The sequence below is a fragment of the Alexandromys fortis genome, unplaced genomic scaffold (genome assembly GCF_014885135.2).
Source record: "Alexandromys fortis isolate MF-2015 unplaced genomic scaffold, M_Fortis_MF-2015_v1.1 scaffold_27, whole genome shotgun sequence".
NCBI classification, from domain to species: Eukaryota; Metazoa; Chordata; class Mammalia; order Rodentia; family Cricetidae; genus Alexandromys; species Alexandromys fortis.
In genome coordinates, this window is record NW_026067952.1 from 4,460,751 (window position 1) to 4,604,929 (window position 144,179).

General features: G+C 49.0%; 1 protein-coding gene across 6 annotated transcripts; it reads right to left on the bottom strand.

Moving 5' to 3' along the window:
* Positions 1-778: 778 nt before the first annotated feature.
* Tox2 (TOX high mobility group box family member 2) lies at positions 779-114,057 on the bottom strand. Of its 6 annotated transcripts, none has more exons than XM_050150925.1 (9): positions 112,863-114,057; positions 66,289-66,354; positions 37,228-37,473; positions 7,171-7,410; positions 6,282-6,509; positions 5,062-5,142; positions 3,931-4,320; positions 3,092-3,219; positions 779-1,676 (listed from the first exon to the last, which is right to left on the bottom strand). In XM_050150925.1, the coding sequence occupies exons 1-9, from the start codon at positions 112,971-112,973 to the stop codon at positions 1,610-1,612; spliced, it is 1,557 nt and encodes a 518-aa protein (XP_050006882.1). In that variant the 5' UTR covers positions 112,974-114,057; the 3' UTR covers positions 779-1,609. The 6 variants fall into 6 exon arrangements, with proteins under 6 accessions (XP_050006882.1, XP_050006884.1, XP_050006883.1 ...); XM_050150927.1 differs by having other exon boundaries at positions 779-1,870; XM_050150926.1 differs by having other exon boundaries at positions 112,875-114,054.
* Positions 114,058-144,179: the final 30,122 nt, after the last annotated feature.

The window sequence follows — 144,179 nt, forward strand, 5'->3', positions numbered from 1 at the left end:
TGTTCTCCAGGATATGCTGGCATTTGGGGACACTCTAGCCACTGGGATTTCAGCCATGCTTTTCAGTGGCCGGAGAGCTAAGTCTCACCTGGAAAGTCCAAGGCTGACCCTCTCTTGTATCTTCACACTGTTGGGTATGATCACCTTCACCCCGACAACACAGATCTACTGAGCATTTACTCTGAGCCACAGAACTGAGAGAGTTTTGTATCTCCTTCTGCCCGTACCACAGCTGAGGTCAGGGGTGGCTTTTGCCTGGACACAGGCACTCAAGCTGCTTGCGGAGTGGCAGGCAGGACTCCGCTCTTAGTTTTCCCTCAGAAGAAACTCTGACCTGGTGAAGCCACCACCATGTGCCACTTCAGGAGTCCAGGCCTGGCTCAGATGCAGGACCGATTGCAGTCAATGAATGAAAAGAACTTGGTCATGATGTATGATCTTCTTAATGCGTTCTTAATGTCTTCTTAAAAACTTATTGGTACATTATTTGTGTGTAGAGGTCAGAGGACAACTTTCAGGGATCAGTTCCTCCTGTCTACCAAGTGGGTCCCGGGGCTCAACTCAGACTGTCACATTGGCAGCAGGTGCCTCTACCAGCTGAGCCATCTTGCCAGTCCTCAATGTGTTCTTAAATCCTATTTGTAAAAGCTTTATTGCAAGTTTTTGTACCTATGTCATCAGGGACATCAGTGTAACATTATTGTATCTGTTGTTTATCTATCTGGTTTGGGGGATAGGGTAACCAGGCCTGGGTGAAAAAGTGCTGGAAGACACAGGGTTGCTTGCCACTTTTCAGAAGTTTTATTACAAAGAGGTCTGAGCAAAGCACGGGGGCACCAGGACGGACAATGCAAGGGCCGGGAGACAGCTGCGAACAACACGAACCAAAGCCTAAACCAAACCCAAACCCCAAACCACACACACTTGGGAGACACCACAATGTTGTTCTCAACTTTTCTTCATAAATAGATGGCCAAAATCGTTGCTGGCAATTTTAAATAGGTGGATATATGATCAAAAAAAAAAAAAAAGAAAGAAAGAAAAGAAAAAGAAGAAAGGAGGAGGAAGAGGAGGAAAAAGAAGAACATGAAAAGGAGGAAGAAGAGGAGGAGAACGAAGAAGAGAAAGAGGAAGAGAAGGAGGAGAACGAGGAGGAGGAGGAGGAGGAATAAAAAGAAGGCGGCGGCCCTGGATGTGGCTTAAAAGCGCCCATTCTCTCTGTGTGCAGATAAGAATCAGTTTGACAGCTGTTTGCGCACATGTCTCCCTTAAGATAAAACTTCAAAAAAAAAAAAAAAACTGTGCTAAAGGTCTTATAAAATTTTTTTTTTACTTTCTTTCTCCCCACAAAATAATCTTACAGATGTCTTCAGCACGGTTCTAAAACAGTGAACTACTTACACGGAACCCACAACGCGTGGGTTTCAGCATCTTTTGTGTACACCGAGAGCACACGTGTAGCTGGCCCAGCATCTGGGGTGGGTGTCTGTTGCAAAGCAACCTCGAGGGGGGGCAGCCCGGTGAGCTTGGGCTGGGGCCAGAAGTCCAGACGCAGGGGACTGTGTGCAGGCCAAGGAGTGGGGTCCACAGCTACCCTGGAGCAAGCAGGTCAGCGGGCAGAAGGTTCCTGCAGGTTCTTTGGGCTGGTGGTGGGCGGTGGGCTGCCTCTGCAGAGTCTGGTGGGAGGTCGAGGGAGAGACTCAGCCCTGGGGCATAGGTGTATCACTGCTGGCCGGTCACCCTGCCTGCTGCCATGGCCTCTCTCCTGCGGTCAGCCCTTCCGGCTCGGAGCAGTGCCCTCCGGAGAGCCTCAGGGAGGGAGGGGAGGCGGGATTAGGTGAGGTAGAGCGATTTATCTCTGGGGAGCAGGCTGCAGGAGAGAGTAGGGGCCGTCAGCCACTGGAGCCCACCCTGGCACCCCGGCCCTGTGTCCCTCACTCTCATCAGCTGTCTCTGAGGCTGAAGGAGGGGCTGCCCATCAAGCAGAACCAAGCACCCCTCCTGGCATCCTGCCAGGGACCACCTAATTATTTTTTTTTTTATCATTTGTTTCCTGTCTACTGTGTTTGTTTGTATTTTGAGACAGGAGCTTATGTATCCCAGGCTGGCCTTGAACTCGAGATGTAGCTGAGGGTGATCTAGAACTTTTGATTCTCATGCTTCCATCCCAACCTCTACCCTGAGTTCTGAGGTCCTACCTATACATCACCACACCAGGTTTGGCGGTGCTAGGACCAAATCCCGAGCTTTCTTCATTCTAGGCAAACGTTCTACCAATTGAGATATGCCCCAGCACACCCCGCCCCCCATCATGTCTACATTTAATCATCTGTGCACTTCAAACAGAATTACAGGAAAGTAGACACCTTCCTCTCTGCAGAATACTGCACAGGGTGAGCCAGATATGTTGACCTGTGCCCGTGGGAGGATGAGACAGGAGGCTCACGAGTTCAAAACTAGCCTGGGCTACATCGAAAGACTTCACATTTAACAAGCAAGACTAGAACAGGCTGTTGAGGATCAAACATTGTCACCCAGGGGAGAAGTTCAGATACAATGTACTTACTCCTCCTTGGCCCTGACTTTTGGGAAGGGAAACTGGGTGAAAGGGAAGGGCCGGGGGAGAGTCTGTGCCTGCGTGGGCTATGAAGGGAACCCTGCCTACCGGAGTCTGCACACCTTCAAGGGCTCTCCCTAGAAGGTCAGGAGTGGGGGCAAGGGCCAGGAACACTAGCAAAACGAGGAGCCCATGCTGGAAGGCTGGTGGCCAGGAATGGGGACACACTGCCTGGTGATGGAGATGGCCACTGTCCGCTAAATACTCAGACCTCCCCCCTCCATTTGTGAAAACATGGGACAAAAGAAGAAAAGGCATGAACCAAGGCCAGCCCCAGTTTCCCTGTTGGCCTGGGCATCCAATCAGCTGCACCCCCCTGGAGCTTTACTCTGATCTGTGTTGTTCCCTGTACTCTAAACATCCACCACGTGGGCTGAGGGTGCCTACTTCACATTCCCCCAGTGTCCCCCTGCCCTCCTGCCACCCCTGCCCCTATCAGGAACGGACTGTGAAGGGGATCTGAGGAGGACTGACCTGCAGGTGCCGAGGCCGCGCTCCCCGCTGGAGTAACTCCCATCCCAGTCCGCGCTGCTAGAAGGGTTGGATGGGCCAGGTGAGCGGGAGCCAGAACCACTGGGGAACTCAGAGATGTGTGGGAAATCCTACAGGGGAAGGAGGGGTGGGCGGTGAGCAGAGGAGAGATGAAGGGGAGCCTCTCCAGCAGTTGGCGTCATCTTTGTGTGTTTGAGGGTGTCTATGCTTCAGAGACACATCCTGGGTCCATACAGAATGACCACTCTGCCTCTTTCTCTTTCTCCCTAGTAGAAGATCTTTGGGAAAATTCAATGTGAGCTGATTGTGTGTACCTGCCTGGTGTGTGTGAGACTCTGGCTTCCACCCCCAGCATGACAGAGAAGAAAAGGAAAGAAAAGTGAAAACGAAAATCCAACTCGTCTCAGTTTGGAGAGGAGGTGGCTTTGCTTTTGGTTTTTTCCCCTTTTCTGACTTTAAAATGGGGTTACTGTGCTGCATGCCTGTGCTGGAACCATTTGTGGAACCATCACTGGAAGCTAGGGCTTTGGAGATTGCAAACGAGCTGGGACAATCTGGCAGAGGTCACAGTGGTCTAAGAGAAGGTTCTGGAGCAAAGCTTAGTTGGCAACTAGCCAACTGTCTGGAGTAGCCAGTGTCTCTCTGGGTAGGTAGGTGTTCTAGACCCATTTCAGAGAATTGAAAACTGAGGCTTAGAGAGGTACAGTGCTGTGGCTGATGTTGCACAGCTGGTAAGTGGCCCGGCCAGTATATGACCCCCCCCCCCAGCTGCCTTCCCTCTTGGTGAGAGTCACAGGCGGCGGCGGCTTGGCCCTGCTTACCTGTGGCCCTGGAGGCGAGGGGCTCATTGCCAGCTGCACCTGGAGTGCCATGGAGGCAGGCAGGACAGGAGGCTGAGGGGCAGGGGACATGCTGAGAGGCGGGCTGAGGAGAGCGCCCTGCGCGTGGGGGGGCAGTGGCAGCTGCTGGTGCAATGAGGGGCTGAGAGGAAAGGAGGGTGGTGGGGATGTGCTGAGGCCTGGCAGCAGGGCCTTGGAGCCCAGCGTCCTGGCCAGGTTGGCGGGAGAGGCTCCAGTGCGGAAGGCCTGCAGGTCCGAGGGCGTCAGGAAGGAAGCCAAGCCAGGCATGGCGTACATGGGCTGCTTGGGTGGGAGCATTTTGGCTGGTGGATTTGCCTGGGCAGTCTTGGCCTCGCCTTGGTCCGGAGGGCTCTGGAGGAAGACAGAAGCCAGGGATAAACCAGAGATAGGGCAGAACCTGGACTGTGGACTAGGTAGGCCTGCAGCCTGCAAGGCCTCTGGACGGCTCTGTGTTGTGCTATGGGGCCGGCTGTGAACTAATAAACCATAACTATGCAGGGATGTGTGGGTACACGGTTTTAATCAGGCAGTCAGCCCCACCTTTACCCTCATGTGGGCTCCCCTGGAAGTATGGTCCCGCTATCCTCACCCTGGCAGCAAGATCAATGCCAGCAATGAGCCATGCTCTGTTTATGCCCTCCCAGCCTCCCACCTTTGCCCATGCGATTCTCTCAACTCTGTAAACACCCTTTGCTTGGCCCTTTCGAGCCCAACCCAGGTGTCATTTTCTTTGTGACAGCCTCCAGGACAATGCTCTGCCTCCTTTGGGGCCTCGGACCCACCCCTTGCCCCTGTGCTCCTGGTGTGCACAGAGAGGTAGAGAGCATGGTCAGGAGTTAGGACAGTGACGCCGCGTTGGAACCTACAACAGCCACTCACACGGCCAATCCCAGGCTCATTGCGGAGCCCTCTGAGTGCTAGCCCCTCCTGCTGAAGGAAGCTAATGAAATGAGCCTCACATGAAGCCTGCCACACTGGAGGTGCTCCCAAGGTGTGACGCACGTGCGTCGCTCATCCGCTCTGAGCCCCAGCCTTTGCTCTGTCCCTCCCGTGGTACACTCTCATCAGGACGGTGCCTAGGAATTTAGTTACCTTGGAGACGAGGCTAGCTCGGTAGGCCGCCAAGGCTTTCAGGTACTCCTTCTTGGCAGCTTCGGTCTTCCTCTTATATGCCTGAAAGATCCGAGACATTGGGCAACTCTGGAGAAAACGTCACAGAGGAGCCACAGTGCAGAGGCTGGGATGATAAGGGGGGCTTCCAGGGCCAGGCATGGATGAAGGTTGTGGGGACAGAGGCCAGGATACCCTCCAGTTCCTCAGCCGTGATGTTGGTACAAGTGACGACAGAAAGACAAGTCACCCAGAAGCCTCTCTTTGGCCCAGAACACCACCAACACCTTAACGCCGCACTATCTTTGTATTCTGACACGAACCCGGCTCTCAGGTGATGCCTAGCAAAGCCAGGGTTCACCCGGCGCCCTTGCAGCCCAGGTGGGTTAACAAAGACAAAGGGTTGGCTCCAGAGCTCCTCTTGCCCATGGTGGGAATTCTCTGACAACGTCCTCTGCCTTCCCTGGCTTCTTGTCTCCACTTCTTTCTAGCGGGTTTTAGAGCATCTCTTAAACTACCTGCCCTCAACTAGTCTACAGAATCGCCACACTGCCAAATAGGACCACAACTCACATCTGTGGCCCAGCTTGCTACTGCTCTGGGCTTCCTACAGGCCCCATGCACAACATCTCCATTCCCTGCGGTGCAAGGCAGAATCCAAAGGAGTCCCCACCACACCCTCCACTTTCAAAAGAGCCAATGGATGGTGACTCCCAGGGGTGTTGTAAAGATGGATGTGGTGATGGAGGGGGGATCCCCACGGCGCTTAGCCTAGGCGTGCTCCAAGCATGGTAGTCAGTAGGTAGGGAAGCCAGGACTCAAAGAGTTTAGGCAGTCAATCTGAAGTGAGTAGCTGGTAATGCATTTCCAACCACAGGAGCCGGCTCATCTTCCTTCTGCCTGGAGGCCTTCAGAGAGCCCACATGGCCAGTGGAGCAGAAAGGACCGAGTTAAGGGAACTGCTGGATGGAGACGTTCCCTGGTTTATGGATGGGGAACCAGGGGCCCAGCAAAGGTGGTAGAACACAGCACTGGAGGTCAGCAAGGATGGAAGGAACGCGGCTTCCCAGCTTATAGATGAGCAAACAAAGCAGCAAAGCCCCTTGCAGGAGCCTCTAGCCCCAGAGGCCAAGCCTGGTATCACACTCTTGGTTCCAGGGCCCCAAGTCTCAGGGACAACTTAGAAGGGGACCAAGGCTCACCTGTTTCTGCTCTTCTCCCAGGCTGTCCCACATGGAAGCCACTATTTTGGACACATCCCCAAAGGTGGCACTGGGATTCTGCCCCTTGATGGCGGCCTGAGTGTCTCTGAAGAAGAGAGCGTAGGCTGACACTGGCTTTTGTGGCTCATTGGGGTCCTTCTTCTTCTTCTTCTTTGGGTTCTTGGCCTTTTTGCCTGGGTCTGCTGAGGGTCTCTTCTCTCCCGAGACCTGCCAGGTGGGAGGAGTCGGTAAACTGAAGAGGTCAAGGGGCTCCTAGCCAAAGTGACTCTAGCTAACCTTGGGCTGAGCTAGGCTTTCTCGGCAGCTTACCTCAGACCCATCTAGTCCTGTTCTCTCCCAAGCAGAGAAAGGGCTGCCCAGCCAGGGGTTCATACCCAGGCAAGGATTTAGGGTAACTCCCCCAGGAATATGTAGAAATAAAGGAAGGCAAAACAGGGGGAGGAAAAAACAGGGGAAGAAAAGAAGAGGTAAGGGAGAAGGGTGAGTAAGACAGAAGTCATCCCCACTTGGCTTCTGTTGTAGGCCAGGGTATCCTCAGAATGATGCCGGATCAAATTGAGAAGCATACAGACCCCTGGTCAGTTTAGGGCCTCCTGTCATGGACACTGTGGCTGGACCCTGGGCCTCTTCAGGGCCAGTATTGCCTGGAGGAGAGGGTCTCCAGCAGATTCAGCAGCCACAGCCTGATGTCCCAAGGGCTCAGGTGCCAGCCCTCTGACCAGAGGTCCACACGCTGACTCTTGGTTTCCAACGAAAGACTAAACCTCCTTTCTAGTCTTTTCCAGAGGGTCATGGTGGAATGACCTGGCAGAGCCCCTTCTCCACTTGGGAAGATAACCTGGTAGCTACACCCTTCCATTTTACGCACCTTGAAATGGGCATCTGACTCCTCCTCCTGTGTGGAACTGGATGGAGAGGGGGTCGCTGACTTGCTCCCTGGGGGTGATGGGGAGCTGTGGGCAATGCCACTCCGGATGCCCATCTGGGAGATGAGCTGGGACTGGCTCAGGGCACTCATGTGGCTGGCCAGCATTGCTGGACGGCCCAGAAGAGGCCCTGGCCTGCCGGAGTCATAGGCAGCTACCTCCGAGTGGACCATCTCCTGGATCTGAGAGAAGACAGGATGATTGCGTTAGAAGGCTCTGCCTCGCCAAATGCTGCACTTGCCTCTCGGGCTCAGAGGAGGAACCTGTGGATGAGAGGAGGCAAGTGGCCATTTCCATACTGGCCTGTGCTTCCCACAGGGATCCCCTTAGGAGGATCTCAAGGTGGAGCGCCATTCTCCCCGGACCTCTGCATAGTGCAGAGCACCTGCGAAGCCCCGAGGGTCCCTTGGCTGTAAACGGATCATCTCATGATACATGCTCCATCCTGAACACAGCTCTGCCTTGTCTGCTGTGTGACAATGAGCAGCCACGAGCGCAGATGTTGGAAGCCCACTTCTTGAATCCCGGCCCAGGCGCTGGCCAGGTGACACTGGCCACGATTGACCTCACTGGGCCTCAGCTTCTTCATCTGTAAGATGTGTAATCAGATTGCTCCCCAGGATCTAGAATACTGTGTACTCTTGGCCCAAACAGACACAGTACAGATGCGTGATTCATGGAGGCTTATGTGAACAATCTTAGAATTATTTTTTATCTCCTCTGCATTTGTTATTTATTCTGTCCGATTTCTAATGTTAAGCACCCCCTTGTTCTCAGCTTTTCCTTCATTAAGCAAGCAAGTGGCTTTCTATTTTATGTGGGGTTCACAACTTCTCTTTAAAAGCGTGAGATCTTGCTGGGCAGTGGTGGCGCAGGCCTTTAATCCGCACACGGGAGGATCAATCCAACTGTCTCCATTTCATGCCTCCCCATAAACGTTCCTCCATAGCTGGCTAGCAAGATTAGCCATGTCTCTGGTGTCACTGAGCTCTGTGTGTGACAGAGAAGAGACAATGGGGGATAATTCCTGCCATCAAATTCAGATGATTGTGACCACTCGAACATGCATGCACACACACGCACACACACACACACACACACACACACACACACACACACATACACAAATGAAGAAAGAAAAACCCGAGAGGAGTGGAGGAGAAGTACGATGGTGGCCTCTGGCTTGCACACACCCACTATGCATGGGCGCCTTCACGCCCACTCTCCCTACAACTCAACTCTTATTTTAATGCTAAAAAATGTCCTCGAGTGTTTCTCATAGACGTTACTGTGAAAGTTTTTAAATTTTTCATCATTTTATGTGCATGGCTATTTTGCCTAAATTCATGTGTGTGCACTACTTGTGTGCCTGGTCCCCTCAGGGACCAGAAGAAGGTGTCAGATTCCCTGGGATTGGAGAATCCAGTGGAGAGTTGTGAGCTGCCATGTGAGTGCTAGGAACTGAACTGGGGTCCTCTGCAAGGGCAATAAGAGCTCTCAACTGCTGAGCCATGTCTTCCTAGCACTGGGGGAAAAGTAATTGATGTTCATTCTGTCACATAAAAAATCCCCAGTGTTTATTGAAGGACTGTTTTGACATCGGCTGTGAAACTGAGGAAACTGAGCTAGAGCCTAGCGTCCCTCCTGCGTCCCCATCAGTTCTCCAGAGCATTTGGAGTGAAGGGGTTTTCTTCAGGTGTGCTGACGTGAAGCCATCCAGATGTCCCAGAATGCTCTGTCTTCATGAAGGCTTCTCTTTATGCATAGAAGCATTTTTGCTCTGATGAAAATGAATGCTTCTGCCTCCCATCCTACTCTGTCAGCTGTTGTCATGGTTTCCTTCGTGTTTTCTTCTCATCCTGCACCATTTCAGATGTGCATCATGAAAACAGCATATGGGTGAGTGCTGGTCTGCAACCCAGTTCGCAATACATTGTGATCTGTTAGTATGTTAATCGCAGAAACCTGAAAAATAGGCTTAGCAAGCGAACTTCTTTAACGTGTAGAAGGTTTTATGACTGAGCCTCTAAACATCCCTCTCCCTTTCTACCACCAATACAAACATGCCCTTTCTTCTTTGTTTGTGTGTATGTGTGTTTCTTTTAGGCATGGTCTTACTATACAGTCCAAGAGATTTTAAATTCTCTATCCTCACTTCTGGAGACATCACAAATCCCTGACTTCAAATTCTACTACAGAGCCACAGTACTGAAAGACAGTCCGGTATCAGCACAAAAACAGACAGGAGGAGCAATGGAATTGAATCGAAGATCCAGACATCAATCCACACACCTATGAACACCTGATTTTTGACAAAGAAGCAAAAAACATAAAATGGAAAAAAGAAAGCATATTCAATAAATGGTGCTGGCATAACTGGATATCAACATGTAGAAGAATGAAAATAGATCCATATCTATCACCATGCATAAAACTCAAGTCCAAATGGATCAGAGACCTCAACATAAAACCAAGCACCCTGAATCTCATAGAAGAGAAAATGGGAAGTACCCTTGAATCCATTGGCACAGGAGACCACTTCCTAAATATAATCTCAGTAGCACAGACACTGAGAGAAATAATAAATGGGACCTCCTGAAACTGAAAAGCTTCTGTAAAGCAAAGGACATGGTCAACAAGACAAAACAGCAGCCTACAGAATGGGAAAAGATCTTCACCAACCCCATATTGGATAGAGGACTGATCTCCAAAATATACAAAGAACTAAAAAATTAGTCATCAAAAGAACAAATAAATAAAAATGGGGTACAGATCTAAACAGAGAACTCTCAACAAAAAAAAATCTAAAATGGTGGAAAGACACTTAAGGAAACGCTCAACATCCTTAGCCATCAGAGAAATGCAAATCAAAACAACTCTGAGACTCCATCTTACACCTGTAAGAATGGCCAAGATCAAAAATACCGATGACAACTTATGCTGGAGAGGTTGTGGAGTAAAGGGAACACTCCTGCATTGCTGGTGGGAGTGCAAGCTGGTACAGCCCCTTTGGATGTCAGTGTGGAGATTTCTCAGGAATCAAGATCCAGTAATACCACTTTTGGGTATATATCCAAAGGATGCTCAATCGTGCCACAAGGACATGTGCTCAACTATGTTCATAGCAGCATTGTTTGTCATAGCCAGAACCTGGAAATGACCTAAATGCCCCTTGACCGAAGAATGGATAAGAAAAAATGTGGTACATTTACACAATGGAGTACTACACAGCAGAAAAAATAATGATATCTTGAAATTTGCAGGCAAATGGATGGATCTATGCCTGTAGGTGCCTAGCATCTGAGTCAACTCCCCAGCACCAATGTAAGCATTTTTAGACATAAATCTGTTATTAGGTCACCATGACACTATTCCTATCATAATCTACAGAATTACCTTGACTTCAACACCTGTTAAATAATAACTTCCCATTCCTGTCTCACCCGAGTCCCTGGAAAACACAAATCTACTTCCTTTGTATGTGGTATGTGTGTGTGTAGGGTGTATGTACACATGTGTTTGGGGGTGCTCATGCCTCAAGGTTAGAGGAGGGTGTTGGGCATCCGGGTCTATTGCTCTCCACACAGTCCCTTGAGATGGTATTTCTTACTGAACTGGAACTAGGCTGACGGACAGCAAGCCTCAGTAACTGGCCGGCTCTGCTATTCACAGCACTAAAGTCACAAGGACACACCCTGGTCGTGGCTAAGGATGTGAACACATGTACTGTGCTTGTGCAGCAAGAACTCTTACCCACAGAATCATTTCCCCAGCTACTATTAGTTTACTTTCTTTTTCTAGGTACCTCATATCAGTGGAATCATACCATATAAACTTTCTTGGGTGACTGGCTTATTTCCCCTAGCACAATAACCTCAAGATTTATACACTTGTAGCATGAGTCAGAATTTTTTTGTCTTTTTAAGGTTGGATAATATTCTGTTTTATGAACATGCCATATTTTGCTATTTATCTGTTAATGGGCCTTTGGAAGATTTTTTTTTTAAGATCCAAACTGTAATATCAACATTGGATGAGCATCAGGGAGATGGCAACTAATTCGTGTCCATAAAAGCACAAATATATTTTTTCTGGTAGAGATATTGACCCTGCACTATAGAAAAGACGATTCTAATCATCACATTCAATTGCTCTATCACACCAATCAGTTTTCTAGTTCTTAGTACATTTATTCCAGCATCCCCGATTGCTTAAGTGTTTGTCTATTTTTCGGATTCTTCTCTGAACTGAGTGTTACTATCTTACTGGCTTCCTCATTCATACCCAGTTAAATACAATTTTGATACGTTCACATGTTTTGTTTGTATGAAGGTCATAGTTTTACCCTTAGAAATGTATACAATAAAGATAATAGAGAAGAATTTTAAATTCTAGAGAAAGCTGGAGGCTCGCCATCTGAGGAAAGGGACCAGGGCTTATCCACACAATAGAGTGCTTCTCCAAGCCAGCGTGAATGGCTTGAGCCACACTCACCAGTGTGGGTGAATGAAAAAGAGAAGCAAGGAGCAGCTGAACGAGAAGGCACAAGGAGCGAGAGAGGGCTCGGAGGACATAGGCCGCCCCATATCTTTAACTCCTTACGCAAAATGTGTTGCATGGCGATGCTGTGTTCAGAGTGGAGGCCATGAGGGAGAGCTGAACTGGCTCCTCAAGCACCCTTTATTCTGTCAAAAGCAGAGCTGGAGCAGAAGGGTGATCACAGAGGCTTGTCAAAGCAGAATCTCCAACTAGAGGATGATGGGCTCTCGGAAGTCTGGGAGGCAGAAGTGGCTGGCACCCCCATGGCTTAATTGGCCATATTACATATCATGAAACATTTCACATAAGATGATGTCAAAGACTGGGCCCCTCGTCTTCGGGCTAGCTCCAGGCTCTACATTCCCCTTGATTGGCACCCCTTTTCCAGAAACACATCAGGCGGAGTACGAAGAAAATCCTTATTTCTCCCAAAACAGCACATGGCACCATCATTTCTGCAGCTACCCAAGCCACAGACAGGGGAAGTAGCTTCCACCTCCCCCTTCCCAAACACCCCTGGCCTAGCCCTGGACACACTGAGCACTGTTGGCCCCTCTTCATGGTGAGTCCTAAACCTCACACATTTCTCCTTCCGAGAACGGTCACCCTTCTAAGACATGAAAGCCAGGTCCGTCTACCCTTTACTCTCAATTTAAAATGCTCATTGCACCAGGCACAGCGGCTCACACCACTAGTCTTCGCTCTTGGGAAGCAGAAGCAGGCTGATCTCCGAGTTTAAGCCAGTCCAGTTGTCTAGAGAGTTCTAGGCCAGCCGGGGCTTCATAGCGAGACTTTGCCTCAAAACAAAGATGCAAACAAGTTTCCATTGGCCTCCTGAGGTGGATCTAAATTGTCTAATAATCTGATAGTAAATAATGGCTTAGTGTATATACATGTGTTGTATGGGTATACATACCTGTGCATGTGCACGTACATGCTTGTTGGGGGTAGGTATAGAGACTAGAGGGCAACTTTAGGGGTCACTTCTCAGATGCTGTCCAAGGCTTTCTTACTGGCTAATGAGGCTAGGGTGGCCAACCCCACCTATCTCCATCTCCCCAGTGCTGGGACTCTAAGCATGAGTCCCACATCCCAGCTTCTTCTTCTTTTTTTTATATTGAGTCCTGGGGATGGAACCCAGGCCCTCATGCTTGCAAGATAACCAACTAAGCCATCGCCCCAGCCCCAATAATGACTTTTTAAACTTTAAAGGTTCTTTGAGATTAAAAAAATCCCTATGACCCATATTTATGGAGGCAATATTTTTAATTTTACTGGTACTCCATCGATCCCTTTGAGCAGAGCATTTTCTGCCTCATCAGATGAGTGATGTCTTCTACTGCTATGGATTCGATGGCTGCTTTCGTTTTTCTCTGACCCTTCTGCTCCACACACACTGAACTGTTAGGCTCTTTCATCCTCGGCCGTATGTTGAGCGTGGAGTTGGGAAGAAAACCCTGAGCTTCTGGCTTTTGTGTCAGTGGTCATTGCTGTGCTGGGCAGTGACGCCACTAGATTTTAAAATCCGAGCATCCCTCGGTTTGTCAGAACACATTCTCTCCTGATTCTGAATTTTCTGTCACTTGGACAGTTCATTAGGAAGAATCCTCCGACTCCCATCTCCCCTGAGCGTGGGCCTCAGAAGGCATCTTTAGATCTAGAGATTTCTACAGTCGTTCAGGGGGTTCCCTCCTAAATCCTCCAGTAAAGGCTCTGTGGAGCACTTGGGAAAAGAAAGAAAAAAAGCCAAACAGCACATCTGGATGCCTTCTGGGGAGATTTCCAGCTCACTACCAAATTTGCTCTTGCTGAGCTCACAGACGCTGGTCGGCCTTACTTCTGTGTTGACGGGGACCTGGTGCTAAACCCCAGGGATGAGAGCCCTGAAGGCTTCACAGTCAGTCAGGGCACAGGCCTTTACATCGGGACAATATGCAGTAACAAACTAATAAGAGTGAGTGTGGCTGATGCCAGGGGATATGTAGTGGTCAGACCTGAGCCCTGTCTCCTGCTGATGTTGTCAGCTCTCAGGTGCTGGGGACACTGGCACCTGTCTTCTTACCTAGAGAAGTATTATTGGCTAAATGGGAACTGCCTACCAACCCCATGCCTGCCCAGAGGCAGACTCCCTGGGGTCCTGAGGGCTTCTCTCTAGACAGGAACTTTCTTCTGTCACCAGCCTCTCGGAGCTGGCATTCTTCCCTCAAAGCAGCTCCCACCCCTCCTCTGCTGCCAACTCTCCAAGACCCTGCCCTGGGTCCTTGGTGGCTCGATGTGCAGAGACCTTTATCAGGGTGAGGGCCTGGCTGGCACAGCCTTGCTCAGGAGACGCCTACGAATGGTATGAAGTATTCTGCTCCCACATGCAAACACGCAGTCTGGCAGAAGCCACATCTGTACCCCCTCCTGCAGACCCAGGCAGAGGAGCAGGAGGGAGGTGGCAGCCTTGCAAACATAATTAGACTTAATAGATTCTCAGGGTTGTAGAATGCCAGGAGCTTTTCACACATGGCCAGCTGCAGTCTCTGTGGAGCGTGCTAGATGCCAAGAGCAGTCCCACTAGGGACAGTGAGAAATCACACCTCCCCTCAGCGTCTGCCAGTCCTCAGAACTGAATCCCGTCCTCCTCCTCAGAGGAGATCAAGGCACTGAGCTATCCTGAACAGACTGGGGAATTGGAATATTTTTGTTTTTTCAATGTAAGCTACAAACGTTCCCTTTCTGTTATATTCTGTCACGTAAAGCACCAAGTCCAAAAGTTCCTTAAATTCTTGAATCTCATCAGAGACCAAAATGGGGCTAGAGGCCACTGGCCAGCATTTTATTTTATAATCTTTTGACAGTCTTGGGGAGCCTCTAGCAACAGACGTTAACACCTTTGTCTACGGAGCGCAGTAACAATAGGTACTTGGCCATGTTTGCTGTCACATTAGTGAGCGTGCACTATGTATGTGGCCCCGTTGTGCACGTGTGAGCATATGTGCACCATCTATGTGCAGGAACTGTGCCCAGAGCGCTGCATAGTGAGCTTGTGAATAACTCTTGGGTGCAAACATATCCCCAACTTTCCATGAAGCTACTGAAACTCGGGATGGAGTACCGTAATCTTGTGACTGCCTCAGAATCCCGCATCTAGGAAAAGGGGAATTCAGAATTCCACCCAGCTGCGGCCTGGGGTCCTCTGTGCCCACAGAAACCCAAGCAGTTCTGACAGGGGAACAGGGTGACCATGAGCCTGCCCTTCGGGGACCAAAGAGAGGTAGTATTCTACATAGCGAATCATACGAGTATCCAACCCAGAATTTTCCCTCTTCCTCTCCCATGAACTTGCTCATAGTGTGAATTTGAACAGCATCTGACCTGAACTAAGATGAGTTTCTGGAAACAGGGGCAAATAGCCAGGAGGGAGACATCCTTGATGATATACACAACAGGACGAAGCCTGGCCCAGGGTTGGCACTTCACAAACAAGCTCCTGTTTATCAGCAAGAGCTGGCGAGGACCTGTGAATGGCCAGATATTAAATATTTTAGGCTTCAGATGGGGTCTGTTGTAACTGCCTAACTCAGCTGCCATAGCAGAAAGGCAGCTACAGGCAACGGGCTAATGAATGGCTGGGGCTGTGTGCCAATAAAGCTTTATTCACAAGAAGACTCGAGAGCCTTTAACCCCTGGCTTTATACTGTCAACTTCCTTATTAGTGGAATGCCATTTATAAAAATAACAGTGGTACCTCTGCCCACCCTTCATTGGCAGTCCCCACTTGCCTGGCAGCAGCCAGCTCACCATACTGAATTCTCACTTGGTCCTAGTTCATCTTATCTTTGATTTTACAGATGTGGCCGTCACAGAATAGAAGGACATTGTTCAATGTCACTTAGTGCTGAGGTTCACTTCTAGGTCTGGGTGACTCCCAGGCCTGCGTCTTTAGCTGTAACCAGCAGTCCAACCTCCTGCCCTCACAGCAGAGCAAGTACCTGCTGTATAGTCTTCCCATGCTAAACCTTGCCTTGGTCACTGCTGGGGTCTGGTTATGACCTCAAGCTACAGTCTCTCTCTCACATGACCACTGTGGCTCTCGTAGGGAATGCTCTGGCATATGGCCAAAGCTACTTCGGGACCTCGAGACTCTGCTGCTGGGCATGCCGACTTCTAACAGTTTACTTACATTCATCTCTAGGAACTGCCCTACCCCCTGGCTATATCCCTTCCCAAGGGGTTCGAAGCCAAGTGGGGTTCAAAGCCAAGTGGGGTTGGAAGGTCCTGTCTCCTTGATGAGTTCATTTCCAGGAGGGCCTTACTGTCCGCAGTCCCTGATAGCCAAGAACTTCTCAGCTTAACTGCATCTATGAGGACCCTTGAGCTGTGTAAAGGGACAGACCCATGGGGAACTAGCATTCTTAGATGTTGCTATAAAGGGGCGGGGAAGCCTTTTAGTCCACCATCCCTCGGAGCCAGTGCTATGGGATGTCACAACTAAACTCGCAAGCCGCCTTTCCCATGTGCATTCCACTCTGAAATATCTGTGGACTTGGGGAAACAAATGTTTGAAAATCGCCCCCTTTAAAATGTCCAGGTGCACGCATGTGCACACGCACGCTCGCACACACACTTAGCAGCAGAAGAAAAGAAAGCCAATAGCAAACCTTTCCCAGTGCCTGCCCCTCACCCGCAAGCTCCGTTGGCAAGTATTTCTAATAAACTTTCATGCTTGGCGGGAGATCCTTTGCAGGCTGACAAATTCCTCCTGAAATGTAGACGTCTTGTTCAGAGTTATTACTCCCGTGCCCAGGTGCCCAGCTGCTATTGCAAAACCAGCAAGCATTTAATTGAAACAAACGACTATAATAATAGTACATTATCCCCGCAGGCCAAGCGCCATCCTAGCTTTAATTATTGAGTTAAGAGTCTCACTAATTTATCCTTTAAAGCAACAGCCCACTCCCGGTTAGACTGATCATCTTGTTATGAATATGAAGGCCCAGCAGGGAGGATGTGAATCGAAAGCCATTTGTCCCCTTCGGGGCTGTTTTTGTCTTTGAAGAAAGGTTTGCAAACAGGCAGCTGAGCCACTTGGCAGGCTCCACCAGGATGGGAGGTTTCTGTTGCGGTTGGAATGGGGGCCCGCCAGGTCCTTGAGTTCCTCTCCCTCTGGGAGGCAGGCTCTCCTTACAGAGTCAGTGCTAGCTCTCTACTTGGTCACAACCAAGAGTGCGGTCCTTCCTAAGCCACAGTCCCCCAACCACAGCCTTAAATCCCAGTGTCTGGTACCTCTCTGGTCTCGTCCCTCACTACTGTTCCTTGAATATTCAAGTGGGCCTTGCTTCTGGACCGTTTTAGAATTGGTGTATTTTTGCCCCTCTGGGGACATTGGTTGACGTTTTTGATTGTTGTAACTAGAAGACAGAGCTAAAATAACAGGAAGACTTAGAATTCAGAACAGCTCACCCCCAAAGTCACTCACTTTGTGTGGGCTGCCCTGTTCACGAACTGCTCTTCCCCACGGAGGGCAGCGTTCACCCTGCAAACTCCTTCACTCCTGGGGGACTTGGTTCAAGCCTCACCTTCCCTGGGAACCTTTTCCTGATCAAGCAACATAGTGCTGCAACCCGTACCCCCAACACACACTGGGGAGCAGGCAGAGAGTTCTAGCCCCTTGGGCTGCTGTTGTTTTTTTCTCCAAAGCACCTGCCAACAGTGCGTGGCATGTTTATCAGTTTGTTGTTGTGTCTCCCCCCCCTCCCCCCCGTATAACTTGCACAGGGCAGAGACCTTTGCTTTGTTCCCTGACTACTGGCCAGCACCTACCAGAGTGTGAGGGCCAGTGAGGACCAAGCATGTTTTCTAGAGTTACGAGCCTGAGGATGGGTCCTGGTTTTCCCTGTCTGCTCACACTTGTCACACCTGGAGTGCTTGTCCCAGCCCTATTGTGGATGTAAACAGTTATTTTTAGCATTTGGCAGCTCTTTGGCAATGAGTTGTTGGATACATGACAGTCGTCATGTCTGTATGTATCATTTCCTCTGTACCAGGCACCGTGTGGCGCCATCAGGGAGTTGCAGTGACAAGCACAGGTGACCCCTGCCTCATGGCGTTAACGCCACACCCCGCTCGGTCTACACCAAGAAGCGGTCAAGTTGAACATCAAAGCCAGGCTAGGGCTTCAAGCAGGGTCCTGCACGGAGTGGTGGACAGTGGGAGGGAGGGGCAGGGATGGGGAAGGAGGAGCTAGAGGACTAGGCAGGACAGGACTGGGGGGATCTGAATACCATGCCTGAGTCCTAAAACTGCGGGAGTGCTGTAGACCAGTGTGGCCGCTGAGAACCCGTGACGACAGTGAGGTGAGCCGACCCTTCTGAGACTCAGCTAGAAGGGGTGGGTCTGAGAGCCAGAGGGGGAGAAGCAGGGTGGAGACACACAAAGGGTCCATGAGTGGTGTCACGAAAGACACCAAAAGTATGTCGCATGGAAGGGCAGAAGGGAGAGTTTCTAGAAGAAGGGGGAGAGGTCAGTCTGTCTGTCAGGTGTGAGAAAGATGTCACATATCAGTGGATTTGACAAATCAGAGGCCACCAGGGTCCCTAATCAGGGCAGCTTTACAGCCATGGGGAAACAGAAGCCAAAGCAACTGGGAGTGAGGGTGTGACCAGAACCAGCATGCTCCATGAGGCTGGCCTGGGGCTTCTGGAAGTTGTCAGGGGCTGCCTGGCTTTCCCTTGAGGTGCTAAAGGGAACTGGGAAGGTGGCACTGTGACCTTGACTCTCTGGGTCCTGTTTTCATCCGCATCCTCAGGCAGCCCTTTTAGTGCCCCCAAGGCCCAATGCTGCTGTGAGGTAGGAATGGCAGATGGGACAAGGGCACTGCATGCAGGCGTATGAAGTCTACCGCTCCCTGTGTGCTGCAGAACCCACCTCTGAATCTGGGTGATGCTAAGCCTTATGTCAGCTTCTCACTACTGAGAGCAGAGGGGCTGCCAGGGTTCGCTGGCCTGACCTTGTCTCCTCGCCTGTGGTGACAGTGTTGTCCCCAAGGGTCTGGGTCTTCTCGTTACACTACAGGGAGCCAGCACAGTTACCTGTCTTGCTTTGATGAATCTCTGTGACTTACCTTTCTGTGTCTTTGAAGAAACGGGAGGGACCTGTTGAAGAGAACTTCTGTGATCACAGAAGATTGTGTGTGTGTGTGTGTGTGTGTGTGTGTGTGTGTGTGTGTGTGTGTGGTACGTGTGATGTTCAGAAGCATTTCAAGAGACACAGGAGCTGTGAGGACTGTTACTCTCTGGGCTTGCAGCAGAAATAAAGCTGGAGGAGTTGAAGGGGCAGATCACTAAGGAACAGAGCTCCGTCTGTGAGCACAGGGACCTCCTGGCTCAGCTTCATAAGTGAGAGGTGGCTCTAGAGCCAGCCTTGATGGACAGGATGAGCTGAGGAAGTGGAACCAGCTGGCCTTGGCCACGAGTGGTGGCAGTAGGGGTTGGCAGTCAAAACCAGCCTGTTTATGCTATGATTATTACGTGTTTCTACACCTGAGAGCTTTCACCTCTGCCTTCAGCCTGGGGCTGTCAGGATGGAGGACTTCTGGAAGGGTGCACCTGTGTACATGCTTTGCAGGCAAGGTGTCACTACTGTCACCAAACCTCCATTTGAGCGGTTGCACGCATGCCCGGCTGTGGATGGGGAACGGTGGCTGCTTTACTTTGGGCTTAGCCCAGGCCTGGCAGACACTCGGTAAAGGTGACAGGGTGAGTCTGGTAGGCTGGGAGCTGGGAGCTCAGGGGCAGCTTCCCCCAGCTCCCAAGTGAAGGGGAACTTAGGAGGGACAGGGACATCAACAGCTGGATTCTGTCCTTGACTTGTTTCTCCTGGCAGTCCCTCAGTGAGCGCGTGAGCCCATGTGCCTCCTCACCATTGCCCGTGTGGGCCCTCTGCAAGGGATGCCCCATTCACGGGCACGTACCTAGCCATTGACCCACATCAGCTGGCAGTTTCCTCCGACTTCACATCCCTCAATTAAGGGCAGATGGGACCAGATCTGTCCTTAGGAAGGTTACACTGGCTGCTCCAAGGGCATGAATGGGAGCAAAAGATACTGGACCAGAAACCCAGTTTAAAGACTGGTCCCTGACCGAGATGTCTGAGCTGGGATGCCAGATACCCGAGCAGGGCAGGAATGAAGGAATGGGTTTGTCAGAGCTTGGTGGTGGGTTCAGGTGGGCTCTGCCCTACTTGGTGCTCCCTGGCAGAGGTGAGAGGCTTGTGTGAGAGGGAAGCCGAAAGGAAGAGCCAGAGCGATCCATCCCTCCTACCTTCACACGGAACAGTTGACATTCTAAATTAGCACATGCACTAATTAAAACCGTCTTTCCAAAGAATTTATTACCGGGTGTCCTGAGCTAATTATAGATTCTCTGTGGCTGATCCCGAGCCGTCTGCTAATGCAGTGTTGAAATCTCTTTGGCCACCCTTGTTTAAATTATTCACCAGCCTCGGCAACAGTTGTGAACTGTAATTTAAACAGTCAGCTCATGAATATTCAATCAACACAACAAACACCGCCGTGTTTTACTGCCTTGCCGCTCAATATTTTGTATCCTCGCCTGTGTTTACGTGTTTTTATGAACTCTCGAGGAAGGAGGAGTGTGCACTGCCTGGTTAAGCTGCGCCTGGAGTGCTGGGGTGGGGGAAGCAGGAGGGACGGGAGTACGGAAAGCTGCTCTCAGAAGATGGGGCTCGGTGGTGTCTCCCCCAAAGGGGCTGGAGGGAGGCGCAGGTTCACAGAGGTTAAGTCTGTCCTGAAGGCGCAGAGTGGGTCCCTGGCACAGGCAGGACTCGGTGTTCTGGGGGTGATTCCTGCTGCCTAGTTAACCACAAATTAATCAACAAAGAGATCTGGGGAGATCTGGCCCTTGGGACAATGGCCAGAAGGCAGATGAAGGCCAATATTGGCTCCAGACCTCCATGGTCAGTGGTTATATATTGCTGAGTCATGCAATGCCACTCAAGGCCAAAGGTTCCCCTCAGTCCTTCAATCTGAGGTACCACTTGTCCGTTGCACGTTCCTTCTCCCATCAGACGCTTCAGGGCCTCCCAAGCCACGAACACCTGGGATGGATGCTTCCCCAAGTGGCTCCTCATTTAGCCTCATGGATTTCCCAGGGGCAGGTGAAGGTTCTGATGGTTCCGAAGTTGTCTCTGATACGCTGGCCTGGGTTGGAGCCTGCTAGCCCTACAGTTCCTTCTCTTTCCCCTGCTCTGCCACTGAGGGTAGAGGTCATGCCTTGGGGTCCAGGGAGGGCCCCTCATTCCTCTTAGGACTCAGAAATGGGACAAAACAAAAACATTCCAGTCATCATATTAATTAAAAGGAATATTAATCCACAAATCCCGGTGACAGAGTGGGGAAGAGGGGCATCCTGGTACCAATGGGGGAGGAATGGCTGTTACACCCTGTTCTTGGGAAACCGGGGTAGTAGAGCAGGTCTGGTGGGGGCTCTTCCTCAAGGGTTCCCAAACCCTCAGCTGCCTTTCCTGTAAAATAGGAGACTCTCGGCCGGTTGTGTAAGCATGAGACAGGGCAGATGACACAGCATGAGGCGGACAGTGTGTGAAGAAATCCCTAGATACTTTGGCTTCCCTGCTCGTCCCACCGGCTCCCCTAACTAGTTACTTGGCAATGGTTACAAAGGTGCCTACCTTCTAGGCTGTTACCCATTCAGGTTTGTTACAGTTATGGCGTGCCTTCCCTGTACTGGGCACCGCAGCAATGAACAAGAGAGACCCGCTTCTTGCTCTGGGGGAACCTGCATTCCCATGAAGAAGACCAAAGTCACAGAAGACCCGCCTGTAAGTATATTGTATTTTAGATAGTGCTAAATGCCATGGGAGAAAATAAGGCAGGAAAGATGAATGGATGGGGAGTAACAGATGGGGGTGGGAGGCAATTTTAGAAACGGGTGGCCAGACAAGGCCTTGTGTAGGATGGGACATTTGGGATTCCTCTAAGATGTGTGGGAACAACAGACAGCGAAGGAGAGAGCTGCAGGCAAAGGGAACAGGTGGGCCAAGAGCCTGCAGTCAGCGCATGCATAGGAAGGAGGCCTTGGGGAAGATGGAGGTGGGCAGGGGAAGTGGAAGAGGAGGGCAACGGTCAGGCCTTTGGCCATGGAGATTTTAGACACTCGGAGAAATATTCAGGAATTAAAAACAAGTTATTGACATGTGCAGGACATTCAGAACCACAGACCCAGAAGGGAGGATGATGTGCCCAAGGGTAGACAAGAGGGGAGGAGTCTGAGGTCTCAGCCTGGAGGCCTCCTGTCCCTAGAAAGTACCCCACAGACCATGACAGGAGAAGCAGTCTGAACAGAAGAGTTTGTCCTGGGAGCCAATGAACTGAGTGTTTGAGCAAGGATGAGAAAGTAATTAACTGTGTCAAAGGTTGATGGCACAGGTGGGATGCAGAGCTTAGTGACGTGGAGCCATTAAAAGCCAGAACAGGGCAGTTTTCGGAGGAACTTGAATGGAAACCAATGGAGGCGTGACACAGAATTTGAGAAAAACCAGACAGCTATTGAAAGGAGCCACTGAAGTTCCAAGCTTCCCACTCCTTTATACACACACACACACACACACACACACACACACACACACACACACAGAGAGAGAGAGAGAGAGAGAGAGAGAGAGAGAGAGAGAGAGAGAGAGAGAGAGAGAGAGAGAGAGAGAGAGAGAGAGAGAGCGAGCTGAACTGGTAAGTTGAGCTGTCCACATAGTTCGAAGGTAGAGCACTTGCTTAGTGTGGGTAAGACGTAAGATGGTTAGCATCACCCATGGCCTCTACCAACTCCAGTTACGACAATCAAAAAAAATCTCAAATATCTCCAAGTTAGGCCTGGTGGTTCAGACCTAGAACTCCAGCTACTCAGGAAGATGAGGCAGGAATTTTGCAAGTTCAAGGCCAGTGTGGGAAACTTGACCAGATCCTGTTTCAAAATAAAAAGTAGCAAGTGGAGAAGAGCTCAATGGTGGAGCATTGCTTAGCTAGGACAAGGCTCTGCACGGATTGAACTGTCTGCAGGGCCAGAGAGATGGCTCAATGGGCAAAGGCACTCACCACCAAGCTTGACAGTCCGAGTTTAATGCCCAGGTCTCACATGGCGGAAGGAGAACTGACTGCTGCAAGCTGCCCTCTGACCTCCACATACGTGCTATGGAACACACACACACACACACACACACACACACACACACCCCATACATATGAAGAGTTGTTTAAGTCAAGTTCTTGAGGGAACTTCAAACCATGCAATGCTATGGTCCTACCATAAGAGGGCACTGTGGTAGCTTGAATCAGAATGGCCCCTATTTGCTCATCTGTTTGAATGCTCCATCACCAGGGAGTGGAGCTGTTTGAGAAGGATTAGGAGGTGTGGCCTTGCTGGAGGAAATCTGTCACTAGAAGTGAGTTTTGAGATTTCAAAAGCCCACACCAGGCCCAGTCTCTCTCTCTCTCTCTCTCTCTCTCTCTCCTCTCTCTCTCTCTGTCTCTCTCTCTCTCCCCCTCTTTTTCCTCTCCCTCCCCCTCCTCTTCCCCCCCCTCTCCTCTGGGTTTACTACCTATGGATCAGGAGGTAAAGCTCTCAGCTATTTCTCCTGCCAGTCTGCTTCCCACCATGATGATCATGGACAAACCCTCTGAAACTGTAAGTGAGCCCCCAGTTAAATGTTTTTCTTTTTTCTTTTTTCTTTTTTTTTAAGTAAGAGTTGACATCATCACGGTGTCTCTTCACAGCCATAGAACAGAGACTAAGACGGGCACCACCCATAATCCCACACATGGAGGCATGGCCATTACGAAGGCCACAGAAAACTGGTGGCTCACAGAACGGCTCTGAAAGAACAGTCCAGAAATTACAGCAAAAGATGCCATTTTTGGGGGTTGTCTATGAGTCTAAAACGTGAAAATGACTGAAAAGATACTTAGCAAATGGCAAGACTGAAAAATTATTTGTGGGTAGTAGCATGGTTTCAATAGATTTCCTTTCTTCTTTAATATTTAAAACAATGGAAACATGGCATTTTAATAAAATCCACAAAGCTCTGTCTGGGGAAGAAAGAAGAAAAAGATGTAAGAACACTTCATTGCGCAATTTATAGGGCACAGCCAATGCCATACTCGGAAAAAATATGTACTGCCATAACCTTTATTATTAAACAATAAACAATAAAAGTAAATGAACAAAGGGACATGAGGTTCAAAAATGAAAAATTGAAGATGCTACAAAGGAAGGTAAGATTAATAAACATAAAGACAGAAATGAATAAATTAAGAGGAAGAAAAATAATAGAATTCAAGCATAACTCTGATGGCCAACTCCAATAAACAACTAAATAAATAAAACAGAAACTAGCAACAGGGAGATCTCTGGTAGAGAAGAAGTTGGAAACACAGCCTCTTAGGAATGTGCCTGGGGCCTAACAGTCATGAGACCCGCAAACACCTTCAATCAGTGCTGACAGACATATCTGTTTCCTGAAGCTGGTCTAACCCTGCCACAGAAGTAGGAGAAGGTCTGTGGAGATGGCTAGTTGGTTAGGGACTTGCAAGTCCAAGGTGCTGCATTCAGTCCCCAGCATTCACAGGAAAAGCCATGCAAGCCTTAATCCCAATGCCGGGGAGGCTGAGCCAGTGGGCTCTGGACTCAGTGAGAGACCCTGTCTCAAAAAAACTTAGGTAGAGGGCCAGGGAGATGGCTCAGCAGGTAAGGGCACTTCCCACTAAGTGTGATGACCTAGGTTCAATCTTCAAGGCCTACGAGGTAGAAGAAGAGAACAAATTCCTCCAAGCTGTCCTCAAACAAGGATTGCAAAGCTCTGGGCTTCCAGTGAAGGGCTTGGCACTGGCTGCAAACACCACAGCCTGGCCACAGCACCTCTGCTGGTAAGCCCCACCCTCCAACAAGAAGAGTTTCCTGGAAACACGTGTACCCGGAGTCTCCCAAGGAGCGCATGCGCCCTCCTGGAGCTGTTCTATTTAGATGAGCTGTGCCTGTCTAGCTGTCTTTTGTAAAGACGCCTTCAAGTTCTATCTATATAGCCAAAACTACAGCTGAGAGAAAGAACGGACTTTTTATTATCCAGCCGGAGCAGGGGGGAAAACGACTCCCATAAATCTCAAGTTTTATGTGCTCCTGACACTCCGCGGAACCATCGATGGCTTCTCAGCTATGCCGATGGTACATTAAAACCTCATTTTCCCAAACATGGTACTGAATATGCCCTCGGAGGAGAGGGCCATTATACACAGCAATATCGGCGCTGCAGCTGACGAATGTCGCTGCGATTTCCCCGGAATTCTCTCAGTTCACACTCTGCTGCTGAGCTTGGCATCTTGCCTGGGAGACTGTTAAACACCTGGCCCCTGCGCGCTCCAAGGCCAGGGGGTCACAGCTCCGATTAGCAGCTTGGCAGGGGGTGGAGGGGTCGGTTCCAGAGGGCAGCTAAGCAACCATAAAACATCTCAAACTGTTTCCGAGTCATAGCAGGAGGGTGGCGCCTGGGACTGACAGAGAGATTGCTACAGGGTCAAGATTTTTCTCAGACTTTTGCGGCTGTCTTCTTGTCTGTCGCCAAGGCTCAGTCCTAAAGTCACCACATCCAGAAAGCCCTCCCTGACCCTGTGGCAGAAGAGGGTGGAGAGAAAGGCATGGGGATTCACAAGGATAGCAGTGGGTAAAATATCTAGAAGTCTCCCCATCAGGGCTACACGTACGGGACAGAGCATGCCCAAGAGAAGTAGGAGGCAAACCACTGTAGGAGAAGGTGGGGCTGGGGAGCTGGCTGTGGACAAGACCCATAAAAGGTTGAGAGCCTCATGGCCCATGGCATTTGAGCTCCCAACCTTGCCTAGCTTCTGGCCCTCTCCCACGATCTGTTTCTGTTTTCTGCCACAATCCTTGTGTCCCTGGTCCAAACCTTCTTGTTTGTTTATTTTGTTTGTTTTTGAGACAGGTCTCATTGTATAGCTCTGGCAGTCCTGGAACTTGCTACACAGACCAGGCTAGCTTTGAATTCACAGAGAACCATATGCCTCTACCTCCCTAGTGCAAGGGTTAAAGGTGTGGATCACCACACTTGGTTATATGTTGTTTTATTATGTGTATTATGTGTCTTGTAAGTATATGTCATGTGTGTGTGGGGGCGGTGATGGTGGAGGCAAGAAGAGGAAGTTGGATGCCCCTCTCCCCCAGATGGAATTACGTGCAGTTGTGAGTCACCTGGTGTGGGTGCTGGGAACCAAACTTGGATTATTTGGGAGAGAAGCAGATATTCTTAACAATGGAGCCATCTCTCCAGTCCCCCAACACCCTGCCCAACTCTTCTTTATTGCAGAACACAGAAACCTGGAGATCCCAGCGTGTGTCCCCTAAACTCCCATCCATGCCTACAATAATAGACGCTGCTTGTCTGAGAGCGCCAGGGAACTTCTAGCTTGGAGTACCCCACAGGTCATGTGATTTTCAAGAGCCCGAAAGCCTCCTATCAGAGTGAAACCCATAAAGCAGGTCTCAGTCTTGACTTGCTCACTGGTATAAAAACAAGGCTGGGGGGAGTCAGCCTTCTTGCATTCAGACCTTGACCTCACATCTCGATAGCTGGGTAGCCAAGTCATTTCTCTCTACACTTTGCCATCAACAAAACAACACAAAACCAAAACAAAAGCAAACTCCCAAACATCAAAACAAAAATCCCAGCACTACCTCCCCAGAGTGGAAGAGGAAAGGAAATAAGAAGTGCCAAAGGAGAAGTGTGCCAGGCTCTTAGTCAGTGGTAACGAGGTCAGCAGACCATGGTTAGAAAAAAATGGGCTCATTCACTTGGGGGAGGTTCACAAGAAGATTCATGGCCAAACAAAGTGTGCTCTGTGTGCCCCCAAATGCCAGGATACACAAGAGCACACGTTCATGGGTAGTACCCAAGGCCAGCTACGGTGCTTCCGTTCTCGAGGACGTTGGGTCCTTGCTAGCTCTTGCCTGGCATGGAGTTCGTGGGACTGAAGTGAGGCAGTCACGGGGAGGGCCACATGGATGTTAGCCAAAGTCAGGGATCGCCGTTCGAGTCCCACCCCCCTTCCGGGAGAACCCAGGCTGCCTTTGCATGTTCACAGCTTGAGTACAACTCTGGCAATGGCGGAGCCAGCCCATCCAGTTTTAAGGATGCCAAGAGCAAGGGCTTGGAGTCCCAAGTGTAGCCTTAGGTTCTGGCTCTGTATTTTTCTAGATAAGTGACTCTGGGCAATTAATTCTCCTTTCCCATTTTGCCCAGTGCTAACCAGACATCCAGAAGCCTGTGTTGGAGAAGGTAAACACAGGCTTGGCTCAGGTTGTCCCATGTAGCCTAGAAACAGACGGGGGATCCTTCCATGAGGATGCCTGATACACTCACAGTCTGTGCTGTCGTGTGGGCTCTGGTATGGAAAATTACTGGCGTGGAGAAATGATGCCCACACCCGTGTTTGACAACCTAAGTGTGATATCTGGGATCCACACGGTAGGTGGTGAGAGCCAGCTCCTGTGAATCGTGCTCTGACAGCCACCAGAATGCCATGGCCTGTGTGCACGATCCCCTCTCCAAACACACTAAATAAATCGAACACAAATCTTACAAAAGACTGATCAAAATATTATTTGTCCTGACTTCTGAGCTTTGTGGCACTCCCTTGTACTGCGTGACTGATACCTTTGCCTTTTCTCAATCCCAGAGCGTAGAGAAGCCTTCTGAGCAGAGGGAACTGTGCCTAATGGTTCCCGGTTAGAAATGATCATCTCTCCCCCAAGGGACATTTGGTAATGTGTAGAAACAGAGTGAGTGTGTGTGTGGGGGGGGGTATGTGCGTGCATGTGCATCTGTCTGTCGGTCTGTGGGTGTGTGCATGTCTAAACAGATATACACACATAGATGTACATACATGCATGAATGGAGGTTGGAGGGAAATCTCACAAGTCGTTCTGTGCATGGGGGAGTGTGTGTGTGTGTGTGTGTGCATGTGTGCATGTGCATCTGTCTGTCTGTCTGTGGGTGTGTGCATGTCTAAACAGATATACACACATCGATGTACATACATGCATGAATGGAGGTTGGAGGGAACTCTCACAAGTCGTTCTGTGCATGGGGGAGTGTGTGTGTGTGTGTGTGTGCATGTGTGCATGTGCATCTGTCTGTCTGTCTGTGGGTGTGTGCATGTCTAAACAGACATACACACATTGATGTACATACATGCATGAATGGAGGTTGGAGGGTATTCTCACAAGTCGCTCTTCAGATGCCACCCACCTCTGATTTTTTGATACAGAGTCCCCCCAAACTTGAAGCTCAGTAAGCAGACTAGTCTGCCTGGCCAGTGAACCCCAGGAATCTGCCTGTCTCTGTTGCCCCAGCAATAGGATCACACGTGCATAGCACCACACCTGACTTTTTAAACTAGTTCTTGGATCACACTCACGTTCTCACACTTGCAAGGCAAGTGCTCTGCGGTTTCTCTGACCGCGCTACCTCCCTGGTCCTGGAGAGATTGCCTGCTTTTGCCTTTGAGGAGGAGGGAGGTACTGGACCCTGGGCATGGGGAGTGGCAGCCAGGGCAGCTGACAGTCATCACGCTGTACACAGGAGAGCCCTCCGCAGTGGGCTGTCCTGCCCAACATGTCAGTGGGCTTGAGGTTGAGAAATCCTCCACTTGAGACACGTATGAGGACCTCATGGCGCACACTGCTACCCTCACCCCTCCTAAGCCTTCCTTTCTACATCGGACAGATGTTGGGGGAGCAATGGACCCAAACTTTACACAGCAGGTACTCAGTAAATGACTGTGCCCCAACCTTGTCCCCATTCAGCACACCCCCCAGACTTCAGAGCAAACGGTTCCTAGAAGAGACGGCGTCCCTGGATTCCAAAGAAAACTTCGACACCGCGCGAAGAACATGCTTTATTCTGCTCTGACCTTCCTTCTCAGAAAAAAACTCCATGAATCTTATCTCTCAACAAATGTGATCCATTCGTGGAGAACCAGGCTGCGTGCTGGCTTATCGCTGCCCTGAGCCCTAACGGGGAGTGAATTTTTATGACTGAGTTGTAAACCTTCGCGGAAACCATTTTTAAACTAAAAAAAGAAACGCTGACAGCTTCTTAACTACTCTAGTTGTTAAATTAAGCATGAGGGATGGGATGGCGGAGGGCGCAAAAGAAAACAAAAGTGCTCAGGAAGAGTTAGTGGGGGTAAAGTGGTGTTCATTAAAAACAGAAACACACACTCACACACACTCACACACACACCAATCTTTTGTGTTCAACTTCACACTCGTACATCACAATGTGCCAGTAAAAGGGCATTTCCCCTGAGATAATAAAAGAATTGAATTTTTCCTTATCGGTCATCTATTTTTCTAGCCCAAGCTATTACTCCCGCTCTAGGGTTGCTAGGCAACAAGAAATATTAATAGCAGCTTTTATTAGCTTAGCTTTTGCAGCGGAGAACCAGAATGAGAAAATGGGAGACATAAATGTGTTACATAAATCTTTCAACCTCTCAGAGCTGGTGTTAGTCTCTGTTTTCATAATGATTTATTGAAGTGATGGTTCATTTATGAGCAAAAGGAGTCCAGGATAAGAAGACGGAGCAGTCCCCTGCAGGAGTGTTTGAAAATAAATAATTATAGCAGGGGAGTAAAAGCTGTTTAAAGCCATTTTTTCCCTGAGTTTTATAAAATATAAAAAGACACATTTCTTTGGCTTACGGCTTCTGAAAAATGGGGGAAAGAGTTGCACCTGGACTCCAGTGCACACCAAGAATATTTGGGGCCTCTGAGTGTCCCCATTCCTGTCCTTCCAGAGTCCATTTTGGAAATTTGTCTTTCTCCCACTCCTGGGATGAAAACATGGCTCCCTCTGTTTTTCCTGTGATGGGCGCCGCCCCCCCGCCCCCCCCCACGGCCTAGTCATGGAGCTAAGATGGGTTGTTTCTTGGGCCCTCATTCTTTTAACTAGAGATAGAGCTGTCACTGATGCTGGTTTTAAATGCCAAGGCCCGAATGACATCCGCCATAACAGATATGCTCCCTCCCACAACCCCTGACTCCTCCCACCCCATCTCCAGCCATCAGAGCATCCCACTTGGTTTTCCAACTGCTCATCTTGTTGATTTGCGTTGGCGAACAGACCGGAAACTTGCCACGGCAAAGCTTACACCCAGCAGGTCAGGCTGACGGAACTTAGAGAAGACAGAGTCTAGTCACACCTAGTCAATGAGCAGAATGCTTCAGTAACTACAGTAAGTCACTGAGGCCACTTAGATTCCTCCAATCACAGACTTTCTTCCTACAGGGCAAGTGCCTGACCTCCATCGTACAAATGAAGAAAGTGGGGCGCAGGACGATGAACACCTTGCTCTTGGTCACAGAGTGCTAGAAAGAAGTCCGGGATCTGGGTTCTTAACTGAGGCCAACCTGAGCACGGGACCTATGACTGTGACTTTTGGAAGATGCTAAAAATCAAGAAAGCAAAACAAAACAAACAAACAAAAAACACCCAGAGAAGCAAAACAACAAGTGTTCTACTTTTATTTCTATTGCTTGTGATAAAAATATCCCAACAAAAGCAACTTTTGGGGGTGGGGCCAGTAAGATGGCTCAGTGGCTATAGGAGCTGGCTGCCAAGCTTTATGACCTGAATTTGATTCCCAGTTCCACATGGTGGAAGGAGAGGGATTTGATTCCCTCAAGTTGTTCTCTGAAGGACAGACAGACAGACAGACACACACACCAAACAAGATAGATAGATAGATAGATAGATAGATAGATAGATAGATAGATAGATGATAGATAATTTGTTTTAGGTAAGGTTTATTCTACTGTGATAAAACACCATAATCAAAAGTAACTTGGTGAAGAAAGGGTTTGTTTCATCCTACAGCTTATAGTCTGTCAGCCAGGAAAGTCAGGGGCAGGGACCCAAGGCAGAAACCTGGAGGCAGGAACTGAAGCAGAGGCCATAAAGGGGAGGTGCTTACTGGCTTGTTCCTTATGGCTCACAAGCCTGCTTTCTTATAATGTCCAGGACAAACTGCTGAGGGATGGCACCACCACAGTGGGCTGGGCCTTCCCATATCAATCACCAAGAAAATGCCCCACTGGCTTCCCCATAGGCCAATCTGGGGTGCCTTTTTCTCAGTTGAGATTCCCTTTTCCCAAATGACCCAATCGTGTGCTAAGGTGGCAAAAAAACAAAAAACAAACAAAAAAACTCACCAGGGAAATGCTTTAAAAAATATTTTAGGGAAAAGGGGGTTTATGTGGTTATTCTGGACCACGGAATATCATTTGGGGGAAGTCAAAGCAGACACTCAAGCAGCTCCTCCCACCGCAGCCACAGCTAAACCAGGGAGAAGAGAATGCATGCTCCCTGCCTGCTTGCACAACAGGGGATGGTGCCGCCCACGGTGGGTTGGGTCTTCTTACATCAATTAACAATTAATACTATCCCCATAGCCATGCACAATCCAACCTGATCTAGATAGTTTTCCAGTCGGAACTCTCTTCCGGGTTGGGTAAAGTTGACAGTTAAAGCTACAGGTTACAGAAATGGCCACCATCCTGTCTCTTGAGCCCTTTCCTTCTGCATGGCTCTGCCATTTCTCCCTCGGTGAGGTGGGTTTAGCACTCTATTGCTTGGCTCTCTGGGTTAGTCATGTGACTGGCTTTGGCCTAAAACTGATAAGAAGTTTGAAAGTTTGTACCCTAGGGCCACCCTTTCTCCAGGCTTCTGGTGATGAGAGACTCATAGCTAAGATACCTCAACTGGTGTCAGGGGACACAAGCCAGGGGCTGAAGTAAGACTATCCTAGACACCGGGCTCAGGAAAATGGCTACCTGACCCCAGAAACCACAAGAGGCAGTTCCGCTGACTCAGGAATCATAGGAGATAATTAAAATGAATTGCTTTATCCTGTTAAGGGTTGTAGCAATTTGCTACAGGACAGAGCTAACTATACAAGCACAAAACAAAAACATTCACACATTAAGAATGATAAAAACAGTGTGTCGGCCTTGTGGGGGGGGTTGTCCACTCCCACATCACTAAGAAGTTTGGTAGACAGTGGCTTGAGTTGGAGGTCTGTTAAACACTTGCAGAGGTAACACACAGGCTGGCTCCACCACTCCCAGGCTCTAGGCCAATCCAAGGCTGTGTAGATTCCCTCATGGAAACCATCTCTAAGGCAAGCTGGCCCAGGGCACACAGACTGTGGCTCTGCCTCTAACAACTACCCCGAGCTACTTCACCTGGGTTGGGAGCCCCCAGGTCCGGCCCAGCTCTCGTGTGCTGGGAGAATAACCCTGATCTGTGAGCACTTTGGAATAGGAAGTAAGGCACAAAGGGACTAAAACTGAGCAGTGGGGACGTTGATCTTAGTTTTTGTAGGTTCCCAACTAGTTGTCACAAGCAGTGGTGGCCCCAGGGAGTCTCCCCACCCCCAACCATTTGCTTGCTTAGTCTAGTGGAGCTGGCAAAGCAGCTATGCCACTCTTTCAAAGCTGGGATCCTAAACACAGTTCACTGGTAGGAAAACTGAGGTTGAGGGAGGAGTGGCTTGCCTAAAGTCCCAAGAAATCCAACAAGACACAAAGTGGGGGCTGGGAAGATGGTTTGGAGGAGAGGTGTTTGCTGCACAAGAATGGAGATCTGAATTTGGATCCCCAACACCTATATAAAAAAGCAGGGGATCTCTGTGCCTGTAATCCAGTGCTAGAAGAGAGACTGGAGGATCCTGCATGCTCTGACCAGACCATTAGCCAATCGTTGAGGGGCAGTGAGAGACCTTGTCTCAACATACAAGATGGAGAAGGGGCTGGAGAGATGGCTCCGCAGTTAAGAGCACTGGCTGCTCTTGCTGAGGACCTGGGATTGATCCTCAGCACCTACAGGGTGACTCACAACCATCTTCAACTCTAGTTCTAGGGGATCTAACATCCTCTTCTGGTCCCTAAGAGCAATGTACATAAGGGGTATGCAGACATACATGCAAATGAACATTCATACACCTATAAACAAATAATTTAAATATAAGGTAGAGAGTGATTAAGAAAGACACTAAGTATCCACCTTCAGCCTTCACACAACTAAGCACACAACCAGAGGCCTCAAAGATGGGAAGAGAATATTTGCATGACCTCTGTCCTGCTCCTGCACTGAGGACTGGGATGAGAACACACCGCTCCAGTGGACCAAAGGTTCAGGATCCCAGATTCCTAACCACCACTGTGGCCATGGTGAGTCTGCTTCCACCTGCCCAGGTCCTTCCCTTTCCCTTGGGGTGTCTCTGGTTCCCCAAAGGCAGGGTTTTCCTTTATGGTAGAAATGAAGCCCCACCCCTTCCTGGCTTACCCTTTTCCCTCAGTACTCAGAGACCCTGAACTGTTTCCCAGAGGATTCCAGAAGTGATCTCAGACTCCACGAACAGCTCCATAAATTCCACTCTGAGTTTCTGCGAGCATTTTAGAGGCTGATTTATAAATACAATATCTCTCTCAAAATGAAACAATCAACATAGGATAAAATTATCGAGTTATGAAAATAGAGGTCAGACGGAGGTACAGTGCTTTAAATTAAACTGGCAAAATATATCTTTCATACTAAATTGACTCTTTTTGTCTTGGAAATGAATGTTTAATCAGTTAAGACATGGAAGTTGAGGGGGAAAGCCGTGAGCATATTTAATTTTGTAAAGGGGTCTGGTTCTAGCATCGTTCATAATCCCCCCTGGCGGCATCAGGAGAGGAGCTGCCTCCACATGCCCGTGAGACTTAATAATCAAGCAGGGGACCAGAAGGCATTGGTGGCCTCTGGAGTCAGCACTACGGGGGCCTTGGCACTGATGAAATGGCTTCCAAAGAGCAAAGTCTCCTCTACTCATGTCGAGATGGCATCTCTGGGAACAGCACCTGGCATCCAGGCACCCTCTGTGCTCCCTGAGCCTGGCTGTGCAATCCTTCACCCTCTGGTCAAAGTGAGAGATAGTTAGAAGGACTTGGTAGGTGTGACTTCCGGCAGTTCGGCTTGAGAGTTGGTGGCGTTTTCACTCACAAAGACAGCATACAGGTCTGCCTCCTGCTCAACTGTCACTTCCCATGTGAGGGACAAGGTAGTTTACAGAATCATCTGCTATCCTGTGTTGCGCTGCGACTCCGTCACTGGCCAAGCCACAGTCAGTATTGCTAATGATGGCCTCGGGCAGACAAGGCCGCTGAGGTACTGGGGTCTTGGTACTCCACAGAAATTGTGTTTTATCATATTCCCACCCCACGAAGGCCAGTGCTCCCAGATACAAAGCTATTGCCTCCCCCGTCCTGGTCAGATGTCTATTCCAGGCAACAGACCCCGTCCACTAGCTGAACATCTACAGCGTTGTCTGAGAAGCAGACTGCATCTGTTGGCTTTCCAGCACTATAACAACATCCCTGGGTCAGCTCACAGGGTTAACCAAGGATTGCCGTGGCTTGGTTGAGGGAACACATGGCTTTGGGCCTCTGTTGAGGGGAGCACAGCATGATGGGGACATATGAGTGAAGGGCCACATCTGGAACCAGAGAGAAAAGAGACCAGAATACCACGACCCTTTGTCCCTAAGGGCCTTCCACTAGGTTCCTCCTCTTAAAGGCCCACAGCACCCCGTAACACCATCATCCTGGGGTCTGAGTTTTTCATATCAGCTTTGGGGGACAAAACCACATCTGAACTTCATCACAGACTCTTGATCCTCTCTCTGTTTGCATCTGGTGTATGTAAATGAGTCCCAGAGATCACAAGGCCTGTAGCCACGCCTGGCACTCAGAAGGTGTTCAAGAAGATCAGTTGGCAGGGCAGGTGGAAAAATGCCATACCCTACTAAAGATATTAAATCATGGCCAAGTGAGAGGGCTCAGAGGGTAAAGGCACTTGCTGCTAAGTCTGACAGCTGGAGTTTGATCCCTAGAACCCACATGGAGGAAGAAGAGTCCTCCAACCTTCACAGGTGTGCTGTGGCACATGCATGCACACACATGCCACACACTCAGAAAGAAAAGATACTAAGCCGTAGTCCTTAGAACCTGCAAATGTCACAAGAGCAAGTGGCCTTTACAGACAAAGTTCAAGCTCAGGACCACAACATTGGTCTAATTCTAGGTTAGACATACAGTCCATCATAAGTGTCCGTATGAGAAGGGCAGGGAGCTATCATTAATAAAAGAGAAGCCAGAGACCAGGGAGAGACAGAACCACAAGCCAGGGAAGCCGCTAGAACAATAATTCTCAACCTGTGGGCCATGACCCCGGTCACATATCAGATATTTAAATTATAATTCATAACAGTAGCAAAATTACAGTTATGAAGTAGTAGTGAAATAATTTTATGGCTGGGGTCCCCACGCCATGAGGAGCTGTATCGAAGGGCCGCAGCATTGGGAACGTTGAGAAGCTCTGGAAACTAGAAGAGGTAAAGATGGACACCCCGGAATCTCCGGTATAAGCACAGATTCCCAGAACCTTGATTTCAACTTGAGGTACTGGTTTTGGACCTCTGGGGCTGTGAGTAGTTGGATCTCTGGTGCGTTTGAGCTGCCGGTTTGTGGGGATTTGCTATAGCAGCCATGGAAAGCAGAAGCCTCCAGCCCTCGGCATCACTCTGTGGAGTGGCCCTCCCTGCCTCTCTCAGTGGAGGGGAGCGCGGTGTGAGAAAGCATTTACAAATCCCTCTGCATGCTGTTTGACACCCAGCAGGTGCTTCCATAATCCCTGCTTCATACACACAGCAGCGTGGCACACCCACACACACTTTGTGCTCACAGTTCTCCTGAATTCAGAAGTCCTGTTTGTTGTCAAGGCCGCTTGCCTTCTTACCACCCCACCCCAGCGTATCGCTCTTATCCGGCTTTCCCCTTCGGTGGAGGCCTCTGCCCTGGGTAACAAGGTCAGGCTTAGCTCTCATTAAGTAAGGAGGGGGATATAAAATCGAACGAACCCCTGCAGTTCTAGACAAATGGAGAGCTGAGACCGTGCATTGGAGACGCATACTAAACATGGGCCGGTTGTGAGGAAAGCTGCAAAGGACTGGTTCACACGGTGCTCGTGTAAGTGATCGTTTATTTCCAAGGGGAGTCAGGGGTGGTCTGTGATCAACTGACAGCAGGCCTTGTAAGGATCGGAGCTGTTGTGGTCGGGAGGCTTGGGAAGGCCGCTGTGAGACTGGTCACAGTACATATGTGTGAAGGCCAGGAGGCAACTACAGGTACTGTCCACTTGGTTTTTTGGACAGGGTCTCCCATGAGCCTGAAACTTTCCTCAAAGCCTGGTTGTCAGCTGATATAAGCAGAGGCAAGCAGGTCGTGAGTTCAAGGCCAGAGTATACTGCATAGTGAGACCTTGTCAATAATTAATGAAAAACTCAATGGAAATGTGTGCTCTGCTTTCCAGGGGTCCGGATCTGTCCATCTCAACACAGCAGTAGCCCAATTTCCTCTTCCAAGTGGGTGACTGGTTCAGACTCCACAGTCACGTGGCCTCTGTCTGGTCTGCCCCTGCCATTATCTCAGCTCATTTTCTAACACATCCTCACTACTCTGGGTGCCTTTGCTGGGGATTACCTACAACACAAGGCAGGGCAGAGCCAGGCCACATGCTATGAGAGCCATGGTACAGGGATGAGGAGCATCATTGTCCCTACAGGTCCCTGCCCTGGGCTGCCACACTTTACTAAGACTGGGAGGGGAGTAGCTGCTGGACTTTGGAGCCCTGGGATTCACATCAGGGACCCTTTCCTTGTCTCTGAATCATAGCATCGGCCATCAAGACCTTGTCACCGGGTTTGAGATGATGTAGGTAGAGTCCTAGCCACTATTTGGCAAAGTGGGCAAGCAGGAATGGTTGCTCTTGCTGTTAGTCACCGAGCTAAACTGGGCTGGAAAGGTACCACGGTTAGTAAAGTGCTTGCTTTGCAAACATGAGGACCCAAGCGTGGTGGCATGCGCTCGTGTTTCCTGCGCTGGGATTGCAATAAACACTACTTGCAAGACTGAAGCCTCTTCTAGTGTGTGGGGGGGGTGCGGGGAGAGGAAAACATTTTCACAAGGATTGTACAGTTTCCCACTCTATGTTTGGGGATTGATGGCATGCATATATCTCAACAAATCTGCTAGAAATAAGATTAAGGTTATACTATCAACAACCAAGAAAATCAGTCCCAAGTTGCCACGAACAGAGCTGTAGAAGAAACAGTTTCCTTTCAAGCCAATCCCACACTCCACAGATTCTCCGAATTTAGCCAGCAAAACTCAATCCAGGCACAGGATCAGGTCTCCTCAGCTCAGCCCTGCTACTTGCTCCCCTCAAGCCCACCCTTGCTGGAGCCGTGGGGCCCGTGTGGAAGATGGACTCACCGTGGGCAGCTGTCCAGACAGCAGGTGGCTATCCTGGGCCAGCATGTTGGACACCATGATGGCTGGGAGGTCCATAGCTTGGTACGAGTAGGCAGGGAGCAGCCCGTTGGGCGCAAGGCCGTGGCACAGCGAGTGGTAGCCGGCTTCGTGGTCCCCCAGGTGCAGGAGGGATGGCTCAGGGAGGTTGGGAGGCGTTATAGGAGGAATCTCATAGTCTTCATTGCTCTCGCTCTGGCTGCTGTAGGTCTGAAAACATCAGAGGGACGGGGGCGGGGTTAGTGCCTCAAATTCTCAGAACACATTTGATAGCATCAGTAACAGCAGCAGTGGAAACAGTGCCCTCGACAAAGAGAGGACCACCATACGAGGCAGAAGGCCTAGCGACCTCCTGACTCAGGTCCTGCTCCACTCCTCAGTGAATCTTCCTCCCACTGAGAATCTGCAGACAAGAGCCTGGACTCCTGGAGAGTGGATTTCCCTGAATCTGCTCCTGATTTCCCAGAAGACCTGGCCCATGGTGACCTGAGAACCACCCTCCCTTAGCCACCCACTTTACAGAGCGGGACTTGGTCCAGAAGAGAATGGCCAAGGAGGATAAGCAATGAGCTGGGGACTGGAGGCTTCAGGCAGTCAGAGTCTCCTGAGCATCCCCAGGCATCTTGTGGTCCTTATCTCGGTGAATGACATTTGTCCTGTCGTGGTACAGACTAGCAGTTAGCAGCCCTCCTCTAGGTCAGCCCTCCTCTAGGTCTTACTGGGCCATTTTTCCCACCCCAATGAGCAGGCCTCAGGACAAGGCTAGTAGACCGTGAGCACTGCATTTGGCTTTCTCCTTGCCATAACCGTCCCAGGTTTACTGTAGATCATGGTGAGCATGTACTTTGAGCCCTGGCTTTGTGGCACAGGTCCTGGGTGTGCTTCAGTAGGTGGAGGGGACCTTCATTTGTCATTGTGAGTGAATTTTTAAAAATCATACATGGGTTGTAAAACTTTAATTACGTGTGTCTGTCTGTCTGTCACACCATGGTGCATATGTGGAGGTCAGAAGACAACTGTGTAGGTTTTGGATCTCAAACTCAGGCCCGACTTGATGACAAGTGCCTCTTGTCATCTCGAATTTTTCACTTTAATCTCATCAAACTATTTCCCCCATAGTCTACTAAAAGGCTCGGGTGCCCTTCTCATTGTCATCTAGTTAATATCAGAGCAAACTTGCCTTGTTTCTTTTTATTCCACTTCCTCCCTCCATCCTTTCCTTTTTTTTTTTTTTTTTTTTATTGAGAAAGAATTTACTCTGTAGCCCATACTGGCCTTGAACTCTCAGCCCCCTGAGTGCTGGGGGTCATAGGCATGTTGGACAAATCCTGCTTGGCCCTGATCTGTCGCTCATGTTTGCAGTGTTGGACTTGGTTGGTAAAGGCCTTCACATCAGGTCCACGTGTGAGATTAGCTTCAATCTCCCTGCCTGCGATGCCCAGGCCTGGAGAGCCAGTCTTCCCTCTCCATATTCTGGAGATGAGACCCAATAGAAGACAGCTATGTGAACTATAAGTCAGAGCTGAAGAAACTATCCATGGCCCACCAGAAACAGACAAAAAGAAGTCACACACAGAGGATAGCAGGTATCTCATGGGCTCTGTTTTAATGGGCCAGAGGAGTACCAGAAGAGGCAATGGTTGAAGATCTTCCAGAAGTGACGAAAGACACCAGAGGTATTTGTGAATAGGAGAAAACCTTCCTTAACATGTATGTGCAGAGAATGGAAGGCCTGTGGCACAGTGGGGCTGGAGAGGTGGCTCAGTGGCAGAGTGCTCACTCGGCACTTGTGATGTTCTGGGCTCTGTCCAGAGGAGGAAGGACATGGTTTGCTGTTCTGTATTGCTCTGTGAATCCAGCATGCAGACTGAGCAGCTAGCTAGCTATCCCCCTCTCCGCCGAAGTCTAGCCCTTTTCTCATGGATTGATGGACAAAGCTGTGCGTATAGGGAGGTTTGGGTAGAGCTATGACAGAGCAGGGACACATGGCTTGTTCCTTATGTTCCAGAAAGAACATGGCTTCTTGCTCACTGGCTCCCTCTACAGGGATATTATGGAGTTACCACACAGATAGGTAAACAGGTCTGGAAGAGGTGGCCACACCTAACTGCTGACTTCCCTTGGCTTTCTTCTCAGGTTGGAGTTTGCCTCAGTCAGCCCTGAGCTCTCTTCTCTTTCTCCCTTACACCCCCTTCCGGATACCCCAACAACCCTCGTGTTCAAAGCCCTGTAGGGGTCACGGTCAGCCTCTGTTCTTGGTTGCTCACCCAAGCACCACAGCGGGACATCTCCATACCCACTCGTCGTCCTCTTCTTCTACCTTGCACTCACCTGTATTCTCTGACCTCATCAGATGACGTCACCCTCCATGCACAAACCCGACGCTCCCCTTCACTCATCTCTCAATTCCAAAACAACTACTCCAAAATACGTTTAAACTCTACATAGTCCACTACCACCTCTCACCCCACCCGGGACAACCATGGCAACCTCCTCCTGGTCTCCCACAGCTCTTTCCTATCCCTGCACTTCTTCTAGTAACCAGAATCTTCTCTAAAAAGAATCATCCCGTTCCTGCCCCACGCCATGCAGCGGGGCAGTGGAACTCAACGGATTACAGCCAGCAGCCCGGGCTTTCTAGCCAGACTTGGAGGTCTCCAGCAACACCTCCGCACCAACCAGGAGCCCACTGGGTGAGACTGGGCACTATTATGATGTTTTTAAGTTGAGGGAGAGTGGTCCTGTTATGGGCCACGATGGTCTAAGCTGGACAAGGAACCCCACACTCGGGCCTGGGGCAGTGAGCCCCAGGTTCCGAGAAGAAAACAGTGGCCCTCCAGGCACCTTGCAGCCACAGGCAGATGGGCATTGCTATGGTGTGTTGGGACTAATGAGTCCTGGCTTTCAACTGCTTCCCTGCTAGAACCTTCTAATTGAAGTTACTAGAAGCTGTGCCTAGTTTAGAGCATCAGAGGATGGGATTTTCACCTGTTGGCCATTGACTTCAGTGTATTTAAGCCTCCATGGTGCTATTAAAGAGGGGCTTCTTGGTACCAGTGTTGGAAGGTCTGTATGTCAGTCAGTCTGTCTCTGTGTGTGTATTCTCAACCTCCAGCCCCTTGCCTGAAGCTCACGAACTGGGTTCTAGCGCATAGAGCGCAGACGGATGCGCGGCAATGGTGAGCAAATGTATGGAGTGATAAGGGACAGAGAGAAACAGAATATTTATGTCCTGGGGATAGAGGCATAACTGGAAAGGTAAAAGAGATGAGGAGTGGGTGAGGTGGGTGGCTTCATTGCCACCCAGGACCACAGGGATGTCTGGGCCTGGGCTTCTTCTGGGGGCATTGTCTGGGTTCAGTCTCTGATGCAGCTCCGGGCTCTGCTGATGTCTGTGGCTCCTGATACCACCAAAGGCAGAGAGGATAAGACTGTGCAGAGCTGGCCCCACCCCTCACTGGCTGCAACACTGGGGAGAACTGGTCCTGCCCCTCATTGACTGAAGCACTCAGAAAAAGGATCTCTGCTCTCCTGGGCTGCACAATGAGCCTGTTCACAGGGGCATGGTTAGCGGGCCCTGAGAGTGTGGGAATGGGCGAGCTGACCACGCCCCTCACCTGCCAGGTGGTGGTGGTGGCAGAGGTGAGGGAAAGATTCCCTCCTAGGACCACACCTCCCCTGCTTATAGAGTCAGCCCTGTCCGTGGAGGTGTGGGCGAGCCAGCACCAAAGCCGTGACCATGGGAGAGGTGTCCCTGCCTCTCATCAGCTGCAGCACCTGGGACCCAGTCCCAGAACCAGGGTTATGAGTTGGCCCACCCCAACATCTGCCTCATCTGTGACCTGCTGGAGCACAGGGGAGGAGCCAGAGGATATCTTCGACACAGGACCCAACAGGATGTCCAGGTCCCAGCGAGGGCCCGGCATTGATGGTGCAGCAGAGACCAGGGGCCCTGAACCGTACCAATGATTCTTTTCAATAAATGCCTGCATATAAAGACACATGGATAAAGGGTTTACTGCGTGACTCACTGGGTCACACTGCAGCTTCTATGACAAGATTTTCCTTCCCTCCCTCCCTTCCTCGTTCTTTCTCCCACTTTTTCTCTTAAATTTTATTTTGTTTTATTTTGGGTTGGGGCAGGAGATGGGTGGGATTGGGAGGCAGGATGTAAAAGACAAAGAATGAATGAATGAATGAATGAATGAAGAGACAGACTCATCCCACTAGTTGCTTGTGCTGCGCATGCTCAGACAGCTGCCCTGGCTTTATCACTATTGCTAATGTTTCACTGCACAGACTCACGGGTTCAGTTCCAACATTTTCACAGAGGTGTAACATGTACCTAATAAATTCCTCTCCTTTCCCAGTTTACCCCCCCTTCCACTTTCATGTTACATATATATGCCTATGTATATGTATTTAAATCTAAATTTCACATATGAGAGAAAGCAAGTGATATCTGCCTGAGTCTGGACACTGAACATGGGGAGCTCCAGTTCCTATCTTTTCCCTGCGAATGACATGGCTTCCTTCCTCACGTCTGAGTAGAACTCCGTCATGCCACACTGTCCTTACCCTCTGTCTAGGCTGGCTCTCCCATCATTAGCAATGTTCCCTGGACATGTGGCTACGCTGGCTTAGAGTCCTTCAGGTACACATCCGGGAACCCCATGGCCTTTGGGTCCAAGATCTTGGTCTCAAACATGGTGCTGTAAGTTCTCCCATGGTCTGGTCGTTGCCAGCTCAGGACTGCTCTTCCTGGAATTGCAGGGCACTAAGGGACCTTTCCAAGGAGACAGAACAGATGCCAGCTGCTCACTGGCTCGGCATTCTCACTGGTGTGTTCTTTAATGTCTGTGCCACAGGTCCATGTCCCGTGAGTTAGCTTGTCTTCAGCTTCACCACCAAGATGGGTTGGGAGCAAGTGTCTGGATGGACTCAACCACGGGTATCACATCACTCCAGAATGCAAAGGCCAGGGTCACCTCCTCCTAATGCCCCCCCCACCATCTGCACTTTATGTGCTAGAATCCAGTTCACGAGCTAAGGGCAAGGGGCTGGAGGTCAAAAGGCCCTCTTTAATAGCACCATGGAGACTTAAATACCCTGCAGTCAATGGCCAACAGGTGAAAACCCCATCCTCTGATCCTCTAGGCAAAGCACAGCTTTTAGTAACTTCAATTAGAAGGCTCTAGACAGGGAAGAGAAGCTGAAGGCCAGGACTCAATTGGTTCCAACATCCTAGAGCCCTTCTCAACTGTCCCGTCCATCCTCTGCAAAGACACCTCCAAGCCCCACACATTGCAAGTTTCTCACGGTGCTTGGTACCTCCTATAGCTGTTTGTGGTCCATCTCTACCTTTGGCTTGTGTATCCCTTCTACAAAGCCCCGGGCTCCATGAAGGCTGGAGGTAAGTCTGGTTTGTTCCCAGTACCGAGAACAGTGATTGACACCTCGAAAGAACTCAGTTACAATGCACTGAACGAGGTCACAAAAATGGATCACTCCAGGATCTAGGTTCAAGCCTCACCCAGGTGTTTCTGTATCTGTCCCTCCCAGCAGACTACTGTCCCTTGGCTACCTGTGTCTCAGGCTATCAAACGCTACCTCCCTGCCTGTCCTCCAGCATCCAGAACAGGTGCTGACACAGGGCAGGATGCCAATAAATCCCAAATGACCACAAAAGTCCATTCTTCTAAATCCAAGCCAGAACCCCAAGGTTCTGGAACACACCCAATCAGCCAGAAGCCTTTGAGAAAATTAAGCATGTGTTGTATCAAAATATTGAAATAACACAATTATGATAATTCCTCTAAAGAAGAAATTAGCACACTTAAAAATAAGCATGCAAACACACACTTGCCTCTTTGGGGTGTAGTCAGATCCCCGACACCTGAGCACAAGCCTGCCCGTCCTGGGGCTGATCTTCACTGAGTCCCTATTGTGTGCCTGTCTCAGCTTCTGGAATTTCCGCGCATTCTCCCCTTAACCGTGTCTGTTCTGAAAAGGCGTGTGTATCACCTTTGTTCTTCCGACAGGGAAGGCAGAGCGCAGAGCCTGAGAAAAGTGTCTCATAGCCAGAGTCTCTGACTTAGGCCTTATGAGTGTGATGTCAGCATCCCCCACACTGGGTTAGAAGACTCATAGATGCTATTCCAGACCCTGCTGTGCAAGAGATCATGCCTACTCTGGTCCTCACACAGGGGTGGGGGTGGGGCTCATGAAAACCCAGAGGGCAGCTTCAAGGTGCCAAGGGTCTTAAGGGCTCTGGGACACAGAAGGAAGGCATCAGATGTATTTTTCATATCCCAGGTCAAGGAAGAGAAGAGTGTGGGCCCATTTGAGTGACCTGAGGCTAGCTACTGGGCCAGAGGAGAGCTGATCACCCCTGGATCTCTGGGAAGAGGATCTTAATGTCTAGCATTGTATCTTACTTTATTATATGTTTTGTGGTATTATATAAGGATCTCACATAGCACTATCTTAAGCCAACCTTTCTGGAAAGACCCTCAGTTAGAACCTCAGGATAAAACTCGAACCCAAGAGATTCTAGTCACAGTATCGAGCTGAAAACCACCACAGTGTCTGTCAGACTAACTAGATGGCTGTCAGTCTGTCAATCTAACTAGACAGCTGTCCAGTCTGTCAGTCTAACTTGATGGCTGCCTAGTCTGTCAATCTAACTAGGTGGCTGTCCCGTCTGTCATTCTAACTTAGTGGCTGTCCAGCAAGGCTTGCTGAGATGGAAGTGTAGCTTTAGATTAAGACAGACCCAGACCCAGAGGAGCGATCCAGACTTTGTTGGAAGAGGTCGCTGACACCTAGGTGTCATTTAGATGGCAAGGAAACTGAGGCTTAAATATATTTGCTACAATGACTAAAATTTACTGAGACACCAGATAATGTTCAACAGTCACAGGTACATCACAACGAGGTACCATGCCAGCTATGTCTGGTTCTTAAATGTTTTCATCATCTCAAAATGAGACTCCATTCCTATTAGGCAATCTCTACCTGCTTCCCTTGGCTCCTCAACCATCGGTGTCCACCAATGTCACTCTGCCTCTAAGAGTTTACCTAGTCTGGCTGTTTGTAAGTAAACTGAAGACTTCTTTTACTTTGCATTATATTTTGGACGTTCATCCATATTCTACTTAGAATCAAGCTTACATAATGTTCATTTATCACAGAAGCGTTTTGAGATTTGTGACCTATATCAGAGCCTTATTTCTTTTCATGGTCATGAGCTATTCCAATATATGGATGTGCCGCAATTTGTTCATTCGTCCTCTGATGGACATTAAATCTCCTTCTAACTTTGGCTGCTGTGACTTGGGTAACCACTAATAAATGTATACACACATTTGTTTATTTTTCAGGGTGTTTTTTCATACATACACAGGAGTGGAATTGCTAGGTCATGTGGTAATTCCGTTTGACTTTTGAGAAACTATCGAGGCCCTTTCCACGGTGGCTGCTTATCTTCATGGTTCTGCTGACAATATGCGACGGTTCCAATGTCCCCACATCTTCAGCACCAAGATTTTCAATATTTTTGTGATAATCATCTTCATGGTATGAAGTAACAACCTCTTGTGGCTTTGATTTGTATTTTTCTAAAGACCAATGACTGACTCCCTTTGCATGTGTTTGTTGGCTGTCTGAACTTTAGAGAAATGTTTATCCCAGCCCTTTGTCCCTGTTTTAGTTGGGACAAAGCACTGAAAGAGAGTCATTCCAATTTAATTTTGATAATTTTTTTGTTGTCCACAGTTCATATTCAGGATCCACATTCAGGATATCATATTCAGGAATCCACAGCCCCGATCCACAGTTGCATCACTGTGTATGCGGCAGGAGATAGAGTCCTCCGTGGCTGTCTTGCATGTGACTGTTCACGTGTCTGTCATGACATCATTTGGTGAAGAGACAGTTCTTTATTGTAAATGGTCCAGGCAACTCTGCCTGGACAACAGGCCCATGGATACATGAATTTAGCCTTGGACTATGAAGTTTATTACATTGATGTACATGTCCTTATCCAAAGACTGTGTTACTTGTGCTTAGAGAAATTAGCAACTGTGAGTCCTGTAAGTTCCTCTTTCAAGATTACTGGTGCTACCCAGAGCTCTTTGCAATACCACATGAATTTTAAGACTCATATTTTTTTTTTTCATTTCTGCAATAAAAGTGTCCTGGCTCGCTTTAACTATCATCTTGTCACAGCCAACAGTCACTCTGGAAGAGGCGGTCTCAGATGCCCAGAGTAGATTGGCCTGTGACCATGTCTGTGGTGGGGTTGTCTTGATGATTGATGTGGGAAGAACCGGCCCACTGGGGGCAGCGCCACCCCTAGGCAGGCGTCCTGGGTTGCTTGAGAAAGCAAGCTGAGCACGAGCCAGAGGGAGCAAGCCTGTAAGCAGCCTCCTCCACACTCTCTGCTCTTGCTCCTGCTTGAGTCCCCACCCTGGTTTCCTCAGCGATACATTGTAACCAGGAAGTGTAAGCCAAAGAAACCCTTTCCTCCCTAGGTGGCTTTTGGTCCTGGTGTTTATCACAGTGACAGAAAGCAAACTAGAGCAAAGGGCCAGTGGGAATCTGACAGGATCCGCAGTGAACAAGTTGGGCATCCATGTTATTTTCTAACGGCCACACACAGGGCAGCGGGGCCTTGGCTGGGCAGGTCCTTACTCCCTTTCCGCTGTGTTCTATAGCTTTCCATTGTTGAATCTTTCACATCCTTGGCTAAAGTTCTCCCTTCTTATCTCCTTATCCTGGTGCTGTTGCCTGTGGAGAGTCTTCTTAGTTTCGTTTTGAGTTGTCTATTGTTGGTTTATGGAAACATAATTGCTATTCCCACGCTCCTTTTATACCCTGACCCTTTGCCAAGTTCATTTACTATCTTTTATAACTTTAAGGAAAGCAGAAAGTCCATACTACTGGGGAGGGAGGGAGGGAGGGAGGGAGGGAGGGAGGGAGGGAGAGAGAGAGAGAGAGAGAGAGAGAGAGAGAGAGTCTGAAAAGATCAAAGTGCTAACTACGATGGTGTTCATAAGGAACTGTCTTAGAAATGGCAGCCGGATGATGAAGACCAGCCGCAAGGGATCCTCAGCCTCTCAGCTGACTTCCTGAGAGATAAAAAGTCAATATTCTGATTTAAAACAAATGAGTCTAGCCGATAATGTTTATAACAGACATGCTCCAAATAAAATGTCAGGAACAGTTTAAATAAACAGATTCTAGCAGGCAAATGAAGAGTAATGTGGCAAAATTAATAGCAAATTAAGGACAAATTCAGAGCAAAACGTATTAAAGAGACTTCGAGGAATACTTCTGTGACAAACGATACAATCCATGAAGGAGCGGCAGACACAAACGTTCATGAACATTGATAAATTACAGGAATATAAAATGTTAAAAGCCATTAAAAGCATAAAACTAGCCTGGCACTGGTGACATTCATTTGAAATCCTAGTGCTCAGAAGGCTGAGGCAGAAGCGCTAGCCTGGGCTATGTAAGGGCCCATTTAAACAAGCAAGTAACAGCAACAGAAACCCAGACTAAAGCCATAAATGGAGTGAGACATTTTGACACATCTCTTGAACAAGTCAACCAGAAGGAAATGAGTAAGGGGGAATGCAAAGCTGGCCCAGTGGTTAGGAGCTCTTGTTGATCTCACAGAAGCCTCAGGTAAGGTTTCCAGCAGCCATGTGGAGACTCACAACCATCTCTAACCATAAGTTCCTGGGGATCCAACCCCCTCTTATGACTGAAATTATAAAACTATTATCTTGATAGAATCTGATACATGAACAATTGGAAATTGATACCATTTACTTAATATCTTTTTTAAATTATGTATACAATATTCTTTCTGTGTGTATGCTTCCAGGCCAGAAGAGGGCACCAGACCTCATTACAGATGATTGTGAGCCACCATGTGGGAATTGAACTCGGGACCTTTGGAAGAGCAGGCGATGCTCTTAACCGCTGAGCCATCTCTCCAGTCCCTTTACTTAATATCTTTATGAGAAGATTAAAAAAGGGCAAAGCAAATGAATTCAGAACTCACTTGAAGAAGGTAAAAACAGAAAAACTAAATTAAGCAACAGTCAATAGGTGAAAGAAAAATGAAAGAGAAAACACATCATAGATAAGAAATAAAAGATAGAGTTAGTTTCCCGAGAGAAACTAACAGAAAATTAACAAGGGAATGGAGATACGGCTCAGCGTGTGAGGTGCTTGCTGCACAAGCGTGAGGACCTGAGTTCAGATCCACACAGAACCCGGGTAAAATGCTAGACAGGGCTCTGTGCATCTGTAGCCCCTGCACTGGGGTCCGTGAGACAGGATTGTTGAACAAACGCTGTGCATCCATTCATCTGCTGATGGACACTTAGACTGAACCAACGTCTTGGCTGTTGCAAATTGGGTCTCAGTAATACAGATGTGCAGAGGTCTCTGTGGGGTGCTGACTTAGCCTCCTCCAGGTCTACATAGGCATTCTAGCTTCTTTTCTGTTTCTGTGTAAAACACATCAAACAGGCATCTTAGGGGAGAAAAGGTGTTCATTTCAGCTTTCAAGTTACGGCTCATCATTGAGGGAAGACCAGATGAGATCTCAGGCAGGAACTCGAAACAGAAACCGGGGGGGGGGGGGGGGGGGGGGGGGGGGGGGGGGGGGGGGGGGGGGGAGGACTGGGGATACTGCTTGCTGGATCACTCAGACTCGGGTTCAGCTTAGCTTTCTCAAATGACCCAGGACCGCCTGTTCAGGGAATGGCGCCACCTACAGTGTGCTGGATCTTCCTACGTCAATTAACCAAACAGACCAATCTGAGCTGGGCCATCCTTTCATTGAGATTTCCTTCTCCCGGAGTTCTAGGCTCTGTCAAACTGATACAAACAATGGAGCAACATTTAAGGCTGTTCTCTTTCTCTCTAAACGCGTCCCAGATTGGACATTAAGTTATGTGACCACCTGCCGCCACTTTACCAAGAAAACCCTGCACTCCATAGGTGCATCTCAGCTGAATGCCTGTAAACACAATTCACCATTGCCCAGGTTTGTTTTCCCAACAAGGAAAATGTTATCTTACCCAAACTCCATCAACTAGAGTGGCTATCCCAACCCTTAACCATCTTATTATGCCTGCAGAGGTTTAAGAATTCTGCAGGGAATGGAATGTGGGTTTTTTTTTTTTTTGGTCAAGCTTGTCTGTGTCCATAATGCCCAAAGTCAAGTTAATCATCTTTGAGAATAATAGCCTGCGTCACCCACCCCAGAGCTACTTAATAGAATCTTTCTGACTCATGTCTTGCAAGTATATCAGATATGGAATCGGGGAGATTATGCCTGCTGGCTGGTCTACCACCTTCCTGCACTCAAAATGCTTCTTGATAAATAAAGAAGAAATAAAAAGCAAAGCCTGTAGTATACATTAAGCAAATGGGAGCAGGAAAGCGGTGCTATGCAAATCAACTGTGGACTCCGTGTGATGTGGGGGAGGGATGTGACATCCGTTAACCCTTTGTTCACTGGCAGAACCTCAATCAGATCTGGGCAGGGCCATCCAGAGGAGTTGTTCAACATCCTCACCTGCTTCACGGCTGTCCCTGACAAGCTTGGATTGCCACAGACGGATATGGAACATGAGTTTTGTTTAGCGATGCTGTCTATGGGAATGAGTGTGATAACACCATGGGTTCTGGCTCAAGAAATTATGAGGCTCAGAGGCTCAGGGGGCTTCCTGGATGATATTTACCTTTGGGGGACAATGGGCTCTGGAAAGATGTGGGGCTGTAGTTGGGTTTGGGGCTTTCTCTGTTAGGAAAATGTACTCCCTGGAGAACTTCGAAGCTCAGGTAATCTGGGGACACTGGCATTGGAATGAGACACAGCAGTCTGAAGAGGAAGCCACCATTCTACACAGGAGGACTCTCACTTCCATGGCTAGGGACAGAAATGCTGTGTTCATTTGTTAACACATATGGTTAAATAATACTTTAAATTTATTGGCAGCTGGGGCTGGAGAGATGGCTCAGCGGTTAAGAGCATTGCCTGCTCTTCCAAAGGTCCTGAGTTCAATTCCCGGCAACCACATGGTGGCTCACAACCATCTGTAATGAGATCTGGTGTCCTCTTCTGGCCTTCAGGCATACACACAGACAGAATATTGTATACATAATAAATAAACAAACAAACAAATAAATAAATAAATTTGTGGACAGCTATTTTGCTTGTATGCATGTATGTGTGTATGTATGTATGTATGTGCACCACATGTGTTCAGTGCCTGTGGGTCAGAAGAGGGCACTGGATTCTCTGGAACTTGAATTACAGACAGTATTGGGAGCTGGGAATTGAACCTGGCTCCTCTAGTAGAGCAGTCCGTGACCTTAACTGTGGAGCCATTTCTACAGCTCCTATCTGTTTGAATAACATTTTTATAGTCACGTATTCACCTGTGTTTTGGCATTTTTCCTCGGGTTTAGTACAAGAGGGGCTCAGCAAACCTTTTCTACAAAGGTCCAGCTAATAAATATTTGAAACAACTTTTCAACTTTGTTGCTGTAGCATGGGAACGGCTGTAGATAATACTGAAAGTCACGAGGGTGACTGTGCTCCAATAAAGCTTTGTTTACAGAAGGCAAGTGGAGGGCTAGATCTGGCACACGGATCGCGGTTTACTGACCTGTGTCCTAATCGATCAGGAAAACCAATATATTCACAACTGAGTTCCTTCCTGCATCAAGTGTGCTCTTCTCTACTTGATGGCTCACACCAGAAGCCTGAGAGTGAGGCCTAGTCCCTCTCTCCCTTCCTCCCTTCCTCCCTTCCTCCCTTCCTCCCTTCCTCCCTTCCTCCCTTCCTCCCTCCCTCCCTCCCTCCCTCCCTCTTTCTCTTCCCACTCCACCTACTCCAGTGAGCTCTAAAATCCTGCTGGTTCTACATGTCACTGTATCCCAAGGCCCCCAATATGATCCATCTTCCAGGTGACTCCCTGGTCACCGTTTTCCCAGGGACATCTGTAATCACCTCCCCGATGGCTTTCTGCCTTCTATGCTTGTTCCTTCCAGTCTGTTCCCCATCTAGCAGCCCAGACAATAGATCCGCCTACGAACCCAATGGTGCTGCTTCCATCACCTGACATCCCTTTTGCATTTAGGACACAGGGTGAAACCTTCTGGACCAGCAAGACCCCAAGTGAACTGGTCCCCAATCTCCACCTCCTACAAAAACGTTCACCGTCACAGACTGGCACGGATGGCAGCTAACACACCAAGTACCTTCCCTTTCTGTCACCTCGCACAAGAATCACGTCTGCGTGGCTGGCTCCTTGTCTTCTTGTTGGTAATGGCCCCAGAACCAGCGCCCGTTAGGCCTTTCTTTGATAGCCACACATCTGGGCTCTTCCCTTTCCTGGCAGCAGTCTGCCTTATCCTCCACATTTTTTACTCTCTGTTGTTTTCTCCCCTGATCGCTGTGTATCTCCTATACGGAGCGAAGGATCCAGGAAGGCTGGAGCCATCTGTTTGTCTCATGTTGAGCCTTCAGGACCCAGAGCCATGTTGGGCACTCAGGAGGAATAATCTATGTTGAATGTACGCGAAGCTGGTCACTGAGTCTGCCTGACCCCGCGTGTAACCTCACCTGACCCTCAGACCTTCCTTAACCATCAGCGAAGCCTCTTTCCCCAGTTAGAGGGTTCTGAGACCACCTGCTTCGGTCTTCCCACTGTGGAATAGGTCAGGACCTGCAATGGTCAAACTGATCAGTGACAAAGGTAGACTGAGCTGTGGTGTGTGTGTGAGTGTGTGTATGCATGCACATGTATACATGTGCACAGTCTTGCACATGCTATATGTAGATCAGAGGGCAACCTCAGGGGCCAGTCTTTGTTGCCCACATTTTTAAAGCAAAGTCTCCTGTTTGCCTCTATGCGCTCCAGGGGCTGTTGTCAGCTGCCTGAGGAAGAAGTGCTGACTGCTCTGCTCGGGGCTACATCTCGGCAGCTGCTCCACTGCCCCACCACACAGAAGACGCTTAGTCAGCAAGCTTTGGTTTTGTTTTGAGACAGCCTCACTGTGTAGCCCTGGCTGGCCTGAACTAACTACGTAGATCAGGCTGGCCTTGAACTCACAGAAATCTGCCTGCCTCTGCCTCCTGGGAGTCAGATAGGATTAAAGGTGTGAGCCACCCTGCCCAGCATCAGAGTGTCTTTGAACGGGGACTTGTACGAATGAGGACCGGTGGCCCGCAGTCCCAGGCCCAGCTCTGTGTTCCCTTCCGAACAAGTTCTCAGAAGCCAGTCAAGCTCAGAAACAGCTTTGCCCTGAGAGTAACTGCAGGGGATTCTAATTTAGACCCTGGGTGGTGGGGGTTTCTTGCCCCTGGTCATCTTAGAAATCATTTTTTTTCATGAAGTATGGAGTCCCAGTGGTGGTCCCAATGGGCCGTATGACCTTGGTCAAGTCACCGTCCCTTTCTGGGCCTCAAATGTTGCCTGTAAAAAGAGGGACCTGGCCTGGGGATTTTCAACACAGACGTCATTCCTGCCCCTGGGCCTGGTTTGCAGGTAGCAGACAGACCTGGGCAGAGCTGCGTTTGAGAGCATTTTAAACTGATGAGCACGCTCTCTGGTCCTTTCTGTGCTAAAATGGCTTCTGGGGAAATGTCTATTATGTCTCTCTGCAGCTCCCGCCCCACCCCCCCACCCCCTTTTCCATCCCTGCCTTTTGGAAACCACAGAAGTAGCTTTATCAAAAAAAAAAAAAAAAAATGTGCCGAGCCAGCAGCGGAACAAAGCTGCAGGAGTTCTCAGAGCGCACGGCCCTTGCACAGGCCCAAGAAGGCTGAGCAGGGCAGATGCGAACTCTGGGTTACCTTAGGAGTGCTCAGATACTACAAGGTTGGCTACCTTCTGATCAAGGTTCTACCACTGTCCCTAGCATTGTGGGTGCTTGGACCGGACAATATAACCTCCCCTGACACCAGCCACATGCCCCCTCCCCGCACAGTGCGTACCTCTGGATGCGCTGGCTCCCCTGCACAGGCCACTAGCCTGTCCCCCTCCCCATGCCTGCCCAGGTGATGCTTGCTCATTGACAGGGCTATCATGACACTCCTCTGCCTTGCCAGATTGGAATGAGCACAGCGGGCCTGCTCTGAGCAGAATGGATAAAGGCCTGTTCCTCCAGTAGTCGGGACCCCACGCTCCTGTAAATGACCTCATTATGGGGCTGTAGCTTGAAATCCACTCCCCTGAGATCTACTGAGTACCCATCCTAAGGCTGGTGCTGGGACCTACAGAGTCACTAATGAAGAAGTGACTCTGCCCTCAGGTTTATCCTTCCTCTCTCTCTCTCTCTCTCTCTCTCTCTCTCTCTCTCTCTCTCTCTCTCTCTCCATCCTTCCTTCTTTCCTTTTTGCTTGTTTGTTTGTTTCTGTGTAGCCCTGATTGTCCTGGAAATCACGCTGTAGACCAGGCTGATTTCAGACTCAGAGATCCGACTTCCTCTGCCTCCCGAGTGTTGGCATTAAAGGCGTGCGCCACCACCGCCAGGCTCATCCCACTTTTCTACATCTCCATTAAAAATATCGTGGCTACAGTAACATTTATATAGTAGGTACCATGTGTGCAGGGACCCTGCTCCGTGAGATTTTCATGTATGAACGCTATCAGCCATGAATGGGTGCTGTCATCTTAGCCACTGTATAGACCGAATGACCGTGAGGTGAGAAACTTGCCCCAAATTCAAGAGAGACTATGAAGCCAGGGATGCACCTGGCAGTCTCGGTCAGGGGAACTGGCTGTGGGGACGACTATCAAAGCGATTTCGAGATGTTTCTTCCTTCAGCAGCACCCCCTCACTAAGCCCTCAGTCCCAACTGCCATTATTAAACTTCCCGAGAGACCTTGAGCCAGAGGCACCTAGCTAAGCCACTCCAAAATCCTCATCTGCAGAAAGATTTGTATTGGCTTTAAAAAGAAAAGAATTTGGCTTGTGAATTTGCATTCACTTGCATGCTCTCTTTTGTTTATTTGTTTGTTTGCTTGTTTTTTTTTGTTGTTATTGTCTTTTTGTTTTTTGAGACAGGGTTTCTCTGCAGCTTTGGAGCCTATCCTGGAACTCACTCTGTAGACCAGGCTAGCATCAAGCTCACAGATCCATCTGCCTCTGCCTCCTGAGTGTTGGGGTTAAAGGTGTGCGCCACCACAGTCCGGTCTCTTTTAAATTCTTATTAATGTATATATATAAGATATATATAATTAATGATATACATAATAATTAATATATATCATGCATCTCTGGGTGTGCTTTGCATGCAACATGTATTTGCGTTCTTATGTGCATGGGAGCATGCCTGTGTGATGTCACGAATCATCCTCAATCCATCTTTCACCTTATTCAGTGGGGCATGATCTCTCAATCTGAAACCAGAGACTGCTCATTTGTTTCCCGGCTGCCCAGCCCCAGATAATCACACGGAAACTGTATTATTACAACACTGTTTGGCCTATGACTCAGGCATATTTCTAGATAGCTCTTACATCTTAAATTAACCCATTTCTAATAATTTATATTTTACCACGAGGTTCGTGGTTTGTTACCTCTTGCTTTCTGAGCTGCTACATGGCGTCTTTCTCCTTGACTCCACCTACTCTCTCTATATCTCTGTTCGAATTTCTCACCTGAATTTACCCTACCTAGCAATTGACCAAAACAGCTTTATTCATTATCCAATAAAAGCAACACACATACAGAAGGACATCCCACATCATCAATCAAAACCAGAACTCAGCGATCTGGCTTGTCTTACCAGGCAGCTTGCTTTGGGGATTCCCAGTCTCTACCTTCTGGGGCTGGAGTTATAGGTGGGACACAATGCCCACCTAGCATTTATGTGGGTTCTGGGGACCTGACATCCAGTCTTCTTGCTTGCATGTCAAACACTGAGCCATCTCCCCAGACCTGTTTGTGAGAGTGTGTGTGGTACTGGAGGTTTGAACCTAGGACCTTACGCCCGACACTTGGCAAGTATTCAACCATCCAGCCCTATCCCCAGCCCTCTTTCTTTCTTTCTTTCTTTCTTTCTTTCTTTCTTTCTTTCTTTCTTTCTTTCTTTTTTTTTTGTCTCTAGACAAGATCTCACTTAATTGCCCACATTAGCCCTAGAGCTTGTATTCTTAATGACCATGTAGTTTTGCCTCTTTAGAAACAGAGGACTTGGGCTTTCTTGTGCACGCTCCTGTGTTTCCCTGCTGTCTTCACAGGCAGCTCTTTCTCTTCCATCTTTAACTGCTCTATAGTGTGGGTCTGTCCCAACCCCACCTAGACACCCCTAAGCACAGGTGCTCTACCTGCCGAATAATTTAGGCAGGCAGTGCTCCCCACACCAGGCTTTTGGTCTGTACTACCCACGCAACAGAGGCCTTGCAGTGGCAATGCACCCTGACTCCAAGGTGGATGGAAAGACAACTGCAGGATGCTGCTGGTCCCACTACACTGTGGGCACCATGACCTGGGGTATCAATAGCATAGACTTTGCCGTAGACCAACAATGGCTCAAAGCCTAGCTCCATCACGTCCCGACTGGAGAGTCCTTAGCCTCACAGAGGAAGAGACACTTTCTGAGACTCACAGAATAAGTTGCAGCTGCTTAGAACCAAGATGGGTGTGGCGCCGGGTACCTGAAATCCTAGCACTTGGGAGGTGGAAGCAGGTGAATCTGTCTTAGTTATACAGTGAGCTTGAGGGTTAGCTTAGGTTACATGAGACTTTGTTGAAGGAAAGAAGGGAGGGAGGAAGGGAGGGAGGGAAGGAAGGAGGGAGAGAGAGAGAGAGGGAGGGAGGGAGGGAAGATAGGAAGAAGGGTGAATGGGTAGGTTAGAGACATATACAGAACTCTTGTTCTATCCCAATCCAGAGTCTTTTAACTATAGCCAAACTCACCCTCCTGTGTGCTGAGTCTAGACACTTGTTTGCACTCATTTCTACAAGTCAGCGTGTCTGCAGATGTGTAAATCCCTTCACAAACCCACGTGTGAGTGTGTGTGAAAGAAAAATTCATCAGCACCTGAACCAGGGGGCCTTGGGGGAGTTGCTCTCTTTTTGTCTCCTACTGGGAGCACACTGCCAAGATATAAATGACCAACCCTGGCCTTTTCCTTCCCAGTCATGGCCAGGCTCCACACGTAAGGACACCTCAGTCATGGCCAGGCTCCACACGTAAGGACACCTCAGACATGGCCAGGTTCTACACGTACGGACATATCAGACATGGCCAGGTTCTACACGTAGGGACACCTGAAGGAGACTTGTCTTGGAGGGCAGTTTCCTTTGGAAGCATCTCATTTCTCTCCTCCTGATAAGGACCTTGAAGCACCATGGTGGCATGGAGGTGGGTGCTACCAAACAGAACCACACTGAAGTCTTTATTCCTGCTACAAACAGAGATTACCTTGTTTGTCTTAAATCTACACGTCCTTCTCTCCGGGATGACCATGACTGCAGAGGATGTCACTGACACCTGATGGTAGGAAGGTAGTTTGTGACACCACTCTGTGGACGTTCCAAATGAATCCCCCGTCACCAACAAAAAGCATACTTCACAAGCAGATGCTGTACATAATCACAGGGACACGTGACCACATGTAGAACAGATTAGATGACCACAGCTGTGGAAATGGCTCTGTGGGTAAAAGCTCCTGCCACACGAGCCTGACAACTTGAGTTTGGATCCCTAGTCCCCAGGCAAATGCACACGTGTCTGCCTGTCATCCCAGCAAGCACTCTTAGGAGGATGGGAAGCAGAGACAAGACTGCAGAAGCTTGAAGGCCAGTGAGCCTGGGTTACACAGAGGCAGAGACCGTCTGTCTCACACAAGGCGAAAGGACAAGGAAGGACAACTGAAAGATGTCCCCTGGTCTCCACACATGCACCCTGACACTCACATACCCCTCACACACACAAGCATAAACAAACACATTGACACATCGCGTACACACACACACACACACACACACACACACACACACGACAAAGGCAAACACCCTGAACAAGAAGGACCGGCGATAGAAAAACACAGCAAGGTATTCTTCACCACCAGCCATCGCCAGCATCCTCATGGAAGGGACCACGGCAGCATCCAAAAGACAAATGGTTGAAAGTGGGGCTCTCAGGAGAACCCAAGAAGAATGTTACCCCATGTGTCACTCGCTCATCAAGAAAACGTACTTTGGCATATTTACTAATATATGATCTAGCAAAATCATATAAGTGTCCTCCATCTAAAAGAGACGCCTGTCTGAAGACAAAGTCTTGGTTGGGTGTTTCCTTTCAGAGACACACAGGAGACCAACAGAAGAGTAAGCAAACCACCAGCAAAGAGCTCAACAAAACTTCGCAAAGTGTGTGTACATGTCCCATGAGCTCGAAGGGAAAAAGTCTGAGACACCCCTGCCTCAGACCTTCAGATCCCCTCTGTTCTTACCTACTCTCCAAGGCAGGAGTTCTCAACCTGTGGGTCACGACCTCCCTGGCAAACTGCTATCTTGAAAAATATTTTACATTACTTCTCATAACAGTAGCAAAGTCACAGCTATGAAGTAGCAACAATAATAATTGTATGGCTGGGGTCACCACAACGTGAGGAACTGTATTAAAGGCCGCAGCGTGAGGAAGGCAGAGAGCCACTGCACTAAGGGGAACCAGACTTCAGCTTTCTATCACCCTGGGCAAGTTCATGGGATCCGTGTCAGAGGCATCAGGCAGGACGATCTGTTTTGTGGTCTGGCTCCTTTTGCTCAGCGTGTTGGTGAGTCATGCGCATCACTGTAGATCGTCATAATCATTCAATGCCACCGCTGCAGAACATGCCCCGGACAAGATTCATCCCATCTTCCATCCAGTTTACCCTTGATAGATGTTTGGATCGCTGCCAGCTTTGTGTTTTAATTTTGTTTGTTTGTTTGTTTGCGCTGCTTGGGACTGAGCCCAGGGTCTCCTGCGTGCTAGTCAGTATTCAGTATTCCTCTGTCCCTTTTTAACGTTTGATTTCGAGAGGACAGGACCTTCATCTGCATTTCCTCGGAGGGCATCGAAGAGCCACTTCACGGTACAAAGCAACTTCTTCCTCGTCCCTTGTCTCTCCCACTTTCTGAGTGACAGCCACTCACAAAGACACCTTTGTCCTTCTCAGTCCAGCCCCATCTCATCTCTAAATTACCAAGGCTGACCTTGAACTTTCAATCCTCCTGCCTCAACCACTTAAGGAGCTGGGGTTTCAAGTCTATGCCACTAAATCTAACCAACTTTATTTATTTATTTATTGCTTGTATTTTTTTTACAAGCTGCTATGGATGTTCTTGATACATCTTTCAGTGAACCTCCGGATGTACTCATGGTGCTGATCTGCCGGCCACAGGGCTGTGTGCTCAGCTGTTGGCACTGAGAACGGTTTTCTAAAGCACTGAGAAACGGTTTTCTAAAGTGGTTGTACCGATTGACACAGCACCGGAGGAGCACGCCAGGTCCTCCAGATTCTTGTTAATACGGTGCGTACTGTTTTTGGTCCATGTGGGGGACAGTATTTCTCAACTTTAAAATGCCTTTCCCGGCTATGCCTCTATTGCCTCCTCTAGTAACCGCTCAGTGGGGCTGGCAGCAAGGATAAACTGCTCAGTGATCGCTCGTGACACAAATGTAACCACGAGCCTACCTTGGTCTCAGTACAGTGGACAGCTGAGAGTAACACAGAGTCGAGTCTAAAGCCCCTGAGCCTCTCCAGGCCTTCACGGTCTATTTTCTTATAGGACAAGCCCATCACAAGGTGCAAGGTAGACCCACCTCTCAGGCCTCCTGCTTCGCCCTTCCCTGTTTAGGTGGCACCCCCATCCTTCCCAGCTTGGTCTAACCTCCTCTGTAGAACCCATACCCCATTTCCTTAGCTCTCTAGGTCCCCAATTCACCAGTCCTATGAACCACCTCCTCTCCATCAATCTAGATGCCCCTAGGTGTTTGTAAGCAGGGCTCGGGCATGAAGCGAAAAGATGCATTTCTGCAGTCCGGGGCACTACCCTGGCTAGAGGGTCTCTGAGCTGAACTTCTCCTCATCCCAAACACAAGCTTTAACCCTTTAGTCACTGTGCCCAGTCCTAGGGAAAACATCCAGAGGAAATAGAACAAACCTCCTACCTCCTCCACTGATTCTTGCTTCTAAATCATATCACAGCTTTATCTGAGGAGCGGGCTCAGATCAGCACACACAAGCCAGTTACCCCACATTGCTCTGTGGGTCTCTTGACTTCTCTAAGAGCTGGGCATTCACACTCCCATTTTACAGAGGTGGAAAGAGAGACTGAGAGAGGTCAAGGAATTTGGTCAAAGTCACAGGGCCAGAGCTGGGAACCACAGGTGCGCAAGGGATATATCAAGCTCCACCCTTCCCGAGGAATCTTCAGGGGGAGATGCCAGGCCTCTATGAGGCACAACCTCACTGTTGGGCTGTTCTTCCCATGAGAGACTGGGCTTAGAGTGTATGGGAGGCAGGAGAACGGCTGCCAGGTGCCTTTGAGACTTGTGAGCCAGAGACCTAGGCAGAGCAGGCACTCACATGGCAGGGGGTGCTGGGCGGGGAAGGACTGCCTACCTCCAAGGGACGAGAACAGATTGGAGGCATCTTTTACTAGTTTGTGATTTTTCTAGGGACTTTCTTAGCACATTTGAAAGCAAGACAGCTTCTCTAGAATCCTTCTAATTTCAACGCCTACCCTAATCTGATTTTCACTGAATAAGCAAGCCATTAGATCCTGTGGGCTCATCTTTCTGAAGCTGCATCTCACTCCTGAGCTGGCCACATCTGGGGCAGATGCAGCCTCAGTTTTTCCTTCCACAGACAAAGGAACCTCACTAACCCTTTCCAATCACCACCGCTTGCCGTGTGCCAGATGCTGAAATACGTTTATCTGGGTGCCCATGCATCTTATCCACACTTCCCCGCACCCCTCTGAGGGACTTCTAAAGATGCGGTGGTGTCTTGGGCAAGCTGGTTAACTTATCCAAACCCACCGTCTTCATGTTAGCCCTGCGACAAGCCCATGGCACCAGTAAAATGCCTTTATTGGAGCTTCAGTAGACTGACAGCCGTCTCAAAGCCACTGACCTCATCTTCAGGTCCCCTCCGAATTGGTGTGACTTAGTCAGGTAGAGAAGGACACCCACTAGCTTTGTGGACAGACATTGACCCTCCTGAGCATTCCTGGACAAGTGCAGAAGAGAAAAATCTCCAAGTGCCAAGGGATAACCTGGAAGGTTCCTCAGATACGTCTATGGGTGCTTACCCCCTGTTGTTGGAGACAAGGCCCAGAGAGGGCTAATGACCTGCCCCAGTGCACAGAGTGAGAGATGCCACCTGGAGGCCAGACTCAGGCTCACAGGGCTCCAGAAGCTAAGAGTCCAATGCTATTCTAGGTGGTCCCTACATGCAGTCATGTTTCTCTTGTTTGTGGGGTTAGCTCACACACAGCGATGAACACGTGAGTCAAACCAGGGACTCAGTAAAAAGCTAGGCCCTATACAGAGAATAGTAATTTCAAGATGGGCTGGGAGAAGGGGAGTGGCTCCATTTTTATGAACACCCTTGAAATTACATTTCCAACCCACCACCAGCCCCTCCCTAGCCTGGCACCCCCCCCCCCCAATCCTCGTTATTTGCATCACGTTTTGAAAGAGCAAATGTTTCCTGGGTTCAATTTCGCTCCTAATAGTTGGAAGGAAACAAACGGGAGGCTGTAAACACTGACTGCTACATATGAGAAATCTCTTTATGACGGGGACCCAAGTTCCTCCCCTCAACCTGTCCTCTAATGTCTTCTATCTGGACCCCTCACAGGCAGGGACCTGGAGCTTTAAAATAAATGTATTTTTAGCCATCGGGATGCAAACATAAGACCGGAGAGACGGAAGCACCCGCTCCCTCTCGGAGCCTTCCTTCAATGAATCCCAGAGACTCATGCATTTTTCTGAGCCCGTGCTTCAGAAGGATGTGTGCACATCAGCTCCCCGTGACACACACTCCATTTTCTCCCTGTTCATAGGGCGGGGCTTTGTTCCCTCCCTGCATTTTACTCTCCAGCTGGGAAATGACATTAAATTTCATCAGATCCGGAGCAAATCCATAGTCTTGAAGCCCCTTCCTTCCCGGCCCCTCATATTTATTCAGAATTCATGAATCATGTTCCAATAACATAGCCATAATTATTTTTAAAGTGTGATGTCTGTGGCTTCGACAGGAAATGGTTGCAAAAGGCCTTTTCTCTCCGATTGTTTGTAATCTCAGGCGTAATCGCTGTCGCTGCCTTCTCCGCACCACAGCGGGCGAAACACAATTTTCATTTTAAATCTGAATTGCAAGTCTTCACCCCAGTTTTAATTAAAGCAATAAAAGCCATGTCATCTTTGCCCTTTGCAATGCACACAGACTTGGAAGCCAGAGTGACTAAGCACAGAGCCTCGGATTTCAACCCTGGCGGGAGGGTCTCCTGTCTTGCCATGCATTTTCTGGGAAGTGATTTTGCTTCATGAGCCCTCAGCCACCTAGGCGAAGTAACAAGGGATGTGTGTGGAGTAAAGGGGACCTTTGACTCCAATGTCTAAACCCAGGGACGTGCACAACAAATATTAAATATTATCACCATCAATTTAAAAAAAATTATTGTGTGTATGAATATTTTGCCTTTATGTATGTCTTTACACTACATGTGTGCTTGTTGCCCTTGTCATAAGAAGGCAAGGTCATCAATGCCCTGGAACTGGAGTTATAGGTGGTTGTGAGTCACCCGTGGGTGCTGGGACTTGAACCAGCGGCCCTCTGCAAGAGCAACAAGTACTTATAACTGCTGAGCCATTTCCCTAGTGGATTTGAGTGTGTGTGGGGGGGGACAAATCCAACACCCTTTCCTGATTATTAGTGGGGAAACTGAGGCCCAGCAAGAGAACAATATAGGAAATGAATGAGGAGAACCTTGAGACCAGAGTTTTTTCCTTTTTCCCTCTGGGCATCCTACACTGCCCCCTACTGGAAGGAGGCTTCCAATACAAAGCCACAAGGAGTGGTGCGTATACTCCCTGCAATAACGTGTAAAATGTTTTCCTACAAGATCTCTGAGGGAATGTGTCATCAGACCTTGGGATTTGTTGCTGGCCTGAAACGTCAAATGAGAACTTTAATGTTTCCCTTATGCATTTCCTTTCGGTAAAGTATTGGCTCGGATCTCCTTCCCTTCTCTCCATGACGATTTTGAATTGATTTCTCGTAAGTCTTTATTTCTTAAGGAAGTTCATCCTTCATCTAGGCTGTGAGCTGAAAGTACTCTTGTCCAGTTTCCCACCTGCATCTTCACTCTGGCGTTCTTGTATTACAAAAGTCATTCTATGTTAGTTTGCGGTCTAGTTTTTCAGTCTCTTTCTTCTAAGGTGTCCCGTAGAAGTGGCCCCCTGCCGCAAAACCATAAAGTACTTTAAAGGAGGTCTTATTGGTTCATTTATGACTTATCTCAGACATTCAAATCTTCAACTGATTTAAAATTTGCCTTTAAATTTTTTGAGACAAATTTTGTGTGGTCCAGGCTGACATTGAATTTGTTCTGCGACTGAAAATGCCCTTGAACCTGTAATCCTCTCGCCTCCAGGGTTCTGGGCTGCTGTGCCTGGTTTTAATTTTATCGCTCTAGACAGGAAAGGCACTGTGGATCCCACATCATTTTCCCCTAACCCTCCCTTCCTCCTTGACACACTCTGCCTGTGGCTTTAAGACTTTATGGGAGGACACAGAAAGACACCATCTTAAAAGGCGGGGATGGGGCCATCGTTCAGCAATCTGCTCTCCCTATTCATCTCACTTTTCATAAGTTTCATTGACCCCCAGGGCTTTGATCCATGGGCTGAGAATTCACAGTGTATGTGATGACTCCAGACTCGGATGGCCATCTAACTACTTGGATGTCTCCATTGAAATGAGCCCCTCATATGTCAGATGGCCAAGATGGCTCCCATCAAGCCTGCTCTTCCCCAAGGCAGAAGACAGCAGAGCCATGTAGCCTGTGACCAGTGGATGGAGCTGGAAGCAGGGACAGACCAGCTGCACGCCTTTCTTCCTTCTTTCTTTCTCTGCATCTGTCATCCTCAACATCTACTAGCTTGATTTCCAAGCTCACAACCCCAGACCATCTACTTGTCCGCATCTCCTCGACCTCTCCTGCAGTCTAGGATCCTTCGCCTGCATAATCCAGACCCTCCCTTGGGTCTCCTTGTGTCCATTCATGCTACTGAGAGATTTGGCAAACCTTGTATCATTCATCTCAGTCCATTCACCTTCCTCCCTCCCCGCTTCTCTCTCTCTCTCTCTCTCTCTCTCTCTCTCTCTCTCTCTCTCTCTCACACACACACACACACACACACATACACACACCACACACGTTCTTAGGAAAAACTCTTGAGAACTCTCATGTAAATATTATTTACAGCCATAAAATTGGAAACTATTCCCAGCCAGGAAGGCGTCATGAGACTAACATTTGCGGTACCTGGAAGGGACAGACTTTTGCTGGGCAGGAATGTCTAGGGGCTTCCCATAGAGGAAGCAGTGTTTGTATTGACACGGAGGTGACCAGATGCTCATCCCGTGTAATCAGAACATTATTTATGGAAATAAAACAATAGACATAAGTCGTCACTCATTTCTCTGAACACTGGTGTTTTGCTCTTAGTTTAGATTTGCCCAAAGAGAGCCTGAGATGAGACTTCCTCTGACGAGACTCAGGGTAGGAAGGAGCGGGAATGTCGGGAACAAGAAAGGAGTGTGGGTTGCAGCATGGCCAGGATGCAGCCTCCGTGGGGGTTACAGTGGGCATCTGCAAAGCAAGTTATCCTTTGGAAGAGTAAGTTTGGCTTTCTGACTGCCCCTCTTCCTCCTAGGACCTGGTTCCCATTTGTCAGAGGCCAGTTTTCTAGCTAAGTTAGCAGTCAAAACTCATAGCAGTTTGACCTGGGTACCTTACACTGGCACAGTGCCAACAGCTCCTACGGCCCTGCCTCATTTACTTCTCCCAAGACTCCAGGAGGCGGGTGCCATCCTTCCTGTTAGTAGAAACCTGACATCATTAAATAAAGACATCTGGCCTGTACCGGGCACAGAGGAGCAGGGATGTGAGTCCAGCTCTGTGGGAGTTCAAGCCCTTCCCTGGTAGGTTCTCCTTCTTCCCGGAGCATGCAAGCTGGGCCTAAGGATCCCAGCAGCTCTGGGGCTGCTCTCAGCCAGGAGAGAACTGATCTTTATCAGGCTGACTCCTAAGGCTGCTGCTCGGAACATCCTAGAAGCTAGTGTTTGCTCAACACGGCTTCCTGCTCAGATCCAGGACCTTTGAATCCTAAAGTGCCCAGGGAACCTTGCTGCTTTGGTGAACCTGGGAGGTAGATGCACAGACAAGAAATAAAATGTCTTTGGCCTTTGACACCTTCATTCTCTCTATGCACACATGGGTCCTACGGCAACTGGAATGGGACAATTCCTGCAAGTGATAAGAAAACACCCCATGATGGGGCGTGTGTGTGTGTGTTCAAATACAGACTCCAGGGAAAACAGAGAGTACCTGGCCACCTCGTGCCATTAAAAAACAGAGGTCAGTAGGATCCCACTGAGCCTCAGAGTCCTAGAAGAGCCTGAGTTACTCCATCAGCAAGACCAGCATGAACTTCATATTCTCCATTTCCTTACTGGCCATTTGAAAAAAGCCTCCAGTATCTTCCAGTTCCTCTGTTCAAGAGCTAGCATCTACTGTCCACTGCTTGGATCTACACTTGCCCTGTGCCTAGCTTTGACCAGTGGATGGAGCCGGAAGTAATGATAGACCATGTCCATGCCTACACCTCAAGAGGTCTGGCAGCTTCTGGGCTTGCTACTCTGGGAAACCTGTTCCCCACCTGCGAACAGCCTCAGGCTAGCCATCTGGGGCACGACAGCTCCCAAGGAGCAGAAGCAAACCTCCCCACCAACTAGCAAGAGGCTTTTCCGGATCTTACTGCTGCTGCCCAGCTGTGCCCAGCCAAACTGCCAACCAATACAAGCCTGGACCACTACACATGGTAGTCCTCATCACTGTATTGTGAAGCACTTGCTTTCTCAACAAAATGGCATACTATGAGAAGTGTAGGCTGCCTCTGAGAAGTTGATGATAATAAATTTGGCTTGTGTCACTGGCTGAGCTTCATCTTACAGAATTCTAGTTATTATTACTATTGCTGCTATTATTATTAGATGGAGTATTGCTAAACTAGGTGTATGCACTCGGTTGCTAAGCCTGGTCTCGAGTTCACTACCTTCCTGCCTCAGCCTCCCAAGTGCTGGGACTCCAAGTGTGCACCATTATACCCAGCTCCTAACGTCCTCTTTTAAGGTAGGCAGACCCTGTGGTGACAGCAAAAAGATCTAGAAGAATTCTTAAGAAGCCCGCCTGTCCTGTTCTCCTGTTAGGGAAGGTGGGATTCAAAAGGCAGATTAAAAGGCCACCTTCACACACCACACCAATGTTCTACAACCTCACGGAGTGCGTGGCAGTTTTTCCATGGAGGTCACAGTCTTGAATGGAAACAGATAAAAGCTAAGTCACCACACACATACAGTAGATGACCACAGACAGTAACGAAGGCAGAAATTAAAACCAACTGGCGTCGTGACCGAACATCCTGGTCCCAGTTTGGAACTGGAGGTCACAAACAGCTCTCTGAGGAGGTGCTGGGTAGTTTTTGAAGTCAGAGCACAGCATGCTACGAAGTTCGCTGTGGACTTAGGGACTCAGAGGTCCAGAGTAAGTCCTGATCAGCTGGGATGACCGTTGTTCCCAAGCTGATTCTGGACAACCAGGTATTGCATTGCGACATACCCAGGACTTGGAATTATCGCCCTCCATTCCTGCAGGCTGGCACATGCAATAGCAACATAAAGGCAGCTTTGCAGCGGCAACACAGTGCTCATGTGGGGCAGGGCAGGGCAGGGGTGGGGTGTAGCACCCCGGTATCGGCATCACTGCAACTTGGACTACACTATATCCCTCATTAGCAGAGTTTTCCATGAGCCGCGGGCTCACATCTTCTTTACAACCCCCTGGGACCTGTCACAGAATGAGGCACATTATGCCTGTGAATTAAGAGGCCTTTTGTTTCCTCCAGCCAGAAAATATGAACCATTCATGATGGCTGAGGGGCCAGCCAACTTCTGTTTCCAAGCCAGAGGTAGAAGCCAAGACCAGCGCCAGGTTTGTCCTCCAGCTCCCCAAGGTTCCCAGTAGCTCTTGGAACCTCCTTGGCCCCATCTGGCTTCTTTAGCTGTTGCTATCCTGCAGGCTCTCCTGACTTAGGGTGCCATTCTCCATATTGTCACAGACATCAGCAAGGACCCCCTCCCTGGTCACAGACTGTAATGAGGATGCTCACAGGTGAGAAATGTCAACTTTCGATTCTATGTGGAAAATCTGATCCCATTTATGGCCCCAGAGGCCCGGAGCACCAGAGAGGAAGCCTCTTCCCTCTGCCCTTTGCGCCACGTCCATCAGCCTCCTCAGTGGTCTCAGACAACTGATTCTGTGTGATGGGTAGAATCTGTTCTCCTGTGTGTAGACACACACTCCAGAGGCTATGTAGGCAAGGGACGGTAGCAGAGAACATGGGGCACCTCAAATCACTGTTGTGAAATCTGCCCCTCACACAGGAAATGTGGGCAAGACACTTGGAGTGTTAAGGTCTCAGCGATGCCCACTGTAAGCCAATAGTATTCAGGGACTTCATTCACAGCCGGCACCGCAGTCCTGCTTTGACTGCCCCTCATAAGGACTCAACTGAGAGAATAGCTTTAGGCCATGTCCTACAACTCTGGCAACTGCAGCCTTCCTACCTCGATGCCAGCCGCATCTTGGCTCCACCAGCCCAAGGCTCAGACCCCCTCGGGGAGGAGGGGCACTCACCTGGCTGGTTGGCAGGAGCTCTGGATTTCCGTCACTCATCCCCACGTAGGCACTGTCACCATCAAACTAGAACAAAGACAGAAGTGGCTCTCATTAAAATGCTTCTAGAGGGAAACAGGACTTGTATCCCAAGGAGGTCAGGGGATGGTGCTGAGAGAAAGGGGATGTGAGGGCTGCAGAAGCAGGCACCGGCGCCCAGGATGCCAGCGGCCCCTGTTCTGTTCTGTGGCCCTGGGAACCTCAGGTCAGGACCATCAGTCTCACAGAGGACAAAGACAGGCCATGCCTTCTGCTGTTGGCACTTTGCCTTCTGACACAGCAGGCTGCCTTGCCGGTCCCTGAGCTGCCCACCCCTGCAAGTATACAAATGACTAAGGCTAAAGCTGGAATCCCATGTGTCAGGGGAAGGGCCTTGAAGGCCGTTGCCTTGGAGCCAATGACAGCCTGCCCCAGAGACGCCCACCACATCTTTCTACCCTAAGGGACTTTGTCCCCACTTCTGTCTCCTTTTAGGCTCGTGGCCACAGGTGTGAGGACTGCAGTGGACCCTGGCAAGGGGACACAATGTGTTGGAGAACCTGCCGCTTCTGCATTTGGGCAGAACTGCCTACCACGGGCAGAGGAAGAAGCCCAGGCCCCGTTGGCAGTTACTGATGTGTCTCATTTTTCTGATGGAAACCCATCTTGGAATGTGACCTATATCAGAACGTAACCACTTTTGCCAGTCCCCAGAATTCCTCAGTAAGAAGGCAGCATAGATAACTAGCGGAGCTTGTGGCCCAGCGAACTTTCTCTTTTGGATTTCAACATGGCCGCATTAGTCATTGCACAAGGGTGTGCGCTTCTCTGGGGAACTAATTTGCGTGAGCACAATTGTGCAGCCTCCTGACGTAGAACTCTACGCTCCCTCAGCCACGTGGATGTCTGCTCAAGCCCTTCCCTTAACACTGTGTATATCAGCCTGCCCGGAGGCCAGACCCACCCCATGGACTCAGAGAGATAGCCTCTCCTGCTACCACCTCCTGTCTAAAGACAGCCTGTGTCCTTCTAGCATGCTCTAACGTTTACTGTGTTCAAAACTGGATTCCCCTACCACGCCCGATGTTCCCAGGGATCCAGGACTTCATGCTGGGCATGGAGGAGAAGCTTAACCACGGAGCTGAGACATTTTCTAAAACAACAGCAACTACACAGGATGCTGCGAGTTAGTGATACATCATAACAGGAAAACAGACTAGAAGATGTCCCCCAGCTCCTGTGTAACAGCCATCAATTATTAAACTCTGCTTAAAAGACAGCTAGCAGGAAGAAAAAGGCCTGTCCGACAAAACCCACTGTGGTGAATGAATGACTACCTGGCTCTGAGTGGCATGCTTTCTTTGGAAGATTTCAATGGTCCAAAGAGGACAGCATTCTTTCCTCCCTGAACACCAAGGAAATACAAAGAGCGGGCTAGTCACTCGGTGGGGAAGAGACCACACAAGTGCCTTTTTTGCTTGCTTCGCCAGGTTTCTTCCCAATAATGCTGCAAGCTCCCTCTAAGCAGAGACCAAGGCTTTTCTAGATCCTTCCATGCCGTCAGCATTAGCCCAGGGCCCTAGACACAGCAGACAGTTGGCAAGTGTGTTGGAGACTTGGGAGAGGGAAGAGTTACCCAGAGTGAGCAGTGGAACACGGCCTTGGGCAGGAAGCCTTCCTGAAGTTTGACAAGGGGTTTGGGGGCAGATAAGGGGGGCGGGGCAGTGGACTCCTGTGAGGTCACCAGAGTCTCACAAATAGGCTCACCCATTCATGCATGTATCCGACAATTCAAGCAATGTGGAGGAAAGAGCTGTCACAGGCTAGAGGAAAGCTCGCTTTGGCTTAAAGGAAGGACTTTGTTGATGGGCTCTTCCTGCAGAGCCTTGGTCTGCCTCAGTTTGGGGGAGTCTTGGGCACCTCACACAGTGTCCTGAAGTATGCTGGGCTGAGCAGCTGTGCCCAAGGGCAAAGCAGAAGGAGAGCAGCTGTCTCTCTACCTCTGCCAAAGCCATGCTGGGCAGAGAACTCGGATTTAGGAAGTGAGGTAAGGGCAATCCCCAAGGGCTCAGGAGCTTCCTCTTCCTTGGCCTCCGGAACAAAGGCCTGAGGTTTCTCCCTTGCTCCCCTCCTCATGGAGGACTCTTTTAGGTAAAAAGACGAGAAAACCAAGGAAAAAGTCACAGGCTCCCCCTTTCCTTAGACAGAGCAAGGCCTCCTTCCTGCATGTGTATTCAGACCCGAAGGCAAACACATCTCCCCCACTTCCCAGGACAAGCTGAGGGGAACAGAGAGTATGGGCACCTGTGTTCCTCAGACCCAGGCTCGTGTGGACCCACGTCATACCCAGCTCAGCCCCACACACAGGTCTCATATCCATACACGACACACCGATGTGCTCAGAGCACAAGCACAGGGTACATTGTCGGCCTGTGGGAAACGGGCACACACTCCCAGTGCATAGTCAGGAAAGGAGGGGCCGGCAGCAGAAACACACCGCACACCTGCAGCTGTTTGTGGAACTCACACCAGCGCGAAGGCGACATGTATTTCTTGTTCCGAGACACATTAAATGGCGGCACGGGGGGCGAAATTCTGTGTACATATCACAGTTTCTCGGTCCCTCCGGCGAAAGCCATTTCTCACACGACACAACCCTCTGCGTGCTTTAAAATGTGCAGAAGAAACACAGGGGGACAACAGCCTAAGAATTACTCTGAAACGTCAGGACATCCTCTTACCATTGCCTGGAATAGATTAATTTTCCCCATTTCATATTCTAATTATAATTCCTTTCCCCACTGCCATCTTCAGTGCTCATTACAGCTGGAAGATTGTTCTGCAAAAGCCAGGCCTTCATCTTCTCTCCCCAAGAGTTTTGTCATGGAAATGAGTTTTGGAATCTGAAAGAACCCACATTTTTTTTTTGCAAATATTGAATGTGTGGGGATAACCCTTTCATGTCAGCCACCAGGGATAGGCTCACAGAGGCTTCTAAAGGGCCTGCCTCTCTCCACACTGTGTGGTCGCCTCAGGGATAGGAGCTCTTAGGCCTCTATTCCAACAGCCACCCCCAACATAAAGCTTGTCATGTTCTCCCAAAGGATTGTTTTTATCTTAAAAAGATATCTAACAAATAAGCAGCCAAAGTGAAAAAACGGAGGAGCCCTGATCTGATAGAAACAGAGCCTAGCTCCATCTGTCCCACCTTAGGCAAGTTCTTTATAGCGAAGCCTTGGTTTCCCCATCCTTCTGACCCACAGCCTCTGATTCATGATAGATAAAAATCTATCTCATAGATACGTGTTATGAGATGGAGACTGTGGTGAGAAAGATGAAAGAAAATAATGGACAGATTGATGCAGGTACAGATGAATGAGGGATGGACGAGGGATACACAGGTGGCTCAGTAGATGCAGGGCTGGTAAGTGATGGATGGATTGAGGTGCTAACTCATGGAGGATGGATGAACGGATGGATGGATTGGTGGCTAGATAGAAAAGGGATAAATGAATGAATGATGTAAGCATGTTTATATGGATGGCTAGATGGATTGTGTGTGAATGCATAGATAAAGGAAGAAACCAAAGAATGATGGGTAGATGGATGGATGGATGGATGAATATATAGATAGATGGATAATAGGTGGATTGGTTGATTGATCAATTAAAAAAGGACCAATGAAAGAATGATGGTCAGGGGAATAGATAGGCAAATGATGGTTGACGGGTGGATAGGTGGGTAGAGGAATTATGGGTAGAGAAGTGTAAGATGGAGGATACATGGATGACAGATGACGGATAGTATAAATTCTCACTGTCTAATGGAAATAAGGTACAAGGTAGAAATGTGAGCCACATGAGTAATTTACATTTTTCTAGTAGTCGCGATGTAAGAACAGAGGAAACTCATTTTCATAATGTACTCTATTTATCCTAGTATGCTTATAATGTGATTTCAACATTCAATTAACATTAACCTATTAATTGTTGATTAGATGGCTCATTAGTGGAGGAATGAAAGGATTGCCTGTTCATTCACTGATCCTTCGGTGATGGATGGATGGGTAGATGGAGTTGGGATTTATTGATGGGATGGTTGAGTCAAGAGGGAGTGGTGGACCTCCACTCCGGCCCCGGGGGGCCCTAGGTGGCTGGGAGATACCCAAGCATGCACCACAGCAAGCACCACTACAATGAACAAATACAACATGGGGAGATGGGAAAGATAGCGTTACATGGCGGAGAGATGGGAGAGAAAAGAGAAGCAGAGTGGTTCCTGTGCCATGGAGAGAGGTGAACCTGGAGATGTGTGAGAAACAGGCTGAGAGAGGAGCCTGCACAGCCCCCTGCACAGCCCCCTGTACAGCCCCCATGGTAATATCCAGGCCTGGGCTACTGCAAAGGGTCTAGGTCTGTGGTCCTACTGTAGCCAGAGTCTGTGTTGATGTCTGTGACCCATGTTACCACCAAAGGCCATGCAGATATCTGTGGTCTGGGCTGCCGTCCTCAAGCTGAGCGGGCCCCACCCTCACTGGCTACAGGAGAGTTGATCCCACCCCTCTCTCGCCTGAGCACTCTGGAAAGCTGGTCCCACCCCTCGCTGACCTGCAGCATCAGCAGTGACACGGGCACAGGAGAGCTGCCCCACTCTGTGGTGTGGGTATGGGAGAGCTGGCCTCACCCCTCTGGGGTGGGAAGGCCCAACAGAGCCCAGATCCAGGGCCTTGAGTTGGCCCACCCCAACATCTACCCCATCTGTGAGCTGCTAGAGAAAGAAGGGGCTGGTCCTGCAGAAGCACGGCCTCAGGATCTCCATGACTCTGGGCAACCCCATTACATCCAAGAGGACTTTTGGTGAGGGTCCAATATCAATGGTGTAACAGAAGCCAGAGGCCTTGAACCAGGCCAGTGACTCATTGCAATGAACATTCACAGGTAAAGCTGCTTGGTGGAAGGGTCCGCTGCACGACACCCCGCAGTTTCCAAAGCCACCTTGAGGAACAAATGTGTGACGGAGACTAGGGAAAGACAGAGGAGCGCGAGGTACATGCACGGCGGAACTGGAGACGCAATGGCTGAGACTCCTATGAGAGAAGGCAGAGGTTGATAGAGGAGCAGGTCACTGCCCAGAGGGGTTGCCAAGACTTCTTCAATTTCTTTCTGAGAAAACGGTTGGGATAGCAGAGAAGACAGACAAATGGGGGGTGGGGTGGGATTCTGGAAAGCATGGAGAGGTGAGTGGGTGCCTGGGAGAAGCGGGCTAAACTGCATGAGTGAATTAGCAGAGGGCTGGTGAGTCTGGTGTGTCCTCCCCACTCCATACCTTCCCTGAACAGGAAGACTGTGTGCTCACCGCTGCAGTACGCCACCACCCCTCGGTAACTCATCTTTAGCTAAACCACCCCAAATTCCAATCGGCAGTTTCTCCCTGGCCGCTTTCCCATTTGGTTCATGACCACTTCCAAGAAGGCACCTCCACCACTGACATCATGGGCATGGACTGATTCTTTCCCCAGCAGTCTCTAATCATAACAGATGTCACCGCACCCGGGCCTAGCTCAAGGTCCCTGGGTGACTCTGAACTTCTACCTACACACGCGTCCCCAGTCTGACCACCCACGAGAGCTTTCTGCTCTGCTCTTCCACTGACCTGGCATCGTTCGTCAGTCTCTTCGTTCCTCAGACAAGCCCTGCTTGGTCTCTATACAAGTCTTGACCCTTGTAACACACTATCCTAGATGCTGTTGTCCTAGACACTACTAGCCTGGATGCTGTGAGGGCCTCTGCTGTCTGACTCCTTGCTTTTACCTCACTGTAAGTCCACAACACTCTTCTCTACGTCTCTGCTCCCTGAATCCCAACTCTCTCTCTCTGAGTTCTGTTTCTTTGAAGGGGATCTGTCTACGCACTCCACCCTAGGGTCTAGCATTAAAACTCCACACTTCTGAGTCCAGCCCGAAAGCCTCTGTCCCAGGAAGGTCAGCTTTGGGCCGTGAAAGCTTTGGTGACAGCAAGGATGTTGGAATCTGGGCGCTGCTGCCTCTGGGTGCCAGCTGGGCGGCCTTGGACTTCATCTTTCTTGCTCTCATTTCTCTTACCTATAAAACAGTGATGAGGGGTTGAGGAGGTCCGTGCGATTGTAAGGACCAGGGGTCAGGTCCATAAAGCCAAGGTAAACACCATACATGGCTGAGATGGCCCACCTGTAACTCCAGTGTTTGGAAGGTGCAGCCAGGGCGCTTCCAGAGAAAGCTGACCAGCGAGACAGGCGAGATGGCCCAAATCAGTGAGCGCTGGGTTCAAGAGACCCTGACTTAAATAATAAAAATGGAGATTTTTAATAAAAAATAAAAAAGAAGTTAAAAAAATAAATAAATAAAAATGGAGACCAATGAAGACTCCACAGCACACATATGTATGTGCCTGTGCACCTGCATAAACATATGTGCCCACACGGATTTGAGCATGTATGCACACATGCACACATGCACACACTTTTTAAAAAGCTATTATTCCTATCTCGTGACAATTATGGTATCTTTTATCAGACATCCGATAGCATTCGGCTACCAGTGGCAGTTGATGTCTGCCATACAGTAACGCAGTGTTTTAAAATGTTAATTATGTCTAACAGTTGCTTAATGACTTATCTAACTTTGTAATTATAAGCTCACACATATCCCTTTATCGGTCCCAATCCTCTCATCTCACTGATGACCTTGTCTCCTGTGTCACTGAAAAGCGGAGGCCATCAGGCACGTCCCTGACTCCCCCAACCTGCCCGGCTTGCTTACATCCCACCCGTTCTGGTTTCCTTCCCTTCCACCCGGAGAAGCTCAGCACTTCCGTCCAGCTCACAGTCGGTCCCTTCTCTTTGACCCCACACTCCTACGACTGCCCTCCCCCCACTCTTGGTCCTGGTCTAAGATCTGATTTAAGTGCTTGCCTGCTGTGTTCAAACAGCACACTAGATACCAGGTAGGTCCTGGTGATCAGACGTGGCCCCGACCTAAGGCGCCAGTCCAGTGGATAAGCGATGGCTCGTCACCGCCTGCCTTTCCCCCGGCTTTGCAGATGACAGACCAGCTGGTTTCAGTCCAACTCTAAGCCACACCAGATGCCCATGACCCAGTTGACAGCCCATCTTGACCCGCCAGGGACAGCTTTGGATTGACTGGCCTCTGAGAGCCAAACAGCCAATAACAGTCCTACTTCAGCAGCCTCAGGGACACAACTGGGTCACGGTGCCAGCCCAAACACCTCCTCTTCCTGACTATTTCGTCTAGGCTTCCATGCTTCCCCAAACCATGCAAATACCATCCTCAGCTTGACTTGTAGCTCCAAAGTCAAGGCAGTGAGCATAACGTCTCATTGCACACCTAAGCAATGGTGTATTCTTAGTTGCCTGTAACAGGACTGGGCTAGCAGAGGAAGAAAAGCAGGAAGGAGGGCTTTTCAGTAGAAGTGCTGAGGTAGGGGTCATGCGTAGGAACTGACAAGACAAAGAGGAGGAACATGACATCCAGGTTGTTATGAGCGTGTGCCAGTGACCACGTTCCCAGACCCAGAGCTATGCCTGGGTATCTCATTAGAATCCCCTAGAAATTTCAAGGTTGCCCCACTGTAAAGATGAACAAGGTGAGATTCAGGGTAGTTGCGAGCTTGCCTTGAGCCAGCAAAGACTTTTAATCCTGGCCTTGATCCGGCGTACCAAAGCAGCAGCTGTGAAGAAACGGCTGATCCCCCGCTCTGCACAGAGACACGGGTCAAAGATGAAGGATGCACAGCTCTCTCTGCTCAACCAGTCACAGGGCATCAGGCAATGTGCCTGCGGTGATCTGAAGAGAAATGATCAAAGCGGCTTGCTGCTCCTGCCAGGCCCGATGCAGCCTGTGACAACGCTTGGTCGGTCTGCTCAGATGAGGCTGAGCGCAAGAGACAGTGACAGAGTGTGGCCGCTGTGATCTGGGCTCTGCTGAGAGCGTGGAGAGCCCGGTTTCACACGGAAGTCTCAGGAGACACACACTGGGAGAAAGGCCTTCGCAGATGGAGGAGAAGTGGCCTAACTAAGGGAACCCTCAGACTTGAGCAAACCCAGGCCCACCAACACATGGAGAAGTGCAATTACAGCTCATCCAGAAGCAGCTGCCAGGCTGCCAGGGTTTAAACGCTGGGCAGGCCGCATTCTCCACCCGTACGTCATGTTTACTTTTAGCCCATGACTCAGTCTTGCCTTGCTTGTCTGAAAAAATGGGTATGGCCATCACTGAGATTAAACAAGTCAAATCACGAGGAGTGCTTGGAACCTTTTCTTACAGGTCAGAGAAAGCTATCGACCACCTCTAGCTAAACAGCTTGGTTGAATTCTGTAGAGGGGCCTCTATTCCAGTTCTGAGGTATGTCTGCCTATAGCATACAACCTGACATAAAACATGTAAGAAAGTCCGGATATCAGGTGATTTTTTTTTCCTACATGATAACTTGTTTTGCTTCTTAAATACAACCGTTGATTTCCCTCCAGTGACGTCAGCCTCCTAACTGATGCCCCTGCTCTGCTGTGCACAGTTCTGGGTGTTCGTTCTTAATGGTACCCACGTTGGAAATCCAACACTCCGACTGAGGCCCAGAGAGGATAGGGGTTTCACTTATGGTCACACAGCCTTGATACCCAGGCTGAGTCATATGTCTAGGCTGTGCAGAACCCCCCAAAGCTCACTTCCTTCAGTAGTATAGTCACTGGTAAGTTCCCACATTCCTGTAAGTGACCCTAATTAAACTAATCAGCTCACCAGAAGGGGGAAAAAAGGAATGGAAGTAGAGAAGAAAGAGGACGGGGGCTGCAAGTACTAAAAGAGGATATAAAAGAGTAACGGAGCGAACACTGTCAAATACGTATGTGTGCTTGTGAAAATGTCATGTTAGAACTCATTAGGTATCCTTAATTTATACTAATTGAAAAAAACTCAGAAATAAAAGTCACACTGGTTTCCCACCTCAATTTCATGCAAGCTGTGTGACCAAAGCTGGTGACCTCATCACCCTCCGCTTCGAGTTTGCGTGGTTTATGAGGAGAGGCAAACTCTTGGCCATAGCCTGGGAACAAGGGCCTGGGAATGGCCTTGTAGGCAAGCCCACAGCCCCAGGCCACTGGGGGACCCTTCTTCCCACTGCCCACAAAAGTGGTAGCATTTGTTTTGCCAATAAAACCATCAAGAGATAGTGTGATGGAAATGGTACCATGGCTGCCAGGTGCCAGGCTCCTCTGGAAGGTGGACCGCATCTCCACCTCACAGATGGGGACACCTAGCCCTCCCACCTGGCACTGCTCACCAGCCTCCTAGAAATGTGTTTTGTCAACACCGAAGCGTTTGAGTACCAAACGCACACCGGATCTCAAAGGCACCAGGAGAGAAAGAATGTCCAATACTTCGTCAATATTGTCATATTGATTACAAATAGAAATGATCCTTTAGCTGATCTGGGTCAACCAGAAGGCACAATAAGTTAATTTTGCCTATCTCTTTTTACTTCCTCTGCATGTGGCTACAAGGATATTCAAAATCATATTATGTGGTTTGTCTCACATTTGATGTGTTTCTGTTTTCCCAGCACTGGCGGTCGGAACCCAGGGTTTCCCACATACTGCCCAGATGCTTTGTCACTAAGTTACAACCCAGCTCCATTTGCACTTTTTCCTACTTGACCATGCCCATCCACCATCTGCCCCAGACCCGGAGCTCTGGACAGTGGAGACTCAGTATCAGCAGTAACCGAATCCAACTCTCTGTCAATATGGGGAAACAGAGGCTCATCAAGAGAGAGTTGCAGAAGATAAGAGGCTGACAGAGTCACTCATTCATTCAACAAATGTCTTACGTCTTACGATGCGCTCTGAGTTCTAGGATGCAGCAGAAAACAGAGCCAAGGACTGTGCTGCAATCCAGGGCTCTGCCTTGCCGCCATTTTACAGGATGGGGTGAGTCTGGCCTGGCCAGGTCATCCTGGGGCCAGAGCAGGAGACTGAGCAGAGGCTCCTTTCTCCCATAGTTGGCTCAGTGACAGATCTCTCAGCCTGCAGGTGGGTGCTCCAGTTCTAACCCGGAGAAGCCCCCTCCGCCAATACCACTGGTGGGTCCGAGCGTAGCACCGTCTTCAGCTGCAGCTGCCCAGTGGGCATAGCATGGTGGCCTGGTGCTGCCTCTGGTACCTCGCAGATCGAGTACATTACCGCAGATTTATGGCAAAAATTATCCTCTCTCTCAGCTCCATTTAAAGCCATTTGGAGCTCGCTCCCGTCCCCGATTATAAATCTAATTGCACATTCCGAACAGACAAGCGCTCATTAAGCTTTAATTATGCACATGTTGTTTTCAACAAACATTTTCATTTGGCCGCTGCGAGGGGGAATGGTGCCAAGGGGGCTGCAGGCTTGGCTGCGGCTGCAGGGGGCCAGGGTTGGGAAGTAGGTCAGGGTGTGGTCAGAGGCGGTTGCCCAAGGGGCAGGGCTGGGAACCCATCAGACTGGGCTTAGGACCTGGTGATCTTCCACCTGGCTCCTCCGTGGGAGTCCTAACATATGTGTGCTCAGCTGCTCCCAGCTGGATCTGTATGTCTCCCCGGTCTAGCCTAAGCTATGCCAGGAAGCCTCTCTGAGGATGGGGAGAAGGGAAGCTAGGAACCCCCAACCCCACAGTACAGTTGGTACCCTTGATCTTCATCCCTGCCCCTTCACTCCAGACCCCATATCACTGTTTTCAGATAAATCACCTTCCACTGAGGAAGGCTCCAAGTTTTTGTTGTTTCCTGGTTTCTAGACAGGGTCTTGCGATGCAGCCCCTGCTGGCCTTGAACTCACAGCAATCCTTCTGCCTCGACATTCCAGGTGCTGGGATTTTAGGCATTCACTGCCCACTAAATGTCCGTTAAGAGGCAACATCCCTGAAGTAGTCCCCAAAGCACTCGACCATCTCCCTGCCAGCCCAACCATCCAGCCTGGGCTCACACTACAAACCAACACGTCCATGATTCTTCTGCCATAGGGCGGCTCAGGCTCCTGCCAGCACCCAGCTGGCTGCATCCTGGGATTGTATCGCTGCAGCAACTCTCTTCCCATCTCTTTCTACACAGCTGGTCCCTAGGCAGCTTCTCTACTATCCCATCCAGAAGCCATGCCTAAGCCAGACTGACTGCCCCACCCCCAACGTCCCACATGCTGAGGACCTTTATAAGGTAAGATATCCGGTGACTTCCTCCAAGGAAGAAAGCGACTCGGTAGCTCGCTGAGTGACTATAGACAAGTCTTCTACTCTCTCCGTATCTTTATATGTGTCTGGAAAGACTAAACAAACCCTGTGGGTCCCTCCGTGGGCCCTTAAGTGTGTGCTTGCTCAATAGCCAAGTTCCTCCTTCCATCTGGAGTGCTGAGGGATGGAGGAGACCTGTTCTGGCAGGACTGCCATCAGGCAGAGGTGCCCAAGCTGTACACACTCAGACCCTGGAGGTCAGGGTGACAAGGACCCCAAAGCCCCTCCATGATGTTTATGTCACATAAAATGACATAAGTAAGCATGGATTTTCACCTAGAAGCCAGAGTTCCCTCAGCATCTAGGTGGCTCCCTGGAAACAGACTCTGAGGATGAAAAGCTATAGGTGGAAGCTCTCTGGGGTGCGCGGCAGGGAAGCCAGGAAGGAGGAGCCGCAGTGGGGCATATGCAGCCTGTCCCAAGAGGACTAAGGAGCCAAGATGGTTCTAAGGAGATGTCCCAGATCAGAGAGCCAAAAGCTGTGTTCAGGAATAGGCCAGACTTTAGCTCTAGGCTTCCTCCTTCACCCGAAACCATCACCAGGGTGATGCCGGACTGGAAGGTACCAGGAGCATGTAAGATGAGTGTCTGAGTCTTACAGAACTGGATGGATCCTATGCCCACGTTAAGTAACTTGCATAACAATACCATAGAGCCTGCTGCATTGACGTGCCCACATTAACTCACTGGATCCTCTGAAACCCGTAAGATAAGTTACCATAAGGATCCAGGCTTCCATTCTACAGGAAAGGGATGAAAAGCTCCAAGGGATGAGGTGAAGCAGCTTGCTCAAGACCACACAGCTAAGAAATAGGAGATACATGGTTTGAACTCAGAGAGACCATGCTCCCATGACCAGGGTAAGCCCCTTCTGAGCTCTTGCCCTGTCCTTCCCTGGAGACCGGCTGTGGTTAGCGGCTTAGAGCCCCAGGCTGCCAAGAACTGCCAATATTTGTGCCTGACAATGATCTATCTTGTGTGCAGTTGGGAACCAGTCCCAGAACAGATTCGTGCCAGAGACAATTAACTAAAAGCCGCAAGAGCCCTGTTGTAGGGTGGGACACTGTGGTGATGGGGGACGGGGGTGGGGGTGGGGCTGAGACAATGAGCGGCAGATGATCTGCAAGATATTTTCTGCCCAGTGCTGCAAAACAAGCCCCTCAATCATTCCACAAAGAGCTGGCATTGTTGGATGGGAAATATGTCGATGACAGTGCTCAGTGTTGGATCGCAGGGTGGTTTTAAAAAGAGAGTCCTTTGAAATTGTAATTCGACCTAGAAAGGCTTTTCTAGGTCACCTGAACCTGCCACTTGTGCGTCTAACCCCAAAGTCAACAAAGACAAAATGCCAGGATCCCTTCCCGCTATCCAGCACCAACAGAGGAGTGCATGTTTGTAAACACCGTTGGTAGATATTTAAAGCGCTGTGTTACAATCTGTCTTTGGACTGCCTGCACGTGGAGAGGGTACCAGCTGCATCTCCGAAAGTCTGTAGACTTGGGTTCAAGTCCAGCCTCTGCACTTGACTGCTGTGTGGTTATGAGCAAGGATTTTGGCTCTCTGAACCTCAGATTCCTCCCCTGTAAAACGGGACTGGAGGCAGGTGTGGCTGCTTACCGCTGCAAATAGCTTTGGAAAGCCTGAGGCAGGAGAATCCTGAGTTCAAGGTCAGCCAACACTACTTAGTGAGAAAACGAAATGGGGCCACGTACCTGACAGCGAGCAGCAGCATTACACAATGCCTTAGAGAGGCTAGCTTCCTCCTTTCATGTGGGCAACTTTCCAGGCCGAGGGCCACCCCTGGGTTCTTGACCACTGAACCCTTATGTTCCAGATCTTGGCTCTCTCCCGGAGCCTAAGGAAGCAGTGGGGGTCGGGGGCTGTCTTAACAGGCTTTTTCCCCTCAGAAAGCAGAGATGTAAACTACCGTCTACAGCACAGCCCATATCTAGGAGTTTCTCTAAACTTTCTTCTCAACTGTGCGGCCCAGCTCAGGAGAAATCATGAGGTGTCCAGGCCTTCCAACTTCTTCAACTTCAAATACTTCAAACTTCCCTGCATTCCGCTAGGACAACCAGGGGCAAGGCTGGTGGATGGCCCCTCAGTTCTTGACAATATCATATCAGGAGTTACCAACATCACAGTGTTGGATCCCCTGAGTCTGTGTGTGCCTCCAGAACGTTCTAGATACTGCCCCATTCCTATCAGAGCTCAAAGGCCTTTCCCAAGCCTTGACCTGAGCATTTGTGATATTGTAAGCCAGGTGTGGCTCTAAGGCGGCACCTGAAATACAGCCAGATCTCCAGGGAAGCCCAGGGCTCTCAGGACATCCTGGCCTTCAGAAGCAAGAAGCACTATGAAGGGGACTGGCCATACAAATGCAAGTGACAGACATCTGTCATATAGAGACAGAGTGATTCATAGGTAGACCACTTGGGGGTGGAGTGAGAAAGCTGTTCTGTGTGTGTGTGTGTGTGTGTGTGTGTGTGTATGTGTATACATGCACGTACGCACTAGGGGATGATGACTCCCAGTCACTGAGGTGGTTTCCAGTGCAGAATGGGAGAGATGGGACCAACAAGCACCAAAGAGAAAGATGAGGAAAGCTTGCATCACTGTTCACAGAGCAGGGGCAGGGAGCTCGCTTTGATGAGAGGGTGAGCACTCTGCAAAGCAAGGTGGCAGTGACAGAAAATGAGAACACGCGTGGATCCAATGCCATTTTCTGACCTCTGCAGGCACCAGCACGCGTGTGACGCGCATATGTTCATATAGGTGTTATCTTATACACATAAAATAAATAAGTCTTTAAAAATTAAAAATTAAACGCGTATGTGTGCGTGCACATATGTGTGTGCATGCATGCGTGTTGGGGGTGGATGTTAATGGTGGTCTCTTCCTTAATAGCTTTCTACCTTAACTTCTGAGACAGGGACTTTCACTGAAGCCGTGGCTCCGCGAGGTAGCCAGCAAGCCTCAGGGACCCACGTCTCAGGCTCCTCAGTGCTGGGCTACAGGTGTGTACCAACACATCTAATTCCCTTGTAAACAAGGGTGCTAGTGATCTGAACTCAGGTCCTCGTGACTGCAGGGCAGGAACTTACGCACTGTGTCGACTGAACCATCTCCCCAGACCCAAAATAAGGGCTTTACAGCAACAAAACAGAGGAGCAAACTTAGAAAGTTAGCCCAAGGAGGTGAGGAAACAGCAGCCCTCTGTGCTAGGATCCACGAGACAGTCTTCGCACAACAATCCCATTTGACCCTGTGACAGCCTTGTGTGTGTGTGGGGGGGATGGGAACATGACATTCTACAGAGGGAAGACTAGTGGAATGTCATTCGCAGGCTGCGAGGTCACACAACAGGACTGTGGCAAAGCCAACACATAACTCCGCCAAAAGTCACGCTCATAACAACTCCTGTATTTAGTCTTTCCTTTTGGAAGCAAAGAGATAAAGACCAATTATTTAATAAACACAAGACATCGGGCTTGTCCTGTTTGGGAACGTTAAGTAGATAACCACAGCAAGCCACCAACCTCAAGCACGGCAGAAGGGGTAAGAGTTAAGTACACAAAGCCACGTTGGAGGGGAACAATCAGAGGAGAGAACACTGTGTTTATCAGATCCGCAGAGGCACAGCAACTTCCTCAGCCCTTGAAGCAACCACGGAGGAAGAGATTGACATGTTCAAATATACACGCATTAATATCTTCTGTGGAAGGAAACGCAATAAAACTGAAATGAAAAGGACATCAGACTAAGAAAATATCAGCACCAACGACGAGACAGTTAATATATACGATGTAGAAATGGCTCCGTCAACTTCGACAGAAAGCAAGATGCTGCGAGACAAAAAGACATGAGATTCAAACAGGAAAGTCGCCGAGAGGCAACATTCCAAGAAATGAATGCAAGGGGGAGTGTGTGCTTGTGTAAGTGGCAATGGAGAAATGCACATGAACCAAGCCAGCAATTGTGGAACAAGCCTATTTTACATCACACACAAACGTCTTTAGGTGACACGGGAGAGTACCCAAGACCCTTGCCGATATCTGAAGCCATTCCCTCCTCCCACTAACTGCTTCAAGGACACCCCAGTATCTATGAGGTACAGAGAAATCTTTGTCCTCCTGAAGCTTAGGATCCAATGGTGGGGTCAGAAGCAGGAGTTCAAATCAGAGTGAGTGGCAGGCTTGCTGGAGCCTTGACAGGGTCCATGCTGGAAGCAGAGTGGGCAAGGTGAGGGGGGTGAGGACATAAGATGAGAAGGGGGATTTGGGGATGAGCCATCCCCAGGCCTGGGAGCTGGAAAGAGAGAAGGGCCCACTCAAGGATTGGGAGTGGTAGTGGCAGGAGGTGGAAGAGACATGGGGACAGAAACGCAGAAGGAAAGGAGCAACTGGGCTACAAGTAGGGAATGGACATAGTGGGCCAGAATTTGAGCCGTGGTTGAAAGAGCAGCTGCAAATGGTCCTGGGAGAGAGATGAGTCTGCCCATGAATGAGCAGAAACAGCTGTGGTCCGAGGGTGGGGCCAGGAGAAGATTCTGTGTCTGGTGTGCACACAGAAGAAACCCTGGATACTACACCAGTAAGCAGGGGCTGGGGGGATGGCTCAATTGCTCCATAAAGTGCTTGCAAGCATAGGGACCTGCATCTGATCCCCAGGACCCTCATAAAAAGCTGGGCATGGCAGCACATGCCTGTAATCCCAGTTCTGGGGTGATGAATATGGGCAGATCTCTGGAGCTCCCTGGCCAGCCTTGCCAAACTGGTGCCAGTTCTGTGAGAGACCCTGTCTCAAAAGAAAAGATGGGAAGCATTTGAAGAGGACACCTGAAGTCTGGACCACTGATTAACCACACATATATATGCACACACTCGTACACACGTGTGCACACACACACACACGCCACCACCACCACCACCACTACCACCATCACCACCAGCAGCTGTAGCAGTAGCAAACGGAACAGCAGAACCATGCCTCTGAAGGAGAAGCACACACTGATGGCCAGAACAGGAAGTCTGCAGCCAGAATAAAAGCAGCACAGCCCCAGGATTTTGCAGAGCTGGTGCTGAGAGGCTCAGGGGTGAATGAAGCAGGGCAAAGGCCCCACTCAGGGGACAGAAAGGGGGTGACTCATGCTGGTGGCAACCCCTAATTTCCTTTCCTTGGTCACAACTTCCTTTTTATTTCTTTTTCTGACAATTCAAAAGAAAAGGATATTTTCCTTTTAAATTCACAGCAGTAAGGTTTACATGTGTGGGCTCTTCCTGCCCTGGGGTTTAACCTCTGCCTTGAACCAGCAGAACCCAACTTAGCCCCAGGGGACAGAGAGGATGTGGGCTACTGGGAAACTGAGAACAAAGTGTGAGGTTCCAGGCACTGCGGGGCTGGAGGGAGCAAGACTCGGAGCTCCTTACCAGCCAGAACCCATGCTATTCCAGAACTCAGAATCCTCTTGGTTGGTGTCCAGAAGAGCAAGAGCAAGACAGTGACACACGAAGCCAAATGCATTTGCATTCGCAAATCGGGAGGTGAGTATTTACACAAGCGGGGCGGTATTACAATGTGCAGAGCCGTGCTGCAGCCAGGCCAGGTCTGAGGGCCAAAGGAGCTGGCCGTAATATTTACAAAATGAGGTTTGATCACAGAGGCCTATTGCTCCCTCTGCCCATCAGAGGCTTCCAATAAAGAAGTTTTTGAGTTGAACCAAGTACCATTATCTTTGCATTTGTCCCTTGCCGCTTCCAGCCCCTCCTTGCTAGGGGACCATCTGCCTGAATGTTCACTGTACAGCTGGGGACTGAAATTCAGAAAAACCTGCTCACAGTCTCTAAGCGACTGGCCTGGGCTCTGAACGTGATCTGGCTGCCAGCTTGCCCCATACCCTCCTGTGTTCAGCCCCAAGAGGCTGAAGTATCAGGCAGAGCAGGGGACACAGAACCCCGTGAGAGCACGGAGGTGGGCATGCTCCGTCAGAGCAGATGGAGCTGCCCAGACAAACCACTGTAAACTGACTAGTGCAAAACCACACGGGCTGGTGGGGGCTCCGGTGTGGAGTGCTTGCCTAGCGGTACACGGCCTGGGCTCTATCCCCGGCAAAACCACAAACAGACCAAAGCCAAACAAATAGTGACAACAACACACAAGTTATCTTCTCTTAGCTCTGGAAGCCGGAAGTCCCAAGCTCATCCTTCAGGCTTCAAACCATGTCAGGGAAGGCAGCTCCAGAGGGTCCAGGGGAAATGAATTTCTTGCACCCCCAACTTCTGGCGGCCACCTGCATCCCTTGGCCTGTGACTCCCTTCTTCACCTTCAGAGCATAAGGCCCACCTCTTGTCTCCTGGCGTCATCTCCCGCCTCAGACTCCCCTGCTCTGCATCTCTCCCAGGAGCTACCTAGAATGACTGGGCCACCAGGAAAGCCAGGACAATCCCCCCAACTTATGATATTTATCTTTATTATATCTGCAAAGCCTGTTTTGTGCCATGAGGTGACAGGATTCAGAGATCAGGACACGGCTGTATCAAGGGTATACACTTTCAGCCAGCACTGGGTAAGTTCCCTCAGGCTGTGGGTTAACTGTGCCTCTGCCCAGAGACAGCCAGGCAGGATGCTCCCACCAGGGGAGATTTGACCATAGTGCTTCGGTGTCCTTCATTCCTCTCTTTTCAGCATTGGGATCCTAGGTCTAGGTTCCCGCTTATGATGGTGCTGGCTTAGACCAATGGACTAGGAGCAGAAACAAATGGTCTCTACTTATGGAAGTGCAGAACGGCAAACATAGGAACTCCAGGCTGGCTCTGCAGGAGTCATAGGACTCTAGAGGGAGACAAAACTGACCTTCACCCTGAGTGACTCCATGGGGCAGAGCCCGACACCTACTTCTCTGCTAACTGCCAGGGAACATGTGGGAGGCACAAAAATATACCATACTACTCTCTGAGATGAAGAAGGAGTGGGAGGGGTAAAAGAGAGTAATGGGGGTAAATATAATATTAAAAATAAATTATCCTTGTGCTAAATGACTGAGTTTTGGGGGCTGCTTGTTACTGAGGCCTAGACCAGCCTAATACATTCTGAGTGAACAGCCTCTTACTGACCTTCTAGTACAAGGGAAAGACTTCACAGAACTGATACAAAATCCTGCAAATTACTCAATCAAGATCAGAAGAATCATTACTCACTGAACAGGCAAGGAAACTGAAATGCAGAGGCAGAGGCGATGGCCACACAGCTGGGAAGTGGGAGAGCTGGGTCTAGCCAGAGGAGTGTGGTCCCAAAGCCAAACACATGAGCCAGACACAGTGTCACTTCTGTAATCCCAGCACACAGAGAGCTGAGGCAGGAGAACGGAGAGTTTGAAGTCAACCTGCACTCCACAGCAAGATCCTCTCTCAAAAGCCAATGAACAAAGTCAAACTACTAACAACTCTAAGAATCAACTCTTGCAAGGTATAATATGGGATTCTAGAACCCGGTCTGGACCCAGACATCTATCACTTCAGGGTCAGCAGGGACTTGTGCTCAAAGCTAATAAAATCCTGATGCCAGAGTCCTAAAGCCCCTGAAAACATACCAAACCCAGCTTGGCCTCTTCTGGTGGCCCTGATGGTTCTTCATACCCACGTGTGTCCATGAACTGAAAGAATATTTATTGAGTATCTGGTTGGTGCCAGACCCTGCTATGGGCATCTAGGGAGTAGCAGTAGGGCTCAAGAAGCCATCAATATTCAGAAACAAGTGGCTCACAGAGCACATTGGAAGGCTGAACACACATGGGAGGCAGTGAGCAGGTGAGGAGAACATGTAAGCCAGCCAAACTGGACTTTTAGGACGAAGTTCAGAAAGATGGACAGTGGGGGGAGGGGGAGCAGCCAAGATGGCGCAGCCTTGGAGCCTCCATGCTGCATCCAGGCCTTCACGTGGAGTGTGCAGATGTCACCATGGTCAGCAAGGGGACATCAGGGTGGGCAGAGCAGGCTGGGAAAGGGAGCAGAGGCCAGAAAGAGGATGGGAGGCAAAGCACGCCCACAAACGATATTGCGATCACCCTCCCCAGAGAGGAAGCCAACAGCTGTCCACGGGCTTATCTGATGCTGTGGTTGAGGGAGCAGCAAGGGCAGGCGCGAGGGCCGCTTCACGAGCACCTCTGAGCAACCTCATCCCCTGGAGGCAGCTGGCATCCGCTGGGCCTGTGGCTTCCTCTGTGGCTTCCGCATCACAGGGTGCCCTGGTGGCTGCTATTTTTGCCCCCGTTTAGAGCCCTGTGGCACATTCTTCTGTATGGGGGCACCGAGGGCTAATGTGCCTGACCCTCTCTTCAAGTTTTTTTCTGCTTGGAGTGAATGGAAGAGGCCATTTAAATGTTCCAAGTGTCCCAGGGGAATAATTACACCCGGCAAGGAAAAGGGATGTGTGATACATGCCATCTTGTTGGTTCTCATGACACTGCACGCTCAGAGAGGTTAGGCCACACAGCCACATCAACCACAGACTGAGGATTCTGGAGGGGTCTGTCTATGGGGCCTGACTTACTACTGCAGCGCGTTCTTCCCACATCATATGGGCCTATGTGAGTTCGCCCCAAGGGGAAATGCCCAACAGGTAAGAAAATAAAGGCTCATCGTCCATGGGTGAGATCCTTGGGGGAACCACGACATGCACAGAGACAATCAGGGGGCCCTTTGGCAGATTAGTGGAGGTTGGGGGTCTAACGGAAACCTACCATGGACACAGGAGCCTAAAGATTTAAGAAGTAGGAGACAGGGCAGCCTGGCTGGGGAAGGAGCTTTAGCAACCTTCAGAAAAGATCCTAGAGGAAGCAGAAACCCCTGAGTGTGGAAGTGGATGAGCCCCGGGCAGGCAAGGGAGGCTTCGAGATGGACACAGTGGTGTGGAGGAGCGGCCTGCTGTTTCCAAGAATCCACGGCAGGGACGGACACATTAAAGCAGTTCACTGAGCTGGCCGCGGGGAGGACAGATTCTAATGGGAAAGTTAAGAACAGGAGGCTCCTAAAGTCACCCAGGTGGCAGATGACGGAGCTTGGAAGGGACAGCCAGCATCATGGATGGATTAGCTACAACAAGGTGGAAGAGGGGTCAGATTGCATCCAGGTCTGTGCCTAAGTTTCCAGTGGGCAGTAAGGGTCACTGAGGCGTGGGATAAAGGGCATGGTAGGGGTGAATCAAGAGAGGGCTGCCCCCAGCCTCGGCTCCTCCAGGATGAGCCCTGCAGGGTGTCGGTGCCAGCCCATGCTCACATCCTTCATGGGCCATGAATGGCCTCGGAGCCTCAATAGCTCTTCAGATGTAGGGAAGTGACATGGACTTCCTAGCCAGCAAAATGTCTTTCCCCCCTCATAATTGCTGCTCTGGTGATGTCATTGGTGTGGAGCCTCCCTCGAAAATGACCCCCAGAGTCCAAGAGGGGCAGGAATCCACCCACCTGTGACTATTTTTCAGGCCCCTGTCGGGTCACAGGGCAGCCACAGCTGGGTCTGAGCTGCCCCCTCCAACAGTGCCCACCTCAGTACCTGATCTCAGCAATGATAGGCTGGTTCCTTTAGAAGGCAGCTGAAAAGGGCATGGAGGACCCTGTGGGCCTCAGACAGGAAGTTAATCTCCAGCAGGAAGCCTACTCTAACCGTGCCCCTCACACCAGTGACCACCAGCACGGGAGAACAGGAGCCGTTGGTGGGACCAGCTGGAATTATTTCTCTGAGGAGCTTGCCAGGGAAGACACAATGGCCGGACTTCATGCTCCAGCCACCTTCCTTCTTCATAGGAGCCTTCAGTGGGAGTCTGTCACATGTCAGTCTGCGGTAGACACCGAGCCTCACCCAAAGCTCCCTGGGTTCCCTTCCCTAGGAAGGGGTGACATCTTTATTCATGAAGCACAGCACTAGGCTCTGCGTTTCTTGTCCCTTGTCCTCTTAACCTGTCGTTCTGTAGGACTGGAGAGGTAAAGTGACCTATCTGAGGTCACACAGCGATCCCACGGAAAGGAGACCTTCTCCAAGCCAGTTTCCGTTCCTGGCAAGAAGTTCTCACCTTCTAAGCCACTCCCTGTATCCAGCCCAGACCCCTAGCACACAGGTGACAATCAGCAGCTGGTGACTGTCTGTCCCTGGAAGACTTAAACACCAGTTTACCTACAAGTCTTCAGGAAACTAAGACGTGTTCAGCTAAGGATCAATTCTGGCTCCAGGAACAGCAAGTCCCATAGTGCCTTCCCTTCCCCATAGGGGAAGCCATGGGGGTGATCAGAGCCCCACCCAGAACACAGTGCCTCCCACTCTAGACACACGGGGAGGCTCTGTGGACACACATGCTTGCACCAGACCACGTGTCCCACCAAGTGTTCGACCTCCTCCCCAGCTGAGCTGTTCTGGGCCATCCATCCCTTCAACATGGACGGAGGTCTTTCTAGCTGCTAGCCTAAGTATGAGTGATGTATGTATGACCGTGTGTACACACACATATGTGCACACACCATCACAGAGAAGGTGCCAGCGCCCACTTTGCAGGTATGAACACCGAGACTCAGGCAGCTTGAAGAGCCCATGCTATGTCACAGACTGCTCAGGGTGAAGTTAGGATTTGAATGTGGTCACTAACCCAGGCCGTATTGCTTGACAGGCACCCATAGCTATTCCTGCCCTGGTCCACAGACTGCGAGACCTTCCCTGGACAATTTGTTGTGACTCTATGGGGACCAGGAAGGATGCTCTCAGGAGGCCTGAGGGATGCCGGTTCCTGGTCTCTCTATGCTCCCCTGATGTTCCACACGAGAAGACATGGGCCTGAGCTGTCAGCTTCCATTTCTGGGATGCACAGGCATGAAACCAGATCCCCAACAATGGCTGTGGGAAATGAGAGTGCCAGAGGATCAGGCCTTCTGCTCTAGGTATAGCACTGTTAACAGCAATGAGTCGTGGCTACCCCCCATCCCACACACCCCCCCCCCCCGCTCCTCCCCTCCCAACTAGGCCTCCTCCCTAGGGACTGCTGGGAAATGCCACCGACAGGATCCTCTTTCACCTGCTACATTGCGCGTCTGCCCCTGGGGCCGTGACTATGCTCCTTCCCTTGTCACTGCTTCTGTCTCCAAAAGGGTGGCCGTGGAGAGCCCAGCTGGTGGTTTCCTGTATCCTTACTTGACAAGAGGAAAAGCGGCCTTTAGTAAATGAGGGGAGAATTTTGATTGCTTCTCCAGTCTCCCACATCTGATTCCTGGCATACCATCTATAGCTGCACCACACCCCTTTCTCAGAAGACCCCCTCCCACCCTCCAGCCCAGGGTCTTCTAGGTCCTTACATCTTATGGGCTGTCACCATCTCTGCTTTGACCGCTTCCTGTCTAAGTGAGCAAGACCCCACCCCAATCTACTCCCACCCCCCACAAGCACCAACCTCCGGTGAAGCCTGCTATATGTGAGTTGAATGCCAGATGAATGAATACATCCATATATGTATGGATACATGAAGAAACGCATGAAGGAATGAATGCTTCCTGAGTACCCTGGGCATCCAGACTGGTGGCTAATCCTATTCAGCAGAGCCAATGCACGCAGAATTTCTTATCAGAGAGGAAGAAACATCACCAGGCCCTTGGACCCTGCATAGCATCCTCGCTGCAGAACGTGGCAGGCACCAGTTCCTGCCTGGCCCCACCCAGGACCCAGCATCACCCATCTTGGCCCTACAGAGCCAGCCTGAGCACCTCCACCCCTGAAGCAGCGGACAGCGCTGCTTACCTTCAGCAGAGACGCACCTGCAATGCACCAGTGTCTTGAGAGGAGCCTGAGCCTCATTCCACAGAAGCCCAGGCAGCGAGAGAACGCGCCCGCGACAGCCTCTGTGAGATGCTGCTGCATAATCAGCAGAGAAAGAGAAAAAAATGCCAGAAATAGACGCTTTATAAGCCCTCCTGACGACTCTTGGCCCTCTATTGGCTGGAGGCCCGGCACCCCCGCCTCCCCCCATCCCGTTCCTACAAGGTGAAACGGAAAAACCTGTTATTTAACCTCTTTGATCCAAACCCATCTTCTATCCCAATTTGGGCCCACATGTTTGGAGCACCACGCCAGGGCTCCGAGAGCAGAAGAGAAGGCAGCCCCGCTCTCTGTCACCCCTGGCTTCAGAGGCATGCTGCTTGGGAGAAGTTGATGCACCCGAAGGCCCTTGAGAAGGCAAATTGGCAGCACCTGTGAAGGTGCGGAATCTGCACACCTTTCATCCAGCAATTAGACTCCTGAGCACCCACGCTGTGGCAATACCTGCAGCCCTCACACAGGCACGCGGGAGAATGTTGCTCATTATGCGAACCGGAGGCGGGATGAGCGTCTGAAGCCCGAGCCGACTGAACACACCAGACACGTCCTTCTATGGACCAGGGTGGATGGGGCTCGTCTGCGGGTGCCAATTCAGAGGAACTGGTCAGAAGAGAAAGTGAAGGGCACGGTCCTGTTTTTACAAAAGATATGAACTCTCTGTGTGTGCACGTACATGTGTGCATGTGTGTTCACGTGTGCGTGGATATTATGTGTGTGGCATATTGTCAAGGGCACCAGGCCGTTAGCTGTGATTCCCCACAGATCAGGAGGAGGAGTCTCCACTGCTACTTCTGTTATTTTTTTTTATTGCACAGGCAAAAAACATTACCTACATAACAAAATACAAACATGGAAATCTCCCTGTTAATCACTCTTGCTAAAGTTAGGCCAAGGGGTCAATGTTACCCATTACAAGGAAATGAGGCTTGAGTATGTATAGACTCCAAGCTTTATGGACTACCTAGTAATCTTATTAGCTTTCATGTAAACACAGCTAAATTAGGGTTCCATGAAGAATATGGACTCTAGAAGGAGGGAGCTGGGTTCAAATTCTAGCTCTGCTGACTGGGACAGCTGACTTCCCTGGGCCTCAGTTTCTCAGTCTGTAGAATGGGAAGAGTAATTGTTTGCTGGATGCCATAAACTATGGTCTATGCTGTTACATGGATGGGATGTTTTGGGAACACACCAGAGCAACAGAAACGCGGGTGCTGCCAAAGCTAATAGTGTTCCCAGGCCTGAGAAAGAAGAGCTCTGGGGAATCCCACCCGTCAACACTGGTAACAATGATTGGCTCAGGGACAAACAAGGGCCAGGGCATAGCAAATCCAGGTGAGAAAAGGGCCAGTGCCCAGAGTGAGCAGGAGGGAGCTGTGCAATGGGGGTAGAAAGGGTCTAGTTCCTGTGACTCAGCCTTTCTCCTGCTGGTAACAGTCTTCCCCAGACTTTCCCACTCTTCCAAATCCACTCCAAGAGCTTCCATCCTGAGGGAGCTCCTGTGGGACAATGCTTTTGTACACTGTAAAGATTTGTCACTCATATTGGTTTAATAAAACACTGATTGGCCAGCAGCCACGCAGGAAGTAGAGGTGGGGCAACCAGACTAGAGAATTCTGGGATGAGCCAGTCACCAGCAAGATGCAGAGGAAGCCAGCTGAGACTGCCTTACTGAGAAAAGGTACCAAGCCACGTGGCTAAATATAGGTAAACATTATGGGTTAAGTTGTAAGAGCTAGTTAATAATAAGCCTGAGCTAACAGACCAAATAGTTTATAATTAATGTAAGTCTCTGTGTGTTTCTTTGGGACTGGGAGGGACAGAAACTCTCATCTCCAGGGAGCCCCTCTGATCTCTCCAGCATGGAGCCATATTCCCACAGCATGCCTTTTTAGTCACGCCTGTTATGTTTCTGTATTTAATGTGTGTCTTCCCCCATGAGATTCTCATCTCCAATATGCTTGGGACTGTCTTAGTCATCTCTAGATCCAGCTCCTAGATAAGGCCTGATACCTAGTAGGCATTCAAGACAGAGAGCACTCAACCATGGCTCTAAGGTCAAAGCCAAGCACATGGCCCTCATCAGAAGGAAAAGGAAGTGTGAAGTATGATATAAAGACCAATAAAAATTTCAGAGGAGCACTGAAGATGTTAAAGCATATTAAGGCTTAAGGGCACCACAGGAAACTATCTGTCGGGGCTGGAGAGATGGCTCCGTAGTTAAGAGCACTGCCTGCTCTTCCAGAGGGCCCAGGTTGGATTCCCAGCACCCCATGGTGGCTCCCAACCATCTGTAACTATAGTTCCAGGCCATCTTGTGCCCTTTCCTAGCCCCCATGGGCACTGCACACTCATGGTACAGACAATACATGCAGTCAAAAATCCACATCCACATAAAACAAAAATAAAAAAGAAGCTATCCGCGAATATTTACATAGATTTAAGCTGACAAAGAACTGTCTGGGCTCAAATTCATGTGGATAAGGTAGTTATTGTATCACTATTTATAATAACATGGAAATGACCAGGTATTCCACAGGATGGGTTTTTTTTTTTTTTTTGAAGCGTGACTTTCCGTACAATAAAATGCTGTGCAGTCAGGGAAAAAGAAGCAGCACTTGTTGGCAGACGTGGAAAGGAGCACGTGTATCTTACTGAACATCAGGAAACGTGTCCTTCAGCAGCGGGGGGCTCTGCTGAACCTGGCGAGTGACATCGCAGATACAGGGCGGAGGTGAAAATCCTCTTGTCGTCATTCACCATTCACTCAGCCACTCAACACATCTTCTGCTCTCTCTGCCTGCCCGCCCACCGCGCTGTGCAGGTCAGGGTTCCCAGGAGGAGGCAGGTAGTGAACAGGATACTGTCTCCACCCTCCAAGGGTGCTCACATAGGACACCCATAGGTATGAAATCTTGACTGCTCAAACTAAGGCCCTCGGGCTAATCCATGGAGTGAGGGCTTCAGCTGTCATTCAAGATGGGATACAGGGCTCTAGAGACAGCTTAGTTGGTGACATGTTTGCTGAGAAAGCATGAATATGTGAATTCAATCCCTAGAAACCACCTATCCTAGCTGGGCACAGGCCTACATGCTAAGAAGCCCACCCACCTCATTGGAGAGGCAAAGGCAAGCAGATAACGGACTCATTGGCCAGCCAGATTAGTCTCAGTAGTGAGTTTCAGGCCAACGAGAGACCCTGTCTCAAAAAAACCAAGTGGATAACACCTGGGGACAATGCTCAAGTCACCCCCTATGTATGTGTGCACACACATGCTCGCACACTCGGAGGGATTAGAACAAGGAGCAGAATCAGGGTGCACAGGCACTCCTTCACTTACAAAAATACCCGGTAAGCTGAAAATATCCTAAATCGAAACCCTACTGCAGATGCCACCGCTCAGCCCAGGCCACCTTAAACAGGTGCAGGACACTTACGGGCACTGTGGCTGAGTGTCTCAGGGAACAGACGGGCTGTTGTCCTCACAGAGGTCATCAGGATGGGTCCCCAGCCTCTGGGCACATTTTGGCTTTCACACCATCTTGCTTTGCCTTGCTTTGGTTTTGGTATTTGTTTGCTTCGAGACAGTCTCACTCTGCAGCCCAGGCTGGCCTCAGACTTACAACTCTCCTTCCAGGTGTTGGGGTTACAGACAGGGGCCACCAATCCATGCTGCTTTTGCATGATTGCGAACAAGAGAAACCTCAGGTCTCACTGTTAGTCGGGAACAATCTGGTTAGAGAAAGTGGGTGCATTGGAAGAGGCTACAGCAGGTTAACCTTGGATAATCCCGGGAAGTTCTCACAGTCTTCTCCCAGTCCTGAAATCCTCCCCTGACACCCTGTCTCTGGGGAATGGCATCACTCTACGGGACCAAGGCCAGGATGATTGGGACTGGGTTCTTCCGCCCTTGCTGAGAGGCAGGATTCTGGGTATGGTCCCACACACATGCAAAGGTGACAGCGAGCTTCCCAGCCATGATTTCCACACCTCGAATGGGCCAGCAACAGGGCTGGACAGGGCTGGGATAGGTATCCCCCTACCCCAGCAGGTTAAATACTGGGGCTTCCTTGACAAGGTGAACCTCAGAATGTGGGTCAGCCCCACTCCAGGTCCACTGCTCTCTGCTTAGCATTGAACACACGGCCAAGGCACCCAGGGCAGGCTGGGGGAGCTGCAGCTGGCACGGATGGGGGAGGGGCCTTGCACCTGGAGGCCCCCAGCAATTTTTTTTTTTTTTGAGATACTTAGTTTTCAGATTACGAGGCTGCTGGGTGGCTATGGTTCAAAACAGAGACACAGCCGAGAGATGACTCAGCTTCCTGTGGAGGGGCTGTGGCCTGCTGGGAAGACATTTCCATTTCTGCCCTCCTCTCTAAAACCCAAGAGACAGCTCTTGACGTGTGCTCACGGGGAGAAGGAGGTCATTCCCAGAGTAAGGGGCAGGGACCACCACAGCCTGGCTCTGGGGCAAGCTCACCTGGGTTCAAACTTCAGACCCTAGACTTCCTTGTTCAGAAACCTTTCTGGGCCTTCGTTCACTAATGTGAAGACGGGAATAACAGCCCCTTCCTGGGGCTAGTGTGCAAAGGCGTACAGGTCTGCAGGCGTTACCTATGGGAAGAGTCTGGTACAAAATAGGAGGTTCGTAAACATCACCGCTAAGAATGACAGCCCCCATACAAGGCTCTCCCTGACACCTGCCTGGCACAGGTGAGGAAACTGAGACTCAAAGCACATTTGAATTTCTGTCTGTCGCAAGGATCCAGCACACAGCCAAGCCACTCGACAGAGATTTCCCATGACCTACCAGGAATCAGTGGTGAGCACACTTGGCCCTGCACTGTCTTCGTCTACAAAATAGGGACACAAGGAGACAATTCACAGAAACTTCAGGAAAGGCACTGGGGAGATGGCTCAGCCATAGAACTGTTTACTTTGCAAACATGAAGATCTGAGTTAGACCAGATTCCCCAGAACACACACACACACACACACACACACACGAGAAAGATAGACAGAGACAGAAACAGAGACAAAGAGGAAAGAAATCCCATAGAGGGGTAAGGAACCTTCGGCCACGTTCAGCCATGTCTCATGGTTCCTTCCTCTGCTCAGGAATCCAGAGTGGAGCTCTCCTTGGATCATGTCTCACAGAGAGACTCAGGAAAGCCCCTGAAGGTCTAAAGGAAACGCCAAGGCCGAGGACGCAGAGGCAGGGGCAAGTCGAGCAGGAAACAATAGCATCCCTGGGCACCAACACTGGAGCTAATTGAAAAGGAAACCATCAGAGCAGGTGTGCCCACAGTAGCTCAGGCTGCCCAAACCTGGTCCCACTCCTGCTCCCTTGCCTCTGCTGATGCTGCAGCCTTAATAGTAACGAACTAATTTTAAACCCTGTGATTACTAAGGTTGATTTCCATGGAACCTACTTTTCGCTGCACCAAGAACCTCGCAGGAGCCGTAATTGCCAAGTTCCATTTTAGCTCTGTCGCACCCAACTGTCGGTGCTAAGGCAGCTGCTATGTCGCCAGGTAAGCTGGTAATGAAGTCAGCTTCGGGCGTCTCATTTCACAATATTGTGATGTCTCTGTCAGCACCTGTAAGAGCTGAGAAGCTGTGAGCTTCCATTGAACGAATTACATATGGGGGAAGTGACTGAAACCGCTTTGTGCTTCTGGGGCTCTCTGTAGAGCCCAGGCCTGCAGGGATACCGTGGCTGCTGAGTCCCGGATGACTCTCCCCACAAAGCTTATACTCAGGTGCACCGCATACTGCAGGCATCCTGATCATCACCCTTCATTGGCCCCCCTCATCCTTGTCCTGTATCTGGTCCTCCTCATGCTGGCGGGCATCCTCAAAGGAGCCTCTTGATTTACCACGCCAATCAGGTCCCTTGCAAAGGAAATAATGAAAAGGGGATCCAATACCCACTGTTCCCATTTAAAAGCATCAATGAATCCCACTGTCCTCAAGGCCAGAGCCCAGATGGAGCCCTAACCACACTCAGCCCCACTGCCCGGCAACTGTCCCAGGGCTCCAGCCCTTTGGAGACCTGGCTTTACTGCCCAGCTAAACAGATTCTCCAGGCTCATTTCTATTGGCTCCATTGATCCTTTACAAAGACGAAAAGCTCTGTGTATCTGAGCAAAATCCCATTAGCAGAGGGGCTGGGGACATAGTGCAGTCGGTAAAACGTTAAACGTGTGCAAGCGTGAAAACATGAGTTCACACCTAGGCACAAGGTGGTGCACACCTGTAATCTCAGCACTGGTGGCGCGGACACTGGCAGATCCGGAGCACAGGAGGGTCAAGTCATGGCTCAAGCTGAGGATACATCCCTTCTCCTGAGAGCTCGCCTCATTGGGGGCCTCTCCCAGAACCCTTGGGGTGGGCGCTGATGTTAGGCATTTCAACCTTACACACACACAGACACACACACACACACACACACACACGTCGGTCCTCCAGCAACTTCTAGACCAGCAGTTCTCAACCGATGTGCGGAGACCCCTTTGGGGTCTCATATCAGATAACCTGCGTATCAGATTTTTACGTTGTGATTCCTAACAGCAGCAAAGATAGAGTTATGAAGTAGCAAAAATAAGTAATTGTATGGTTGGGGGTCACCACAACATGAGGAAGTGTATTGAGGAACCGTGTTAAAGGCTAGGAAGTTGAGAACCACAGCCCTAGACCTGAGCAGTGCGTGATCTCTAGTGACTCACTCCACGTCCTGCACCAGAATCTGCATTTTAATATGTTCCCCGCCCTGGGGGGCTCACTGTCCTCATCCCGCTGTGGGGAACCGTGATTGACGTAAATATTAGCCAAGCCTGCTAATGTGTGGTGTACACGGCTCCTTTTACCTGTGTGGATGGAAATCCCAGCACTGCCCAGGTGGAAGTGTCATGTCCTTCCCACACACCTTCCTCACTCCCCGGAATTCTGCTTCTTTTCAGCCCCGGAAGGAACCAGCACAGCTAGTCCCGGTGCCTTCTAAATGCTATGCATAATCCCGTCCCCCACCCTCGAGGCACGGTCCACCCTTCTAGACAGGCCCACCAAAGCCCCATGTGGGGACACTGAGCTCCCAGGAAACCCACAGCGCTGCACAGCCACGATGTTTGCATTAGTCAATTAAAAGCCTTTGCTTCCTTCTTGCAGAGAGCAGGCCCACAGGAGTCTCTGCTCCAAGGAAGAAGTCCTCATCTCGGTTAGAGATGGAAATGGGGGGAGTTCCTTTCCCCTCGAAAGTAACCCCTCTTTGGAGACCCTGATCCAACCCACCAGGGGTTGATCCCCGTCCGAGGGGTACCCATGACCTTTACAAAACTAAAAGCAATACCAGACTCCTATGTGCCGAGCAGACCCCAGGGCCAGCCTGGAGGTTGCAGTAATCCAGCTGCGTGTTTGGACAGGAGCCACCCCGCAAAGCTCCGTCAACTCTGCCTGTCGCCTGAGAAGGGAAGCCCTCACCTTTGCTAATCACCCTAATTCATTTTTTATTACCGATTTTCCCTGCCTCTGTTTGCCCTCTGATTGAGGATATTACCCCAGGCATTTAAAAAAACAACAGATCAGACCACAATGGCAAACACAGCTCTTTGCGGAAATCTGCACTGATGGGCGTATAATTCCACATCACAAAGGCCTGGGGTCTGCATGGTAGGCAGCCTGGGCAAGAGGTGTCTGCGCGATTGAAGGTTTGTCCAAAGATAACCAGCTGTGTGTAGAGGGCACAAGAAAATGGGCACCTCCTCCTGCTGCAGGCGAATGTAGTCAACCCTTTTGGAAATAGCATGCCAGGGGCTGGGGAGATGGCTGAGCAAGTCGGAAGACCTGAGTTTGAGTCCCCAGAACTCATGTGAAATTGGACACAGTAGTCTGTGTCTATAACACCTGTGTTCCTAAAGTGTGAGGTGGAGAACAGATAGGACAATTCCCTGGAAGCTTGTGGGCCAGCAGTAGCAAGCAATAAAAAGATCTGTATCAAAGTGGCAGGTGAGGACCAACAAGCTACATGCCCACATGCATATACGCATACACATCATACACAGAGAAAAACATGCCAACAGAAATCAGGAGTCATAGATATACCATACACTCTTCTATTTTTTTTTTAAAAGACACAGTCTCACATAGTGCAGGCTGGCATCAAACTTACTGTTTAGCCAAGGATGACCATGAACTTCTGACCCTCCTGCTTCCTTCCACATCCCAAGTGCTGGAACTATAAGGATGTGCCGCCCTACCTGGTTCATAGGGTACTGGGGACGGAACCTAAGGCTTTGTGCATGCTAGATGCTCTACGAACTGACTCAATTCTCCAGAGACCTCCATGAAGCAGTGATTCTAGAAGGGTAGGAAGGGGGGAACAGGGCCTACAGACACAATGACAAGGTAAATGACACATTGTTTCCAGGAGAAAACAAAACAAAACTCGAATGGGGCATCTCTGACCGACTGGGCTGGGGTGGCACCTTTGATAGCACTGAACACTAAAAGGGCAAAGGGCCAACAGGAGCAGAGTTCTGGAATCTGCAGTGGGCCAGAAACAGTGATTCCGGGTAGAAAATATCACATCCATGACTCCCAGCTTAGTAAAGAGAAGGGGAACCATCTTTTCTGGACAGACTACTCACAAGTTTGCTTGCTCAACAGCAACATTCCCACACCAGAGAGAAGTCCCCTTATCTCCGAAGGCCAGGCTGTCTGCCCTAGATCCTCCAGTCCAAGCTAGAGGGAGGCGTGTAACCCTCCTGGAAAAGCCAAGGTCACCTTGGCAGGGATGTGGGTCTGGTCTGACAGCCCTTGCCTTAGAGGTCAAACATGAATTCAAAGCCAGAGGCCAAGGATTTCCACCTTAAACCCATCGGGACTGGCATTCCCACAATCCTCTCTGGCTCAGCTAGCGATGTCCCTGGTGGGATGCCACCAAGAGATTAGTATTGTAGATACTTGAGAGTCTCAGGCTTAGCTTCTCCTGGCACGGAGGTAGAGGAGGCCTAGAGAGGGTGACACACAGCCTGGATGCATTATGGGGGCATTTCTAGCAAACATCCACCCCTTTCCTCCTTTCTTCCTTCCACGGCTTATCACCGAGCACTTATTATGTAGCAAACAACAAGGCAGGTGCTAGATGTTACTCTGCTCATGAGGCAAATCACTGGTTCTCACAATCCACTCTCAAGAGGGGAAACAGTCAAGCAATTCCACAGACAGATGCCCCCAAAGGAATGTACTAAATGGATGGAGAAGAGGGCAACCATGTCAGGAAGCAGAGTGCGACAAGAGGCTAAGGCTGAGACTGACGGTGGGACAGTGCCAGGCAAGGTCAGACGGCACAGTGGCGTGAGAACGGCCACCAGGCAGGCAGCAGGGATAAAAGGAAGGCGATAGCAGAGCTGACTGTGTTTCCAGAAGGGAGCCTGGAGCCTGGGGCTCAACCCAAAGTAGCGAAGGTGAGTTTTGAAAAGCAGGAAGTGTCTAGACCCCCTGTGAGGATGCTGCACGGGGAGGTTCAGACAGAGCTCTAAGAGGACACAGTTTAGGGTTGTGCAGCTCTGAGCCATAACTCACTTCTGCACGCAGAATAGATGGACCTGATTCTGTCACGGGAGGATCTCCGCAAAGGCTCCATAGCCCTCCCAGCATGCAGCACTCAGTCACCGGACAGAAACTGTCTCTGAACTGCTTTGAGAGCTGAAGGTCCTGGGCTGTAATGCAGGAGGTGGTCGCCTTTCAGATAAACAGGACAGAAACAAGTTGAATAGGCAGAACACCAAACAGGGCACCAGAGAGAAAACTGTCCTGGGGACGCCTGGACCCATAAGTGCTGACTTATTATTATCACCAAAACAGACAGATCTCTGTGAGTTCAAGACCAGCCTGGTCTACATAGCGAATTCCAGGATAACCACCCTGATCCTGGAAGACAGGACCCAGGGTCTTTTGTCACTGCGTAGGGCTCCATCTGAAAGGACAGAAAAATGACCCTCGGAAGTGTGACAACATTGCTGAGAATCTATTATTTGGTTCTTATCTTGTTTAAAATCAAAGCCCAGCACTTGGGCATGCGCAGTTAGATTTGAAAAACAGAACTTGAGTTAATGCTGCCAGGTGCTTAAACATGAGATCGTACCTTTTACTGAATTTCATAAACAGGCAAACACTGCTGCTTCCATCTTAGAGATGGAGAAACTAAGGCCTGGAAATGATGGATAGCTTTCCAAATGCTCCCCTCTCTATCCTCAGCCCTGACCCATCCATTGCCTCTGTGCCTCTACATCCACTGTTCCTCCTACCTGGAGTGACTGTCACCCAGGCTCCGATCACCAGCGAGAGCAGACAAGCAATCCTTCTCACCGTCTGCCTCTGGCCTGGCTCATGATCTGTGGTATCCTAAGTTATAATACCTAATGCCTACCGTACACATTTGAAATCACCCTTGTCACATATCTAATAAGACAGAAGCTCCTACAGGGTAGGGGCCACATGTGACTCACCCATCTGTACCTGGCACCTGCCACAAAGCCGTGGACATAGTGAACTGGATATGGTTTTTGGATGGTGGAATGAATGGATGAGGAAAAGGTAAGTGCATGACTCATATAAAGTGTTGCATCCAAGTAGGACTCCAGGTGAGTATGATAAAGCCTTGGACAATGTGTGTGCATGCGTATATGTATATGTGTATGTATGTGTGTGGTATGTGTTCATGTACATATTCATGTACGTTGGGGTTTCGTGTGTGTTGTGGTATATTTGTGCATATGTGTGCTCATGTGTATGTTATTCATGCATGTGGTATATTCCTATGTGTGTGTGTATATGTCTCATAGAACTCAACCAGAAAATGTGCAATACACAATGCAGTATAAAGCATCCTGAGGACTTCAATTTATTCCTCCAAAGCAGATTGAGATTCAGCGGTTAAAGCACCTGCCATGTAAGCACAGGGACCTGAGTTTGATCCCCAGAACCCATGTGAAGAGCGGGTATACCTGGAATCCCAGCACTGGGGAAAAGGAGAAGAGGGGGCATCCCCGAGACTTTTTGGATAGCTAGTCTAGACCCAGGTTCAGTGAAAGACCCTGTCTCAAAAGATAAGGTTGAGAACAATTGAGGAGGACACCCAGAGCCACTCTCTGGCTTCCACACACCCACATGTGTCTGCAAACTGCATCCAAATGCATACCTGTGCACATACACGTGCTTTGGAGTGTGTGCACACATGTATGTGCACGTGCACACACACCCACACATACACACCACCTTTGAATAAATGAAACAGCAAATACAGTTTAAGATCAACCACCCCACATCTCTCTCTGCCAAGAAAATCCTATGCTGTGAATTGGCTGCGAACCCACTGGAAGCAGATGCTACTGACACACCCTCGGTCAGTGTGCTCACAGTGCTCTGACGTGCACCCAGAAAGGGAGACGCCATCTACAGAAGATGACTGATAAAGTAGCCATACTGCGGGGTTTCCTGAGCACAGTGACAATTGTACCGCAGTGCCCCTTATGGGGACCCTGGCAGCTAAGGGGACATGTAGCTGCTGTGAAGGACAGGTTTTAAGGGCAAGGTGGCTCCCAAACCACCTGCCACGATGTACTTGTCCCTCTGTACTGCCTGGACTAAAACCCAGAGGGAGGTGACAAAGGAGAAGATATTCTGATCCCACTATCTCTGGGACCCCCGTCCAGAACAGACGGCTACAAGACTATCTCCTGTGGAGAAGAGCAAGCTGTGGCTCCCATTACAAGTGCTTCCAGGACACTAGTGCCAGATGCCCAGATGCCTCATCTGGGTTAGTCTTGGAAGTTAGGTCTGAGTGTGTGGTTGAGGCTTCCTGGGGGCACTGCAGTGAAAAGCTTCTTGCATTCTCTCCTGAAGATATAAACTCCTGGCTGGAGGCGATACTCGCTGCTCTCCCGAGGGGCACGTGACCTGAGCAGCCCCTAGTAGCAAGAATGAGCTAGAAAACAACCGCTCTGATCTCCCAGAGATCTCAACACCAACATGAGGTGAAAGTCCAGTGCTAAGAAAATGGGAATCAGGAGACTGAGAAATAGGTTCAAGGTCACAGAGCATCAGCCTCAGCCCCAGAAGATGAACCCAGGAACTTCATCGGTCTCACGGTCACATGTGCTCCGGCCTCCTGGCTTTGCAAAGTTAACTGAGCTGTCAAGTGGGCACAGAGAACAGAGGAAGCGTGGGGCTCCAGAAATCACCCATGGGGCTGTCAGCAAAAGTTTGCAGGATGAACAAGCAAGCCCCGAAGCCCAGGGCCTACCTCCCTCTCTCGAGAGGCCAGGTCCATCCGAAACACTACACAGCACAACAACAAAATTTATGCATGAGATTGACCTGGGGTTAACTCTGGAGTCAGAATCATTTCTGACAGGTTTCTGAGTCATTCTGAAAATGAGGCCCAGCTTCGAGATAAGCACGCTTTAGTTAGTTCTAATGTGGAAGCCACCTTTTGGCAAATGAGGCCTGAAGTTGAGACCTAAGGCAAGGGTCCCCGCTGGAGATGCCAGACCCCTAGAAGAGAAAGTTCTACAATGGGAAAAGCAAGAAGCAAACAGCACACAGGCCTCTGCACATGCACACACGGATACATGCACATAGTGCGGCTGCACGCACACTTGCACGCACAATACCTACACACACGAATACACACGCACACGCCTCTCAGGAGGGAGCTTCATGTGGAGGCTACCTACAGAGAAAGACAAGGCCGGTTTCCTCTGCCACCTGCAGTACTACAGCTATGTGAATCAGTTTCCCCGCCTACAAGTGGTAACGGGTCAGTAAATGATTTGTGCTTATTTATACCTTACTTTTCCCCACACACACAAAAAAAAAATACCACAAAATTTCAAACAAACTCACTAAGCAGGAACTAGGTACTTTAGGCAGCTGCCAAACATACTTTCGCCTTCTCCTCTTGCTTCTAAGTCCCAACAGAATGACAAAAATAAAAACCTACCGACCTTAATCTATCATAGATAAAGTAGAGGTAAATATATATGCCTTCATAACGCATATATGGTCACAATTCAGATACAGATCTGTATATTGGAGAATCCGATTGGTCCATTAGAGCCCAGAGGGCAGCAGGAAGACGACAGCAATCGGAAACGCTGAGATGCCACTGGGAGCCCTAAGGAATGTGCACCCCAACCCACAGTCCCTGGTAAAATGTTCCTAATCCAACTCTGTAAAGTCCCAAGAGAGGCAGCTGAGGCTGGGAACTGGGCAAATGAAGAGATCCATGCATTAGTTCAAAGCCTTTGATCACTGGCTTGGCCCCAGCCTACAGCTAAAGACCAACCATATCTTATATTTTTGCTGTGAACTCAGATGAAAATAACATACGTGGTAGATGTCACCACAGATGAGAATAACATACATGGTGGAAATCACTGCTGGCCCAGAACATCGCTTCCTTACCCCAGCACAGCCGGTCCCTTGACCCTCATCATACACCAAGACAGAGCGTTTCCCGTGCATTATAATTCTCGCTGTAGCATCCCTGACGCCCACCGACTAGATGGCAGAAGAACCCCTTCCCCACGAGCTATGACAACCAGAAATATTCTAAAACTGTGCCCTGGTAGAGAAGCCCCAACCTGGGAACTCAAACACATAGCAGGGGCTGGCAGGATCGCGGGGCTAGGTTTTCAGCCCAGTACTTCAGCCCTGAGTGTTCCTGTCGGTAAACGCCGTATCTGCACAGTTGGCAGTCACTGTATTTACACAGACCCAAACCTACAGGGTGATTTATCACCTCAGCTTGGGAGAAGCAATAAAAACATATGGTCGGTAATTATTAACTTAATGAGTCATGGTAAATGGTAATTTTATATCTTAGAGAGAAGATGTTGTGTAACACAGGGTGATAAATTTTGATCAATTACTTTGATGCTTAAAACTTGCTACGGTGCAATTGGGATTTCTGGTGCCTTCTGGAGCGAGCTGGAAGATCAGGGCTTTCCAGTGCATGTTGCTGGATTGCTGGCTTTCTCAGAAGCATGGTGGACTTTTCTAGAGGGCCTACTGTGTGCTTCTCAGCCACTCAATGAGAAGGTTTGTATTTACCAGATGAAAGACCGTATGGATCTGTGATCTGCTGAGTCAAACTGTAAACCAACAAGCACACAAAAAATCGCCAGGGGCAGTGGCAGCGCTTGACCCTTGGGAAGATGTCACATAGCTGCTCTCAAATGGGAGTGGGGTTGTGTGGAGACACGACAGCCATGGGAGGGTGTCCCATGCAGAGGGAAAACACTTTGGGAGATCTGTCCACCCGGTGGTGAGGCCTGCCTGCAATGGGGCAAGGAAGCCCACAGGCTACACTTCAGCCTGCTTGGTTTGGAGCAGGAGGGAGCAGGGCCGGGGTAGTGCAGAGGGACAGAGGCTCTGCTTTCGCAAATTCAGACCAGTCTCCATGATAGTTTCTTGGTCTTCTGCTGAAGGGAAAGTTCAACAGCCTGTGTGTGGCTCCCCTCCCTTGCCAGGAGCGCTCAGCTTCTTGAACGCTGGCCCAATGGCTGGAGGGCACCAGGCCACTGGAGTTAGGAAACCTAAGAGCCAACCGGGAAGCTAGCACTGCTTGTCAAGAGGGTGGCGCCAATCCCTGGTCAGGGAACTGGACCACTCAGTCTTAGCCTAGAGCCTGGGGAGGGAAGTATCTTTCTGCTTTGAACACGGGGATGTCTTGTAGCACTTGGGTACATAGCCTGAACCTGGACAGTCGGGTGGCCTCCTCAAACCTGCTCTGAGGGGGTTCCCTTCACCTTGGGTTTACCTGGGCTTCATGAAAACATAATCAGACCTGGAGAGCTGCCCAGGGATGCTTTATGTCTGAGGGAAGATTGGGGACATAGTGAACACCCAGAAGGAGAGGGACACGTGCTTGGACAGAGGAAGAAGTTGGTCAGAGATATGAATGACGACAACCACTCACCTCCGGAGCTATAGCTGTCCCTGCAGGAGAACAGTTCCTGGTAAAGCAGCGTGTGACCCCAGAGCTGACGCTGCAGCCCGGGGGTGGGTGACACTAGTGTCTGTTTCAAGGTGAGACATCTTGGAGTTGAATACCTCCTATCACAGCCCTTGTATGTCCAAGAAAAAAAAGGCCTAGAGAGGCTAAGCCGTGTGCCCAAGGTCACCAGCCCAAGACATATACTAATCACCCCGCTTGTTTTCCCTGCCACCTAAAGAAGGAAATGGATGCTGGGAGGAAAGCCAGGCCCCACCCTTCATAGAGACAAGAGCGGACCCTTAATGGCCGAACTCTGGTGCTCTGTTTCGAGGGGATGAAAATGAAAGTGTGTCTAGCTGCCATGAGGACTGTGATCTCCAACCCTCAGATGTGAGCTGCTGGTTTGCCATTTGACAGAGAAGAGACTGGACCCCCGAATAACTTCTCTGTGTTCCTGACGCTTGAGGCAGCATGTAATTCCAGGTCTGCTGTGTTCCACAGCCATCCCACACTGGACAGCCATCCTGGGACTCTAAGAAACCAAGGAAGCAAAAGGGATGACCCAAAGGACTGACAGGCAACCACACCGCGGAGGATCTGGGGAACCTGTGCAGTGTGCTCAGACCCAAGTGCTCCATCATGGCTGGCTGCTCCACTCACTAGGCACTGTCCTCTGGGCTGGCTCATGGGACAGTTCTGGACCCCATCACTCAAAATCACTTGGACCCTGCTCTGCTCCAGACTCCAGGCTTCCCACAGTCTTCAGATTCTGGGGCAACCAGAGACTGAGTTCCTCTAGCACAGGGGCAACCGGGCCGCCCTACACCCAGTCATTCCCTCATGCCCCGAGCAAATGTCGATTGAACCCTTATCTACCAGGCCCACTCGGGGGACACAAGAGTCCTCCCTTACCACAAGGAAAACATCTCAAGACCCGCTCAAAAGGTCCAGTGGGAGTTGCTCACTGTAGTCAAGAGGCTGGGCTCCAGGACCCTCAGGTTCGAGGAGAGGGATGTTTTCATGGCAGCAAGTCCTCCTCTGCCAGCTCTGTGGTCCTGGTTTGAAATAGAATCGATCACTTGCTCCCACACCTGCTCCTGCCATTCGTGTCTTTGCCACAAGGTGAGGCAGTCGAGAGGCAGCATTCAGGAGGCCCAAGCTGTGTTTTCTGGACTCGCAGCCTCCAAGCATATATAAATGCTAAATTACCTTTTTTTAATCTTTTACCTCCAAGTTTGTTTATTTTATTTTTTTATTGTTGAGACAGTTCCCTTATGTAGCTGAGGCTAGCCTGAAATCCATGATAACCTCTCTCTTATAAAGTTAGGGTGCCTCAGGTATTTTGTTATAGTAATGAAAAGCAGGCTTACACGGTCTTCAAAAAGCATCACCACTGCCCCCTGGTGGAGGATCCCTCCATGCACCACAATTATAAAAGATACCCAACTGCTCATTTCATTATATCTCCATACCACTCTGTTCTGAAAGAGTGATGGTCACTGATTCAATTCTCCTTTGTACACAGGGAAGCAGAAACCCAGGGAAAGCTCGTGACATGTTCAAGGTCTCAGGAGACTGGAGTGAGAAGTGGTAGGCCTGGGCTGCTGTTTCTGATATATAAAAGCATGATCCTGGGAGGACCCTCTATGAGATGGGACATAAAGGCTGCAGAGATGCCAACCTCCTGCCAGAGCCCCTTAATTCCAGCCATGCCACGGCTCCTCCCACAGGACCATCCCTGCCCCCCTGCAGAAGGAAGCCGTGCCAATCTCGCCCCCACAGATGCTGTAAAGTCCTCAGATCCCCCAAGTACAGGATAGGCAGTAACGGAGCCTCCAGTCATTCAGTATCCATGCTGTCCCGCTCCCCATCCTTACCCAATTCTGGGCCCAGAACTGTGCCGGTGGAAAGCAAAATAAGTCACCCACCACCACTTACTCACTGAGCCATTATAAGAAGGCACTGTGCCAAGTGCTGGGCATGGTTCCTGTCTGCCAGGAGCCTACACAAAACTGTACACAAACAACCAAGCCACCACTACGCAGACTGTGACCTGTAGCAGACTGTGACCTGTAGCGTGTGACCAGCTGCAGCCTCACATGGGGGCTCTCATTAGACATGCAAATTCCAAGGGTCCATCCTCCAGGACCAAATGCATGGAAATCCCTGGGAGTGTGGTCCAGGAATCAGCTGTTTCAAACTTACCAATCAGAGGCGGGAGTCTGTCTCTGCGGTTGGGCTCTCTAGCTGCTTCTGCAGAGAGCCAGAATTCACTCCCCATCACCCACAGGTTCACGACTGCCTGCAACTCTAGCTCCAGAAGATCCAATGCCCTCTTCTGGCTCCCACAGGCATCTGTACGCATGTACACACACACACACACACACACACACACACACACACAAACATACATACAGTCATAAATAAAAATAAAAGAAGCTTTAAAAAAATTACTAAGTAACTCATTATAAACATAAATTTTCAAAATTTCAGAGCCTGTCGGGCGGTGGTGGTGCACGCCTTTAATCCCAGCACTCGGGAGGCAGAGGCAGGCGGATCTCTGTGAGTTCGAGGCCAGCCTGGTCTACAAGAGCTAGTGCCAGGACAGGCTCCAAAAAAAAATTTTTTTTCAAGAGCCTGCCAGCAACCTCCCACCTTAAAACCACAGAATGGGGGCTGGGGTGACAGCTCAATGGGGAAAGAGCTTGCCACGTCAGCATGAGGACTGGCGTTTGGATTCCCCAGAACCCAGTGAAAGCCAGGCATGGAGGTACACATTTATAGTCCCATGCTGGTGGGGTGGAGGCAGGTAGAGCCTAGAGGACTCTAGCCAGAATATTGAGTTCAATGAGAAACTGGTCTTAAAACGTATATAAAGGAAGACGTCTGTTCTGATTTGCTTTCTGTTGCTATGGTAAAACACCATGACCAAACCAACACGAGGAAGGGTTTATTTAGCTTACAGGTTACAGTCCATCACTGAGGGAAGTCAAGGCAGGAATCTGGAGTCAGAAACTGAGGCAGTAACCATGGAGGAATGCTGCTTACCGTCTCTCTCCCTGCTGACTTGCTCAGCTTGTTTCATATATAACCCAGACCCGAGAGCTAGGGGATGGCACCGCCCACGGTGGGCTGGACCCTCCCAAGTCAATTGGCAATCAAGGAAGTGCCCAGCAGACACGCTCACAGGCCAGTCTTATAGAATCAATGCCTCAACTGAGAGTCCTTCTTCTCAGGTCTAAGTGTGTGTAACATTGATAAAAACTAACTCTAACTATGACAACACCCAGTGTCAACCTCTGCCTCCACATGTGTTTGCATCAGGGCACACACATACACACGCTCACACAAATACACACACCCTTGCAAAGCCACACACCACCCTAGGCCATGGCTCACTTTAACCCTCTTGCTTACTTCATACCCAGAGACCTATTAATCATATTACTATATATTTCGTCCACAGACAGATAGATAAGCTTTGGGAGCAACAATTCGGGCTTGCTTTGTTCATTGCCATAGCACTGGTTACCTAGCAAAGCTCTAACACAAAGCAGTGATCAATAAATATCTGTTGGTTAAATAAAGATGATAGAACATGCCACATCCCACTCAGTAGTCACTGGGAGAGACTGAAGGAAGAGAGCAGGTGGCTGGCCACAGAGTGCTTCATGACAGTGGCACCCAGGGTAGCCTTTAAGGGTATCGAACAGGGATAAAGGATGCCCAGAGCAGAGAGGTTAAACCTCTTACTGGAGTAGGTAGCAGGTGGTTGATACCACCAACAACTAATCAATAGCTGGTCTGTGCCAAGAACTATCCTAGCCTACACCTCTCACTCCTGTATCCTGAGTCTCAGAAGGTGGGACTGGAGCTGCCACTGCTCTTCTAAAGGACCCAGGTGTTGGCAGAGGCTGCTTGTTCGTTCCTGGCCTCCCAGACTGGAAATAATCACACAGGATCTATATTAATTGCAACATTCCTTGGCCTATTAGCTTGGGCTCCTTATTAACTTACTCTTACATCTTAAATTAACCCATTTCTATTACTTTATATTTTATCACAAGGCTCATGGTTTACCGGTAAGGTTCTGGTGGGCAGGCATCTTTCTCCTTCAGCGGCTACAGAGCGTCTCCCTTACTCTGCCTTCTTTCCTCCTCTACCTCTGCTTGGAATTCCTGTCTTGCTATGTTCTACGCGGCCATAGGTCCAAAGCAGCTTCTTTATTAGCCAATGGTAATAAAACATATTCATAGCATACAGAGGGGAATCCCACGCCACCCAGGTTTGATTTCTACGCCCCACATGGTGGCTCACAACCATCTGTAACACCAGTTCAGGGGATCTGAGGCCCTCTTCTGGCCTCCAGGGGCATTGCGTTCCCATCATTCTGCATATACAGACAGATAGGCAAAATAACCGTACCCATAAAACAAAAATAAACAAAGCTTAAAGAAAAAATTTAAAGAGGACACCTAGGCTCAGCAATATTAAATAACTTGCTCTTTCCACAAAGACTCGCAGAAGAGCACTCGTGGCAGGCTTTATTTACAATTTCCCAGACTGGAAACAAACCCAAACGAAGTACCAAGAGTGCTGTATCTACACGAAGCAATGTCACTCAGCAACAAAGTGGAACAAACTACACACACACACACCAAAAGAATCTGAAAGACAGACTGAGCTAAAAAGAGGCCATACTCAAAACGCCTATGTTGCATATGAAATTCCGGGGCTTAATTGGAGTTACTAGTCCTAAATTGATCTGAAACAAACTGTGGAGATAGAAATTAGAAAAGAAACCGTCACTGGGACAGTGGATGGGTGCTGACCGGGAAGGGCACAATGGGGCTTTCTAGGGTAATGGAAATATTCTCTACCTAGACTGGATTAGTGGGTACATGGGTGTTTATATCTGCCAAAGCTCACTTACATTTTATTAAACAGTCATACTCAGTAACAACAAGGAACTAGAGAGCCTAGAGGTGGCTTGGTAGGTAAAGGCACCTGCTGCTAAACCTAGCAACCTAACTTTGACTTCTAGGACACGTACAATGGAAGGAGAGAGCCTCAAGTTGTCCTCGGACTTCCACGCGTGCCCACATGCCTACATAAATACATGTATTTTAAACTTGCTTTTAAAAAGCTGTACATCATTTTCTCTAGTTCACAAACCACACATGGAGCTATGAAGCCAGGTTCACCCTGTCAGTGGCTAACTGGCATCAGTCTGCCTTAGCTGAGTTCGGAGCTACCAACCTGGTAAAGTGCCTTCCAAAATCTGAATGGAAGGAATAATTCAAATCTCAGTGGCTGGAAATCATAGGTCCCCAGCCCCCAAACCACAACAGACTACTGTCCTGCTGTGACTTGAGAAACAGAAATGTAGATTCAACCTCAACTGTGCCTTTTGCCTGCTCAGTTACCCATAGGTATACTGCTCCATGACTCAGTTTCCCCATCTATGAAGCAAAGAGGAGATCAATAGTCCCCTTCATGAGATCCCAGATCCTCCACGCCAGAGGCCAGGAGCCGCTGTGCTTACCAAGCATCAATACTACATTTTTAAATGTAACATACTTGCCTTTTATCCGGTAAGCAATTTTTTCTAATGCATGAGAGTGTTACCGTGATTAATAAATCACACAAATATTCTGAAGCTAAAATGAAGCCACGGCGGCTTTTTATCATTGTGTGTTTACTCAAACAAAAACCACCAAAAGAACAGCTAGTGCTCATGACTTCAATTTAAAGAGGCTAGGAATCTCCGTGTAGAGGATTGCTAAGGGGACAGTCACCAAGGGGATGGTCGCCAAGGGGACCGTCGCCAAGGGCCCTTCCAGGTCAACTGCCCCACGGTTGTCTGACATCATTTGGGCAAATGCTTAAGAGGCAAGCCTCTTGTCTTGGCTGCAGGAACAGAGCCCCCAGTGTGTGGGCTGTGTTCTGGCTCTGTAACCCATTTTACAGACCCACCGCCCCAGTGGGCTATTACCACACCTTAGGTCTCAGTTTACCCTCCAGCTCTGATAGTGAGCCGCTGTGAGGGAGCTTGAAGCTTGGACATTTTCTGTTCCACAACCTTTCTACATCAGTTTCTGGAGTCTGGGGGGAAAAAATGGAGTTCCTAGTCACAGTGAACCCCATGAACCATCACAGAAGGCCACAGCCCGCTGGGGAGTCTGCCAACAGGACTCTGGCTCAAGCTGAGCCAGGTGCTCCATCACCCCACCCACATCTAAGCGCATGGTCACACCTTCTGTTCAAGCATTCTAGTGGCTTGTCCCACCCCGCTATGCTCAAAACTTCTCCAGCTATGGGTCAGGGTCCTACAGCACAGAGAGAAACCCAAATCTCCACCCTCCACTTCTGCGCCCTCCCCAGCGAGTTGCGATCTGGAGGTTCTTGGTGCTGAGTCAGAGGTTTCTAAAGCTTCCGAATAAAATACGCGGGGTGGGGGTGGGGTAGGATGGGGGGCTCGGCAGAGTCCTGCTTCCCAAAGGCGGCAGTGAGAGACAGTTTGTCCCCACTCTGATGGGGTTTGCAGATACATCACCTCCAAAAGACCTCTTTTAGCTAATCTCTACCTCCTCCTCAGCCTGGGTACCCAGACTTGAAGGCACAAATGCCCAGTCTCTATCTCGGCCTCTAAACCAGAGGGTGAGCCCTGTCTTACCCATTTGGTGTTTTAAACGTAACAAAGCCAGAGGCAGAAGATGACCCAATGCCCCATCCCTTAGCTCCTTGTAAAACTCCACTTGCTGTTTTTAATCTATTTTCCCACCACCACAGTGGAAGCGGCTCCGGAACCCGCCTTCTCTCTAAGGCACCATCCCCCTCTCAGGCTTCCAACTTTGCGGATCAGCGCACAAAAGATAATCTGCTCTCCCCTCGGCGAGATGCGTGCCGCCCACCTCCTCCCCGGGACGCCCCCCGCCTGCGCGGCTCACGCCTCCCGGACCAGGGTAAACTGCAGAGGGCTCCTGGCGGCAACCGCTCCCTTAGGGCCTGAGGACGCACTTGCAGAGGCCCAGCCCCGGAGGCCCTGGATCGGTCGGACGCTCTGCTCCCGCAGTATCCCGGCAGCACCCCTGCAGCCAGGAGCTGGGCGGACAGCCTGTGGGGAAGGGGATAGACCCCAGAGGGTCGCGGATCCAGCCACCCGACGCGCACTCACCACGCAGCACCGCAGAGCCCGCGCGTCTGCGCCCCGACCGCCCGGAGACCCACGCGCGCTGTTCAATCCGGGCTCCGAGTGACGAAAAGCCGCTCTCGTCTCCAGCCTGACCCGGACCGACGCACAGACCCGGGGACGCACCGACCGTCTGGCTTCCCAACTAAGTTTCAAAGTTCCCTTCCCCACGAGGGAAGAGGATTCGGGCAGCGTGGCTGCCCCTGACCCTGCCCGATGGGCTAGAAGAGGAGCTGGGGTCCGACTCCTCAGGTCCCAGGATCCAGGCACAGCCTCCTGACGGCGCCGCGTTACGGGGACCTGCCTGGAGTTGGGGACAGAGATCCTGGAAAAATGGGGGGTGGGGGGCGGCTAGAGGTGCTTCCTCACTGCAGCCCAAGCCGAAGGGACACTAGCTCCCGATTCAGGGAAGGGACAGGCCTTGATTGGACGCCACCAACATAGAATCCCAGGCGCCAAGGGGGCAGTGACGGCCAATTAGTAAACGGCCCAATTAGTGCGCGGCAGCGACAAGTTAAAACCCCGACGCGCAAGTGTGGACGACCAAGGGGTGGGGGTGGGGAGTAAAGGGTGCGGGAGCCCGTGACTGTTTCTGGGTGTGCCCGGGTATGACTGCGAGGCCGTCAGGGCGATTCGTAGCTGAGGCTTCTAGTCCAGGGGATGGATCAGTGTGACCGTGTGCACTTGTGGGTCATTGTGAGTGTGAACTGGGACTGTCGGAGCTACTTCTTTGTGTGGCTGTCCCCGGTTGTCACTGGATGTGACAGCGGGTAGGAACGTGGGCAGCAGCGTTGTGTGTGCGGATGGGTGAAGTGACTTGTGTATGTTAATGTAGCCGTGTACGTGGGCGAGAGGCTGAGTGTGGTTGATGATAAATGACTGGCACGGTGACTTATGTGGGACGGTGAAGGCTGTGTGTGGTGCCGCCTGGTTGGGTGACAGAGAGTCGCTGCGCGTCGGCTTGTGAATGAATACGAAGTGTGGGTGAGTGTGTCACCGTGTCGTCGTGCGGGTGGCTGTCGGGCTGACTTCGGTCTGTGATCCACAACTCGGGGCGTGTGTGTGACCGCGAGGGTAGCGGTGTGAGCGGCACGTGCCCATCGACGGGGCTGTTGTGTGCGTGTCCCCCGTGTGAGCCCCAAAGTGGCCGCGTCCGCAGCCGCGAGGTGACTCCTGCCCCACGCTCGAGCCCGGGACGCTCGGCCCCTGCCTACCTTGCCGCCTACCTTGCCGCAGTGGTAGTAGTCCAGGTGCGCCAGGCCGGCCGTCTCGGCCCCGGGCCGCGCACCGACCGCGGGCGCCGAGGGATACAGGCGGACGTCCATGGCGGGCGCGGCGGCGGCGGCGGCGGCTCCCGCGGGCAGTGCCTGGGCGGGCGGCGGTGGGAGCCCTCTGCGAGCCGGTGTGCAAGCGCGGGGGGCGGGCCGGGGGCGGCGCCCGGAGGGGAGCTACGCCCTCCAGCCACGCCCTCCCCCGCCCCGCCCTCAAGCGCTATTGTTCGGGCCTCGGGCGCCGCCGAGGGCAAGGGGGCCCTGGTCCTCGTCTGGGTTGAGCAGTCGCCCGGGTCCCGCCCAGCCCTCCACCCGTAGTGTTACTTGCCAGTCCAAGTGAGCCTTTCCTGTCCCGCCTTTTGTCGCCAAGAGCGAGAGGAAAGAGAAAAGCCCCTAGGCCACACCTGTTTAGAAATGGGACATTTCCCACCCTAAATATTGGGGGCAGTGTCAGTTGGCACCAGGCATGCCGGGCCGTAGGAAGTGGTGGCATCTGGAGATGGGTGCTGTCTTAACTGTCGAACTGGGCCCCTTGACTCACACGAATCTTAGACTAGTCTTCCTGCCCCCCCCCCAACACACACACACACACACACACACACACACACACACCGCTCGAGTTGATCTGAGTTACTCAGAAAGAGGTCAGGGACCAAAGTGCATAAAGGTTAATTTCATATATGGGGGAAATCGAGGCCGGGACTTGCAGCATCAGTACCGGAGAACATCCAGAATTGAAAGCACTTGGACAGAGACACTGGAAAGTCCCCGCCCCTTTTAGTGTAAGAACTGAAAGGCTCCAAAGCTTAGTACAGTGGGCCATCATCCAACACCTTCTGGACAACAGAGAAGCGGTGTGGATCTGCCTCCCTTGCCCTCTGTCAATGCATCAAACTTCCTCGGACACTTGCTAGCTGCAAGAACTGTCAGGCTCCGTCTTCTCCTCCTTTACTTCATTAACCACCATCACCACCACCACTACTAACCCGCTACCCACCCTCACCACCCCATTCAGTTTTGGGATTCTGGATTCTGGAATATTTCAGGTCTGTCTGGGAAGGACCGCTGGAGAAAATGGCTCCAGCCTCTTGCCCACATAGAAGACAGCTAGGAACTAACAGCTCTACATGGCTGCTTGGACTTGGCTGGTCCTAGCCAGGAGCAAGAGCCTTTGTAACCCCGAAATCCTGGCATGGTGAGACCAGTGTGGGAACTGATCTTTCAGTGGAGGTTAGAGAACAACAGAGGGAAATTACAGCCCAGAAAGGAAAGAGCTTCTAAATAAACTTCAGTCATTGTTTCTAGAAATACCAGGCTCAGTCTTATCAAAAAGGAATTTCCCACAGCCCCCCCCCCCAGATCTGGATACCCAACTAGTCTGACAATATTGACTGAAACACATGCACACACGCACGCACACGCACACACACTCCACTTCTCCGCATCTCTTTATCATAAAACAAGTATTTCACATGCTCGTGGGCTGTTTCTGCGTTCTCTGTCTCATTTACGTTTCTCTCCTTGTGCCATTAGCACACTGGATTACTCCAGCTTTGTAGTACATCTTAATTTTAATATTAAGAAAAACCCACCCATTCTTTAAGTTCTTTAAGGCTTCCTTGGCTATTGACTTTTGTACTTTAATTTAAAAAAAATCAGCTGGGGTTTTTATTGTTCTCACAGTAGATCTTTATGTCGATTGGGATGAAGTGAGTATTTCCGATGTCAATTACTTTTATCCATGAGCATGGTATATCCACTTATTCCAGATTTCTTTACAAGTTCTCTCAGCAATGTTTTGTATGTAAAAGCCTGGCATATCTTTCATTAGATTTTCAACAGGCTTTTGTTGTTGCTGTTTTATGCTATTATCAATTATTGACTTTGTTTGTTGCTAATACGATGGTGAAGGCTTTCTAACGACTCCATAAATACTTGGACACTCCTCCCAGGGAGCAGAGTCTAATAAGTTCCCTCCTGAAAAAGTCCGATCTTACGGAATGGTACTTAGCAAGCAGAGAGACTTCTAAGGCTGCTAGTTCATAAAAGCTGATACAGCCCCACCTGCTTGCCTTCTTCTTCGGGTAAGCCATCTCATGTAAGAGGTCTGGAAACACAAGAGGAGCCCCCCAAAGGACACAGCTGAGTCTTCCTCTAACCCAAAATATTCAGTATTTGGGCAAAGAGACAGGTAGGATCTTCGTGAGTTCAAGACCAGCCTCATCTACATAGTGATTTCCAGGCCCACCAAAGCTGCATAGAGTGACTCTGTTTCAATAAATAAATAGATAGATAAATAGATAAATAAAATGTCCAGTTGTCATGACAGGTAATAAACGATTGTTGTTGTTTTAAGCTGCAAAATTTTGAGGTTGTTTCTCAAGCATATAAGCCTGGAACATACTAGAAATAATGTTTTACATAATGTCCTTATAGCCGGCAGCATTGCAAACTCATTTGTTTATTCTAATCATTTGTTCATGGATTCTTTGGCTTTTAAAAACCATAGAGCTATTTCCTGTCCCATTTGTAAAAATGAAAGCTTGATCGTACCTTTCAATCCTCGTACGTTTTGTTGCTTTTTTCTTACCTTGTCTCACTGGCCGGCATCAGCAATAGAACATTTGAGAGAAGCCACCAGCAGCCAACCTTGCTCTTTCCTGAGCACAGAAGGAATAGCAATACTCACCACAAACTGTGTGCTTGCTGGATTTGTGTGTTCTCATTTTTTTGCTTTGTGTTTGTTTTGGGGGTTTTGATTTTTCAAGAAAGGGTTTCTCTGTGTAACAGTCCTAGCTGTCCTTTAAGTTGTTTTTGTAGAGCAAGCTGGCCTCGAACTCACAGAGATCCGCCTGCCTCTGCCTCATGAGTGCTAGGATTAAAGGCATGTGCTACCATCACCACTGGGCTTGCTTTGTGTTTTATGGATACCTCTACTGCGTGTGTGCGTGCATGCATGCGTGTGTGTGTGTGTATGTATGTATGTGTGTGGAGGAGAGACGGAGACAGAGAGAGACAGAGACACAGAGACAGAGACACAGAGACACACAGAGAGACAGAGACACAGAGAAGAGAGAGAAAGAGAGAGGGAGAGGGAAAGAGAATCCTTTGAGCTCAGGAGTGAGAAGTGCTCAGCAAACAATGTGAAACACCCCAGTGCTGATCAGGGAGTCAGTCTCTCCTGTCCCATTTCCCGTTGCCCACTGCCACAGACTTGGCCTCACCAACTCTAGCCAAAACTGTCAACCAAGAGCACCAGGGTTTGAAGGGTCATGTGAACAAAACTGCCACAGGGTTCTCTGGAATCTGCCAGCAGCAGCCACCATTATCAGCCCTTCCCTGAGAAGAAGGAGGACACCAACAGGACACTGGAAGTCTGGTGTGAAGGCCACCAGGGAAGACAGATCCCAGAGCTTGGCGTTATCTTGTTCTGTTGCATCATCAGGTAGGACACTCTCCTGAAGGAACACCACAGCCATGTTTGTTGGCTTCAGGATAGGAATGGGTCTTGAGCCCTCCTCTCTTCCTGTGGGATGCCTAGAGAGAATGGACAGGCTGACTTTTTTCCCTTTTGAATTCGAGTATGACCACGTGACTCACTTTACCAAAGGGAACGTGAACCAAAGGGACGTGTGTCACCTCTGAGTGGGAGCTTTAAGAGACTGGTTACTTAGCTGAACTTGGTGGCACACGCCTTTAATCCTAGCACTCAGGGGACAGAAGCAGGTGGATCTCTGTCACTTTGAAGCCTGGTTAACACAATGAGTTCTAGAACAGCCAGAACTGCATAGTGAAATCCGGTGAGGGTTGGGGGAGGATGTATTTAACCCTCTTCTTTTCCTTGGTCCATGAAAAGCAGTAGCAAAACTTAACTAATTTTTTTACGATCCAGTTTAACTTGCTTGCTGGGTAGAGACCGTGAGGTGCTAACTCAAGGCTTCAACTGTTCTGGGAACTGTTTTCACACAGAATCAACAGTGCCCACTTTGCCAAAAATATAACAACACACGTACCTTATGTGTTTCTCCGGCAGAGGGACAACGGTTCCCCCATTTTGGTGACTGTGATTAATACAGGGGCTGATATAGCAGGTATCCAAGTATGGGACATAGGCTGACCTGGACATCAGAAAATGGGGGTCCACAGAGAAAGGCTCACTTGTCCTATGGGAGGTCTTCTAAAAGTCAAGAGATAAGAATTGTTTGAGCCAAAGATTCTAGTGCCAGGAGTTTACTGGCACTAGATCCCAGGACACACAGGTGGAGGGATGAGGAGGAGAGCCAGGGGAAAGTAGCTGCCAAGAAAAGGTGCATTGTTGTGGGACTGAACTCCACTGGAGGATTCTGGAAGCCAGAGCAGTGCAAACACAGAGAGTTAGTTATCCCATTCAAGGGGCAAGGAACTGGGGGCTTTACTTAGCAAGCCCTAACAGCTGGGACTAAGCCATGCTGAGACAGAATATTTTCCCCAGCATTTTGTCCTGGCATTCAAAAGTGAAGACCCTGAATCAGAGATATCCTGTGGGTAAGCTAACGCAGGACTCAACAGGCAGAGGTTGTGGGGGAAGCACGCTGGATTGCTGATGGTAGTGGGCATGGAGAAGGGGTTAGGATCAATGGGGTCTACCACAGGGCTCAGAACTCTGCTTTCCTTCCACGCTTCGCTCTGCCTGTGCACAAAACCAGCATCCCCTCGGGAACTTACTAGAAATGGGTACTTATTGTCAGAGGGCAGCAGTTGGGCAATCTAGAGCCCTGGCCACTGTACTCCCCTATGTATGGGCCAGTAATACTTCAATCTGTTCATTATTTCTGACAAGTAGCCAAGCCAGCCTGCAGCTCCTGCCAACTATGTCTACTGGGCAAAAGATCAAATGGATACGGCAGAGACTTCGGCACAAGGTCACCTGCTTGGTCCAGTACACCGAAGAACACAAGACAGAGACACTGGCGTTCTGGATTCAGATCCTGATCTCTTTAGCTTGACTTCAGCCAAGCCTCTGAAGCTCCTTGGGCCTCAGCTTTCACTTCTGCAAAATCAGGTGTTAGTACCTGACTACGGGTTAGCACGTGGGAGAGAAATCAGCAGCGCTCAGTGTAAATGAGTCACACTGAAAGGAAATAATTAGAAAGGACCGTGTATTATCTAGAGGGAAATACAAAGCAACATTAACAGCTAAGAATTTACGGCCTGCCTGACAGAGGCTACTCCCCTTGTCAATCTTGTCAATCACCCCAGGGAGGAGGTGCTACTTCTATTACTTCTTTAAATGTAGAAGTAAAGCACAGAGTGTCCGACTCACCTGGTACACGGTGTACCAGGAAATACAACTGGTCGTGCGTCTACAAGGCTTCCTCAAGGAGCCCTAGGGATACACAGCATCTATCTAATCTTACCCATTGCAGCTAGAGAGGGAAAGAAAAGTATTAATGTTCGGATGGAATTGTATTTCTTTATTAAATGAACTCGAGACTTGAAATATTTGAAACAAAAATATCTTTTAATTTTTCTATCTATATTAATAGAGAAGAACATTATTGAAGTGTTGTGTGGTTATCTTGCATCCAGGAAACTTCCCAAGCTCAATTTATTCTAGTCCCCCCCTTTTTTTGTCATTTTTCTTATTTTCTGTATGGAATATCATGGAAACCCCAGAAAGAAAGGAGAAAGATGGCATTGGCTCCTCTCTTCTTTTCTAATTATTTCTTTCCTTTGTTTTTGTTTTCACCCCCTCCCAGTTTTATTAAGATACATACATATATGTTTGTATGTGTTTGTAATGTAAGGTCATATCCATGTGTATATATGTATATATCTATATTATATCCATCTTCCCTTTGTAGCACTTTTCACAGCTAGAACATTTCAGATCTAATCTGAGCAACTTCCAAGCAAACCACACATTGTTAATATTAATAGCCTTTATCTTTCCTTATTGCGTTGTCCAGCACCTCTAGAGTCTGCGCTGACTGGACCTAGTAACGGCAGGTCAGGTGCCCTTGTCTGTTTGCTGCTTGGATGGACGCACATCTTACACCCCACCTCTCAGCCACCGAGGAGACTACTAACTGGTAGCCTGGTGGTGTAGCAATGAAAACCTATCCTGTGTCCACAGGCTGGAATTCTACACGATGTTCTTTTCAAATCCACTTCAATGGTGTCCGGTTACCCTTTGGATAAGGAACCCGAACAGGTCACCAAGGCCCCCAACGGCGTCTGCGACAAAACTTTCACTCAATTTTCTTGTTCAGAAAAGAGGACACAAGCAAGAAAATGCAATGTTCTGTTTTCGTCTTGGCTGATGTATTATGTGTTGCCTTATTCCTGCTTTTGTGTGCTCGGTGGCCCCTTTAAAACACCCGGAGAAGGAGGACCACTCTACATAAAGAAATTTGAATTTTTGAATGCCCGCTTCCCATCTGAAATGTCACTCACACATTAAGTCTGTGTCCCTGAGTTGCTGTGGCAACCTCAGCCACACTCTTTGCCCAGGGTGACAAAGGGGCCCTTTGTTAGCTGGGAGGCCAGGTCTGGGTGCAGGGACATCCTATTCAGCCCATTCTAACAAAGGAGCCCACGTCCCCCCTGTCTGAGCAGGCCGGCCACGGGCCCAGTGGTGGTGCCTGCGCTGTTGACAGCCTTCCGTGGGGAGATTTCCCCTGTGATTGGCCTCTTTGAACCGAAGTTGGTTTTCTTTTTCTTTTTCCCTCCTCTCCCTTTGTGCTAACTTGCCCTACAACACCCCCACCACCTCCACCAGGGACCCCCCTCGTGCTTCTGCAAAGTAAAACACCCCGTTGTGTGGCCTTCCTGGAAGAGACACGAGGATTCCAATCTTAATCAAATCTCCTAAAGGTACTTATTAAAAATGGACGGTCTAGCAGCCGTGAGTAAGAAAACGGTCTCAGTTTTAACAAACAGACTGGCCCTACCATGGAAATAGGTCCTGGCTGCCGCTGGCTCTGAGTAGCCTCTGGACCCAACAGCAAAGGGGTTTTGCTAAATTTAGGCAGGCTTCCCAAAACAGGATCTGGGAGGTCATTTTTATCTAGCCTTGGACCAATCCCCACTCCCACCCCCACCCCCAGGGTTGAAACCCAGGGTGAGCAGGTATCTATAGCCCCATGAACACAAGGCTGGGAGACCTACATCCTGACTTCTAGTCTTCATGTGACTTCAAGTTCACAGGTGAAAAGTAGCCCAGGTCTTAGCTACAACCTATAGCCTCTGTTCAGCACCCAGAATCACGGGTTTCTGTGCCTAAAGCCTACAGAAGGAGGCAGAAAGAGCCCTGTGCCCTTTGCCCTTTGCTCCTTCATCATGCCCACCAGAATCGTTACAAGTTTCTGGCTCTGATCCAGTGATGTAGCGGAAGCTAAGACAGCCGTCTCTGACATAGTCAGAAATAATGTGGAACCCGTGCACTGCAGCTAAGGGCCAGCATGGTCCTGGCACAAGCAAGTGCTCACAACGTATCTATGGACCCTTTGCATCGTGAATCAAAGAGTCTCCAGGAATGGATTCGGTTTATCTTATCGAGCACTGACTGAAACCATTCTCTTCATTTCTCCTACTTTTCTTCAAAGAGTGCACTCAGTCCTAGTTTCCCAGGCACGTTTGTTCCTTAGTCCGGAGCGGGCTTGTCTAGTCCCTGACATCAAAACTAGTTCTCCAGAGTGCACAGAGACTTCTGCACTCCTCCATGAAGGCGGACAGTACAGCACAGCACAAGCTTGTTCCTGAGTACGCAGAGAGAGCGTGTGGGCATCAACCTAGACTTTTGGATTTCCTTCAATGACTTCTTGGAGGAGGGACCTTTATTCTCTAGGTTTGGGGCTGCGCCAAGTTGGCCAGGCTGGGTCAGGAATGCTTCCTTTATTGCTCAGAAACTCAGTAACCAAGTGTAGATTTGTTAACATCGTTTTTGAATGGTATCATCTCTGCTTGTTACATTTTCATTTGTCCAGAAAACTAGGACCAGAAAAACTATCTCTCTATCTTTCTCCCTCCCTCTCTCTCCCTCTCATCCTTTCTCCCTCCCCCCCCACTGGAATTTTTACAAAGTTGCAGAAGATTAAATAGCTGCATTTATAATAAGATTCCACTCTGTCCCCTTTGTGGGTTTTGTTATTGTTTTGCCGAGTACCAAAAATAAAATTCTAAAACGGCAGTAGATTTCAACAGCTTTGAAATAGACGAGGCTGATGCAAAGGCAATTTCATTTTGGATGCCCCATGTTTGGGTCTTATATTAAATTAACAAAGGCATGGCCGTGATCAGGCTCCTATTACTAATGTCTGGCACAGTGCCTGGCCCACATGGGGCTCCATAAATCTAAAAAAACCCACACCCTGGGTTCCTGTGACCTCCCTGAAAGGCAGCAGATTAGAGTTGGCAGAAAAGCCTGTTATTTGTGGTTTTTCTGTTCGAAATCCAAGCTTTTCTCCCATTGTGGTAAAACCCACGAACACATGTGGCTAGAACAGGATCCCCGGTGCCAAGAGCAAGTGGTGCGGCCCAGAATGAATTGCCAGAAAGTCACTGGTATTAATAAATGAACGAAACAGATAAGAAGTAATGTCTCAAGATGGGCTTTGTGCGTCACATGATATGTTGAACATAAAGACATGAGGGGCCCTTCCTTTTTCCAGCACATTTTTCTTTTTTCCAATTTATTTATTTTTATTATTTTATTGCTTTGATGTTTCGCCTGCATGTATATGTCAGTGTGAGAGGGTCAGATCTTGGAGTTACAGACAGTTGTGAGCTGCCTGATGTGGATGCTGGGATTGAACCCAGGTCCTCTGAAAGAGCAGTCAGTGCTTTTTAACCACTGAGCCATATCTCCAGGCCCAATCTACATGAGTATGCATGTCAATGTATGGAGACCCAAGGATAGCTTGCTGAAGCCAGTTCTCTCCTCTAATCCCTATGCTGGGGGTTGGAATCAGGCCATTAGGCTTGGTGGAAAGTACCTTTACCCATTGAGCTGTCTGGGTGGCCCGAGGGACCCTTCCTTGGAGCAAAGAGAACTCACTGCACACTGGCGCGATTGGGAGTATCTGGAAGAAAGGTGTCCCTTCAGGCACCCCAGCTCTGCTTAGCTGTCCCTCCAGTGCTGTGCTCAAACTCTCTGTGACCCCCCACCCCTATTTCCTCTAGTCCCTACACACCTGCGCTGTTCTCAGCCCCACCCCCTGATGGAACCCCCCACTTTCTCCTCCAGTTCACTAGTCTTGGCCCTTTCTTCCAGATCAGAAGCCCAGTGTGGATAGAAGGGAGGGGCTCTAATGGCTTCTCCTGCTGGTATTCCAGCTTGTACCAGAATGGGACAGCAGCAGGCCTAAGGCCATCTGAATAGATGGGTATTGTGGGGTGTGTGTGTGTGTGTGTGTGTGTACAGCAGGGAGTGTGTGTTGGTGGTGTGTAGGTGTGTGTGGGAATATATGCGGGGAGGTTCCATGTTTAGTACTTAGGAAGCAAGACTGACCTAGTCAGGGAGGGTTAGAAGCAGGCTGACACCTGCAAGATGGCTGGCTGGAGAGAGGACAGAATCTAGGTGCTATCATTATTATTATTATTATTATTATTATTATTATTATTATAGCACATTCATTTATTTTGTGTGCCAGGGGCTGTCATGGCATTCATGAGGAGGTCAGAGGACACCTTCTGTTTCTTTTACTTAGCCCTGAACTTTTATCCCTACCTCCAGATTCAAAATTAATATTAATCCACTTGTATATATGTGAAATTCTGTTTCCTTTCCACAATACTATAGATCTTTTAACTTCATGGCTTCTTTTCCTATAGAAGTTTTCCCTTTTTATGCAATTCAGTCTGTCAATCTTTTCCTTTTGTTTTTCTGGAGATGGTTAAATATTCTCCTTTGTTTCTTCTACACCGTATGGATCGCCTCTGTTCCCTTTTCATCTTTGGTCTATTTGAAGTTTATTTAGGTGGGGGAGATTTAAAAAAAAAAAAGCTTCCTTTTTTTTTTTTTTAAAAAAAAAGCATCCAAATGACTAGTCCATTTAAATTCTGAATACAAATTAGTGAACAACTTGCTGCTTCTTTCCCAAATGTGAGTCCCATGTTCATCACTGCCTTGTCAGTACCAGGACAGTCCCTGTCTTACCCCACCCCCACCCTTCCATTTGCATACTCTTCCTAGGGTGTGGTGGCACAACCTTTAATCCCAGCATTCAGGAAGCAGAGGCAGGAGGATCTCTGTGAGTTCGAGACCAGCCTGGTCTACAGAGCTAGTTCCAGGACAGGCTCCAAAGCCACAGAGAAACCCTGTCTCGAAAACAAACAAACAAAAGTTGCATATCCTTCCTACAACACACAACCTTCTAAGTAGGTCAGGCGAACGTCACTCAAGGTCATGTTTCAGGCAATTCTGTTCTGTTCTTTCATCCCCATCCTTCAGATCCACAATCAGTTTGTTAAGTTCCCACAGACCCACACTGAGTGCACACTGCGGGTGTGCTGTAGTTCAGTGGGAGGGCATTGTTTAGCAGAATCCCCAGCGTGGGAGAACTTGAACTCAAGACTAGGTGGACTAGTTACACTAAATCTTCCCATTTAAGGTGTGGCTGTTTGCCAAAGTCTGTCTGTCTGTCTGTCTGTCTGTCTCTCTCTCTCTCTCTCTCTCTCTCTCTCTCTCTCTCTGTGTATGTGTGTGTGTGTGTGTGTATGTATGACACAAGCTAGAGTTATTTGGGAAGAGAAACTCTCAACTGAGAAAATGCCTCCCTAAGACTGACCTGTCCACCATTTTCTTGATTAATGATTGATGTGGGAGGTGGGTGGGACCATCTCTGGCCAGGTGATCCTGAGTTGCATCAGAAAGCAGGCTGAGCAAGCCAAGTGGAGCAAGCTAGGAAGCAGCACTCCTCCATGGTCTCTGCTTCAGTTCCTGCCTCTGAGTTCCTGCCCTGACTTCCTTCAATGATGGAGTCTGTCATGGAAGTATAAGCTGGAAAAAGCCCCTCCTCCCCAGGCTGGTTCCGGTCACACTTCTCTATTACAACAACAGACGCCCTCACTAGGACATTTTGTGTGGGGATCCTTTATTTCTTCATAAAAACCGTTCTGTGATCTTCTTTCTGGAAATGTCACTGGAGAACTCTTGACCCTCAGGACAGAAAGACCTTGTTTCCAAAAAAAAAAAAAAAAAAGTTGAAAAGCAAAGACTCCACGTTGATCTGTGACCATCTGAGACACAAAAGCAGCAGCAACATTTAGCAGGAATTTGGTAGACTTCAGAGAGTGGCCCCTCCTGCCCTTGGCAGAGTGACCCCAGGAGCCGTTCGGTCCTGGATTCTACACTCCCTTTCCCTCTTCTCTCAAATTGTGACCTTGGCTTACTTAGAGAACCACGTAAGTTCTTGTCACAGCGTCCTGGGACTATCACTCACGGGGCAGGGGCAGGAAGCTCCTGTGACAGAGGAGCTCAGGAAAAAGCCCCTGCCCTCCCAGCCAACTCTATAAAGGAAGTAAGTCTTGTTCACTGCCTCTCAAACCTTGGTCCAGCCAGGATCCCCAGGGGTGACTGTGCCCTCCCCCTCCCCACCCCACCCCTGCCCCATCAGTTATGCTTCATTAGGTCCTAACAGATTGAATGAAGGGAGCTGAAGTGAAAAGTGCAGGCTGCCCCAAATAGCCAGTCACTCCTGGAGTTCCCGCTTCCCTCTGGCTCGTCAGCCTCAGATCCTGAACCTCCCAGCCTCGGGGGTCTTGGCAGGAGAGGGTTAAAAGCTGTGAGAAGTGGAGAGCCTTCTCTCAGGAGATTGGAATGTGGAGGGTCCAGGGCTGAGCAAGGCCATTGTTAGAGAACAAGTGAGTCCCAGGAACAGGCCCGAGACTCTAATTATGGGACACTCGTGTCTTCTCTGATTGCGAGGTCTTTGTGACCATTAGAACCTAAGGAGCTCATCTGCTTGTTTTGGTTCTCTCTCCTCCCCCCCCCCCCACCTCCCGGGGGCTGCTCTGCTGGAGACTGTGAGGAGGAGACATGGTTAATACCAAAAGGCAGTCCAGTCTTGTGTGGGTCACACTGGAGTTACACAGACGCTTGAAACATGTAAATCTGGGCTCTTCGATTAGATTCGGTGGGGGTGAGAACAGCAAAAGTGTGTTGAGCTGGTGAGTCACAGCCTGCCCTGTGGAAGTCCCAGCAGCAGCTTAAGTAAGGAACATTTCCCCGGCTCCTCACTCCGTTCCCAAGGTTCTCAAGGCCCTGCCCGTGGGGCCTGAACCTGGCAGGTTAATCAGCACCTCCTCCAACATCGACTTGACCCCAAAGCCCGTTCACCTGCAGCAGCCCATCCCTAGCCACAAAGTCTCAGGTCTGATGGGAAATGAGAAACCTGGAAGAGAACTCTGGAGTGGAAAGGGTGAAATCTGAGCTCTGAAAGGACACCAAAAGCAACAGTGAGGGGGGGGGGGGCGACATTTCTACCTCTCTGTAAACCTCTATCAATACCTACATCCATCTTAAAAAGAATATCAATATCCATTGCATGAAGCTGGACTGGGACCTCATTATATATTCTAATTACAAGTTCCTTATCAGATGTATTTTCTCCTACTCTATACTTTCCACTTTATTTTTTAACTGTCGTGTGTGTGTGTGTGTGTGTGTATGGGTGGTGCATAAATGCACATGTGTACCCATGTACACACATGTGAGGCCAGAGGTCAGTGCTGATATCTTCGCTTGTTGTTTTTATCTTATTTTCTCTCACTGAACCTGGAAGTCACTGCCCGGAACTGCCCCTATTAGCTGGTTGGGTTGGCCAGGGAGACCCCTGGGTCTGCCCATCTTCCCCCTCCACCCTCAGGACCGAGGGGACAAGTGTGTACTGTGTCTTTACATGGTTGATAGGGATCTGAACTCAGGTCTTGTGCTTGCCTGGAAATCACTATGTCAGCTGATCTGACTCTCTAGTTCCTATGCTCACCTGACATGAATATGTCAGTTTTAAATTATTTTTCTTGTATTTATTGGGGGAAGTGGATGCCACAGAGCATATGTGGAGGTCAGAGGTCAACTTGCAGGTGACTGTTCTCTCCTTTTTCCATATGGGTTTCAGGAAATGAACTTGGGTCATGCCTGATGTCCTTTGTGGACTATTCCTTAACTCTGTGTGAAGATATGTCAATGTGACTGGATACACACACACACACACATATTCACACAACTAATAGCTAGGCAGGATTTCTGAGGCAGAGAGAATGCTGGGAAGAAGAATGGAGACAAGACGTCACCAACCAGATGTGGAATGAGTTAGATACACAGAATGGGATAGAGATAAAAGCCATGTGGTAGAACGTAAATGAATAGAAATGGGTTAATTTAAGTTAAAGGAGCTAGTTAGAAGAAAGCCTACGCTATCATCTGAGCTTTCTTAATAATAAGTCTGAGTGTGGTTATTTGGGAGCTGGCTGGTGGGACAGAGAAAGTCCAGCTATAAAAGCCCCTTAATGATAGACTGTAAACTGAGAGCAAAAGCCAACCATAGCCTTTTCTCATTTAGTTGCTTTTGGTCAACATGTTTTCTCACTGCAACAGAAGGGAAAGGGGCAGTTTATAAAAAACAAAGATTTCTCTCTTACAGCTCTGAAGCTGAGCATCTAAGAGCATGTTGTGGCATCTGGGGAAGGCTTCATGCTGAGTCCTCACGATAGTCCAGGTCCCTGCTCCTTTCCTAATTCTATCAGGGCTCCATCATGGTCTCATACAACTCTAATTATTTCCCTTAAATGCCATTAGTGCGTAAACTTAGAGATTAAGTTCCCTACACAAGACGTTTGGAAAAGGGGGACAGAACAAGAGAGCGAAAGAGAGAGAGAGAGAGAGAGAGAGAGAGAGAGAGAGAGAGAGAGAGAATTTTGAAGAGAGACTGCAGAATTAGGCGTGATGGAGGTTAGAAGTTGTCAAAAGAGAGATAATCGTCAGAAGAACACCTAGATGTCTGGACCTGAGCAGCAAAGTGGTTGACCAAGCCAGTTACAGGGATAGGGAAGACTGCAGAAGGAATCTGTTCTGGGAATGAGAGGGTACCAGCCAGCACAGAGTTCCCCGTTAAATATCAGAGGATGGTGCCGAGTTACCAGGTGAATATATAAACTGAAGATCTTGGGAAACGTCGATACAGGAGGCGGAACACAGAGGGGTATTGATATACTTGGTCTTTAAAACTTCAAAACCAGGTTTCAGAGATGGCTTGATAGACAGAGGGCTTGCCCATGAAAACATGAGAATTGGGGTCCATGTGCCTAGAATTTTAAAACCTGGGCATCTGGGGCAGCTCCCTGCAATAATAGCACTCAGAAGGCAGAAGCTGAAGATCCCCAGGGCAAGTTGACCAGCTAGATTGACTGGAATTGGCTTGCTCTAGGTCCAGAGAGAGACCCTGCCTCACTAAACCAAGTGGGGAGTGATGTGGGAGTGATTTCTTATTAATAAAGAAACTGCCTAGGCCCCTTGATAGGCCAACCCTTAGGTGGGTGGAGTAAACAGAACAGAATGCTGGGAGAAAGAAGCTGAGTCAAGGAGTCGCCATGATTCTCCTACCGGACACAGACGCAGGTTAAGATCTTCCCTGGTAAGACACCTCGTGGTGTTACAGGGATATTAGAAATGGGTTAGATCGATATGTAGGAGCTAGCCAATAAGAGGCTTGGAACTAATGGGCCAGGTAGTGTTTGGAAGAATACAGTTTCCGTGTAATTATTTTGGGGCATAAGCTAGCCATGCGGGCGGCCGGGTGCCGGGGACGCAGCCCCGCCGCTCCTATCACTACAGGGGAGTGATCAAGATAAATGGCCCAGTCATCCTCAGATCCACATGCATACATGCATGCATGTGCACCCTCACACATGCCAAAACACGCATGTGCACATACACACCATGCACACAAGCAAAAGTAATAGGTAGGTAGGAAGATAGATAGACAACAGACGACAGACAGACAGACAGACAGACAGACAGATAAAATATGAGCATTTACAGCCGGTGGCTGTCAGACTTAAGTGTGGTACCTGGAGGAGACGGCAACAGAGTAAAGGGACAACAATGGACAATAAAAGTTAACCATTGTGGAATTTACTCCAAACGTTACATATTTCCAGAATTTTCTGAAACAATATCCTTGAAATCTTTCATATTACGAAAATGCACTCTGAGTTTCTTTATTTCAAACAAAAGTCTCCTTTGACGCATAAACATCAGCCCAAAGTGGCCTCGATCGATGCTGGTTTGCGGTGATTAGAGATGTCAGCTGACAGAGTCAGTGAGTGAGGAAGGCGAAGACATTTGACACAGATTTAGTAATTATTGCTGAAGGTATCACTTTGCAATTGCAAGTGTCAGGAGCCTTTGTAAACAAGCCTGTTAACGCTCTCTTTAAAATCAATACAGGAAATGGTTGTCTGAGGAAGCCAAGCACACTCGCCATCAGGACAAATTAAACAACCAAAAACACGGCCTGACATAATGGCTTATTGAGATTAAAATGTCTGAGAGTCACAATATGGATTCAAACACAAACGCATCTCAAGTTCCTCCAATGGAAATGATGACAAGTAAGGATTCGGGGGAACGGAGGGAATCGGGTGTCAGCACGAAGGAGGATGATTTACACCAAAGAGCCCCAGCTACCTTCTTCATTGCAGTCCGGTATCTCTGGGAGCCATGAAGATTTGACTAAACAGGAATGCAGTGAAGAACTGTTTGAGAAATAGTTGTGTCCTTCCTTCCATTCCAAGTCTTCACTTCCTGGTAGAAGGACACACAGGACACAATGGACAACAGGCACAGTTGACAGGACCTGAGAATGCTGGGTACATTTTATGGGTCTTGAGATGTTCATATTTCTCTCCCATCCAGTTTGTATATAACTCATTGGCAGTCAGATCTTCTTTCTTCAGGCAGAAGGTTATAAAAGTCTTCAGAGGTTCTCTCATGTCTAGGAAAGATCTTGAGCTTTAGACACGGAACGGGGTGCACGAAAAAAGACCCGTCCTTGCACCTATGGGGTGGGGTGCACAAAGAAAAGGCCTGTCCTTGCACCTATGGGGCGGGGTGCACAAAAAAAAGACTAGTCCTTGCACCTATGGGGCGGGGTGCACAAAGAAAAGGCTTGTCCTTGCACCTATGGGGCGGGGTGCACCAAAAAAAACCCAGTCCTTGCACCTCCAGTAATCAGGGTGACTGGCCTCCCACTTGTGGGCAGGGCTTCTGAGAACCTTCTCTGATACATGCAGCTGACTAAAGACACCTGGAACTTGAGGAAAACCTCTCCCATGCAGTCTGGAACAAAACAAAGATGTGTAATGGCAGGTAAGATAGTGCCCCTTCCCAGATGTCTGTGCCCTAAGATCCTATGACACATGGCACTTTCATGGGCTTGTGCCTACAAACACAAGTAAAATCATTCCTGAGTTGACTTTGAGAAGGATTGCGCAGTATGACCCTAGAGATCCTGATCTACCCATCTCTTCCTTTGCTCTGCTCTGGAGAAGAGAAGTAGAGACGCACCGTTGTTGGCCTTGGAGACGGAGGTAAGGAGTGATGAGATAGCAATGTAGACAGTCTCTAAAATTTAGAAAAAGCAAGACATGAAATCTCTAAAATTTCCAGAAGAAATTGTCCTTCTAACTCAGCGATTACAGTTCATCAGTAACTGTACTCGTTGAACATCTAATCTATACAACTGTGGAACGACACATTTGTGCTGTGTTAATGTTTTACACGGCACTTAGGGCTGACCCAGGCACGTTCAGAGACAGATATGCTTGCAGAAGGCGCTTTCTTCTCTCTCTCTCTCTCTCTCTCTCTCTCTCTCTCTCTCTCTCTCTCTCTCTCTCTCTCTCAACGTATTAGTTTCCTCAGAGGAATGAAGTATTGCGAACACGGAATAAGAACAGGATTCTATTTTAAGAAAAGCAATATTCTGAGATCTGAAAAGAAAGTACTCTTCAAGTTAAAAATATGATAGGAGGAATTTTTTAAAAGTTGGCAGCTGGCTTGGAAAATATAGAAGAGGAAATCTCCCAGAAAGTAGATTAAAAAGACAAGGATCTAGAATCCAGCAAGAGAAGATAAGTAGAAAAGCCATCCATTAGACGCCACCCAAATAAAAAGAGTTCCAGAGAGAACAGTCTACCAGCCGTAAAACAACGCGAAAACCTGCACCAAAGGACAAGGATCAACAAAGCAGAAGGCCACGGGGACCCATGGTAAACACAGGCCCAGGCTGTGGACACTGAGGACATTTGAGGACATTGGGAGCAATGATCTATTTAAAAATACTTCTGATTCTTTTAGACTACCTTATCAATATAATAATAAAGGAACGTAACAAAGATTCAACCACAAATGAATTATGACCCTCCCTCTGTATCCCTATTATTGCTTCACAGATATTTAGTGTGTGCTCTTAAATGCATATATGTTTTCGTGCCGATGTCATTTTCTGGCTGTCCCTTTTGTTACTATACTAATGTGTTTACCTGAGTTCCACACTCAAGGCTACCTTGCCGTATGTTGACATTGGCCAGCTTAGATCTCTTGATACTTGCCTGGGACCTAGTCTTTGATTTTTACAGCGTTCTCTGCCTTTTTGTGTCTCACATTAAAATCATACATTGTCTCCTTCTTCTAGGAACTTAACTTGAAGCTCGGCGTGGTGGGTGGCACATACCTGTGCTGCCGACGTCCAGCAGGCTGAGGCAAGAAGACCATGGATTTGAAGATGGCCAAGACCACAAAGCAATTTACTTGGTAGTTAGTGAGAGGCTATCTCAAACTAAACACAAGGCAAACAAACAAACAAACAAACAAATAAATAAATAAATAAATAAACATTTGTGTCTTTCACTAGTGACTTTAACTCATTCGTATGTGTTGTAATTGGTGTTATATTAGAATATGTCTCACATTTTATAGTTATAAGGGTTTAATCTCCAGAGCCTATGAAAAAATAAGAGAGAACTGACTTGGTAAAGTTGTCTTCTGACCTCTTCACATACACTGTGGCAAGTGGGCTCACATAACAGCGACTATAATAAAATAGTTTTAAACCTCTCCATGCTTATTTATTTACCTTGATTTCTTGAACTTGACAATATCCATATAGGCCTCTTCTCATACCTAATGTTTCCACTTGGCCCTTTCAATGATTTCCCATTTTTCTTCATATGCTTAAAAATGTTTTTATTTCAATCATTATTTTTATGTCTGTCTTAAATTCTAGATCCATGTCTTAACAATGTGGCCTCAGGTGAGGTCGTCTCTCTATTGTCTTTCTGCATAGGGGCACACAGATAGATGCGTAGACAGATAGGCGGACACACACTCCAGTCCACACTGTTCTCAGACTCCTCAGAGGGTCCCTGAAATCCCCAGGTCCCCCCATTTCCGCAGTTTCTCCAGAGTGGAGTCTGAGGACTAGACCCATCACCGCAGACTGCAAGGCCTCCTCAGCAGCGGCTCACAGTGCCTGAGCACCGCGCACTTCTTTTAAACAGTTGATCTGTTTAGTCGAGTCCAGCGTCTGATAAAGCGGTAGAGAAGTCAGAATTTGGGGCAAAACACAACAACAGTACAAAAATACTGGAGATAACCCTAGCGGGAAACAAACCTGATGCTGAATTTGCCTGTAAGTGGAGATGAACACCGACAAACAAACAAACATCGCTCAGTCTGTGTCAGTCTGGGTTAAAATAGCCCCTGAATTAGCATTTAAGGCATGTAAGTGTGCCTTTAAGCTTTCTTTGTAAAACCTTTCTTGAGACAGTGCATCTTTCCCAACACCTTTACTGTAACAGATATTATAAAATTGTAATTATTTCTCAGGGTGATACACAAGGGATAATGTCTGAGTGTTGTTTTAATTTGCATTCATTGGATCTTGCCAAGGTCAAGTATCTTTTTTACTTGATAATCTAGTCACTTATAATATTTATTATGCTTGCCCATGTTTTAAAAATAAATCATTTATTTTTATTTTGTGTTCATTGGTGTTTTGCCTGCATGTATGTCTGCATGAGGCTGTCAGAAACCCTGGAACCGGAGTTACAAACGGTGCAAGCTGCTTGGTGGGTGCTGGGATTTGAACCCAGGTCCTCTGGAAGAGCACCCAGTGCTCTCAATCACTGAGCCATATTCTCTCCAGACCCAGTGTTTGCCCATTTTTAAAAAGAGGATTGTATTAAAAAGTTAAAGTCTCTTGCTCAACAGTTCCATCAGTTCTGTAGGTTTCTAGATCTTTCTTTCAGTCATCTGAATACGTACACTTTCTGAGTTCTAGTAAATTCTAGGATGAAGGTTGCAAAGCTACAAGCCCCAGGGCAGAGTGTGAAGTGTGGGAATCACCAAGGGAGTCTCTTCACGTGTCCAAGTTTCATTCCTGTTGCTGTAAAACAGCCTGGGGGTGGTGAGGGCAACTTAAAGGAGAAAGAGCTGTTTTAGCTGCAATACCACACGACAGTCCAACACCGCGAGTATGTCACAGGGGCAAGAGTTCGAGGTGTCTGGCCACGTCACACCTACAGTCAAGAGCAGAAAGAATGCAAGCATGCTCACTTGCTTGAATTCTCACTTCAAGTCACTTTTAGTTGTGGTGTTTATAACAGTGACAGTAATAAGCAAAGGAGAAGAAAAGCTGGAACCAGGAGTGGGGTCCCCACTGTGATGAGCCTGGCCATGTTGTTTTGGTGGGAAGACCATGAAAGTCTTTGGGATCTGGGGCTGAGAAAGCAGTTGGGTGCTCAGCACCATGTGGCACGGTTGGAGTCTCTGCAGAGAGGCCAGGAGAGGCCATTAGTGAGGGTACGGCCTCATTTCCAGTAGAGATCTCAGGTTATCTGGAGATGCCAGGACCCTGTTATGTCCACCAAGGGCAGCAAGTGGGTGTGGAGTGAAACCAGCCTGAGCCTACGGGACGTACTGTGTATGGATGGTAGATCCGGGAAAGTGGAAACATCTATGCCTTTGGGAGCAAGAAGAGCGAGTCCCAGACATCAGACATGGAGATTTTTACACTGCTAGATTGGGGGGTTTGCTTTAATATGATTGCTGCAAAGCTCTGGTTCTTCCCTTTTGGAGTAAGAAGTCCATAGTTTGTTTTTGCTTTGACATAAGCTTACAGTTGAAGGAGCTGGAGTTTTAAAGATATAAGAAGCTTTTGGATGTTGAAGTTTTTAAGGAGTGTGGGACTTTAAAAGTTGTACTCTATTTTATAGTATGATATTAACACAATCGCTTGGGGACAAACAAGAAAGGAAAGGCTAAGATTTAATGGTGATATGTTTGGATGTCAAGTTGACAAGGGATGCATTTTCCTGCTTAGTTTTTGTTGTCAACTTGACACAGCTGAGAGTCACTTGGGTAGAAGAAATCTCAAGTGAAGAATTGCTGGGGTCAGATTGGTAATGGATGGGAGAGAGTCCAGCTCACTGTGAGGAGGACCATGTCTAGGCAGGTTTGTCTGGAATGTATAAGAAAGTTCAAAGAGCTGGGAGGTGGAGGTACACGCCTTTAATCCCAGCACTTGGGAAGCAAAGGCAGGTGGATCTCTGTGGGTTCGAAGCCAGCCTGGTCTCCAGAGCAAGTTCCAGGACAGCCAGGGCTACACAGAGAAACCCTGTCTCGAAAAAAGCAAGAAAAGAAAGAGAGAGAGAAGCCACGCTGTGCTCCTTTGTAATTTCTGCTTTTTTTTTTCCCCTCCTCTATCCTCCACTCTGACTTCCCTCGGTAGTGGAGTGTCACCTAGAAGGGTAATGTGAAAGAAACCCTTTTCTCCATGAGCTGCTTTTGGTCATGGCTTGTATCACAGCAACAGAAAGCCAATTAGGACACTCTCTGAAAATGAGTCTCATGGTGCTTTAAGACTTTTCTCGGAGTCTTGTATGGGCCCTCGGTGCAAGAAAAGCAAGGACACTGGACGTGAGAACTATGGCAAGGGTGTCACAGAAGGCAAATACTCTGCCTAAAGGGCCATCCTCACGTGGGGATCATCAGCAAAGGGACTGGTGGCCTTACACCCAGTGCCCTTACACCACCACTGGGTCTTGTTCATATTCATAATAATGAGTATCACTAAATTGCACTAAAATTACCTAATTCCTTACATTAAATGAGACATGTTGTTTATGCATGTGATTCCTATTTTCTATCAAACCTAAAGGATGCTAAAAAGCAAACATTTCTGTTTCTAACAATGTGCACTGGGAATCTTCTAGAAGCTGTACGGGAAGGGATAGCGCAGAAAACTATTGACAATAAAACAATTTCTACAAATGTAACCTTTCCCCAGAGTTCCACCGTGGAAGGCTCAGCCTGGCCTTCCATCTCCCCTCGCACAGATCCCAGCATAGGGATAAAGCGTACGTTTACTAAGCAAAGTTCTTTGGACAAACTAAGAAAGGAAATAACTCGCCCAGTGCCACCTAACGATAGAGCAAAATCCAGGCTTGAGCTACCGTCTGGGATCCGTTCCCAGATCTTGATTTCCTGAACACGAAAGCTGGGAGGCAAAGGAAAGTATATAACTTGATTCTTTTCATTCCTTGCCAAGGGAGGTGAACCCAGAGAAGCTGGTCAACTTGCTATTGGTCACATAGCTGAGCTAGAATCATTGCATTATTTCCTCTGCGTATCTGCCCCGCAGTGGGAAAGGAAAAGGGTGAAAATAGGCTGAAAACCCAAACCAGGAGGAGGCTGCAGGGGAGGGAACTCTGTTTGTTCATAATTACATTTCTAATAGCACCTGCTCTGAATGCTGTTGAGGTTTTTTTTTTGCAGTTCTTTAGCAGTGAGATGAGAAAAAAATAATCATAAAATTTAAAGACTCTGGATAGTTGTTACAATTAAGTTCAATTAGCTATGCCCTTAAGTAGAGTAGATATGGCAAGAAGTGTCTTGTAGAATCCAATTTCCTTGACAAATACACTCTCCGGCATACAAGGAGGTTATTATTTCATTTGTGGAAAGGGAGTGTGGAGAAGTGGGAAGGATACAGAACTCAGCATCAACGTATCTGGTCTGCAGCATCTCACCCTCTGCAGAAGAGTGACAACCGCTAGCAAATGGGCACACTAACACCTGCTTCAGTGAGCTGTCAGAGAATTAAATGAGACGATGCCCAGGAAGGCGCGATTCACAAATGTACCCCAAATATTCATTACAACCACTTCTGAAGTATGAAATCAAATGAGCAAATTATTCTGAGAGGTTCTTCTTTTTTTTTAAATTACCTGAAATAGAGTTATAGAAATGGATCCGCGGTTAGAGGCACAGAGCTCTTCCAGAGGACCCAGGTTCGAGTCCCAGGACTCACAGAGCAGCTCCAAACCATCTATAACTCCAGTTCTAGGGGAGCTGACTCCCTCTTTTGACCTCTATAGGGGGCAGGCACACATGTGGTACACAGATATGCAAGCCGATAAAAACACTCATACACAGAAAATAAAAATAAGTCTACTAAAAGTTGGAATTATAAAACTCCAAAAAGGTTTCATTTTATCAAGTAGGTTTTGGGAGGCATTGCTGGAAGTTGAACTTGGGGCCTTGGACATGCTAAGTAATAACATAGTAATAAATACTCTAATCAATTCAAAGACAAATGATAGCGTATGACCAAGATTCAAAGCCTCTTTTGCACAAAGTGTGTCTTCATACAATAAGAAAATGGCTCAACTACTTTAAAAAGTGACTGAAATAACGGACTAGACCACTGGAACAAGAACTAACAGGAAGATACTCAAGTTTGCCACCAACTATTAAAGATTTCAGTGGAGTGTGGTGTCTCATGTTTATAATCTCAGCACTTAGGATGCTGAGGCAGGAGGACTGCCACAAGTTCAGTGACATCCTGGGCCACAGAGTGAGACTGTATCTCCAAAACAATAAACAAAAAAAAATTCATCTCCCATTATTTCTCCTCATCTGAGATTTATTTGCTGCAGCTTTAGTTCCCAGAAATCTACCGTCACCCAAAAATGCTAAACGGAATATTCAAAAAGTAAACTATTCATACTTGCATACCGTGGGCCTAATAAAGAGGTTATGTAATTAATAATTTGAGCTTCTGGATCAGTACAAGAGATGCCAGCATGAACTACAGTTCTGTAATATAAATGCGCGAATCAACACCGAGGTAATGTACCGACGACTATGTATAAGCACATGTCTGTGGGCACACAAAAGCTCCGACAAGCAGACTGGGTGCCCAGACCTCAGATTTAAATATTATGAAAATAAACTAAGTTTCCTCAAAGGAATGGCCGATTCCAAGGCCAAGGCAGCAAACACAAGATGAGATCATTACCCTGGAAGGTATCTGACGAATGACAAAGTCCTGTCAGCCACAGGGGCCACTGTGTTCCGGAAGGGTCAAATCCGGGACGTGTGAGCATAAAACAGATACTCAGAATGGATTAGAAAGCAGGTACACATGAACCCCCGCTGACAAAAATACATATATGTGTATACACACACACACACACACACACACACACACACAAGCGCGTGCGCGCGCGCACACACACCCACACGCCCAGGAAAAGCTTCGCTGTGAGTAGACTAGTAAACAACAGACAGAAACAAGGAGTCCAGCATTTGGCAACAATCTCAAAAATGGCCCATCGGCCGGAGGAGGCTTAACCAGGACAGAATGTCAGCATCATCAATGGGAGCACCTGCCTGTCACAGATGTGTCAACAACCAAAGGGAAACAGAGAGGCTAAGGTGGGGAAGCCAGGCAGACACCTGCGCACCACATCACCAGGGTTAACACCTCCAGGCGAGGCAGGCGGACCACCATCCCGTGCCTCCTGAGATAAAGCCTGAAGTAGCTCACAGGACCCGTGGTCCTTGAGTCCAGGAAGCGCAGCCTGAATCTGGGTGAAAGGAAACATCGGAGAGACCTGGGCTGAGGGCCATGCTTGAGAATGGGAGACTCATACCGTCAGGACCGCGGAAGACTGACAAGACAGGCAGAATGGAGAAAATGCCCGGATGTGGGAAAGTGCGCGTCACACCATGTGCGTCGCTGAGGACAGTTCTGTACTTGAAGGGAGAAGACGCGCAGTTAGGACAGCTGGACAGTGTCTGACCTGTGTGGTGCTTGTGTGGATGCTGACCTGCTTTGGTGGGTGGTGCGGTTCTGTAGAGAACGGGCTTGGCTTCAGGAAAAGCGCACAGCCGTGTGTAGAGCTGGTGGGGTGGGGTCTTACCTCTGCAAGATTCAGATAAGGAATAATGGGTGGGGCGGAGGGATGAATATGTGAAGGTTAGCAACTGGAATTATGGGGTATATGGAAGTTCTTTCTGTTGTTCTGGAAACTCTTCTGTAAGAATGAAATTATTTTATGGTACATTATCTTTTAAAATATCACCCAAAATGCTGGAGAGATGACTCAGTTGAGAAAAACCCTTCATCTGCAAGCTTGAGACCCTGAGTTCAAATCCCCATTTAAAAAAAAAATCCCTGTGTGACTGCATGAACCTACAACTCCCGCACTGGGGATCACCCAGTAGGGCAGAGAGCAGAGACAGCAGATCCCAAGTGCACTAGCCCGCCAGCCTTCCCGAAAGGGCAAGTTTCCAGTTCAGCCAGAAAGCTGCGTCAAGGTATGAAGGCAGAGAGGGTAGAGAGAAACAGCTGATGTCCGGTTCCAGCCTCTGTATTTACATGGAAGTGTGCACCTGCATGTTCACATGTGTATACATGGAGGGTGCACCTGCACGTTCACATATGTATACATGGAAGTGTGCACCTGCACGTCCACATGTGTATACATGGAAGTGTGCACCTGCACGTTCACATGAGTACACATGGAGGGTGCACATGTATACACGTGGGAGGATATACCCACACATTCACATGCATATATGTGGGAGAGTATATGCACATGTTTACAGACATATATACATGGAAAGGTACACCTGCATGTTTACAGGCATATACTAGCCCCCCCAAAAAACACAACACATACACATAAATAAAGTGATAAAATATCCCAAAAGGATACATGTTGTCAGAAATGTTGGTAGAAAGAATTGCAGAAACTCCTTTGACAGATTTCAAATGGGTTTGATTTTTTGTTGACTTAAGTGTGTTTAAATCTGCCAAACAAATGAATAAAATAATTAATGTTAGTGAAAGAACTGAGAAGATCTTTTTTGCTGGGAAATTAAATTTGATATAAAGGACAATGTGACAATTGTCATTCAAAATACATCTTATTCTGGGTTTAAAAAAATGTGTAAGACAAAGAAAATTTAAGCTGATTGCCCTAAAAGAAAAATGAGATTGAAACCTTGGAAACAACCAAATGCCCACTGGAAAATCTTGTCACAATTCTGTGGTTCTGTTCTCAGCCACCTAGAAACAATGGTGTATTGTTCAGAGGGTTGCATGGGTGCCTATGATATATTTTTTAAAAAACAAATTCACATCTGCATTTAATTGGTCAGCAATATTTGATCGCATATTAATTATTGTAAGGTACTAAGTGCATGAAGATTAATGTAGCCCAGCACTGTGCCTCCTGAAACGCAAGTTTTAGTTGCAGAAGATGCAGAGAGACACACAATATTTTTGCCATCTTACGTGCAAGGTGCAAGAATGATTTTTGAGACAAGGTCTCCCGTGTCTCGAGCTGTCCTTGAACTCGCGGTATAGTGCCAATGACCTTGAACACTGGATCCTCCTGGGCTCCACAGGCACCACCACACCTGGTTTATGAAGTGCTGGGGACTGAACCCAGGACCTCATGCCTGCTAGGCATGTGGGTGGTCACGCAAGTCAGCACATGCTTGGGAACAGCAGAGTTAGCAGTCTGTGTCCTCTTTCCTTTCTGACAGTTCTTTCTGGAAATTTTGCTGTTTTTACATTAAGCATATTGCTTGTAGATCCTAGAGGATAAAGTCATGCAAATTCCTAGGACTTGCGGTGAAATAAATAATGACATGATGTCACCCAAACACAGGAAACAAGAAAAAGATAGGTCTTTAATACTGAGCTGTAGTTTCATCCTGGGAGAAATTGACCAAAATTATTATTAATTGCTGTTATAGGCCTCAGCACTTCGCCTGCAATTTTAAAAAGCAAACAGACATCTCGTTCTCAAGATGATCCCTGATTGTTTATATTTAGTCTCCCCGAGAAAGGACGTTTTGTGACTCACCAGTGTGGTGAGGAGGAGAGGACAGTCCTCACAGTTTCCATTTTCTACGGCCAAGGCCTGGGTTAAGGATCAGCTACCAATGCCCCCCGTTCCAATCATAGAGGATACACAGGTCACCAGCACCTCTCTGTTCTCCAAAACCCCAGGGCCCACCCAGGTCCTGGCTCACCCCTAACTTCATCCATGGCAAGGGAGCTTCCAGGAGAGGCCGGTGAACTTAAAGGAAGAAAAGGAATGCCACCGGCCCTTCATTAATGTCTAACTGCAAATCATTCCCATTCCTGTGGATGTCAACAGTGGTCCCACTAGCAAAGGCCTTGATTTCATCCCTGCAAGAAGCTAGATATTTCACAGTCCAGAACAGTCCAGAACAGTCACTGCTGGTACTCAGATTGTGCACACTCATCCCTGCCTCAGAATCCTGAGATGAATCAGATCTGTTCCTAGCCTGTTGCCTAGTGTGTTAATAGGCAAGAAGATCAATTACTCGGTCTGTTTTTAATATCTGTGTGCTTGTGTGTATGTGCGTGTGTGTGGGTGTGTGTGTATGTGCGTGTGTGTAGGGGTGTGTGTGTATGTGTGTGTGTAGGTGTGTGTGTATGTGCGTGTGTGTAGGTGTGTGTATGTGCGTGTGTGTAGGTGTGTGTGTATGTGCGTGTGTGTAAGTAATGACCTTTCTCATCTTCCTCAATTTCTCTTCACTATCTTTTGGGACGGAGTCTCTCACTAAACCTGGAGCTCACTGGCTTGCTAGGCTGATCGCCAGTGTGCCCTGGGATCCTCCTGTCTCTGCCTTCCAAGCATTGGATTACAGGTGCTACAGATACAAGACACTTAGCCCAGATTTTTTTTTAACTTGTATTTGTTTCTTTTATGTATATGGGTGTTTGTCGACAGGTAAACCTGTACCAAACAAAGTGGAAGGAGAGAACCGACTCCCAAAAGTTATCCTGTGACCTCCACACACTTGCTGCCTACATTTCCACACACACACACACACCTCACCAACACCATAGATTACAATTTAAAAAAAAAGAAAAAGAATGCAACAGATTTTTCTTAGAGAAGACAGGAATCTTTGACCTTGAAGACTGCAAAAGATCAAAGACCCAAGGAGGTCTAAAAGCTCCTCACCCCAACATTTTACCATCTGACACCTTCTACATGAAAATCTGATTGTCTGCTTTCTCCTGAGAACCAGGCAATGCTGTTACTGCTCCCGGGATTCAGCTCTGGTGTTGGTTTGGATCTGAGCCGGTCCCTGAATGCTCCTGTTTGGAATGCTTGTTCCCGGCTGGAGGCACTAGCTGGTGAGGCTGGGGAGGCTTTCGAAGACAGGGCCTTGGTTGGTGGAAGGAGAACACTAGGGGTCATTCTCAGAGGGTGCTACCTAGCCCCTACTGTCTGTCTATCTCTCACTCTGTCTCTGTGTATGTGTGTACGTGTGTGTACCTTTCTATATCTTACTGTGGATCTCTCTTCTCTTTTCTTTCTTTTCCCTCTTCCAAAGCCCCTCCTCTCCCTTTTCTTCTTATTTCTCCTTTATCCCTCCCCCAGATCCTGCACATACTCCTGCTGCCATGAAGTGAGCTTCGCCACCACACTTTCTCTGTAACAGTGGATGGAACCCTCTGAAAACATGAGCCAAAATAGACATTGTTCCCTTAAGTTATCTGTAGGGCTTGTGTTCACGATGACACCATACATACTACTGCACCTTGCTGTGGGATGGTGCTCTTGTATGCTGTAAAGATTTGTCACTTGTATTAGTTCAATAAAACACTGATTGGCCAGTAGCCATACAGGAAGTATAGGCGGGGCTATAAGAGAATTCTGGAAGAGTCAGTTGCAAGCCAGATGCAGAGGAAGCAAGATGAGAATGCCTCAGTGAAAAAGGTACCAAGCCTTGTGGTTAAACATATATAAGAGTTATGGGTTAATTTAGGTTGTAAGAGCTAGTTAATGATAAGCCTGAACAATAGGCCAAACAGTTTATAATTAATATAAGCCTCTGTGTGTTTATTTGGGACTGAATGACTGCAGGACTGGGCAGGACAGAAACTTCTGTCTACAACACCTGGCACGAGTTGATCCTTAGCTGGGTCATCCTCTCTCTAGGGTCCAGGCCTTGCCTCTCATGATATGTCATCTCTAGGAATGGGCCATGTCTATATTTTGCTCCCTAGATCCCTTGTGGGCATTTGCTTTGGCAACCTCTGACCAATGTACATTTCACAGATGCTATCACTGGCCTGATGGGCTGGGAGCCAGGGAGTCAGTTAGCAGCATCCCAGAGTCCTGAAGCTCACTGGCTAGGTTGCTTTCCTGAGAGTCCATAGCCTGCATGCATTGCAACCCTTGGGAGACCTAAGAGATAATAGACCTCTAGATCTCTGTCCACCTCTGGGGAGTTTCAGGTGATCCTGGCACAACCCTGAGTTTTAGTTCCCCTATCTGTAAAATAGGATGTTACAGGCCTGGGTCAAGGTGAACAACTTATGGGGACACTGGTTGGTCTTACCCAAATGTCCCCTCCTGTCTAGAGATGCCGTGAGGCCAGGGGAACAGAATGGGAACAAAGTCGGGTTGTGTGAGAAAGAATGTTGCCTCCTCTGCCGCTCAGGTGTTCTGTTTTTGTGTATGTCTTCACCCCAGAATTTTTGGGTGCAGAACAGAACACCTCAGCTCCTCCTAAGTACCCCTAACCCTCCTGCCTACTTCTGGATCACAGCTGTGTGTCTGTCTATGAGGAGGGAAAGGGGTTTGCCACCGTCAGACAGGTGACTGGGCAGCAATGTGTACGACATTCTAAATGACCTTGCCCTCTAACCCCTCAATCTGACTCCTTACCCGTGCGGATAAAAGCTGGGGGGTGTGGGGCTAGTGACAACCATCTTTACAAAAGGGCTGCAGTCTGCAAGGTGCACATGTTAGATAGAAGCCCTCTGATGGGTTCCTTGTCCTTGCTGAGACTCGGTGTCCTTATCTGTAAAATGGGACAGTCACAGCATAGCCTCCACCATGCTGAGAAGATTGAATGAAGTCATATCTAATGCATCAACAACTATATAGCCAGCATCTGGTCTCCTATCCAAGGGCCTGAAAGCAGAGCAAGAGATGGGGCTCCAGGAAGTTGGGGGACACTCAGGTTTTGTCCCTGTACCCCAGACTCTCAGAGTTGTACTGCTGTGTCCTCCACTCCATTTCTCAAAGGGTCCCATCCTCCAGCCCCTCCCTATTCTGGAACCCACCTGGGGAAGCAGGCTTTCAGGCACAGGTGAGCACGAGTTAATGGGCCTCTGACCCATTTTCCTAGCAGACACATTACCTCATCATTAGCCTTCAAGAGAAGATGGTGGCAGCTGATTAGCAGGAAGCTGTCCCAGCTGAGGCCGGGTGGGATCTGAGTCATCTGCCCACTGCCAGCAAACTCCCACCTCAGCAACTGACGCCAGAATCAGGAAGAATGAATCCACCGACCCCATTACCATGTCCGCCTCTCCCATACTCCCTAGGGACACGGAATGTTACCCCCATCTCAGCCTGTCCTGGCTTCTGAGTGGTTGCAGCCAGTGATGTGGGATGGAAGGGAAAGGACAGGTGGCCAGCACTCCCCACTGTGAGCCTGGTGATGCTCACGGACACTCTGAGAGCAGGTTAGAAGCCTTGCAGCCATCTCTGCCTGAGGGACTGAGCAGGACCTTAGATAGGAGACTAGCTGGGGCCACTCTGCAGATAGCAAGGACCCGCATACCTCACACACCTCAGTGAAGGGGGAGAGGTCAGCCACTGTCAACTGGGTGCAATCCCCAGATCATATCACTGGGTCTTAGTTCCCTGTTGAATCCAGGTTCAGACCACACATTCCCTGGCTGTGCTGTCAAATATGATGGCCGCTCACGTTTAAACACTTCAACTGTGGGTAGCATCCAGATAAAATACACAGGAAATTTCTAAGACACTACCAAAATACAAAGAGCCGAAAAGATCTCATTAATAAATTTCAACTTGGATTGCGTGCTGAAACGAGGCTATTTTAAATGTGTTGCAATAAATAGACCGTGGTGCTAAAATTCATTGCACATTTCCTTGTGTGTGTTTTAATAGAGCTACTGAAATTGTGAAGTTCTGCATGTGGCTAGCATCTGGTTTCAATAAATAGCGAGCTCTGTCCTAGAGACTGTCCGAGCCTGAGCTTCTGTGTGTCATCACAGATGACTAGCTGGAGGTTCTCTCCATTCTGCCCAGACAGGAATCGCTGGTGGGCAGTTCCTTGGTGTTGATGGCCCTGAGTTCCAGACACAAACAAGCTGAGATTCCAGACCCAGGCGCTTCCAGCTCTAAGCCTTGAGAACTAGAGACTGGTGGCTCCAGCGTTCACAGCGGGGCTTTCTGCCCAGGGTGCTCAGGTAGGGATTTATTCTCCTGCACTGAGAGCGCCAACACCAGGCAACTCCACTTAGGGCTCCTAACTCTTCCAACATGAGGCAACTCCACTTAGGGCTCCTAACTCTCTGAAGAGTTAGGGTTGGGAGTGTTGACGTCAGGAGCCACAGTGTTTTAGCCCGCGTAGGCTTTTTAGACCCTCCTGGTGACTTGCAATCGTCATTCTACCATTGTCTTGGCTTCTCTTTGTCTGGGATTCTTCAGCTGTCTCCTAGTGTAGACCTAAGGGCTGCCATGCTGGTTTGAGGGAGAACGGCCCACACGGATGTTTGCGAAGGATTAGAAGGTGTGGCCTTGTAGGAGGAGCTGTGTCACTGGGCTTTGAGGTTTCAAAAGACTCACACTATTCCTGGTTAGCTCTCTCCGCTTCAGGCTTGTAGATCAAGACGCGAGCTCTCAGCTCCAGCTTCAGCACCATGCCTCCCTGCCTGCCTGCCTGCTGCCAATCTTTCCCATGATGCTCTTGGTCTCCAACCCTCTGAAACTGCAAGCCTGGAATTCAATGCTTTCTTCTATGTGCTGCCTTGATCGTGGTGTTTTATCACAGCAATGGAAAAGTAACTAAGATAATTAGGTGCCTTTTGGAATAGTGCTCTGGTGGCTCTGGGG

Coding starts and splice junctions, on each gene's coding strand:
- Tox2 (XM_050150925.1), bottom strand. CDS start 112,973: ATGGACGTCCGCCTGTATCCCTCGGCGCCCGCGGTCGGTGCGCGGCCC. Junction 7,411..37,227: donor TGTCTGGACAGCTGCCCACG/GTGAGTCCATCT, acceptor GTCTTCTCTCAG/ATCCAGGAGATGGTCCACTC. Junction 6,510..7,170: donor AGTCAGATGCCCATTTCAAG/GTGCGTAAAATG, acceptor CCCACCTGGCAG/GTCTCGGGAGAGAAGAGACC.